The sequence below is a fragment of the Pan paniscus genome, chromosome 11 (assembly GCF_029289425.2).
Source record: "Pan paniscus chromosome 11, NHGRI_mPanPan1-v2.0_pri, whole genome shotgun sequence".
Lineage (NCBI taxonomy): Eukaryota > Metazoa > Chordata > Mammalia > Primates > Hominidae > Pan > Pan paniscus.
The window spans coordinates 947,230-1,073,978 of record NC_073260.2 but is presented as its reverse complement, the minus strand read 5'-3'; the positions used below and the strand labels follow the sequence as shown (position 1 = coordinate 1,073,978).

At 38.6% G+C, this 126,749-nt stretch overlaps 2 protein-coding genes across 2 annotated transcripts; both read left to right on the top strand.

Moving 5' to 3' along the window:
* Positions 1-21,601: 21,601 nt before the first annotated feature.
* Positions 21,602-92,751, top strand: LOC117978220 (phosphoglucomutase-like protein 5). The gene is made up of 8 exons (XM_055117373.2): positions 21,602-22,083; positions 42,827-42,989; positions 50,768-50,914; positions 53,833-53,958; positions 57,879-58,069; positions 58,664-58,818; positions 83,478-83,622; positions 89,763-92,751. Exons 1-7 carry the CDS (start codon positions 22,006-22,008, stop codon positions 83,584-83,586), a joined length of 969 nt encoding a protein of 322 aa, XP_054973348.1. The 5' UTR covers positions 21,602-22,005; the 3' UTR covers positions 83,587-83,622; positions 89,763-92,751.
* On the top strand, positions 47,391-50,904 carry LOC117978219 (alpha/beta hydrolase domain-containing protein 17A-like). Its single transcript, XM_055117374.2, has 3 exons — positions 47,391-49,447; positions 49,647-50,103; positions 50,768-50,904. The coding sequence occupies exons 1-2, from the start codon at positions 48,753-48,755 to the stop codon at positions 49,894-49,896; spliced, it is 945 nt and encodes a 314-aa protein (XP_054973349.1). The 5' UTR covers positions 47,391-48,752; the 3' UTR covers positions 49,897-50,103; positions 50,768-50,904.
* Positions 92,752-126,749: the final 33,998 nt, after the last annotated feature.

Sequence of the window (126,749 nt, the reverse complement as noted above, 5' to 3'; positions counted from 1 at the left end):
AATGCATGCAATGCTCCAGCTGGGTCTAAGGACAGAAGGAGGCTAATGAACAGCCACCTTCTGAGCAACAGGGTCACTTCAGTCCTCCCTGTTTACTTCCAAGCTGCTGGGAGTCTTATGCACGTTTCCTCTTCTCACTTGCCTCTTCACATCCCTAGCTGCCGCAGGAATTTATGGCTTAATTAAAGTGGGAAGCAGGGTTTATACATGTTTATATAAAGTTATATTTTCCTCCACCTCTTTGTTGGAAGAAAACTCAAATGTTAAAATTCTTAGGAGCCCAGGAGTTCGAGACTAGCCTGGGAAACATTGCAACCCCATCTCTACAAAGAATAAAAAAATTAGCTGGGAGTGGTGGTCCCAGCTACTTGGGAGGCTGAGGCAGGAGAATCATTTGAGCCCAGGAGGTTGAGGCTGCAGTGAGCCATGTTAGTGCCATTGCACTCCAGCCTGGGTGAGAGAGTGAGATCTTGTTTAAAAATAAATAAATAAACACCTAGAAAGGACACTAGAGATAAATCTAGTTCATGCTCCTTGTTTTCTATGGGAGGACACTGAGGTCCAGGGTCACAAAACTCACAAATGGCCAGCCTATGGAAACCCTGTAAGAGGCAGAGTGTGAGGAAAAGGCAGGCACTTGTGATAACCCCACTGGTGGGCAGGAGCTAAGCCTCCATAGGTGGGGAAGGGAATTAACCGCAGGACACAGGCTGCAGTCTGGGGGCTTGAGATGCTCAGGGGACACCAGTTAGAACTAAGGCAGGAGGCCAAGGCAGAAGCTGTGCTCCTCTGCCTGGATGTATGAGGGCAGCAGAGGAAGAAGAGTTGGCAAAGCAGCCCAGAAACACATGAAGAGGAGGAGTGAATGTAAGTAGAGCATGCCAGAGATGGCAGATCAAGGCAGGGAGTTAAATTGAAGGAGGAGGCGGCCGCGGCCAAGGGTGCACAGTGATTCAAAGTTACAGTTGGTTATGGGCTGAGGAAACAGCTTTCTGTTTCACTGCTGTGAGAGGCAACCAGGTTGCAAGGAAAGGAGGGGAAGAGGGAGGCGTTAACATGGAGGAGTGAATGTAGACAGAACCTTCCAGATGTTGGCTGAAGATAGAAAGGAGAGGGAGGAGGGGTTCTGGAGGGAGAAAGAAGTTAAAGAGTATTTTTTTATATGGGGAGATATGGGAGTTTTGGGTTTTATTTTTGGCTTGTGAGAATGAGCTAATCTTGTATAAAGGGATTAAAGATTTTTTAAAAAATTTATCTCTGAGCCTTAGGTCTTTCAACTTTAAAACGAAGATAAAAAATCTATGTCTTTGGCTTATGAGGATTAAAATGTGAAAACACATTACTCCAGTGCCTGGCACATTATAAACACATAATACATGGTAGCTATTTTAAACATTTTATTATAAACTTATGTAGTGCTCATCTGGAGGCCTAGGAAAGTGTTATTGAAAGTATTTTAAATGTTAGTATCTTATATTTATCATTTATAGGGTATAGTAGGTTAAGAAATACTTCACGTATTTTGAAAGATTGGGCTGGAAACATACCCGAAGAAGCATTCTTTTTATCTCTCATGTACATGTGGACATTATACATTTTAATTAAGTGTTATTATATGAGCCAAATTCCCTCCTCATGGGTGTTAGTAGGAGTTGACCTCGAAGGAGGGAGGATTTGGTTGTGGATTTATGACTCACATCTGCGAAAGGAGTAAGGGCAAATAAGAACAGGAAACTCTCTGATAAGCAATTTTACTATGTTTTCATTTTTATCTGAAACTCTGTAATCCAAGACTGGGGTAACTTTTCATATTTTTTAAAAATACTTTTTAATAGGCTGGAGTGATCTTGTGTAAGCAAGGATAAATCATAGACGTTAGAGAGACGTTTGTCTCTGTGCTGTTTGGTGCAAATTCCATGAAAAAGAGCCAAGGCAGGGGGTGGGGGTGGTTGTCAGGAAACCAAGGGATGAGATGTTTTTCTTTTTCAAAGATGACACCTGTGATGCCAACTAGTGAGCATGGGCGAACAGAGCGGAAAGGAATTCGTTACAGTCCTAAAGAGGGATAAATGCATCTGGTGTCAGATTAACTCCAGCCAACAGCCTCACTCAGTCCTAAATACTGACTCAAAAGCATGTTGATTTCAGTGTGAGAAACAGATGTGTAAAGGTGACTTCTCATGAGGTAAAATATAAAGCAACATGCCTAGGTCTTAAAATCATGATGTTGAGTGCAACTGTAAGAAAAAAATGGGCTTACTGATATAATGTTATTATGTAATTTAAAGCCACATTTGCATATCAAACAACCTTGCCTATTTCTACAGAGATAGTTGTTTTTTCTTTCTTTTTTTTCTTGTGACAGGGTCTCACTCTGTTGCCCAGCCTGGAGTGCAGTGGCGCCATCTCAGCTTACTGCAGTCTTGACCTCCCAGGCCCAAGTGATCCTCCCGCCTCAGCCTCCCGAGTAGCTAGGATTACAGGCACAGGCCACCATACCTGGCTAAATTTTTTTGTTTTTTATTTTTAGTAAAGATGAAATCTTACTATGTTGCCCAGGCTGATCTCAAACTCCTGGGCTGAAGTGATAGACCCACCTCCATCTCCCAAAGTGCTGAGATGACAGCCACCGCGCCTCCGGCCAAGATAGAAAGTTTAAGGACACATATCAAACATACTAGAGAGGTTGCTGATGGGATAGGGAGGATGAGTGTGAGCATCACAGACGAGGGAAAAAGCAAAATGAGACAGCGGCTTTGCCCAGATGGACAATGAAAATGTGCTATGAGTTAAAGAGCATGATTTTTAAAAGGAGAGAAATCTTTTAGTCATCGGTCTTCTCTTTGTTCTGGCTTAATGAATCTGCTGCAAAGGCAAATAGCTTTCAGGCACACTTGCTGTCCTAGTGGTAACATTGGCTTCAAGGACTCCTCGAGTGGTTTGGGATGGCTTCCTGAGGGTGACAAAGAGGAGCTGTGTTTTCAGCCAAATATCAGAACCAGGGCCACTGCCTGCCGCCAAACCCCAGCGGGCCCCCCTACTTTGTGTTTATCTGTGATGGCTATGCTTGCCCACCTGGGTGGGAACCCCAAGAATGACTCCAGACTTTTCCAGGGACTGCATGCCAGGGTATTTTTACAATATATGTGTAGACTTTGTTCGGGTGGAAAAGTTATTTTATGAAGACGAAACAAGCAATTGGGGTACCTACCTTATGGCATTTTTTACATTGAGAGTGTTAAAAATACCCCTCCCCTAACCAAAACCCTGACAAATAGAGCCAGGGAAGGCCATGCAAAAAAGGATTCTTGGGCTTGTATGCCTGATAACAAAAACTTATCACAGAAGACTGCAAAAAACACAATCTTGCACAAAGCCCATTGCAACTTTGCACACAACAATGCTTCTGAAGGATATTTGCCCAACAACTGCCTGTCCAACCTGGGCCTGGCATCACCTTTGTTATTGATCTTTGTAGCCAAGGATAATCATTTCGAAATGATCATATAATCTTCCTCATTTTTTCTTTTGTCTTCCTTTACCTCCGTGAATATGCATATAGTTTACTCTGGCTTGCCTATTTCTATTGCAAGGCTCTGTTTCCAAACGAATATCTTTTTCTTGTGGAGAGCCTCTCTCTGTTTGTTATTTAGGTTGATAAGAGAAATGTGAACATTTGAGAGATCAGGTAAAAGGCCTTAGTCTACAGTAAAACTTTTTTGCACCCTTAGATGCTTACTTCCACTACAACTTGCAGGTGGGCCTTGAAAAGTTCTTGGAATAAGTTTGAGCTTTGATCTTGTCCGGTTCATTTAGCATAGATTCTCAAAATGTGGTCCCTGGACCCACAGCATCAGCATCGCCTGGAGATTGTTAGAAATGCAAATCATCGGGCCTCATTCCAGACCCTCAGCTGGAAACTCTAGGGGCATGGCCAGACCCTCTGTAGCTGAACAAGCCATCCAGGTGGTTTTGATGCAGCTAAAGTTCTGGAACAACTAATGTAGCCCCATTTGGAAAACTTGGCTGTACAGGCCTCCCTAGCTGGTAAGCTGCTAGCATTTTTTGTTTGTTTGTTTGTTTGTTTTGATACAGGGTCTTGCTCTGTTGACCAGACTGTGACCTCCTGGGTTCAAGCGAGGACTCAGCCTCCTGAGTAGCTGGGACTACAGGTATGTGCCACCACCATGCCCAACTACTTTTTGTATTTTTTTTTGTAGGGATGGGGTTTTAGCCCAGGCTAGTCTCAAACTCCTGGACTCAAGCAATCTGCCCACTTTGGCCCACGAAGTGCTGGGATTATAGGCATGAGCCACTGTGCCCGGCCCTGCCAGCTTTGTATAAACTGAGGAGTTTTTAAAAATACCTAGACTCAGGGCAAACCCCAGACACTTAAATCAGATTCTCTGGGAGGTGAAGCCCAGGCACTGGTATTTTTAAAGTCTCTACAGATGGTTCTAATGTGCTGCTAAGTTAGAGAACTGCTGATCTAGACCAGGCCTTTTCAAACTTAATGTGCACGTGAATTGCCTGGACCTTGTTAAAATGCAGATTCAGTCTGCATAGGCCTGGGGTGGAGCCTGAGCTTCTGCATTTTTAACAAGTCTCTAGAGGATGCTGCTGCATCTGGGCTGCTAACTACACTTGGAGATAGGAGGTTCTGGAGAGCAGAGGAAAGAGCATGAACCATAACCTAGGGGCTGGTAGTCCTGACTTCTGAGCCAAGGTTTGCCTTTATGTGGCTGGCAACTTGCTTGGACTCCTACCTCAATTCTTTGGGCCCAAGGTTTGTCCTGCCTCAGAAGGATGTCAAGAAAATTGAGTGAGTAATGCAGAATTGTTTCTTAAAGTGTGTGCAGATGCTCCATGAATTTAGAGAGTATGTGGATGCACATTACTAAATTTTAATAGTTGTAAACATGTTGTTATGAGTACTTAGAACAAGTAATAATGGCTTTTGATGTATAGTAGTAAGAAAGCTTCCTTTTAAAAGGCATGTATTTAAGTTTCAAAAGTGGGGCTATTTAAAAATATATGAAATAAATAATAGTAGAGGTAATTGACAGAGCAAAATTATGAAGGCAGGATGAGAATGACTCAAGTTTGGGAAATGCTGAGAAAGCAGATGCCCAAGGGCTATGAAAACTTAAAAAAATAGGTAGCACTTGATTTTGATTGGCTGAATGAGATGATGTGTTTGATCATTTATGGGGTTGGCATTTGGCAACATGCACTGGGTGGCTGGGATCACTGTTTATTAAAAAATATTTGAGTCTCTACTTTGCACTAGATACTCTTTTAGTCTCTTGGAAAAGGGATTGGGGGGGCAGGCAGGATAAAAACAAATCATTTATGCCCACAAGAAAATTGCAGGAAGATAAAAGTCATGAAATAAACTCTGTGCTTCTAATTTAATATTTTTTATAGATTATGAGGAAAAAGTTTTGCTCACTATCAGCTAGGAAAGCTGTCTTAGCACAACCATTCATTCTTGCACAAATCAAAATCAAGATGAGCCAGAAGTCTCCATTCTGACAGCTTCTAATGGAGAAGCTACATTTACTGGACATGGGGAAAGTTGCTGGGCTCTAAGGACTGTGCTCATTTCTTGAACTAGATAAATGGTCTTGGTGTAGCATAATACCAAAACTTCTTGTCGCAGCCCGTAAGGACAGAACTCAATCAGCCTGAAAAGGAAGTCAGTGACTCCGACTCAACACAGGAATGTTCTGTGATTCCTAAAGAAGGATGTAGGAGTGTGGCTCAATTCAACCACAGTCTGTGGCCCTGTGCCTCTGCCTTGACATGAGTGGGATTTCCCAGCTGGTCATTTTCTTCTTATCTAAGACATTGGGAACAAATTACTTGACCTCCTCTGGGCTTCAGTACTCCCACTCATCAAATTAGAGGACTGGGCAGTCGCTAGGCTCTCTTTAGGCATCATATTTTAGTTTCTGTGATTTTAAATTTGAGAAGGGGTGTCTAAGGGAGAATACATAGGGGAGGGGGAAAGGCTTATTAAAAGTGTAGTTAGACACTGCATTTTTAAGAATTGCATTTTGTAATAATACCTTTACCTAATCAGGACTGACAATCTTACCTGATGATAGCACCTGGAGGAATGGCTGCATTCAAAAATAAAAATGAAATAAAACAAGAACTTATTTGAACTTAGCAATAATGCTGATTCCTCTTTTTGATTTGAGGAGGTTATAGCTGTTGTAAATGCTTGAATTGGGTCTGCCCAGGCAAAACGGAGTCAAGAGTCCATGTCTGATGAATTTTAACAATGTAGACAATAAAAAGGGTTGCTTAAACTGCCCCTCTTTTACCAAAACACATTTACAAATGAAAGAACAACACTTCCATTTTTTAAAAACATTTTTTGAGATGAAGTCTTGCGTTGTCACCCAGAGTGGAGTGCAGTGGTGCGATCTTGGCTCACTGCAAACTTTGCCTCCCGGGTTCAAGTGATTCTCCTGCCTCATCCTCCCGAGTAGCTGGGACTACAGGCGCCAACCACCATTCCTAGCTAATTTTTGTATTTTTAGTAGAGACAGGGTTTCACCATGTTGGCCAGGCTGGTCTCGAACTCCTGACCCCAGGTGATCCGCCGACGTCGGCCTCCGAAAGTGCTGGGATTACAGGCGTGAGCCAACACGCGTGGCCAAAAAATTTCCATTTTTAATTGCAGGGTCTGGGGAATTAAAATGCATCCATAATTTCTTGCATCTCTCCGCTCGGGCTTGCATGAATGCAGAGGTATGGGGAGGACTTCTTGAGGCAAGCATCCCCCTCTTGTCGCCTGCCATCTGGAGAGAGAGGGCTGTGATTTATCTCACTTTAATCAGGAAGGACCCGATGGGTGGATGGAGAGGTCGGATGGCTTTGTTGCTCCATGTGGGAAAGAAACGGACAGAGTGAATTTGTGTATGATCCCTAAGGAGAAAGCGTCTTTGTGCTCTATTTCTTTTTGACCTGGAGCCCCTGAAAGCAAGCTAGTTACAAGTTGAAATAGGCCGTTTCTAAAGTGTGATTTTGTTTGTGTATGAGCCTAGATTACAAAGGGGAAAAAAACCCGCTTAATTTACATACAGCAGATGTAGTGCAGGATCCCCTGGGCTGTCTTTTCAGGTATCAGGAAACTTTGATGAAAGTCGCTTGTCTCATCTAGGAGTCATTTCATATTGTTTAGCAGAGCCTGGTATTAACATTTCCTTCCAACTGTTTACTGGAATCTGTGTGTTCCCTTCAAGTGATGCATACTAGGTGCACAGGCTTCCTGCCACGGTCATCCTAATCTTTCCATGCAGACAGGAGCAGAGGGGAGAGCGCTGAGCCAGGCCCCAGCTTGCTTTTCTTTCCTGACTCAGCCCGGCTCCGCTGCACTTCTCAGCTCTTGCTGTAGGTGGTGCTGTTTGACCATTTTCCTCATGTGACCCTCCACTTGGTAATATAAATTCATTCGGAGGATGACCTGATATCAAAAAAAATTCCTTTTGATTAGTAGAATCAACTTGTTTCTTCACACGATACTCTTCCCACTGAGACACATGGAGACAATTCTGACTCCAGGTTTGCAACCTTGAGATTTCTCTCAGATGCAATAAAAAAAACAAAAAAGCATTTTGAGTGGCACAGTGATGCCTAGTGCATGATCATGTTTGTCTGCTCAAACATAAAAGGGAAACTGGTGGGTTTGAGGATGCCCAGCAGCACGACAGCTGCCAATGTAAATGAGCGGTGTAGAGAGAGAGGGGGCGGGAGGGGACTACAAACTTCAGAATATGAGCTGATCGTTTATAAGTTTTAAAAAAAAAATAAACAAGTCAAAAGGGAGCCCAGGATGGTGCAGGAAAAAGGAGAACGGAAGATTTTCCTTGCAGCTAATCAGGAGAGTTCATAAGGGCTGATTACATGTGTGGAAGCCTTAAGTTCTTTTTTTTAAAAAATGTGAAAGTTTGCATGTATGTATGTATGTATGTATGTATGTATGTATAGCTTCGTGTATTACCATTATTATTGCAATCAGCAAATGGATTTACTTCCTTTATCTCATGGGCTCCTTCCCACTCACTTCTGGCAGCACATTTTCCTTTCTCCTTCATCCCAGAACACCAAAGAACAGATGCGCTTCCTAACCCTGGCTCCAGGGGACTTTATACAATGTAAACAGTGCACCTCTAACGTGGTTCACCGCTTAGAGAACGTGTGTCCCATTTTAAAACTGTGACTCCTGTATATTTTGCAGTGCTTATTTTAATAAGAGACATTGGACTTGTGACTTATTTTTCATGGAGGAGTGAGCTTAATGGTTGAAAGTAATCGATAAACTTGTTTTTCCTCTGATGCCATCAGCCAAGATCCTATGGCAATAGTAAGAGGATGACACTGGGCTGGCACCCCCTCCATAACATATTTGGACCATTTTTTCCCCCCAGAATGCACATGCAATAGCTTTGGTTTGGTAAGAGAGAGATGGTGTACTTGGTTTCCTTCTGTCACACTTTTGGTGAAATGAATTAGACTTTTAAATCAGGAAATTCAGCGAGATGAGTTAGATTTTTACACAAGAGCAGTGGAGGACTTCCAGCTGGTTGGGGGAATGATAGGGAAATATCTTGCTAAATCAGGGTCTGGTGGAATGCTGCTCCCCTGGCAGGCTCCTCTTCACAGGGAGCAATCTCTGGGTTGCTTATAGAACAGAGCGAGCAGGAGGCATAGCATGGTCTTGCTCGTGGGAAGACCCGGTGTTCAGATGTTTGTCATTAGGAACTGGGTGTGGGCTTTTTCAAGCTAAACTGAAGCAGCAGTTCTATTAGGAAGAGCCTCCCAGATCAGCATCTTCTGTTTCTGGATACTCTCCCTTTGAAAAGCCAGATTTCAGCAAAAAGCTTTGCTAATGGTGAAATTGCACAACTGAAACCCTATGGGAGCAATGGGAAAGATGGAGAAAGAGGTGGTTATATCATGTACTTCAACAGTTTATTTAGAGGCTGTTGATGTTAGAATAACAAGCCAAGACAAACAAAAATACTCATTTTGGATGAAAATATTGTCTTTTCATGTTATTATAGATAGCTGAGTCCTAAGACTTATACAGAAACACATTTTCCTAATGAGTGGCTGATTTTTCTGGTTGTGCAAGTAATATCCAAATTATTGTACAAATTTTTGGCTCAGGAGCAAACATTGTATTGCATATTGAGCTAATCACTTGCCCTTTCTAAGGTAAGCCCTTACCTCTTCTTTCCCTTCATCTTGTCATTTCTGTTTGTTGGGTACAGGTTTCCTGTTGGTTCTTTCTGTTAGCTCTGATGTAACATGAATGAAGTTCTTAACATCCTTTCAGACATAAACACAACTTAGCTCATTGTTTCTGAGTTCCTATAGAGGTTTTCTTGCCCCTGAGACTTTCGTGTCAGACAGCTGGATGTTGCTGTGTTCAAGGCTCTCTATGTTGATTTTGTATCCTACAACTTTACTGATTTCACCTATCAGTTCAGTTCTAACAGTTTTCAAATTTTATGTATTTGTGTTTTTTTTTAAAATATTGTATGTTTCATTTTAGAGTCAGGAGGGTAGATGTACAGGTTTCTTACACAGGTATATTGCATGGTGCTGAGGTTTGGGCTTCTAATGATCCCACCACCCAAGCAGTGAGCATAGTATTCGATAGGTAGTTTTTCAACCCTTGCTCCCACCATCCTTCCCTCCCACCTTTGGAGTCCCCTAGTGTCTATTGTTCCCTTCTTTGTGTTGAGTTCTAACCTTTTTTTAGTGAAGTTTGTGGGGTTTTCTATATATAACAAGATCATGCTGTCAGTAGAGACAATTTCACTTCTTCCTTTCCTATTAGGATGCCTTTTATTTCTTTCTATTGCCTAATTACCCTGAGAAGTGGTGTCTGTGGGCATCCTTGTCTTGTTCCTGATGGTAGAGGAAAAGTTTCAACTTTTCACCATTGATTATGGTGTTAGCTATGGGTTTGTCATATATGGCCTTTATTTTGTTGGGATACAGTCCCTCAATACGTGATCTGTTGGGTTTTTTTTTTTTTTTTAACCATGAAAGGGTTTCGAATTTTGTCAAAAGCTTTTTCTATATCTATTGAGATGGCCATATAGTTTCTATCCTTTATTTTTCTAATATGGTATATTATATGTATTGATTTGCTTATGTTGAACCATGACATGATCATGGTGAATGGTTCTTTCAATGTGCTATTGAATTTGGTTTGCTAGGATTTTGTTGAGGATTTTTGCATCTATGTAGATCAAGGATATTGGCCTGTCATTTTCCTTTCTTGTAGTGTTCTTGTCTGGCTTTGGAATCAGGGTAATGCTGGCCCTGTAAGATGAGTTTGGAAGTATTCCCTCCACTTCAGCTTTTTGGAAGAGTTTGAGAAGGACTGGTATTAGTTCTTCTTAAAATATTTGGTAGAATTAATCTGGGAAGCCATCTGGTTTTGGGTTTTTCATTGATAGGAGACATTTTCTTACTGATTCAACCTCCTTGCTTGCTATTAGTCTGTTCAGATTTTTTAATTTCTTCATGAGTCAATCTTGGTAGGTTTTATGTGTCTGGGAATTTATCCATTTCTTCTAGATGATCCAGTTAGTTAGTGTGTAATTATACATAGCAGTTTCTTAGGATCCTTTGTATTTCTGTGATATTGGCTATGATGTTTCATCTTTCATTTCTGATTTTATGCTCTATTGAAAACATGAGGCATAGCAGGTAGGGGGCACTGGTCAGGACTTGGGGTATAAACTGGCAGATGTTAAGGTGGGTGATTCTGGTTAACTCAGAAACTCCGAAGTCCCGTGTGGAAGAATTAACTGCCTGTACTCACCTAGTAATGTATATCCTTGGTCAAAAAAAGATCCAGCTGAGAATGTTGGATGAAGGGACCAAATCAATATTCATCATTATATTGAAAACAAGTCAGATTGGCTGTGGTCTTTTGACAGCAGGTCAGTGGCTAAGTCTATTTGAACAAAGTTAGGGCAGGTTCAAGGGAGAATCCTGAGATCGGTATTCTTTGTTCCATACAAACTTGCCTTTCAGTTTCTTCTCCCCATGCCTCCAGGATGTCCCTGCACAGCCCGTAGGGCCCCCTCCTTCAGTACCTTGCCTTACGAAGGGGAGAAAATGAGTTTTCCAATGTTAGCATATATTTAGCCTTCCAAAATTTTCTATTTCTATTTTAGGGGAGCTCTAGGGAAACAGCAGATTACTCTAAATCCCCAGGTAAAAATCTGAAATGGTGGAATTTCATATGACCAGGAGACATATTTTGGGGCAAGTGGGCTTTTCACAATCACTTGGACATGAAGGCATCTGCTTCTTCTATGCCTAAAATAGTCCTTCAATTTAGTAGTTTAATTCCTCTTCCTCTTTTTCAAATTTCAAGACAATACATGTAGTGACTGAACAATTTGGATCCAAGTTGCACTATTTAACTGCCAGTGTGACCTTGGGCGAGTCACTTAATCTTTTCAAGGCTCAATTTCATCATGTAAAGTAGAAGTACAAACAATCCCTGACTTACAATATTTTGACTTATGATTTTTCAACTTTAAGATAGTTTGAAAGCAATACACATTCAGCAGAAGCTGTACTTTGAGTACCCATACAACCATTCTGTTTTCCACTTTCAGTACAGTATGCATTATATTACATGAGATATTCAAAGCCCACTTTATTATAAAATGGGCTTTCTGTTAGATGATTTTGCCTAACTGTAGGTTAATGTGAGTGTTTAAGGTAGGCCGAGCTAAGCTATGATGTTTAGTAGGTTAAGTGTATTAAATGCATTTTCAGCTTACAATATTTTCATAAGTTTATTGGAATATAACCCCATTGTAAATTGAGGGGTATTTGTAATAATGATATCTCTTCAAGGAGACTTTGTGAGCCTCTCATAGGAAAATGCATACACAGATGCATATAAATATATAATCTTTCTTTTCCATACATATGATATTCTTTAAGGATATTCAAAAATCTGGAAACAGTTGCCTCCAGGGAGATAAATGGTAGTGGGTTGGGAAACTTTTAACTGTATACGCTTTTGTACCTTTTGCATTTTGAATCAGATGAATGTATAATCTACATAAAATATTAAGATTAAAACATCACCGAATAACTTATCAGGAGTTTGGTGAACATAAGGGAAGGACACCTATGGTGGCTGTATTTTATTCAGTGTTGGTCACTGTTCGGCACTTCATAGAGCTTATTTCATTTCATCCTCACAAGCGCCGTAGGAGGAAGGGGCCCCAGAGGGATTCATGGTTAGAATAGCAGAGTAGGAGCATTTGGCAGCTATATTCTGTGTAGGTGATAACTTTAAAGATATTTTTGTTATAAAATGTTTCAAATATACAAAAAATATAGAGAAGCAGTTTTCTATAGTTATTAAATATTCTTAATGGGTAGTCACAGAAATTATCATCCAAAGTGGGATATTCTTGTGAGAAAAAGGAGGTTCTATTTATAATTATGGTGGGATAACAAACTTAAGATGAACAGCTCTAGACAAACTGGGTTGTATGGTTCCTGGAAAACAAGGATTACTGTAAATGTGAGTCCCGCCTTGTGCTTCTCTCTGTCCCACCAAGAAAATATGATCTTGATACAGATGTTCATTGTGTCAAGGCAACCATGGCAACCATGATCTAGATACACTGTTTAAGTTTTATGCTGATCCTACCTATATATGTCTCAGGAACTTTCCAGAGTTTCCTTTGAGTGCTTCTAAATTTTGCATAAATGGTATGTTGTCCCTTGTCTCTTTTTAAAACCAGTAAGCCATTTTCCCTTATTTTCCTGGAAAATTAAAGGAACAAAGACCAGGAAATAACAATGTATTAGCTAAGGTTCTGTTGATTGAAAGCAACAGAACCTAATTCTGGCTAGCTTAAACCATGCTAGGATTTAATGAAGAATACTGCAGAATCTTAGATATCTTATGACTGGGAAAGAGGAGGTTCAGGCAGTTCCTGGGATGTCAGCAACAGGTAGCTGCCAATTAACTACCCCCACACCACCCACTGCTGCTGTCATCAATATAGCACACCACAATGGCTCCCAGCCTCTGTACGTCTGGGTTCCGGTGTTCAAATTCTAGAGACAGCAAGAGAAATCCCATTGAGTCAGGGATCCTTCCCTGGGTCACACTCCCTGCCTACGGTCAGAAATGCAGGATTATGTAGTAAAGACACAGCTAAAGAGGACCCACTTCACTGTTTTGGGACCATTTGCAGGGGAGGCAAAATTATGAGCTACGCACTTAAAGAGGTGATAACCATAAGTTTGCAGGAAAAAAAATATTGGAGAAGAGAAGGATAACACTATGCTACAGTTTCTTCTGAAAATGGACGAAGGGAACAGCATTTCCATTTGGAAATTCTCTCCTGGCATTTCAATATTTATGGATTCTGAATTCTGAGAAAAATCAGTTGAGAAATTAGGAAAATGGGAAGGAACATTCTAATTTTCCTGTGAAAATTACAGCTTAAGAGTCAGTATAGAGAACTTACTGGCTTGAAGAAATGCACTGACTTCAAGTCAAGCAAGATGAGGAAGCACTGACATGTGGAGATGAAAGTTAAGGTGAACAGGACAGGAGCAGTAAAGGAGCCTCAGTCAGACTTTCTTGTATCTGTTGCTGTGTTATAAGTGTGTGTTCATGGCCTTGTCCACTGCTAACAGTGAACCATTTCTGCAAATAAATATTAATGTGTTCATAGGCATAGTATATGTTTTACAAATCCTATGGGAGGTTTTCTAAGAAATGCCAAGTTTTAGAAACAAAATATGCCCTTAAATCGGCAATTTTGATAGTTGCTCCTTTCTAGTGCTGTTCATCTTGCCAGGAGATCAGAATGTTACGTTATTTAAATGGTATTGGAGGGGATGATTGATGCCTTGTTTAACAATGTCATGTAAACAATGATTAAAGCATTAAGTATTTGTGGTGTTACCTTTCAATCTTTAAAGGACTTTTCTTTAGCATTTATTTTGTGATAATATTCATTTCTTTTTAATGTTTTCTCTATTAATGCTATTGGATTTTATAATCTTGTTACAATATGTTGGCTCATAATAATAATAAATCATCATTTGTTATCATATCTTTTTAAAACAGAAGACTACTAAAACTTTTCATGTAATCCTGTTACAGAAAAAAACGACCATTTGCTTGTTATTATAGTCACTTATTATTTTTCAAAAACTTGTAAGTGAAGTGTTATGAAAATCATATGAATTTGGGAATTCCCAAGCATTCTCAGAAATTCTATTTCCTTGTTCCCAAATCCCAATGATTAATATCTGCCAGGAGTCGGAAAACAGTGAAAGGAAGTAACATCCTATGTTGGATACCTGGTAGGGTTAGTGAAGAAACGTTATTGCTGAGCTCTGTGTTACGCTCACGAATGATGCCATTGAGGAAGTCACGCTTGTTGAAAGGAACGCAGATACACAAAGAGTTTTGCTGCTGTCTGTTGGATAAGAACCCCCTGGTCGATTTCATCTCCTACTGCAAGTTACAAAAATCAATCCAATGATAAATGAAAAGTGACCAGTGTGCTGGGAAATAACTTATTTTTTGGCTTCAGAGGAAATTTTAGAAACAGTGCCAAGTGAAACGTAAAAACAAACTATGAAGACGTTCATGAATTTCCCTCTGAAGCTGACAGCCGTATTTTAGCAGATGGAACTCCTACTATTAGCCCAACTCTTGGGTTGAAACAGTGTGTCCAGGAAACCCTATGTTAAAACGCAATGTGTTGGGGATATTGTTCCTCTATTTGCTTGAGTTAATTTTCAAATTAGTGTACTCTTGCTTAGCTGTGCTCTGAGGGAATGAACAAAAGTTTGGTAAACTCTGATGGAGAACACTGGTCAGGCAGGGCACATAGAATCCCTGGGGATGGTGGTTCCTGACAAATGGGGGAGGAGGACCTGAGCCAGGCTTCGGCTGGGCTGGAGGAACATGAAGATGGGATTTACTCACAACCCCCAAAACTGAGGGGTCCTGATAACACATTATTTCACCCTCAGCCATGCAAATTCATTATTTTTATGGATAAAATAGCTTTAAAAAACTAATTTACATTGAAATGTTAAAATATTTATGTAGAGATTAGAAATATTTATATAGAGATTATTGGGAATCCCCTCCTAAAGCCCAAACATAAAAACTACCAAAAAAAAAAAAAATTCCGTGTAGGCTAAGATTGCAAATGACTGATGGAATGTAATTTAAATTAAACATGGAAAATATATTTCCTCTTTAATAAAGATCTAAATTCTATTCTTTTTAGGAGCCTTCAGAAATGAAATTCAACTATAAAAAAAAGTATAGAGAAGCCTTTAGAAAAGAAACTTTTCTTTTGCTGTATTTTATAATAAAGAACTTTGATGAGAATAGTTCTAAAGTGTTTAATAATCGATTACACTGATGTTTCTAGGTATTGTGGGGAACACCTAGAAATTAAATCTTCATCTTTGGCAGATCAGAGGCCTATTATTTTTAGGTAAAACAATTAAAATCTGCTTTTAATAAATCACAAATTTTGCAAGTTAGCCATTAATAGTAAGTGCTTTTCAAAGTTGGGCCCAATACATGAAAAAGCCAGAAAAACATACCTGCATTAGTTTTGCCCATCACCTTCTTATGCTGGCCTCAGGAGATTTATTAACAGCATTCAATATTTTAGGTAGGCTGGATGTGGTGGCTCATGCATGTAATCCCAGCACTTTGGGAGACTGAGGTGGGAGGATGGCTTGAGGCCAGGAGTTCAAGACCAGCCTGGTCAACCTAGTGAGCCCCTCGGTCTCTCTGAAAAGAAAAAAAAATTTAGGTATCCTGTGGCTACCTCCAAAAACAAACTCCAGAGGAACTGAATTTTTTTTTTATTTCATGTGTTGGGATAATGGCTTCTTTTGCAGTTACTTATGAAGAATTTAAGGGTCAGTAAAAATATTTTTTCATCCTTAATAACATGAATTCTCTAATTTGTATGTGATATAATGCTAGATATTGTGCCAAAACGGTTACATAGACATAATCCATGCCCATTTTCAAAGATAATACTAATATAGAGAATAAGAATCATTATTATTGTAGTAATTATTATTTTAGTAATAGTAGTAATAATCAAAACAATTACATCAAACACTTATTAAACCCTTATTATGTGACAGGTACTGTGTAAGCAATTTCCACATATTAGCTCCTTAAATGTGATCACTAACCCCATGAGGTAGGTAGCATTATGTCCATTTTATAGATGCAGAAACTGAGCTTTGAAGAGGGAAAGCAACTTGCCCAAGGCCATGCAGGCAGTCATTGATAAGGGTGGGGAGCGAGAAGTTGAAGTCTGAGATGTAAGTTCACAGACACGAGTACGCAAACATGTACAAGATACTCGTATGACATGTGGGGTTGCTTGAAATATGTAATTGACTTTCCCCAGCACAAGAAAGTGTTTGGACAGATTTCAAAGGGATCTAACACTTCCTTAGAGGACTGCCCTACGACATTTTTCCGTGTGCTTTTCTGCCTCTTGTCCTATACTTTTGGCATTTCTTCTGCTCTTAGAGGCAGTGAGTCAACAGCATATTTTTAGCACCTCCTGTGTGCATAGAAGTGGCCCCTGACTCAATGGGAGTGTATAACTACCATGGGCCAAATCAGTGTGCTTTCCTGTCAGCCAGGGGATTATAGAAGAACACGCTCCCCTGATTCCAACAGAACTTGCTGCCACTCTGATGTCTTCATTGTAAGGCCTCTAAATGAATGTTCAAGAAATTCATGTTAAAGGCATGTGTCATATGTGTAACTTGTAAACATTTGTGTACTTGTCTCCGTGTCCTTACACCTCAGGCTTCAACTCTTGTTTTTACCTTTATCAATGACTACCTGTGTGCTGTGTGGCTTTGGACCAATTGCTCACCCCCTCTAAAGCTCAGTTTCTGCATCTGTAAAATGGATATAATGCCATATATACATAGATATAGATAGACATACACAAATATATATACACACATATATGTGTGTATATACATATATATATAATATACAAACTGAAATATATAGTTATATAAATATTTCAGTTTAAGTTTCAAAAATCACTGGAGGGTATTTTTATAATACCCTTCGGCAATTTTACCTGCTGCCTTTGCACATTCTGGTGAATTTCTAAATGGAAGTCTGATAGAGATTAATCTTTTAATGCATCATAAATAAAAAAGAAAATCACAGAATGATGTAGCTGGAGAGGACCCTGGGGATCTAAAGTGTTTCATGAAAGATTAATGTCCTTGATCTGTTTGTAAGTGTTTTGGAAAAATCTTCCATGGTCAAATAAAACTTGGCAATGTTGGATTAAAGTTAAATAGGTTTTTTTTTCCTGCAGAACTTCATAGTCTTTAATATGCTAATGTGTTTTGTGAATCTACAAGGAATGAAGTGTTTCAATACTTATTTTACCCAGATTCTCATTTTGGGACAGGCTGGTCAAGCTGAGTCAGCTAGTATATTCTCTAGATGGAGATGATGGCTGATGCCTTTTTGAGAGCAAGAGAGTCCCCAGGGGAAGCAAGGGTATATCAGTTGCTCCTATTTCATGCCAAGGATCCTCAGTCTTTAGAGGCTCAGAGAAGGCTGAAAGGCTACTCTAGGCTATCAGGGCTATCATTCATTGTGACCCATGCTACAGAGAAGCTTTGAGCTCAGTGCAAAGGAGTGACCAGCCCTTGAGAATCAGGAAAATTTATTTATTCCTGACCTAGTCCACTGAGGACATACAAGGAATGGGGCAGGGGAGTGTCACCAGCTATGGTTACAAGCTAGTCTGATTCTCTTTCATTAAGAAAACTGGTCCTTGTGAGTTTAGATTGGGAAGCACCAGGTTAAAAAACTTTTAGACCAGGAGTGGTGGCCACTGTACTCCAGCCTGGGTGACAGAATGAGAATCTGTCTTAAAAAAAAAAAAAAAAGTTAAGTGATGTCTTCTGTTGAGGACCTCTCAGAACTTTTAATATGAATGTGTGCATTGTGAAGAATGGGAGTAGAGTGTACAGGAGTTTTAAAGCTACTTGGTCATGAAACTCTTGCTTTGTGCAGGATTCAAGGGGCACTAACATTCTGAGGAAAATATTTTGGGAAACATTGATCTAATCCAAACTTCTCATTTTACCAGCAAACAACTGTGGGGCCCTCTAAGTTTCCTTTCTCCATCATTGTGACAAATTCATTGGAATTAATTCAATTAAACCTGGGGTCAGCTTTGAAGAGATTTATTTAGCAGGTAAATCTGTTTTGTACGTTTTGAGGGAGTTCTGAGTTTCCATAGTCAAAAACCACAGATCAATTTAACCAACCTTTATGGAATATCACCTATGGCCCAAAGACCCTTTAGCTACAGTGATGGTCTACAAAAATATAAACTGTAATTCTTGCAATACAGGAGATTAGTAATAATGGTAAATATAATGATGATGACACCATGAATAGCTAATATTTATTGAATGCCTTTCTATTAGTCAGGCACTTTACTAAGTATTTTAATCCTCCCAACAATTTATGAGGTAGGGATTATAATAATTCCCATCTTATAGTGAGGACACTGAGGTTAGGAAATTATCCTAGCCTAAATGTTAAGTATAAGCATGAATAGAAAGGTGTTATCAGCCTATAAGACATTCCTTTATGAGTGATACAAAGTCCTATATAAATTCAGAGAAAAGAAAAGTGGTTTTAGAAATCCTTGATCAGTGAGTGTGAAGCACGTGGTGGCCCGGTTACTGTTTGGTTGCCCATCTGTCCTCCCTCTGGGGATCAGCACCCCCTTACTTTGGAAGAATTGTTTTCCTTTTCACTGTAAGGTTCTTTCTGGCTATGTGGTAGGGCACATTGCCTCAAACTAGCCCTGTTCCAGTCTTTGAGAACCTTGAAATTGGAACCAAGGGAAGAGGATTGCCTCTTGAATGGTAATTCTCTAAAATCTAGTCTGAGGTGCTGGTGCCTAATCCCTGGGTCTGTGGAAGGAGCTGGGCTGTGAGAGGGGAGAATGATGTTGATGTCAAGAGAGAGGCAGGTGCTAGGAGCAGAGAGATGGAGGCCTGGAGGGTTTCTGGGCTTCTCTGAGGCTTAGGGTTTGGATCATTGTCTTCGTTACTGGAACAAAGGATTTACCATACCTGCTCTTCTGGGAATGAAACTGTCCTGCTTTGCAAAATGAAGCGTCATTAGAAAGAGATCTTAAAAACCCCACACCATAGACAGGTGCACAGATCCCTAGAAGTGTTAAAGTTCTGTCTGTTGGATGCTAAGCCAAGACTCTTAAGTATGTTCTAAAGAGAAACTGGTGTGTGTAGGCTGTGCACTCCCAGGGAGATAAAAAGTTAGGAACTTTATGGGTTGGGCTTGGTGGCTCCCACCTGTAATCCCAGCACTGTGGGAGGCTAAAGTGGGCAGATTGATTGAGCTGAGGAGTTCGAGACCAGCCTAGGCAACATGGTGAAACCCCATGTCTACAAAAACTACAAAAATTAGCTGGGCGTGGTGGCATGTACCTGTAGGCGGGAGGATTGCTTGAGCCCAAGAGGGAGAGGGTGCAGTGAGCCATGATTGTGCCACTGCACTCCACCTGGGTGACAGGAACTTTATGGGGAATGGGATCTTGGAGACTGAGTACAGACTAGAGGAAAAAAAAAAAAAACTACCTCCCTGACTGGCCACACTATTCTTTTAAAAAAATGTTAATTGACAAATTAAAATTCTATGTATTTACGGAGGTATAATGTGATGTTATGATATATGTGTACATTGTGGAATAATTAAATCCAGAGAATTAATAGATTCATCACCTCAAAACCTATCTTTTTTGTGGTGAGAACATTTGAAATTTATTGTCTTAGCAATTTTGAAATACACAATACTTCATTGTTAACTACAGTCACCATGCTGTGCTGTAGACCTCAACAAAATGTATTCTTCCTGTCTCAACTAAAACATTGTACTCTTTGACAACATTTCCCCATTCCTCTCACCCCCTCCAAAAACACCCATTCTTTATGTTGAAGAGAATGGCTAAAAAGTCCCAGCAGGTTTCAACTGATGGCTTCAGTGGTTTTCCCATCACACTTCAATGTTATTAATAGAAAGGGGAGGGGCAATACATAATTCGGACAGGCGGAAAGTACCATTGTAACCACTTTCTTGACTTCACAGAAAAAGTCCTCTTGTTTTCATCTGTAAAATGGGAACTGCGTGAATACCATTCTTCTTTTCTTCAGCCTCCAAAGAAGAAACAGATGCAAAGCCTTTTATCAATTGCAAAACACAGTATACAATGTGTGTTATTACTCACAGTTGTCTTACTGTGACCAAACACTTTATAAGCCTGCGGCAAGTCAGCCTTACTCTCAGGAAGTGGACAATATTTGGGGAAGGAGAAGCAGCAGGATCTTTCAGGACAGTAGCCTTGGTGGGTCCAAAAATTCCTTGAGAGAAATGGGAGACAGAACTTTCTTCCTGCTTTGGGTTTTATCCTGTTAGTCTTTTCTCTCTTCACTCCTATTTTCTATGGAGAATTTCCTGGTTTTGGAGTTTGGGTGCGTTTTATGGAGAGGAGGCCGAACATCTTTAGCTCCAGCAGAATGAAAGGATCCATGCAAAGGAAACTAGCACAGCATCTGGTACCCAGTTCTCCTTTAACTTGGCTTTATTCATTCACTCCTGGTAGGGCATTAATAAGGGATTTAGCCCCCTCCTATTGAAAACGATTAATTCAGGGAAGAGTTCAGACAGTGTGGACAGATACAGTGTAGGCCAAGCCTGTTTCTAAGGCAGGAGCTGGGTAGGGAGGGTGAGAAGGGCGAGAAGAATAGGGAAATATGTGTCGTCTGTGTTGCTGCTGTTGCAACCACCACAACAAACAAATAAGTGAAAAAAAAAAAAAAAAGAATCGTCCATACCGGAAAGTGTGCTGTTTTGGAGGAGGCTGGGGAAAGTGTGGATGGCTCGAGTGGGTCCTGTTGGATTGAAGTCTGACAGTGGTGATTCCCTTCAACAAATGGTCGGGGTGGGAGGGTACACACACACACACACACACACACACACACCCCACACGCAGCGCCCAGCCTCCGATTTCAGCGCTGGCAGGAGATAACCATTCTTAGCTCGCCTTTCCAGGGTTATTTTTGGCTGAGGCTGTTCGCTGATGGCAAAAGGTTTCAGCCCCCTCCCGAATCCCTCCCCGTGCTTGTTCTAAAGAGAAACTGGTGCGTGTAGGCTGCGCACTCCCAGGGAGACAGGCCTGGCGCCGGAGAGGAACCCGGACTCTGCCCAAAGTCTCGCCGCCCGCCGGCTGTTTTCTGGCGGAGGGTGTGCCCGGGAGGGCGGCGATCGCGCGTGAAGGCTGGGGCCAGGCGCGGGTGCAGGCGTCACCAGGGTCGGGCTAGCAGGCCCTGGAATCAGGCTTTTGGGACACACCGAAAGTGAGTCCAACTTGGGGAGAAACTGAGGGCACCTCGGGCGGTCTGGCAGCGGAGAAGGTGGGCGGGAGAAAACTTTACAGGAAGGCAGAAGCAATCTCCGCCGAGGGAGTCAGCGAGCGGCCGCGCGGAGAGGAGGGGCGGGCGGTCCCCAGGCGGGTGCAGGGCGCAGGGCGCGGCCCTGCCGGAGAGGGGGCCCGGGCGCGAGGCGGAGTCCCGGCGCGCAGCCAGGCTGGTGGAGGCCCCCGGCAGGCTGCAGATTCCCTCCGGCCCCGGGAGCCGCAGCAGGACCGGCCAGGAGGCGCCACGGAGGGGAGCCCCATCCCGGTGCTGACAGCGCCCACCGCGCCCTACGAGGACCGGCGGCCGGCCGGCGGCGGGGGTCTGCGGCGACCCACCGGCCTCTTCGAGGGCCAGCGCAACTACCTGCCCAACTTCATCCAGAGCGTGCTGTCGTCCATCGACCTGCGCGACGGTCAGGGCTGCACCATGGTGGTGGGCAGCGACGGCAGGTACTTTAGCAGGACGGCCATCGAGATCGTGGGGCAGATGGCCGCGGCCAACAGGGTGAGTGTCCGGATGCCCCTCGCTTCCCGCCGTGCTGCCGCCATGCCCTCTCCTAGCCCTTGTCCCCCTGCTGCCTCCGGGCCCAGCTGGGAGGCCCCTGCCTGGCCCCGGCTTTGCTTCCTCACTCCCGCGTCCTCACCCTCCAGCGCCCCACTCCCGCCGCGCTCGCAGCCTCCCCGGCGCACCCCGGACACTGGGTTCTATTAGTACCCACCGCCCCCAAAAGTCTTGAGGGGTTTCCGTCGTTCCTGGAGCCACTCCGGGCGCCCTGGACTCTTCTCCGACTCTGCGCACATCCCGCACCTGCTCATTTTTCTTTCGGACATTCTCTTACCCGGCCCTGTGGATTCCAAGGCAGCTCCCAGTTTTCCGTATTGTTCCCAACGCGTTCACTGCCCACAGTCCCCACACAAACTTCTTTCGCAGGTTCACAACATAGTCCCTCTGCCCCGTGCCCTTTTTGCAATAATCTGCCAGTCCCCTAAGTCTTAGCTCTGCCTATTTAACAGTAGTGGTGTCTCAGAACACACACACACACACACACACACGATCCCTGACATATTTGGCAAGAGTAGGCCCTGAAGGTTTTTAATATTTTGGTTCTTTAACCCAGTGGAATTACTGAATGATTTATTTAATTAGGGTAGGGATGGAGTGGATCCATTTGTTTGATGCTAAACAGCCTGAGCTCGCAGTTCCCAGGGGGCATATCTCTAAATGGTCTGAAATGAGATTTGCAGTGGTTTTCTTAATGCAATTCCCAACTGCTCTCCAAATGCCTTTTGACATTTGACAACATTTCATGCCTCTTCCCCTTTCGCTTTTCATCCTTGTTTTCTCTCCCTTCTCCCACGACCTCGGTAGTCTTCTGCAATCCAGATTCTCAGACTTCGGGTTTTTCTCCCTCTGCCCCTTTCCTCTCTGTCCTATAACTAGAAGCACCTTTTGGCATAGACCCGTATCCCAGTTTCCTCTTTCCCAGGTCCAGCAGCATCTCAAGGACATCTACAAGAGGCATACCTAATTTCAGGGGTCTCTGAATGATATGTGGGAAACATCGTCTAAAAAAGTAATTTTATCCTTATTCATGCAACCAGACCCACACTCATAGAACTTTTCTTTAAGGGGAGTGTCTTGCAGATGTATAAATGAGTGTTAACATCTTTAAAAGCGAAACTGAACAATTCCCTGGCATTTGAATTCCCTCCTTCCTTCCCAACCCTCTCCTTTTCATTTTCTCATTTATTATTAAAAACATTTTTAAAGGATCTCCATGCTTCATATTTATCTACTATAATTCCTCCTTCTCGGTGTTGCAGGGATGGGGAAAGAGGATTTTTTTAAAAAACACAATAAAAAGCAATTGGGAGAAGCAGGGCCAGTGGTGTTGGGGTGGGTAGTGGAATTGTGATTTTTGACTCCAGTAGACAATGATGCTGGATATATGGGGTTTGATTTCTCTCTGGCTCCTCACTTGGGATTGATGAAGTTTGGCTAGAATCAGAGAGTTGAAGAGAGGTTGACAAATGGACTTTCACTCTTCTCTGACAGGCTGTTCCTGTGGAGTGATGGAGAATAATGAGCCTTGGGAGAGCTATGGGAGCTCTCATACTCCTTCCCGAGCCAATTTTTTAGGGAGTGAGAGAAACATGGCCTGTCCAATACTTGTTGTGGGTCAGGATATTTTTGAAGCTACGGTTGTTGATTTGCGTGGGAAAATTATTATGTCTTATTATTTCTTGTCCCACTTTACCATAAGGGCTCCTCAGCTTCTTACTTCAATGGGTCTTCCATGACAAACACACTTTATTAACTCTAAGAGTGGAATTTATTTTAACAGATAATTAGCATAGGTCAATATATGCTTAAAATAGAGTCAAATTAAACCTACTAGCTGTTATAAAGGACAGATGACAAAATCCACATAGAAGCATCGACTCTTAAATAATCTGAAAGTACTACTTCTAAGAGGGATGGGCATGGGTGAAGGGAATGGTGGACATGTTTCAGAATTTCAAACAGCCAACTTTAACCAATCTTTTCCTCATTTTGTTCACCTTCTTGGGGGCTTATGCTAAAGTGAAGTGAATAGCCATAAGGCTGGCTTCAGGAGAAAGGCGGTCTAAAAGAACTGGATAATTATAAGCAAAATTGGTCTTGAGTGATTGAAAATTGATGAGAATGTGCTTGTCTCCTGATTTGGCATCCTGAGTTAGACTCAGGAATACTGAACTTGGATCCCAAAGGCTTTGGTCTTTTTTGATATCCTATTGGATAATCATAAGCAGGCTAGAAAAATAGAAAACTAGAATTTATTCTTTTTGAACTGACAAATCTGACCAGTGGGCTGCATTCTCTATATCTGAAAAATCTTGGTTTTGATGGAAAAAGTTAATTTTAAAAAGCAATTTTCATTTTTTAAATTAAATTTCATTTTTTTTTTGAGACAGGGTCTCACTTTGTTGCCCAGGCTGGAGTGCAATGGCACAGTCTTGGCTCACTGTAGCCTTGACCTCCCCAGATTCAGGTGATCTTCCCACCTCAGCCTCCTGAGTAGCTGGGGCTATAGGTGCACGCCACTACGCACAGCTGATTTTTGTGTTTTTACTACTCATAGGGTTTCTCTGTGTTGCCCAGTCTAGTCTCAAACTCCTGATCTCAAGAGATCTGCCTGTCTTGGCCTCCTAAAGTGTCATGAACCACCATGCCCAGCCTACAAAGCAATGTTCTAGGAAAAACTACAGTTACTCTTTGATTATGTAATTGCTGGAGAAGAAAAACATGGCATTTCTAAAATGATGAACTATATTACTTATATTTTAATATCTCATAAAGTTTGAAATAGACATTTCAAACATAAACATGTATAAAAATTTTTATAAATTAAAAATATAAGATCAAAAACATTTTAAAATTATTTTATTATAAAATTATTATAGAATCAAAAACATTATAAATTTAAACAACTTTTTAAAAAATTTATTTTGGGATTTCCCATGGAGTGATGGAGAATAATGAGCCTTGGGAGAGCTATGGCAGCTCTCATACTCCTTCCTGGGCCAACTTTTTTAGGAAATGGGAGAAATATACCCTGTTCAATGTTTATTGTGGGTCAGGATATTTTTGAAGCTATAGTTGTTGATTTGCTTCAAACTTTAAAAAATTTATTATAAAATTATGGGATGTAAAAAAATTTATTATAAAACTTTGAAATTTTCAAACTTTCAGAAAAGCAGAGAGATGAGATTAATGGCACTCATAGGCAAACATAGAACATAGATTGTAAACATTTTGCTATATTTGTGTCATGATTATTTTTTGCTTGTGTTTGAAAGTATATTAAAGAAAATGATATTTTACCCCTAAATTCTTTAGTACAGATTTCTAAAAAATAAGAACATGTTCCTGTATAGTTACAAAATCATCTTTTCAAACAAAATAAAAAATGGCTTTTTTATATCATTTATTACCCAGTCCACATTCAGATTTCCTCAATTATTATGAAATGTCCTTTTATTTTTTGAGACAAAGTCTTGCTCTTTCACACAGCCTCAAGTGCAGTGAAACAATCATAGCTCATTGCAGCCTCAAACTCCTGGGCTCAAGTGATCTTCCTGCCTCAGCTTCCTGAGTAGCTAGGACTATAGGTGCACACCACCATGCCCAGCTAATTTGTTGTTTTTGTAGAGATGGAGGTCTTACTACGTTGCCCAGGCTGGTCTCAAACTCCTGGCCTCAAGTGATCCTTCCAGCTTGGTCTCCCTGAAATATCTTTTGTGGCTGGTTTGTTCAAATTAGTTTCTTCTAATCAAGGGACACACGTTGCATTTGATTATTTAGCTCAAGACTTTTTTAACCTGGAAAATACCCTTACTTTTTGTTTATGTATTTATTTAGTGAAATTGACTTGTTGAAAAACTAGTCAGTTGTCCTGTAGAATATTTCCCCTTCTGGAATTTTCTGGTTGCTTTTTATGGTGTCATTTAACTTTTCACTCTGTTTTTTCCTGGTTAACTGGAAGTTAGTTCTAAAGGCTTTTAGGCCTGCTATTACAAAATACCAAAAACTGGATGACTTATAAAGAACAGAAATTTATTTCTCACAGTTCTAGAGACTAGCAAGTTTAAGATCAAGGAGCATGCGGTTTTGATATCTGGTTAGGACCAACTTTCTGGTTCATAGATTGGCCTTCGTGCTGGGCCCTCACATAGTGGGAGAGACTAGCTAGCTCTCTGGGGCCTCTTTTATAAGGGCACTAATTCCAATCATGAAGGCTCTATCCTTATGATCTAATGACCCCCTAAAGGCCCCACCTTTTAATACCAGCACCTTTGGTGTTAGGATGTCAACATATTAATTTTGGGAAGACATACACGTTCAGCCCATTGCAAGGTTTAGTTAGATTCAGGTTCGACTTCTTTTTTTAAAGACTATTTCATAGGCAATAATGTGTATTCACATCCCATCATTAGTGATGGTGAGATGATCGCAAGGTTAGGGTGATCACTGCCTATCTCCTCTGCTATATTCCCCCTTGGGTCAAGCCAGTAGTCTGTGACGTGAACTTTGTACCATGTGTATATTCAGTTATATTCTGTATCAATAGTTACTTGATTGTTTTAGCATTTATTAATGATCCTTGCTTGAGTTGATTATTTCATTAGGGGTTTCAAAATGGTGAATTTCTAATTCTCTAATTCTATCTACATGTTTTAGCTGGCATTTTTCTATAAGCAGACCATTTTCTTCACAACTGGGTTATTTGGCTACCCTGAAACATAGTTCCTTCCGGGAAGGCAGAACATATGTTTATTTCTGTCTTTTAAAAATTACTGGTGTTTGGAGTGAAGATTAGGTGAGTTAACTACCTCCACAGGTGACAAATGAATTTTGTTTTGTCTCACTTTTGCTTTTTTGAATATCACTGTGGCTGCTTGGATTTTTATATTTAATTTGAATGGATTAGGGAATAAATGAGAAGATAGGTTTTATCTGTTTCTGTAGTTTTTATGTGGCTGTGTGAACTTACTTTTAAAAATTCCCAGAAATATTTTAATTCCCCTTTAAAGATACAAACTATGTCATACTATAAAGCAAAAGAAAAACCAATCATGTGAAGAGTAAATAGTATCGTTTAAACGAATTGCGGTTAAGCTTAGTTTGTAACTAATTAGTTTTTTATTTTCTTTCTACTTTTATCTGCTTCAGAGCCTCTTCAGTGGTTTAGATCTTCTATGTGTCAAATTATTCTAATCTCTTTAAAAGTTTAAGAGCTAAAATACAACACAATGACTACAAGAATGCCTTTGTCCTTTTCTGGGTAGGTACACCTAAGGCAACTTCTTTTTCTCTTCTTTGTTCTCTTCTTCTTTCTTATTCTTAAATCATCTTCAATATTGGACAGATGACAGCACTATGCCTGCCTCAAGATGTTTCTGACTTTTTCTTTTTCTTTTTTTTTTTTTTTTTGAGATGGAGTCTTGCTCTGTCACCCAGGCTAGAGTGCAGTGGCACAATCTTGGCTCACTACAACTTCCACCTCCTGGGTTCCAGTGATTCTCCCAACTCAGCCTCCTGAGTAGCTGGGGTTACAGTCATGCACCACCACGCCTAGCTAATTTTTTGTATTTTTACTAGAGACGGGGTTTCACCATGTCGGCCAGGCTGGTCTTGAACTCCTGACCTCAAGGGATCTGCCTGCCTTGGCCTCCCAAAGTGCTGGGATTACACGTGTGAGCCACTGTGCCCGGCCGTTTCTGACTTTTTCTAAACTCTTCTTTCTCTGGAGATGACATTATATAATAGCACTGTTCAATAGAAGTTTCTTTGATGATGGAACTGTTCTATAATCTGCATTGTCCCAGCCACTAGCCAAATGTGACTACTGTAACACTTGAAATGTGGCTAGAGCAACTGAAGAACTGAATTTTGCATTTTACTTAATTTTAATTAATTAAAATAGAAATGCAAATAACCATAAGTGGTTAGTAGCTACCATACTGGACAGCAAAGATCTACAATTCAGCATTTAAAATCGATTTTGTTTTGTTTTCAAAAATGGAGTCAGACTGTTACAACCCAAAAGAACTGTAGGTTAAATTAAGGTAAATCACCAAATACTACATACACATTTGGGAAATCCAAACCAGATTTTTTCATGTGATAACCACACCCTCTTTTGACTTTAGCCTTGGAGGTGATGGAGTATGGCAGAAAAAACCCTGTATCAGCAGCTGGAAGACTCACCTTCTTTTCCTAGCTCTGGCATATATTGACCAAAAGAGTCAAAGTCCATTCAGATGGTTGAGGGGCCTTGGAATTTTGTTTTTGGTTTTCACATACAAGTTGGAGGGCAGATGCGTTAGCCTCTTGAAATACCCAGAAACCACTTGTTTCCTCATCTAAAAATCAGGTATGACAGGATCATTTAATTATCCTGGAAATCAGATGAAGCACTGCATATGAAAGCACTTTGTAACATCGATAGCACTGGGAAATGTAAAGACCTTTTACTGAAATATAAAGGTGTATGGTCAACTGAATATATCTCAGATAATTATGATTTGACTGTATATATTGAATATAACCTGTAGTGGGCCCCTTGGTAAACAGCTTACAGTTTTGTTGCAAGTTTTAGCCAAGAGAAAATTTATTTGTTGACTAGTCATGCCCTTTATTGGCCACATGATGAGCAGCAATGATATTAACACACAGTGCACCTTGCAGAATTCAAGAATGTCTCAGTGTCTTCTGAACTAGGAAGCTGAAATGCAGTGGTATGCAGAAGGCTGGCTCGGTAGGAGCCTTGGGAGTGTCCTCCAGATAGATGTTTGTGCAGGTTGTATTTGATTCCAGTTGGCCATGAAAAGCTGGTTGCTCTAAAGAATGAGAATATGCTTGGTTTTGCATTTACTAGAACTATCTGGGGAACAAATCTTGGGGTGGAAGAAAGAAGGGAGGGAGGGAAAGCTGTGCTTCAATACCTAGGGCTTCTTTCCTGGAATGGATCTGAGAATCTGGGGTGGCTAATATCTCATCTCTAGAAGGGAGAAAGAACTGGGTGGTGATGGCTTTGTATTTTCTACTGGAGTTCACTACAGAATAGGTGAATGGAATGGGCTGCTATGATCCAGACATTAGGGAGGACAGGTTTGTGATACATTAGAAAACTTGAATGAGCCCTTCTATGATTCTCTCTTCCCTCTTTCTGCTTCCCTTTCTGAATCACCATCCCCAGGTTGTGGAATTAGCAAATCTATTATGTGAGCAATAGCAAACTTACAGGAGCCCTTGGCTCCATCTATCTCCCTGTTTGTGTCAGTTCATTCTGGATGCTTTTAGTCTGTGGTCTTCATTCACTCTTTTTATGGGGAAGTAAAAGGAGTGGGACAGATTATGAGAACAGCTGGGTCCTCCCAGTTGCTGGGGTGGTTATTTTAAGCTTTGTTTAATGTGTCCAGAGACCCAGATGGCATTTTTAACTAAGCTGCTTTATTAAATCTTGTGATAAAGCATAGTGATGTTTATTGAAAAGGCAGACACACATCAGCAACGTTATGCGTGAAACTTGCTCTAAGAATTTTCTATAAAACATCTGTTCTCTTTGAGCCTTTTGTGAGCTCTGGAAGTTTGCTAGTTTCTATACAGACTTGAGGACAAGAAGTTGGAACCCACTTTTGGAGATGTCCAAGCATAGGTATTGGAATCATTAATCCTAACCCTCTCAGTTTTAAGGCCCCGGATACCCTTCTGTTAGACAACAGTAACATGAGCAAGCACTGTAATAACATTTAAACAAGATTATTTGGAAATAATGGACAAGAAAAATTGGTATAAATTGTTTGGGGATTTTAAAATTAAAGATAAAAAGCTAGGGCTTCAATGACCTGTGCCAGCCTATAGCCTTAAGAGTCAATTTGCAAACACTCAAGATTTGGCCAATATGCCTCTACTACTTCTACTTAACACAGTCAAAGGGAAATTTTTAGATTCTTTCATCTGATTTGACTCTCTTAGTTACGAATAAGAGGATATCTAGAATATATATGTGACTTGTTAAAATGAAAATCCACCTTCTCTGAGTCTTCAAATATCTTTCATATCTTACATTTTTAGTCACATCAACTTTTGAAGTCATGTCTGTAGTTGTATGAAAAGAAAAATTTCAGGAACATTCAACCTCAAAAGTTCTTTTTCTTAGTCTGAAGTCGTAGAAGCATTTGACTTTTACTTTCTCTTTTTAAGTTTGTACTAGTAGGTATTTTGTATAAATATAATATTTAATTATTGCCTTTGTATTCCTTTTCTCTAGTAAACATCCTGGTTTTTAGCTATCAATATGTAGTTTTACATTTAGGGATTTCTAATGGAAAGAGAAAGGAATCTGAAATCAGAGGACGAGAGTTTATTCTACTTGACCAAACACATACACAATACTGGAAGGAGAGTTTTACAACAAATATTTAATATCTATGACATGTAAAACGTTTTTTGAAATCAAGAAAATTCAAACAATTCAATACAAATATCATCAATAATAACACATGAACAGGTGGCCAACCTTATTAATAACCAGAGAAATATAAATTAAAACAATCCATCAACTTGTAAAAAAGATGAAATTACTCAGAGTTGGTATAGGTGATGGAAAATTGTCATGTTTGTATACTGTTCATAGAAGTCAAATTGACATAACTTTTTGGTCAGGCAATTTGGAAGTATATATCTAAATTAATAGAGTAGTTTTCTAATAACCTGGGAATCTCTTAATCTAAGAATCTTTACTGCAGATTTTTCTAGAACAAATGTACAAACATCTATGTACAAGGGTACTCACTGCAGCATTTTGCTAAGGAAAAACTCAGAAAAAAATCTATATGTTCAACAGAGAACAGGTACATAATTTATGACACAACCGCACAATATACACCACTAAAATAAAGGATATAAATTTATATATAGTATGAAAAAGATGTGAATGATAACTTGTTGGTGAAAAACAGCAATGACTGGAATATCGTGTGTAACATAATCCTGCTTTTCTGTATATAATGTAGGCATAGAAAATAGGATTGAAAGGACATACTCTAGTCAACAGTGTATATAGCTTGGGTGGAGGGGCTGTATAATGGGGAAGGAGAGTCCCTTTTCCTATCTATTCCATATACATCTCTGGATTTAAAAGATCATACATGCATATGCATTACCTTCAAAATTAAAATGATAAAGACAAAAGGAGAAGCTTTGGATTTGAATCATGATACTACTGTTTGCAACTTCTATGACCGTGGGGAAGTTGCCTAGCCTCCTGGGGTTTATTTCCTCATTTATAAAAATAGGGAAAGTAATAATACTTGTCTACATATCTTCTAGGGTTGTTGGGAGGATTGAATGTGATAATGGGTTACAGCATTATGAATTATTTATTCATATAACACAATTATTATAAAAATATTTTGCTCTGATTAAAATAAAAGAAGGATGAGATCGTGTGTGTTTTTCAGTCCCAGTAGCTTTACTAACCACAAAGCCCCTGCTGATGTGGTGATCACAGTTGTTTTGGTGCAGCTTCCTCTTGACTTTTGGCATTTCTCCATGCTGCTAGCTAAGGCTGAGGTGGCGACTGTTGAAGGTGTGATCTCCTCCCCCTCCCAGCACACATTTGTGTGTGTACTCACACTCATGCACACACAAACACACACATGCACACTCTATCGCAGTATATGAGGTGGCAGCAGCTGCTCCGGCATAGACTTTCACACAACATAAAGGGCTTTTTTGGTGTGGTCTGTGCATTATTTCCTGTTAAGCATGAGCTGAGTCAGTGCCATGCTTTTCCATGTGAAACCTTTCTGAGGCTCAGGCTGTGTTAAGAGCAAACCTTCTCCCCTCTATGCCCACCCCATGGCCCTCTACTGAAGGCAGATCTTAATCTGCTCATTTCATGAGGATTTTCAAACCGAATGGACTGGGCCATGTGAGAGATCACTGAAAGGAACAGACCAAGCAGAGGCTAAGAGACTCCACGCTAATCTGCTGAGTCGTCTGAAAATGCACAGCTGTGGGAGCTCACAGTGCTTTAAAGTACTTTGGCAGGATGTTTGTTCAGGGGGCCTGTTCCTGCAGCCCTGCTGAATGTTTGGTTAGGAGGCATAATCTTTTTTTGGACAGGATCTCCCAAATGTAAAGTGATAGATGCTAATGTGGAATATAATACAGAAGATCCAGCTTGGATGTCATAAATAACAATAAATTGTTTAATCTTGCTGAGCTGTATGTAAATCTATGATTGCCAGAGGTCTTTAGTTCACTGGAACATAGTATGGGGGCAGGGGCACTTAGCAAATAGGCAGTTATTATTTTCCAACCAGACAGAAACTGGTCTGATGGAATTTATCTAAAAAGGCATACACATGTATTTTAATTAATTGTGACAATTACTCAGAGAAAACACATGGCCCTAAAGAGGCTGAGGGTTTTTTTGTTCTACCTATAAATGTATATGTATATTCACCTATATTCTACCTATGTATAAGTAAGAGAATGAGTTTTTGTTTTGGGGATATATATTTATACGTATCTATACAGATAGATATACACATACTTAATTTCTGTCTACCTATTAAGGTGCGGTGCCAGATGGAAAGTATTTTTAAGCATTTAGATAGCTTATTCTATAGCATATGTGTGCATATAGCCCCCCCATAAAGCTTTGTCTCTTTTCTGGATATATTTAACAAGAGGCTAGAACAGAGTCCAAAATGTCAGAAATGTTTGAACATTCCATAGAAATGAAGGAGGTGTTTCCAAATGACCTATGTTTCTATGGCAATAAATAGAACTTGTGCTGCGTTGGATGGGTCAGGAGTAAGGAATATAAACAGTGTAAGTATGACTATTCCAGGCAGAAATCTACCTTGTAAGCACAGCTTTGTGCAGTGAGCTCAACAACATTGATCAGTTAGCAGTCCGGTTCAGTACAACATTGATCAGGTAGCAAGCTGGTTCTGCAGTGCCAGTCGGAGACACAGATGGGGACAATCAAAGAAGATGCAGTTCAGGACAAGGATGCAGACATGTACCTGTCACTACCATGGATTTCAGCAGCTTCTTAGTGAGCAGGTTTATGATTAAAGAAGAAAGACATCGTTGATATGTAAGCATGTTACAATTAATTTGCTGTTTAGTTATTAGCAAACTACATCCAGTTTTTAGTTTTTAGGTTTTTTTTTTCTTTTTTCTTTTTTGAAACAGGTTCTTGTTCTGTCATCCAGGCTGCAGTGCAGTCGTTATCCAAGCTCACTGCAGCCTTAAACTCCTGGGCTCCGTGGATCCTCCCACCTCAGCCTCCCAAGAAGCTGGGACTACAGGTGCATGCCACCATGGCCAGCTAATTTTTCTTATTTTTTTGTAGAGATGAGGTCTTGCTGTATTGCCCAGGCTGCTCTTGAGCTCCTGGCTTCAAGCCATCCTCCTGTCTTGGTTTCCCAAAGTGCTGGGACTATAGGTGTGACTCACCATGCCTGGCCTACATCCAGTTTAATTTATACTACAGTGTGGGTTTAGTCTTCAAACATGTTTTTGTTTTACATATAAAAATTTGAGGTAAAAGAACATTTTTACATTGGTCAATAATGGTACATTTAAACAATGGACGACTATATCCATTAAAATCGTGTTGTGGAAGAATATTCAGTGACATGGAAAGATTGACTCAAGGGCAAGTGAAACGTGTCAAGAGTCTGTTAGGTACTAGACACTGTAAACTGGGTCTTGGCTGTGTTACTTGCTTACATCCTCCATCATGTGATCTTTTATATAACAAAATCGAGATACATAGGGATTTGGGATCTTGCGCAAAGTCACTCAGGCAGTAGGTGGCAAAGTCAATTCTTACATTCTTTCCCATTGAACACCAAAATCTCAGCTTACCTCAGGGCACTCAACTCTGCTTTCTTGACCCACACCCAGGTAGACCCAATGGACACTTGTAGTTCTTATCCAGCTGGGGTGGTCACCTCATAAAATGGCAACAAGTGGGGCCCTTTCTTGTTCTAGTGAGTCAGACTGTATACCTTAAAGATTTCAGAGCACTTCCTATGTACTGAAATTGCCTCATTACCAGGAAGGACATACTTCCAATTTTCACCACCTCCATTTTGCATCCAAGGACGATTAGATTTCTTGATCTTCTCAATGAAATCTTGAGAAATGGGTGGGCCGATTGAAGAACAGGACTTGGGCCACACTTCTAGATGCCTGGGACTTTTCTGCACTTATTCAGATATTAGGAATTGATTATGAAATCCATGGTGGTTTGACGCTAATGAACTCTCATCTATCTCTCCAGCATGTGTGTAAAGACTTCCAGAGGTACAGGAAGTTGAGGATGAGCTCTCTTACTTCCATCTGGTCTCCATGTAACAAATCATATAACTGCACAATTATCCAAATGCAAATGAAGGAGTCCCTTGATGTTTGGATAACCACATTCATGCCTTGAGTTTGTTATTTCTTGAAATTGCCCTTATCCATCTCCTGTTTACCCATGGACAACACTACTTAAGGGCTGGCACTCTGCAACCCATGGCAGCTTGGCTTTGGGGTTCCTTCCAGTGTTTTGTTTTTGTTTTTAACTGAGAAGACAGGAAACAGGCATCTTTGTGTATATGGCTTGCCACAGCCCTTCGTAGATGGACATGGTGGAGGCTGTGTGGTCCTGGAGAACACTTCCTCTGTGAAGCATCAGGGAAGTTTCTGTTCATTGTGTCTTCACTCTCTCCAATTCACTTGGGGAGTGATACGGATTATAACACAGTGAGCAGAGGATATTGGGGAATGTCATGCTTAATTTTCTTTTCTTTTTTTTTCTTAAATGACATTTAAAGCTAAAAGAGACTCACAAAGGGTAAGTCTGATTTAAGACATTTCACACATGAAAGAAATCCTGCTTTCATGCGTGTTATGTCACAGGAAAAACTCATTTAGAGTCAACATTCTGCACCTACTCCGAAATTTTAGCCTGAGGGTTTAAATATTACCTCGCTGCTCTCTAGGACTTTAATTTGAGCTAATTAGAAATGGAACTCATACTAAAACTAATTTAGGAAAGAAGCTGTTGATGTTCTGAAGAAAAACAGCTGTCAGAAATAAGATCATTAAAAAACCATAGTTGTATATGGCACAAAATGTAAAGGAATAGAAATGCTGAGAGAAAGCTTTTATAGAATAACATTTTATCTTTCTTTGGACACTGGTCTAAGGCATGTGAAAGGGCATATTGATTCCCTTGGCACCTGGTATGCTCATTTATGGATGAAAAAGCCCAATGACATAATTTTGGTGAGGTTTAAGGCTTGATGGGAGGCATTGGTGCCATTAGAAGGACAGACACAAAGAGTTCTTAAGTAACGGCATCATGGGAAATGATAATTGCACACTCCTTTCTACTATGTCTTGGTTTCCCCAAGCATTTAGAAGTCACGGCTGGGTAGGAACAAATTTATCATGAGTCTGTCTGTGTGTTTGGGAATGCATATGCCTCACAGATGTGTCTGCAGGGGTCTGTTTGATAATGTTCATATATGTGATAGATGTGGACCCTGGGATCTGTATCTGTGTGGACCCTGGGATCTGTACATGTGTGTGAGTGACAGTGGACTAGTTGCCCCCTTTTCCGTGTGGGAGTTGAAGGAAATGCCCCTTAATGGCAGTAGCATCCACTTGGGTGTGTGCACCTTCTGGAGGACTGGGTGAGGTTGCCCTTCTTCCAGCCAAAGCCAGACCCTATGGTGTGGGACGTTCAGCGGGGAGCAACAGAATGCCATGGCTTGGTCCTCCCTGGGCTGTGGTCTGGATTTCACTCAGGAATGAAAGTCAGATATTGCCTGCTTCAATGCTGTAAACATAACTAAGGATAATTATGTAAGTAGACCATCTTTTCCTTGCAAGGTAGCGGTCTGCTGCATTGACAGAGGGTAGTATTTCTAGGACTTTTTCAGAGAGTAAAATGGTACTTTAAGGGATAATCTGCTATCTAAAGATGAATTTTAAATGTTGGAGGGGGTTGTGGGATTCGGGGAAGACAATAGAATAATTTGTGTCATGGTTAATTTAACAAAGAGTTTTTGTTTATAGAATCTGATCTTCGGTGGATTTTAACAACCCTCTTCTTCCTTGGCTTTTCAGATAAAGACGCAGAGCCTCAGAGAAGTTAAATGATTGATCCTATGTCAGGGGGTAGAGTCAAGACTCATACCTATGCCTTTTAACTTCAAGTTGAGTGCTTTTTCTTTATACAAAAGGGCTTCCAAAAGTTATATTTCTTTTTATCAATGACTAGATCTTGAAAGCCATACCTTTTCTGATGGCATTTATCCTGGGCTAATTGGTAGAGAGAGGGTGAACAGAAGAGAAGACATAGACACGCAGAGAAGAAAGTGACGTGAAAACAGAGGCAGAGATTGGAGTGATGTGAACACAAGCTCGGAAATATGTGGAGGCAACAGAAACTGGAAGAGGCAAGGGAGGATCCTCCCCTAGAGCCTTTCGATGAGGCAGACCCCCACTGACACCTTGATTTTGAACTTCTGGCCTCCAGAACTGTAAGGGAATAAATTTTAATTGCTTTTAGCCACCAAGTTTATGGCAATTTGTTATAGCAGCCTTGTGAAGCTAATACAAACTTTGTATTAGATTACAAACTTTGTATTCATTTCCTAGGACTCCCATAACAAATTACCACATATTTGGTGGTTTAAAATCACAGAAATTTATTCTCTCACAGTTCTGGAGGCCAGAAGTCAAAATCAAGGTATCAGCTTGGCCACACTCTGTAGATGCTCTAGGGAGAATCTGCTCCCTGCCTCTTCCAGCTTCTGGCAGCAGAATACATTCCTTGGCTTCCCGGGTGTGGCTGCATCACTCCAATCTTTGCATCTGTCTTCATATCTCCTCTTCTTTGTGTCTATTCTAGTAAGTACAAAGTGCTGCATCTTCCGTGATGGAAGTGGCCCAAATTAACCAATCTACCACCAGGTAGCTGGCTGATCATTTGGGGAATGGTACCATAAGGAGACTCAGTGTTGGTCCCTGCTGCTGGTAGAGTAGGCACTCTGCAGTGGCCATAGCCAGGTCAGCCTTGGTGAGTGAATGTCCATGTTGTTGAGCCCATGCATAGCCTTCATCCCTGCCATCACGGCCATGGTATTACAGCATTCTTGCATTGCTATAAAGAAATACCTGAGGCTGGGTAATTTACAAAGAAAAGAAGTTTCCTTAGCTCATGGTTCTGAAGGCTGTACAAGCCTGGTGCCGGCATCTCCTTTGCTTCTGGTGAGGCCTCAGGAGCTTTTACACATGGTGGATGACAAAGTGGGAGCAGGCATATCACACAGCAAGAGTGGGAGCAAGAGAACAAAAGAGAAGGTGCCACATACTTTTAAACAAGCAGATCTCATGTAAACTCAGAGCGAGAACACACTTATCATCAAGGGCATGGTGCTAAACCATTCATGAGGGACTCACCCCCATGATCCAAACACCTCTCACTGGGCCCCACCTCTAACACTGAGGATTACATTTCAATATGAGATTTGGAGGAGACAAACATCTAAACCATAACAGCCACTTGGCTCATGAGCCCATTGGACAATGACAGGAATGGCTGGGGGAAAGCCACTCATTGACATCCACAGAACTGGTCATCCTATTATTAAAATCCTCCTCTGCCTAGGTCACCATTTGGTGAATGTCCATAAGGGACACAAATATCTTCACGATTTTCCATGTCTTACCTCAGAAGCCCCATCACCCTCTCTTTCCCATCTCCTCCAGTACTTATCCCCCAGATGATAGGACCATGTCCAGCAATACCTCTTCTCTCTGGTATTGATGGGTTAATGAGCAGATCTCACATAGGTAAAATTTCCAGATATCTAGAATTTAATCTTCTGTTAATTCTCCAATTATAACTAAAGTATTTCAGGTTGAAACTTTATTCAAGTGTAATTACTCACTTTAACCTTCTTAAACAGAACGTATATTACCTTTTCAAAAATAACTGAAATTTAATAAGATAAAAATGTATCTATAATCATTCCTACTTAATAACTTTACATGTTTATTTCTGCATTTTTCCAAGTCCTTGCCCCAAAGTGGACATAGTTTTATACTGTAATAGCATAAAATAATTTTGCATTTGACATTTTTGATTTGGCATTAAACTATCATTTATGTTTCTTTCGCTACTGCTTAAGAAAATGTGGGTGGTTGTAATAAATAAACCTGAAATGTAGGCAATTTTTATTGCCTTAAAAACAATAGAATGTTATTTCTCACTCATACCATAGTCCAATGAGGATGTCCCTGGTGGGCAAAGACTCTTGTCTACCAAATGGGATGGGGACCCAGTTTCCTTCCCTCTTGTGACTCTGGCATTGCCTAGAGCCACATGATTTACCTTTACTGAATCTGTAGAAAGAGAAATAAGCAGTGTAGAGATGATATGTTTGTTTTCTGATATCCTCAGCCTAGAAGAAACACACATTACTTCTGTTCTTATTCTCATACTAGTTTATCACCCATTGTCCAAATGCACCATGTGGCCACACCTAGATGCAAGGGTGGGTTGGAAAATGTAGCCCCTGGCTGGGCAGCTGTTCCTCAGCATTGACTCTGTGCTATGGAAGGGCTTCCTAAGTTTTTGTGGACTGCTATCCCAGTCTGTCACCACTATACAATCTTCATAATTTTCCCTTTAAATGACTGAGAGAAAATTTTGAACAAAAGCTACAAACATTTTTCAGATTCTTGATTCTCCAGACTTATTACTTGAGGGCAGTGACTAAATTATATTCAGTTCTATATCAGAAGGTTCTTCCATATTGCCGGTTTCATGGTAGATACTCAATAAAATGAGTTGAATGACTACATAAATTTTAGCAAGAGCATATGGAAAATAATTTATCATGACTTTGGGTAATACTATAGGTGTAATTATTGTCCTTTCTCTTTCCTGACTTGATTAATAGCACCACTATCCATTAAGTTATTAAAGGTAGAAAGCTGAGATTATTCTTGACTCCTTTTCTCACTGGTCCAGTATTAGTTATTTATTGCAGTGTAAGAAATTACCATGAAACTTAGTGGCTTAGTTGGGGCTTGATGGGGGCTGGAGGATCCACTGCAAGATGGCTCAGTCACTTGGCTGGCAAGATGGTGCTGGCTGTTAGCCTCCCATCTGATCCTCCTCTTTCCGCTCCTGCCACTCTTCAAGGTATTTTTTCCAGAGCAGCCATTCATCATTCATTTATATTTTCCCATTAATTAATTCAACAGATATTTATTGTATACTTACCATATGCCAGATTTGTTCTAGGTTCTTGGAATATAGCAGTGAAAAAAAAAAAACAGTCCTTGGATCTTATATACAGTGGGGAAATAAACATATAATGTAGAAAATTAGATGGTAATATGTGTGAGCACATATATTTATTATTTCTCATCATTTCTATGAGACAGGAGATGGGTATTCTGGCTTGGGGACTCACATGAGGTCACAGTTACATGTTGGTATTGGTTTGGTCATATGAAGTCTTGGTGGGGGCTGGAGGATCCACTGTGAGATGGCTCAATCCCTTGGCTGGAAAGTTGGTGCTGGCTGTTGTTGGCAGGCCTTGCTTCCTCTTCACAGGGCTTCTTGAGTGTCTTCATGACATGGCGGCTGGTCTCTCCCAAAATAAGTTGTCCAAGAGAGCAGGGGAGAAGTGTCCATGCCATTTATGGCCTCACCATGGAAGTCACACACAATCACTTCTGCAATATATACTGATTACCCAGATCTGCATCGTTCAGTGTGGGAGGGGACCACAAAAAGGCAAAAATGCCAAAAGGCAAGGACCATTGGGGCCATTTTGGAGGCTATTTACCACAGCCCCTCTCTTCCATATTCCAGTCCACCTGCATATTCTGTTCATCCTCCTTCCAAAAATGTATCTCAAACCAAATGACTAATTTTCATTTCTGTTGGCTCTAGCCTAGTCCAAGACTCTATCAACACTCGACTCGAAGAGTCTCCCATCTGATATTCCTCTTTCTGCTCTTGCCCCCCTTCAAGGTATTTCTCCCAGAGAATCCATTCATCATACATTCATTATTCTCCATTCATTAATTCAACAAATATTTATTGTACGCTTACCACATGCCAGATTTATTTTAGGTTCTTGGGATATAGCAGTGAAAAAAAGTCCTTGGGCTTTACATACAGTGGGAAAATAAATAATATGGAAAATGTTAAAGGCAACATATGTGATCCAGAAAATTATAGCAGGGTGAAGGAAATAGGAAACAATAGAAAAGTTAGGGACTTCTGGCTATAGTATTATATAGGGCTGTCAAGGGTGCTATCTCTGATTAGCTTACATTGAAACAGAAACACAAAAGACAGTAGAGGGCAGGTATGTTAATATCTGGGCAAGTATTCTAAGCAGAGGAAAAAGAAAATGCAAGGGCCCTGAGGCCGGATCATGTTTGGTATGTTTGAGGAATAGCTGTTCTGTTCCGTTCTGGCTGGAACAGAAGAAGGAGGGTGGGAGGGCGATGGAGAATGGTACATGATGGAGGTCAGATTATGTAGGGCCTTGTAGACTACAATGAAGACTTTGGCTTTGTTTTGGGTTGGTGGGGGACAAGGAAAGCTATTGGAATGTTTTAGTGACTTGATGTGACTTATTTTTTAATAGGACCATTTGGGCTGCTCAGCCCATGATGTTTAAAAATGCAATCAGGTCACTTCCACTGTTTAAAACCTTTCAATGGATTCTGGTTGTACTTAGAATAAAATCTAAGCTCCCTTAGCTATTATTATTATATTATTATTAAAATTGACATCCTTTATTCTCTATTATAGCAGTCTAATTCCTTCCTAATATGTACCTCACTAGTAACTATTATTATTATTGCTTATTTGTTTATAATCTGTCTTCTCTACTTGAAAATATGTAGCCTGGGGATCTTGTGGATTTCCATACTAAATCATCCCAAGGCCACTTTGCTTTTGAGCTGTGTGTGTGTGTGTGTGTGTGTGTGTGTTTTGATCTCTTCTGTATCTTTTTTCCCCCTGATCTCGCTGATTGTTATATTTGGTCAGTGACTGACCTCTAGCAATGATGGTGCCAGGGCAACTTTGTTGTTGAACTGTATGTTAAAGTTTGTTTTGGCTTGTCGGTTATATCAGTACTTATCAAATGAATTATCTGGGAAGAGAGGAGAGGATCTTATTAAAATACAGGTTCTTATTCGGTAGGCCTTGGGTGGGTCTTGAGGTTCTGCATTTCTTTCTTTCTTTCTTTCTTTCTTTCTTTCTTTCTTTCTTTCTTTCTTTTTCTTTCTATTTCTTTCTTTCTTTTTTCTTTCTCTTTCTTTCTTTTTTTTCTTTCTTTCTCTCTCTTTCTTTCTTTCTTTTTCTTTCTTCTTTCTTTCTTTCCTTCAGACAGAGTCTCACTCTGTAGCCCAGGCTGGAGTGCCGTGGCGCCATCTTAGCTCACTGCAACCTCTGCCTCCCAGGTTCAAGCAATTCTCCCACCTCAGCCTCCGGAGTAGCTGGGACTACAGGCGTGCACCACCATGCTCAGCTAATTTTTGTATTTTTAGTAGAAATAGGGTTTCACCACTTTGGCCAGGCTGGTCTCAAACTCTGGAGCTCAAGTGATCTGCCCACCTCAGCCTCCCAAAGTGCTGGGATTTCAGGTGGAGCCACCATGCCCAGCTGAGGTTCTGCATTTCTATCAAGCTTGCAGGTGATGCCCATGCTGCCAGCCCTTTGAGTAACAAGGGGGCTTTATTACTGAGTTTGGCTGAACATTGGAATCATCTGTGGAGCTTTAAAACTACTAATGCTGGGCTCTCAACCCCAGAGATTGCAATATAATCAGTCCAGAATACAGTTTGAGTACTAGGGTTTTAAAAAGCTTCGTAAGTGATTCTATTTTGTAGAAATATTGAGAACTACTAGATTGGATGATATTGAATCCAATTTTAAAACAAGGTGTAGCAATAAATGTTCTTCAGCGCTGTGTTGCTGACTTTTTAGAAAGTCAGTTTTGTAGCTCTAGAAAGAATCTGGCTGCATCCATAGATGACCTCCAGATCTCTGCTTAGCATGACTGGGTAATTTCTCCAATGTCTCCAGCACATGCTCTCACTTAACAGCAGAAAGAGAATTCCTACTTTCAGGAGAAAAGTCATTCCTGAAGATTACAGTTAAAATATGCCCACAGATGATGAGGTTGTAGTAAATCAGTCCCCTTGCTCTCTGAGCTTGTTCTAAGTTACAGGAAGCAGAAGAAGCAGAGAAGCACTCCATTTCTTTTTTCTTGTAATCTCTAGCATGTTCACATGCATAGTTTCTGAGTCAGTAGCAAACTAAGAACTTCTTATGTGATTCAAGCTAACCCCTCGATTATCAGAAGCAGATGTTTCAAACGACTGAAGATCAATGAGGCATATCCTATTTACAGGTTAATAATTGACTACTAGATGCAGGTGCACCAAATGGTCTTAGAGACATTAGATAGGAGAGACAATGTCAGTGCTCCCCCTACCCTGCCTCCCCTAATCTAAAGCCTACTCTGTGTCTTTTATCACGTGATTGGCTGTATGTTAACAGAGCCTGGGGCACTTTCCTGTTGAAATGCCTTTAATCCCAAGCAACTGGATTGATTTTTTTTTTTTTTGGATGGTTTAGATTGGACGACTGATTATTGGACAGAATGGCATCTTGTCGACACCTGCGGTCTCCTGCATTATCAGGAAGATCAAGGCAGCTGGTGGAATCATTCTAACAGCCAGCCACTGCCCTGGAGGAGCAGGGGGAGAGTTTGGAGTGAAGTTTAATGTTGCCAATGGAGGTATGTGGTTCAGTATATGCCTTAATAATCACGATTTCTTTCCTTTTATATTATTATAGTCTCACAGTGACCCTTTGATGATAGACAAGCAAGGTGCAGAGGACCTAGCTCAGAAAAATTTAGTGAGGTGCCCAAAGTGACCCAACAAAGAAGTGGCATGATGGGCTCATGAACCCATTTGGGTGGTCTCTTGGTCCCCTGTACTCTTCAGCATAAACTATTGAATAGTTGATGCTTATCTGATATGGAAGGACTCTGAATTTTAACATTAAAACATACCCTGAAGGTCGCTGTCTAAATGACAATGACCCTCATTTTACACATGAACAAATCAAAGGCCTGAGAGGCTGAGTTACTGCTGAAGGCCACAGGGTTGATCAGGGTCAGATTAAAGATTTTTAGCCCAAATCCTGGGCTCTCTTTTTCCTACAGTGTTGACTTTCTCTCAGAATCATAGAATTGTTTCACTTTTTCTTATATTCACAGCACTTTATAGTTTGGGGTCCTTAGTGGAGGGGGTGGGATATATGTATGGAGTAAATTTCTTTTAAAAATTGAACAAAAAAACAGGGAGAATACGAAATAGATAACATGTACCCATTATCTTGTTTTTCTATTTTGCTTATCTTTTTTTCTGAAGAATTTTAAAGCAAATTATAGCACAAGAACATTTCACACCCAAATATTTTTGAATGCATCTCTTAAAAAGAAAGACACATTGCTGCATGACTGTGCTAACATACCTAACAATAATAACATTAATTCTCCAGTATCACCTGAAAACTAATCTATAGTCAAATTTTTCAATAATCCCCAAAATATTATTATTTATAGCTGTTTTATTCAAATCAGGATACATCTAAGGATGCCATGCATTTGCTTGGCAAGTCTCTTAAATCTCTTTTAATCTAGAACGCTGAGTTTGCATGAATGTGGGTAGGAGCCAATTTTAACCAGCAACAGTTACCATTATAAATTATTCCTCATCCCAGGCAAAGCAGTGCATTCTGAAGGGAAAACTTATTATCTATCCCTCCTTGTAGACGTTTTACACGTTATCCAACAAGAAAGTGTATTCATGTTGAATATTTAAAAAACAATATTGTAACCACAAAGCAGAAAACTAAACCAGCAAACCACAAAGGTAGACAACAATAGAGGAAGAAGAGAACAAATTATCTACAAAGTAACCAGAAAACAATTAGCAAAATGGCAGGAGTAAGTCTTTTACTATCAATAATAACCTTGCTGGTACATGGGTTCAACTGTCCAATCAAAAGATATAGAATGGCTGAGTGGATCAACAACAAGATCCAACTAGATGCTGCCTACAAGAGACCCATTTTTAAACTTTAAGAATAGGCATATACTGAAAGTAAAGGGATAGAAGGAGATATTCCATGAAAACAGACAGTTACCAAAAGAGAGCAGGGATGCCTATACGTATATCAGATAAAACAGACTTCCAGTAAAAAGCTGTTCCAAGAGACAAAGAAGGTCATGATTTAATGATAAAGAGGTCATCTTATCAAGAGGACATAACAATTGTAAACATATATGCATCCAAAATTGAAGCACTTAAATATGTAAAGCAAATATTAGTGGACATGAAGGAAGAAATATACAGCAATATGACACTAATAGGGGACTTCAGTACTCCACTTGCAACAATGGAGAGATCAACCAGACAAAAAATTAACAAGACAACACTAAATTTGAACTATACTTCAGACCAAATGGACCTACCAGACCTACATTCATCCAACAACAGCAGAATATACATTCTTCTCTAGCATACATAGAACATTCTCCAGGATAGACCATATGTTAGGCCACAAAATAAACCTTAACAAATTCAAAAAGATTGAAATCATATCTAGTATTGTTTCCAACCACAATGGTGTGAAGCTAAAAATCAATAACAGGAGGAATCTTGGAAAATTTACCAATATGTGGAAATTAAACAACATGCTTATGATGAACTAATGGGTCAAAGAAGAAATCAAGAGGGAAATTAAAAAATATTTTGAGGTTAATGACAATGGAAACACAATGTATCAAAACCTACAGTATGCAGCAAAGTTAGTTCTAAGAGAGAAGTTTATAGCAATAAATGCCTAGATTAAAAAAGGAAAAAGATCTAAATAAGTAGACTAACATTATGCCCCAAGGAGCTAAAGAAAGAACAAACTAAACCCAAAGTGAGCAAAAGGAAGGAAATAATGAAGATCAGAACAGAAGCAAATAAAATGTAGTATAGTAAAACTATAGAAAATATAAATAAAATCAAAAGTTGTTTCTTTGAAAAAATAAAATCTACAAACTCCTAGCTAGATTCACTAAAAAAAGCAGACTCAAATAAATAAAATCAGAAATGAAAGTGGAGACATTGCAATAGATACCTCAGAAATAAAAATGGTCATAAGGGATTATTATGAACAATTTTATGCCAACAAATTGGAGGACCTAGAAGAAATGGATAAATTTCTAGAAAAACTAACCCATCAAGATTGAATTGGGAAGAAACAAAAAGTTTGAACACTCCAACAACAAATAAAGAAATTGAAGAAGTGATTAAAAACTTTCCAAAATAGAAAAGCCTAGGACCAAATGGCTTCATGGCTGAATTGTATCAAACATTCAAAGAATAATTATTACCAACACTTCTTAGACTCTTCCAAAAATTAGAGCTACAGGGAATACTTCCAAACACATTTTGTGAGGCCAGCATCACCTTGATACCTAAAGCCAGACAAACATATTGTAAGAAAATAAAACCACAGGCCAATATCTCTGATAAATATTGACGAAAACCAAATTCAACAACACATTAAAGAAATTATGAATCACGGCCAAGTGGGATTTATCCCTGACATGCAAGACTGGCTAAACAGAATGAAAGATAAAAACCACATGATCATCTCAATTGGTGGAGGAAAGGCATTTTACAAAGTTCAGCATTCTTTCTTAACAAAAACTCTTAACACTTTATGTATAGAAGGAAAGTTTCTTAACATAATAAAGGTCGTTTATAAGAAACCCACAGCTAACATCATAATCCATTGGGGACAACTGAAAACTTTTCCACAATTTAGTACATGGCAGGGATGCTCACTCTTGCTATTTCTATTCAACATAGTTTTGGAAGTACTAGCAAGAGCAATCAGACAAGAAAAATAAATAAAAGTCATCCAAATTGGAAAGGAGAAAGTAAAATAATCTCTATTTACAGATGATATGATCCTATATATAGAAAATTCTAAAGATTCTACACATGCACACACACACACACACACACACACACAAACACACACACAAATTTTTAGAATAAATGAATTCAGTAAGTCGCAGGATACAAAATCAACATACAAACATCAGTAGCATTTCTATACATAAATAATGACCCAGCTGAAAATAATCAAGAAAACAATGCCATTTATGATAGCATCAAAAAAATACTTAGGAATAAATTTAACCAACGGTGAAAGTATACTGAAAACTATAAAACATTGATTGAATAAGACACAAATAAATAGATATCCTGTGCTCACTGATCATGGATCAAAAACATTAATATTATTAAAACATTCATACTACCAAAAACAATATGCAGATTTAACACAACCCCTATGAAAATTTCAATAACATTCTTCATGGAAATAGAAAAGCAATACTAAAATTGGTATGGAGCCCCAAAAAACCAAGTCAATGTTGAGGAAAAAAAAGTTGGAGGTACCACACTTGCTGATTTAAAATTATGTTACAAAGCTAAAGTAAAACCAAAACAGTATGATACTGGCATAAAAACAGAAACGTAGACCAATGGAACAGAATAGAGAGCCCAGAAATAAATCAAGGCATATACAGTCAACTAATTTCGGAGCAGGGCACCAAGAGGACATAATGGAGAAAGAAAAAACCTCTTCAATAAATGGTGCCTGGGAAAACAAAAATGTAAAGGAATGAAATTGGACCCTTATCTTACACTATACACAGAAATAAACTCAAAATGAATAAAAGAACTAAATATAAGATCTGAAACCATAAAAACCCTAGAAGAGAACATAGGGAAAAAGTTATTTGACATTGGCCTTGGCAATGATTTCTTGGATATCACATCAAAAGCTCGGGCTACAAAAGCAAAAACAAATAAATGGGACCACCTCAAATTAAAAAGCTTTTTAGCTTTTCCATTTTTCATTTATTTATTTTATACACTTTAAAATCTCTGGGTATTCTTTTTTAGCATCTTAAAATTTATTTTTATATGAGTGCCTGTAGATTTGCCGTATCCTTTAAAAAACAATTATTTTAATATATATTATAATTGTACATATTTTCGGTGTGCATATGGTGAAAGTCATTGGAATGGAAGATAGCAAGGAGCTTGGAAATTGAAAAGGAATTCAGAAGTTGTTGATGAACTCTGAAGTTATCAGCATGGATGGTTGAATGGCATCATAGACAACTATCTAGAGAGACAGTACTTGCTTTACTTTTGGAAATCAGTGTGCTGGCATTAAAACTCAGGGACTTGAAAATGATGGACACAGCCAAAGAATATAGTATGGTGCCTGGGGTGTAGGGAGTGGAGGGAGATATTCATGCATTCTATAATCTGGCAAGCATAAAATAATGCAAAAACGAAACAAGACTACCTATTCTTTAAGTTTTGTGAAGGGTAAAAAATGGTAAGGAGTGAAGCAAAGAGCTATGTTTATTTCTTTGAGGCCTTCACTTTTCCCACACAACAAGAAAATTGTTGGTAAAATCTTCTGGGCTGTCTTCTCTCCCACTTACTAGAATTGGACTATTGCTATTCTTTTTTATGAGCATTTATTGGAATACGGTGATGATGCTACACTCTAAGGCAGCGTTGTCCAACAGAAAAATATTGTGAGTCACATACATAGTGTACATTTTTAGTAGCCACATTAAAAAAGTGAAAAGAAACAAGTGAAATTCACATTGTGTTTTATTTAAACTACTATATCTAAAATATTATTATACCATGTCATCAATATAAAAATTATTAATGCAATCGATTGCATTTTCTACTAACTCTTCAAAATTTGGTGTGCGTTTACAATTGCAGCACACCTCAACTTGACTAGCCACATTTTAAGTGCTCAACAGCTAAATGTGACTAGTAACAATTGTATTGGACAATGCAGTTCTAAGGATTGAGATATTTTAAAAATCAAGAAACAATTTTTGTTGAGTAGAAAGTTACAGTATAGTTGACAAGTAAGATTCATACAGAAAGATATCTATACATCTAGCAATCATTTATACTTTAGATCTTTCAATCTACTTATTTGTTTCTCAACCTTGTTGCAAAAAAAAAAAAAAAATCTGAAATGGCTTGCATTAAGATATACAAGGTAACTTCCGTCCGTGGGGGGAGCTGCGGCGGTGGCGGTGCAGGAGGCCGGGCAGGGGTGCGGAGGGACCGACGGACGCACGGGCGGGCGGCCGGGAGCCATGGAGCGCGGCCCTGGGGCCCGGGGGCGCGGGCCGGGGTGGGCTTCCCACGGCACGACATGGAGACCTGTGGTTGCGAGGCTCCCTGGGGCTCGGCTTGGACCGCGATGGGGCTGGGCCCTGGCCTCCTAACGGGGCTGCTGTCTGGGGCGGTAGCTGGGGGGGCGCTCTCCCCCCTGCCCGCGACTCGGAGCACCCCCACCCCTCCCCTGCTGGGCCAGGCCGGGCGGCGTTGTTGGCGGGGGCCCCGGTGGAGGCCCGGCCCAGGCGGCGCCCGCCATGAACGGGCTGTCGCTGAGTGAGCTCTGCTGCCTCTTCTGCTGCCCGCCCTGCCCCGGCCGCATCGCTGCCAAGCTCGCCTTCCTGCCGCCGGAGGCCACCTACTCCCTGGTGCCTGAGCCTGAGCCGGGGCCTGGTGGGGCCGGGGCCGCCCCCTTGGGGACCCTGCGGGCCTCCTCGGGTGCACCCGGGCGCTGGAAGCTGCACCTGACGGAGCGTGCCGACTTCCAGTACAGCCGGCGCGCGCTGGACACCATCGAGGTCTTCCCCACCAAGAGCGCCCGCAGCAACCGCGTCTCCTGCATGTATGTTCGCTGCGTGCCTGGTGCCAGGTACACGGCCCTCTTCTCGCACGGCAATGCCGTGGACCTGGGCCAGATGAGCAGCTTCTACATTGGCCTGGGCTCCCGCCTCCACTGCAACATCTTCTCCTACGACTACTCCGGCTACGGTGCCAGCTCGGGCAGGCCTTCCGAGAGGAACCTCTATGCCGACATCGACGCCGCCTGGCAGGCCCTGCGCACCAGCCCGGACAGCATCATCCTGTACGGGCAGAGCATCGGCACGGTGCCCACCGTGGACCTGGCCTCGCGCTACGAGTGTGCCGCGGTGGTGCTGCACTCGCCGCTCACCTCGGGCATGCGCGTCGCCTTCCCCGACACCAAGAAGACCTACTACTTCGATGCCTTCCCTAAGTGAGCGGCCCGGGCGGGGACGGGGGCGGGGCGGGGCGGGGCGGGGACGGGGGCGGGGCGGGGACGGGGGCGGGGCGGGGACGGGGGCGGGGCGGGGCGGGGACGGGGGCGGGGCGGGGGCGGGGGCGGGGCGGGGCGGGGACGGGGGCGGGGCCCGGGCCGGGCGCGAAGTCTCACCCGCTCCACGCCCCTCCCGCAGCATCGAGAAGGTGTCCAAGATCACGTCGCCCGTGCTCATCATCCACGGCACGGAGGACGAGGTGATCGACTTCTCGCACGGGCTGGCGCTCTACGAGCACTGCCCCAAGGCGGTGGAGCCGCTGTGGGTGGAGGGCGCCGGGCACAACGACATCGAGCTCTACAGCCAGTACCTGGATCGCTTCATCTCCCAGGAGCTGCCCAGCCAGCGCGCCTGGCGGCGGCCCCAACCGGCCGGACCTCAGCAATAAGGCGGCCCCCGGACCTCACCCCGCTCCGGCCCCCCAGGGGCTGCATGTGGACCCCCCGGGCGGCCCAGGAGACCCCGCCCCGACCCAGGGGCTGTGGACGATGTACAGGCAACAGAGCTACGCACTCCTTTCCTTTTGGAAGCAAGAAGAAAATACGTGAAAACGGAAATTAAAGATTTAAAATTAAAAAAAAAAAAGATATACAAGGTAAAAAAAAAAAAAAAAAAGCAAAACCCCAAAAGGTGAACAAGTATTGATTTCATGTTCAATTTATTTAAAGTCTAATACTACTTGTCAATTTGGCCTTCCGAGGAAATGCATCATATATTTTTAGTTGAGCTTCATTTTAGAAGTGACTAGAGATTGTGAGTTGGGGAAAATAATTAACTTACCCTGCTAAGCTCTCACATCAATTAGGTAGCAGAGCTGGGAATAGAAAGCATAGTTTCCTCTTCTAGATGCACTGGGGAAGCTGCATGGAAATCTGGAATCCCTCACTTCTGTCAAATGCATATCCTGTTTGTGTCTCATAACCTGAATAAAGCTGATTATGTAACCAAGTTTCCCTGGCAGGTGTGAAACTATTTTTAGGAAAGATGTGTCATTGCTTAGAAGTGGATTAAAACAAACAAACAAACAAACAAACATATGGGTTGTTAGTCTACATAGAACAGGTGAGGCTGATCAAATTTCCCCCATAGTGGATGAGTACAGTATAAGAAATATCAAGGCTAATTGAACTGTGAACCATTGATCATTGTTTAGAGAACAAATGAATCTTTCTCTGCCTGGTGGAGGAGGATGGTAACATTTCACTGCTTGAAACTCACGAGACTTTTAAAAACATGTATTTTTGGTGTTCAAATTTTAGGTCCTGCACCCGATGTTGTCTCAGACAAAATCTACCAAATCAGCAAAACGATTGAGGAATATGCTATATGTCCTGATCTCCGAATCGACCTATCTCGACTAGGAAGACAAGAATTTGACCTAGAGAACAAATTCAAACCATTCAGAGGTAACAGAGATTTTATTTTGAAGAAGTCAGAGTAACTGTGTGGATGGGGCTGACTGGTTTCTGTAGGGAAGTAAACTCATGAAAATTATTGCATTGTTAATCTCAGGGGTGACTCGATAAATGTGTGTAAACTTAATATGGTGTAGAGAGAAGACATGAGAGCAGCCAAGATATTCAGAACTGGAAACTTTCAAAAACCACTTCCCAAACTCGATATCATTTTCAACATAGGAAAAGTTTTATGGTTGACTTCATTATAGCATTCCAAAAATAGGCTGTGAATTGCCAAAACTTGTCTAAGCAATTAAGGTGAAGATGCTGGAATGCCTTAGTTAAGAAGAAACCTAACAAGTCAATGGGTTATTACATTTCTCGAAAGGTAGGAGTTTCTTTTCCAAGCCATAACCAAGCTTGGAATAATTACGCATCAGCTTATTGAATGCATAATTATTGATCACCTGCCCTATACCAAGCACCGTGTTAGGAGATTTTACAAAGGAATTCAGTAACTACCAAATATATTTAGGCAAGTGACTCAAAAATTAAAGAACCAAAATGAGATTGTCAAAAATATTATCTTATATTGTAAAGCAAATATAACTTCTACAGTATTCAGAAGATAGCCTTTTGTTTTATAGATTAATTTTAGACCATATGACAACAACATTAATAACATGTATGTATACAACATTTTCCCCCTATATTTTATCATATTGCTTTTTCCTAGAAGGCATAGAATAGCAATAGATCTAACATGTTTTACTTTTTTAGTGCTTCTATAAGCTTGAATGCAGTTTGTGTTAAGATGGTATCCTCATTTTAGAAGTAATTTAACTTAGCCCAAAGGAGGAAATACCTGGTTTTTGTCCATGTAATATTTTAGGGATACAGAAAAGATTAAAATGGATTGTGTGGGGGTCACAGTATTTGCCCAATGTTACCAAATCTTTCTTGAGAAGTTTTGAGTCAGTTGTTTGCTTAGGTAATGAGCAGAAATTTACAGAGAGCCATGATACTCACTGGAAGCAGCAGGGCCTGCTTTTGCTAATCTAGCTGGGAGAATGCATAGGCATATGTGTGCACACGCATGGGATGGCTGGACAATTAAAGGCAAGGGGTACATTATATTAAGCAAAATGATTTCAATACGCTGATTACATTTGGTTGGAAGGACTAGGCTTATTTTTGGCATCTTCACAATTTTTATAGTTGTCCAAGAGACCCGAATCTTCGTGGGCTCTCATTCAGGCTCATTGCTGCAGCCACATTGCTAGTTGAACGAGTTTTCTAAAAATGTTACTGATACCAGGAGATAGGTAGAGGGATTCCCTGGCTTCCAAGAATTTGGAGATAATTGTTTGGGATAATTTATGTGCTGTATTCTTGCTGGTTCAAGTGTTGAGCAAAGCTTGAGTTAATTAGGAACAAATAATTCCTTTGCATTTCACTTTAAAGTGTCAAGAGCATGAACTATATGATGTGAACTTTCAATTTTTACTGACTTCTTGTTCCCTCGTTTTTCATGTTTGTTTGGTACTGTGTGTTACCTATTGTAAATACCAAATGTATTTAGGCAAGTGGTTCAAGAATTGAAGAGCCAGAATGAAATTGTCAAAAACATTATCCTATAATGTAGAGTGAGTAAAACTTCCAAAGTACTCAGGGCATAACCTTTTGTCTTACAGATTAATTTTTTTATGGCGGTAAAATATACATAACAAAATTTACCATTTTAACCATTGTCAGGTGTACACTTTATACAGGTTAATTTTTAATTACTTCGTAGATTATTATGCTCCTCATGTAAAAAGATAATTTAAAAGTATCCGTGTTACAAATATAATTATATTTGAATGAACACATAGATTACACTGACTTAAGTATAAGAAAAAATATGTTTAGATATGTATTTGATCAGATGAAGGGATAATATTATATGGCATATTAAGATCTCATCCATGAAATATCACACCTGGATTTACTAAAAATTATTGAAAGTGGGTTGGTAATATCTTCAGTGCAAGTTTAAAAGTATTTCAGGGTTTCAAAGTAGTATGTATTTGAAAAATCTGAAAACAATATACATAAGTTTCAAAATTTAGCTAAGAATTTAAAAAAGCAGGGCTCCTGGACAAATTTTAGCACCTAAAGAATTGATTTACTACTTCTTGGAAAAGTACTTTCTGAGCATTAATTATACACTGATTGACAAGTATGAAAAATGTATTCTGAGCTTTTTGGTATGTCACATAAATGAATAAAACTTTTTGGATTCTTGGTTACTGGGTGGTGCTAGATACTGGAAAGCATTTGTGTTTAATGAGAACTTCTAGATATTTGCCATTCACTTGGAAATTGGGTGCTAGATTGGGCATGAATGAGATTTCACTCAAACCCAGGAATATATTCATCACCAATTCTGCACTTGAATCTGGTAGGCACAATGGCATTTGGAAAATAGGGGTCACTACTGAGGTCACTTGCTGATTTGTTTCATACCAGCTGAGTCAGTCTTTGGCCAGCCCCCACAAGAAAGGCAACCGGGTATGCCAAAATGCCTCTAAACATTGAGATGTGGGCTGTGTGCGTTGTTTTGGGAGGGGAAGTGGGAGCAGGAGTCACAGGGCACATTTTTATCTTAATTTATTCTTGTGGTTGATATTTTCCTTGCAAAGAAGAATTTATAACTTGGTATCATTTATACCCATTGAGCACCTGAAAAGCTTGTAGTATCTTGATTGTGCCCTGATTTGTGATTTTTGTCAACAAATGGGCACTTCGCTTCCCACATCATGTGTAGGGATATGATGGGCTTGTGACCAGAATTTCATGCTGTTAAGGTAGTGATTCTTTTTATGCTTCCAAGTATCTTTCATGGGTACAGTCAATGACATTTTCCTTTGTTTTTCTATCTTTAGTGGAGATAGTGGACCCAGTGGATATCTATCTTAACCTCCTTCGGACCATCTTTGACTTTCATGCCATCAGGAGTTTGCTGACTGGGCCCAGCCAACTGAAGATTCGCGTTGACGCAATGCATGGAGGTAAGCTTGTGATTTTCTCCAAATGATTGGGCAGGAAATATTGAGACCTCTACACCTGTTGGGTTTCAGAGGTTAAGAGGAAAGTTGGATTCATAGATATTCACACAACATGTGTATGTTCAGATATTTGGAATGCTCTGGAAAACTTCAGGACCCTTATTTCTGTCTTTGGATGTAAATGAAAACAAAAGTTGAACAAATGAGTTTGAGGCTATGCATGTTCAAGTGTGGAGTATAGTAAAACTGTTATTTATTTGATCATATGCATGGCATAGTTTAAACAGTCAAATAAATAGTTCAAGATTTATTGTGAAAAAAATCTGTACCCAACTCCTATCTTCCCCCAATTTGTTACCTTCCAGAGTTAAATTTTTCCATTTTTTCAGCTGTTTCTTTTCGTATTTATCTCCCTATCATTAAATATTATGAATATACAGACCCTTGTTGATTTTTCAGTTTTGAGCATTACTGAATTCATACTACAGGAACTGGAGCTGCAGCTCTTTTTCACACTCTCCACCCACCACCCACCTCTCCACCCACCCTTTCCACCCACCAGTTAGGGAATCCTAGCATGCTTCCCTAATTATATCATCAGTTTGGTAAGATCATTATCTAGTGTTTACATTACCACAACACTGCTGAGCCATGCAATATGCTATAATTATATTTCCTTTACAGTACAACTTTTTGATTTCCTTGGAAACAGCAATTATCTTGTTTTCTCATTGCTTGCTTTTAATCAAGTCTATTTACCACTCTTAATCCTCAAGCTCTCCCCTAGTGTCTACATCTTCCTTCACTTCATTTTCCTGGAGACTTTGATCTGCCCCATTCTGCCCTGGTTGCTCTCTGAGCATGCTGTCATCATGAAATCTCCCTTTATCACCATGGTAGTAATTCTTTCTACACATCTCCTATGTTAAATGTCCTGCCCCCTGGTTTCTTTGTCTGACACCTTGATTTACTCGCACATTTTGGAGGAACACATTCTCCAGGAACTCAGTGAGAGAAAGCTCATGGTAGGTAAATATTTTGTGTATTGTGTATCTGAAAAGGCCTTTTATTCTACACTTGCCCTTGATTAATATTTGACTGATATGGAAATCTAAGTTGGATATTATTTTTCTTCAGAAGTTTGAGGGCATTGCTCTACTGTGTTATAGCTATTATATTAAACTTGAGAAATCCAGTGCTATTTTGATTTTTAATCCATTGTCTTTCCTTTTTCTTCTCTGGAAGCTTTTAGGACCTTTGACTTACCTTCAGTGTTCCTCTGTTTTACAATAATGGATCTTAGTGTGGGACTCTATCTTTATTATATCGGACACCTGATGGACCCTTTCAGTCTGAACACTTGTGTCCTTTAATTCTGGAAAAGTTTTTGAATTACTATTTAGTAACCATTCTGGTTATTTTTACTACTGAATTGATCCTTTAATTATTCTATTTCCCCTTCTCCTCCCCAGTTTTTCATCTCTTTATTTTGTTCTACTTTCTGGGAAATTTCCTTGACTTTATCTTCCAGTCCTTTAGTTCTACCATTATATTTTTAATTTCCTAAAACTTTTGTTTGTATTTTCCAAAGATCCTCTCTTGTAAAAACACATCCTAGTTATGTTTCATGGATACCATATCTTTTTAAACTTAGGTTTACTGAGGTATAATTTATACACAGTAAAACTCACTCCTGGTAGATATACAGTTTGATAAGATTTGACGAATATATACAGTCATGTAACCACTATCACAATCAAGATTGAATATTTCCATCACCCCAAAGAGTTTTTTGCTGCCCTTTGTAGTCAAACCTCTCCCCTTATCCCCAGCCCCTGGCAACCACTCATCTGCTTTCTGCTCCCATAGTTTTGCATTTTCCAGAAAGTCATATAAATGGAAGCATACAATATGTCACCTTTTGCTTCAAGCTTCTTTCACTCAGCATAATAATTTTGATATACATTCTTGGTGTTGCATGTATCAGTAGTTGTTCCTTTTACTGCTGAGTACAATTTTATTGTGTTGTCGATATACCACCATTTGTTTATCCATTCACTGGTTAATGAAAATTAGATTTCTTTTTCTTCTAGTTGTTGGCTATTGTAAAGAAAGATACTGTGAACATTCGTGAACAAGTCTGTATGTTTTCATTTGTCTTGGGTAAACAGCTAGGAATGGGATTGCTGAGTCATATGATACATGTATGTTTACCTTTATAAGAAATGGCCAAATCATTTTCCAAAATGCCTGTTCCATTTGCACCACTGGCAATGCATGAGGGCTCCAGTTTATCTGTATCTTCACCAATACTTGGTACTGTCAGTCTTTTCCATTTTAGCCATTCTACTCTATCTTGTTAATGTCTATTAGGATATTACTGATATATTTTAAAAAGTTTTCTTCTCCCTGTATAATTTTTGTTTCCTCCAGGTTTCTCTTTACTTTTTGTTTATTTTCACCTCATCTCAAATACATTCCTCAAAATTTTGGTGATCCTTGGCTTTCTGGCATATTTAAGAATGAGGCACTAAAAATCTGCTGGGAGCTCTGAGCCTGCTGTGGGTCTTCTCCATGGGCCTTACTCTAAGGGCTTCTGGCTAGGCTGTTCTGTTCTTTCTTGTTGGGCTGATCATATTCCTCAGGAAAAGAACTTTCAGGTTCTTGCCTTAGCATTATCTGGCCTACAGGGAAGACAGCTTTGCTTTTTTTCCAAATAGTATGAGCAATGTTTCTGGGTTTCAGCCTTATTGCCTGGTTTATACTGTATGTCCATCTTTGAATCAATTGCTCTGGCTAGAAGATGGAGGACGCTGACTGCGCAGACCTAGGTCACCTCCTTAGCCTTGGGGAGGTGGGATTTAGCCATACCCAGACCCCATGAACTGAGATGGGGAAGGGAGTTTTTCTCCAATAGAAATCCCAAATGCTGTATCCAGAGGAAGAGGAAATGTGTGCTGGGCAGGCACAATCAAGAGATGTTCACTATTGGAGGATTGTGTGTTGTATTGGTGGAAAATAAGTGGAAAGCAATATCTTTCAGATATTTCAGAAATGTGCCTTATGTTCTACCTCAGGCTCTGTTCCCTTGCTCATAATGTTACTTCGATTTAGATGGGCTTCCCACTCCAAACCCAAACACTTGCCAACTTTATATTATTCCGTCAAGTTCCACCAGAAATGCTGCTTCTTCCTTGAAGCCTTATGTGTGGTTATTGCTTCTCTGAAGCCATTGGATATAATTATTTCATCAATGTGCATTGTTTAGTCTTACCACTGCAGTCATTCATTTGCAGCTTTGACTCATCCCACTACTAGATTACAAGCCCAGGAATGTAGAAACTATGTGTTTTGCATCCCTTCAATATGATCCCTTCATTTCCTAGCAGAGCAGCTCCATATTGCATACTCCATAATGTTCATTGAACTGGAAAATACTATTCCTTGGCATGTATTTTGGTAAAATGTGCTTGTTTTTATATGCTTCAGTGGTTTATAGTGTTTAATTATATACTTGGCAGAGTCCAAATGATTGCAGAGACAAAGAACATTGCTAGAGCCCTTTAATGCTTTTGCATATATTCAGCTAAAGCTTTTAATACATGAAAAGCAACAGGCAATGAATCATTATTATGTAGCTGATTTCTTTCTGGCAACCTTTTAGAAAAATTTCAGGTGAAAAAATGTATGTAACTAGATGATTGAATACATCTTCTGTATTCCTACCACAGTAACTGGCACATAGTAGATGCTCAATAAATAGTAGTTCAAGCAAATATTGTTCTATATTGTATCTTTAAAACGATTGTAAATTTATATTTTTCTTCTGGGTTATTAAATGGTGTTTCCTGTACTATTCAGAACAAAATACTCTGGGGAGAAGGTTCTGCAAATATTTAATATTGCTGTGTATCTATTTTTAGTTATGGGACCTTATGTGAGAAAAGTTCTGTGTGATGAGCTGGGGGCCGCAGCCAATTCTGCAATAAACTGTGTTCCCCTGGAAGACTTTGGAGGGCAGCACCCTGACCCAAACCTGACATATGCAACGACTCTTCTGGAAGCAATGAAAGGAGGAGAATATGGATTTGGAGCTGCATTTGATGCTGATGGGGTAAGTAGGAAAGCTCTCTGTCTGCTGACCCTTTGATCCTATAATGAGCCATGCACTGGAAAGCAGAGAATTAATGAACACATCTGGAGCTAACATGTATGGGGCATGTGTGCCCTAACTGGCTCTGCATCTGCCCTTCTGTTTAATGACTAAGTATTGCAATTAAATAGCGATTACTTTTCTTAGTTCCAGATTTACATTATGGCATACAAAGGTTGTTTATTTAAAAATATATATTATTCAGTAAATCTTTATTTATGGCTGGTGTTGTTGAAAGCACCAAGTTAAGAAATCAGCTATTTCTGCAAGAAGCAGTGTTCTCTATTATGTTTGGGAGAAAGAAAGAGTTAGGTATTTGGGGGCTTCTAAAGCTTGAGCCACATTTCAACAGGTGGAACATGTTCCTGGTGTGTCAAGATTCTGGGCCCTTGGTACTCAGAGGTTTCGAAGAATGTTTCCCATGTTCTCTTTGGCCTCATTCAAGTTGTTAGATTGTTAAATATAAGACGGCAGTAAAGTGGATTGTGATGATTATGGGAATGGGCTGCTAGCAGATGCTTCTGTCCGATCATTTTTACGCATTCCTTCCTACAGGACCGTTACATGATCCTAGGCCAAAATGGCTTCTTTGTGAGCCCTTCTGACTCCCTGGCCATCATTGCTGCCAACCTCTCTTGCATTCCATGTTTCCGTCAGATGGGGGTCCGCGGGTTTGGGAGGAGTATGCCAACCAGCATGGCCCTGGACAGGTAAGCAAGGATGTCACCGTGAAAAACTTTATGGTAGACCTTTGGCGTCGATGTCTCCTTTGTTGGTTGCTGGCGCTTATTCTCTCCCCTGCTCCATTTGGGAATGCGTTGAAAGCATGGGAACACGGTATAGTGTACTGGGTAGAAGCTGGAGAATCAGGTGGCCTGAGCTTAATTCTTGGTTCTGCCACTTACTAGCTGTGGGAATTTAGACTTATTTAGTCTCTGTGCCTCAGTTTTCTTATCTGTAAAATGTGGATAATAATAGTGGTATCTTTATATGGATTGTCATGAAGTACAAATGAGGTGCTTCATGTAGAACATTTAACATGGTGCCTGGTACATAGTAAATACTACATAAATGTTTAGCAACAGGACTTATTAACCTGAAAGTATGTATGTATAAGTGAGGGGAAAAAAGCATGGGTTTTGAGGTCAGATTATATTATGTTCAAATGCTAACTTATACCCTTATTAGCGCTGTACAAATAGAAAAATGATACTTCATAGGTTTATTGTAAGAATGAAACGAGACAGTGCATGGAAAATACCCAACAAGAGGTTCACTCAGTAGGGCTCTAACTAACCCTATTAGGTTTCATTCTTCTTGCTCTATCCATCCCTCTTGTCTATCACCCTATATTATAAAACATTGAATTTCAGAGTCTGACATTTTCAACCAGCACGTGTTATTATAGAAACAGTGTATGTGCCTGGTGGAAAGTTAGAAAACACAAATAAGAGAATGTAAACATCATATCCCCTACCTTGGGTTACCTATGTTAATAGAAAAACTTATATTCCTTACTGTATCTCTTTCTATACATATATGTTATACACATACAATTAAAATACATAATATAATATACATAATATATACATATATAATTTATTTGCCTGTGATAATACCAAAGACATCAAAAAGTACATTGCTTGTAACCTGCTTTTTCTTTTCCATCAACAATTGCCAACTACCAATTAATAAATTTTGGCCGGGTGTGGCGACTCACACCTGTAATCCTAGAGCTTTGAGTGGCTGAGGTGGGAGGATCACTTGAGGCCAGGAATTCAAGACCAGCCTGGGCAATAGAGCAAAACCCTGTGTCTACAAAAAATTTTCTTTAATCAACGAGGTGTAGTGGCATGTTCCTGTAGTCCCACACCAAATGTTGATTAGGATAGGAAGCAACCAGAACTTTCATACATTGCAAACAAAAGTGTAGAATGGAAGACAGTTTGGCAGTTTCTTGTAAAATGGAGCCTACAGCTGACCAACATTCCATTCCTAAATATTTACCCAAAAATAATGGAGATGTGTCCACAAAAGACCTGTATAATAATATACATAGTTGCATGATTCATAATAGCTAATAACTGGAAACAATACAAATGTCCATCAACAGGAGATTGCAAAAATAAATTGTGACATATTTATATTTTCGTATACTACACAATAACAAGAAGGAATGAAATACTGACACATGCAGTGGGTGTGGATGAATAAAAAAAAATTAAATGATAAAAAGCCAGTAACAAACAAATACATAATATATAATTCCATTTCTGTGAAGTTTCAGAACAGGTAAACATATATGTGGCAATAGAAATTATTACAATGTTACTGTATGAGGGGTAGGAAGAAGGCACCGGGAAACATTCTGAGGTGACGGGAATGTTCTGTGTCTTAATCTGGGTGGTGGTTACATGGATGTGCACACTTTTCAAAACTCATTGAATTGTCCCCATAAGATGCATTTCACTGTATATAAATTTTACCTTATGAATGAATCAACACCATGAAAAAATAGCCACGAAATCCAGAAGATGAGATTCTACGGCACAAATTAGCCGGGTGTGATGGCGCACGCCTGTAATCCCAGCTACTTGGGAGGCTGAGGCAGGAAAATCGCTTGAACCCAGGAGACAGAGGTGGCAGTGAGCCGATACCATGCCATTGCACTCCAGCCTGGGCAACAGGAGAACAAGAGTGAAACTCTGTCTCAACAACAACAACAAAAATACTGAAGGGCCATAACACGTGGTTCTAAATGAGATACTACATTGGGCAAACCATTCAAAAAAGACATTCTGGAGACACTGAGGGAAAATTTCAGTATGATCTTAGTTTCAGATGACATAAAAATTATTTATTTGTTTATTTTAGAGAAAGGGTCTCACTCTGTTGCCCAGGCTGGAGTGCAGTGGTACGATCATAGTTCACTGTAACCTTCAACTGCTGGGCTCAAGCAATCCTCCCAACTCAGCCTCCTGAGTAGCTAGGACTACACATGCGCCATCATACCCAGTTAATTTTAAAAACATTTTTTGTAGAAATGAGATCTTGCTATGTTGCCTAGGCTGGTCTCAAACTCCTGGCCTCAAGTGATACCCCTGCTTCAGCCTCCCAAAGTGCTGGGATTATGGGTATGAGCCACTGAACCTGGCTACTTTTAATCTTCTTATTAGTATCTTTTGATGAGCAGAAGTTTTAAATTTTGATGAAGTCTAGTTTATTTTTCTTATAATTAATGGATTATATGATTATTATATATGTCTTTGTCAACTACAAGAAATTTTTGCTTCCTCCAAGGTCAGAGAGATATTTTCTCTATATTTTCTTCTAGAGTCATTGCAGTTTCAACTTTTACATTTATGTCTAGAATGATTTTGAATTAATTTTTGAGGACAGTATAAGGTAGGGGTCGAGGTTCACTTATTTCCCTTATCCAGTTTTTCCAATCCCATTTTTAAAAAAGAATTTTCTTTCCCCTGAACAGCCTTGGCACCATTATTAAAAATCTGTTGACCATATATATGTAGATCTATTTCAGGATTCTCTATTCTATACCACTGATCCATTTGTTGATTCGTATGTAAATATTACACTGAAATTAGGTGAGCTTCCCAACATGTTTTTCTTCTTTGTCAAATTAAAGGGAAATTATATATTCTAGGTCCTCTGCATTTTATTTCATTTTAGAACCAACATCTCAATTTCTACCAAAGCCTACTGGGATTTTGATTGGGATTATGTTGAATCTATAGAGCCATTTGGGGAGAACAGTATTTTAATAATCTTGAATCTTCCAATCCATGAATGTGGTATATCTCTCTATTTAGGTTTTCTTTAATTTCTCTTACATGTATTTCAAAATTTTTAATGTAGAGATCTTATACAATTTTTGTTAAATTTATTTCTGAGTATTTTCTTTATTTTGATGCTATTATAAATGTTTTATGAATTTAATTTTCCAATTATTTGCTGCTGGTGCTTTTTTGTAAATTGACCTTGTATTCTTCACTAGAGGGGAGAAGAATCACCTACCTTTTGGATGCCTCCCACTCTACTTGTCTCCCTGAGGTGATATGGACCTTAAGTCCATGATGGTGAACTAAACTCAGTTTAAAATTCTTGCCTAGCAGCACCAAAGAGTGGTATGTGATTCCATGTTTTCTCCCATTTACCTTTGCCTACACCCTTCCCTTAAAAAAAAAAAGACTCCGTAGAATTGTAGGGAACAAAGCAAAAATGGGACCATTTCTAGAAATTGAGAACTCAGAGACATATAGGATCCTGAGTGATATGTAGGGTATTTAATAATATAGGAGTATATTTAACCCTTCCACTTATACAGAATCTTATAATTTAGAAATAATTTGTAACATATCAACTCACTTGATCTTGGCAATAATTTTATGAGGTAATTGAGATAGGCATTACTCTCCTCATATTAAAGATGTTGAACCAATGATCAGAGAGCTTAAGTGACTTGCACAAGGTCACATAGTGAATTAGAAATTGACTCAGGATTTGAAACTAGGTCTTCTGATAATAGGGTACTACTGTATCTGCCCAATAACTATAATTGGATCAAAAGGGTCCCTGATAAACCAGCTGAGAATATTGTCCCCTGTGGGCTAGCAAATAACTTTCCAAACCATGGCTAGGGGAGGCTGGTTTTACTCTGACAACAAAAACCATTTGTCCTTGTTTCTTGTGGAAATTTCCCAGCAGTTCTTGATTTCACTTTACCCCTCCTTCTCAATAAATCTCTGTTTCAGTCAGAAACCAGAGGCCTTGCTTAGAAATTTCACAAAGGACCTGTTCTGATATGTAAGTGACCATTTAAAAGGATTATTCATGCTTGCTGGTTGGGAATCAGAATTCTGTGGGGCTCTGACGTGGTGATTTGTTCTGGGTATTTGATCTGTTGTGTAGGTCCCAGGTGGATTCTCATGATGGACACTTTATAAGCTTCTTTCTTCCTGGGTAAAATCAAAGCAGCTTCAAAATTTCAACCTTGACAGTGGTTTCCCATATAGCTTATTTTTTTTTAATTAGTAAAACTATAGGAATGTGCCCATAAATGCCAGGCCCTGGAATAATAACAACTGAGGACACAGTTGAGACCCATTAAATGACACACTTGCCTAAACTCCTGGGATTCCAGAATAAGGGGAGGCCTGTACCCTTGAGGCTGATGAATTATTCAGACAAACTTTCATTGTTCACAGATAATTGTGGTTCCCCAAGGGAAGATTTTCAGTGTCTTTAATTTCTACTCTTACAGTGTCACTAAAACAAGGATTCCATTTAGCCCAGAATAATACAGTTTCAGCCTTGAAAATGGCATTCTTTTGGGGCTTTGTCATTCTGAATGTGTCTGATTTGTGGTTGCAGATGAATCTGTGTTGCTGAAACATTTTGGTTCAAATGATTTCAGAAGTAAAACACATTGAAAGTATGTTTGTGGCCTGAGGTCTGTCTCCACCCCGTGTAGTGGTATTAAATAATCCTTTGTGCCATCATCCTTCAACAATATTTATGAAGCACCCATCTGTGCTTGGGGCTGTGCCGAATTCTGTGCAAAACAAGGCAAACACACACAGCCTGAAGCCCTATTCACTAGACATATTTACAGTCTCAAACACGGCTAGCATCCTTGAATACATCCCAAGAAGCCAGATCTAAAAAGTATGTTTTGACTATGAAAAAGGCCATCCAAGGTCCACCACCCATAAGCAGGGTGGTGAATGGATTAGTGCTCATCTACCCTCTATTTGCTCTTATGCCACCCCTATGGTTCACCATTTATCCACTCAAGAAATATTTATTAAGGACCTCCTATGTCCTAGACATGGTCCCCATGGCGGTGCTTTCAGTCTAATGGGGAAGACAAAGAATAACAAGTAAGGGAAACATACAGAAACACAAATTGTAACACAGGCTAGTGGAAATGAACTTGGTGCAGTACTCATTGGTGGGCATTGAGCATCTTGCTTAGATAGGAGATCCAGGGAAGGACTCTTGGAGGAGATTAGGCATAGGACCAAAGATCAGAAACAGGTATCTGGACCTGACTGTGATGCTGGGATTAGAAATGACACCCACACATGTGAAAACACTTATTCCTCAGAAGGTAGCCTACAGCTATTTGTTGCCAATCCCCAATCTAAAATATGTACTATAGCTTTATCTTGAACATACTCAGCTGATCGTTGGAATCCAGACAGTGTTAATCCTGCAAGTATGCAAGTATCTACTGATCTCTGGTGATCTCGATTCTTACCACGTCCTTTAGATCTGTGCTGTTTCATCTCCCAGATCAGTCATGATGGATGACAGTGGTGGAAGAGATAGTGATGTGAGCTCATATGTAATTACTCAGTCTCCCATACATTGCTTCTGCTATAGAATGATGGGAATTATTTTGCTTTAGCAGATAAATATGTTCAAATGTAACCTATATTAACATAAAAGAAAAAAAGAAGAAAGCCCTTTATCCTGTAAGTTATTGCCCTGAAACTCTGTATAGCTGATTCAGTTAGGATCAAGGCAGGAAAGAGATGGCACCCTCAAAAAGGTCTTACTAAAGAGAATTTAGTAATTGTAACTTAATAACCTGGTCTAAGGAACGGATGAGGTTAAGGAAACCAAAAAACATAAGAAGGAATGGGGAGGTACCTTAGCATCAGCAATAGCAGGAAGCTGTTAACACCCCTAGGACTAAGAAGGGTCCAGGGGAGAGGTCAGGGTGACCACAGCCTAGTGAGGTCTGGAGTTGTGAAAAGTGGGTGGTCAGACAAGAGCTGAACTTGGCAGGGGGGAGAAATGCCCCAACTTGTCTCTTCTCACCCTCCAACCTCCTGCTGGTGCCTCCTATAACCAAACCGCACTGGAAGCCAGAGGGCAGCCTATGGAGTTCCGCCTCCTGGGGAAGAGAACAGGGCATTTGATGAAGTGGGGACTTTGGGGTAGAAGGGGACAAAAAGCCACCAGCATAAATGGCACAATGGCCCATCTTTTTGCTTATTTCTACTTGCTTATCTCCTAGTCTCATCCTCTTCCCTCTTTTTTGGACTTCAGGCATAGAGAGTCGAGTTAATCATACTCATCATTGAACAATCCTTTAATAATTGGTCTGATTGAAGGCTCATTTCTTATTACTTTAAAAATGATAATGCATTTCTTTTCTGTCTGTTTGACTGCCCCACCATAGACAACCACAAAAAATGTGTTTGTTGGGTTTTGTGTATGTATTTTTTGCATATATTTTTACTTAATGTGACTAGTACTATATAAGAGATTGTATTTGATTTCTTACCTTTTTTTCCACTAAAGACCACACTTTAAGATCCTCTTGATGGCTGTACATCCATCTAGGGTGTTGCTTCAAACTGCTGCTTATTTGTCCATGAGTGCATCCATGATATTTTGCCCTTGATTCCCTCAGCAATGAACACTCAGACTGCTTCTCACTTCCTATCACAGTGAATACTGCTGCACAGGCACCCTGTGGATATGTGGGAGAATCTCTTCAACACATGTATTCAGAAGCAGAATTATTGGGCCAGAGGGGGTGTCTATACTTAATTTAGTCAATTTTAACCAAATACTGTCAGATTGCACTCCAGAATGCCCATCTCTTGCCTGCTTCTCCAACCAGTCTCTAAGTTCCTGCATCTTCAAATCCAGGCCAACACTTCATGTTGTCTAACTTTCTAATTTTTATCCAGTAGACTAGATAGAGAGTAACATACCATTGCAATTTTAATTTTTCATGTCTCACATTACTAATGAGCTTAAGCATCTCTTCATATGCTTGAGAAATTTGGGAGTTTCCTTTTCTATTAATTGCCTATTCCTGTCCTTTGACCATTTTTTTTTTTTTCTATTTAGGGTTCTTCTTTTTAGTCTGACGAATTTGCAGAAGTTCCTTGGATGATCTAGATACTAGACCCGTTGTCAGTTTTAGGCACTTCTAATTTTCATCTTTTATCTTTAGACAAAATTTTACTCCTGAGTTCGATAGCCAAATTGATATCAGTAGACAGATCTGTTATAGACAACTGAAATTTAAAATGTATAAATAGCAACTTTTCTAATTTTTCCTGAAAATTGTTTTTCCTGTGTTTAGTCTCTGCATGAGTCACCTATTATCTAAATAATAAACCTTGGAATAATCCCTCATTCCAGATGTACCACTAATCACTGGGTTTTGTTAGAAGGATCCCTTAAATGTTTTTAAATCATTATTTCTTCTCCATTCCTACATTTCCTTTTCTACTTTACGTTCTCATTATCTTTTGCTTGGACTATTGTAATAGTCAATAAACTGTTCCCACTTCCTCTAGACTTCCTCTTCTTCATTTCCTCTTCTGTACTGTCCCAAGGGCAGTTGTTCTAAAGCAGAAAGTCATGCATTTTCTTCCCTTGTTTAAAATGGGCTGGTGGGCTTTGAATGCCTGCAGGAGATTCCGTCTCCTGATTATACAACATGCATAATCTCCTGATTATAGAACACGCATAATCTCCTGATTATGAACACTTCACTCCTGCAGACATTCTTATCCTACATTCTAAACATGTCATGCTGCTTACAGTTCCCCAAATTCGATGCCCTCACATTTCTGTGCCTTTGCATGCACTTCTGTCCCTGAAATGTATTCCCTTTGCCCCACCTCATTCCACTTTGTTCTTCTTTATCTTTTATGGCTTGAGTCAAGCATCCCCTTCTCAGTAAGTCCTTTGATACCATGTTCCCTCTACCCCAACAGATATTTCAAAAAGTTAACTACTATGAGCTATCAACATGCTTCTTTTGACTTTTGTACAAAGAGACATCTGGTGATACTATCTGTTGATTGCAAAGAAAAATATACCCGACTAATAAGAAGAAAATGAATGGTGCATAATGACCCAATCTCCTTTGGATATAATAAAACTATGCCTGATTTGTGGTTTTCATTTACATTTAGGTGAGTTTGTAATGAGTTGGATTTTTAGTAATGATATGTGGGTACTGACGCTCTTAGCAAATACAGCTTAATCAATGTGAGATGAAAGGAAGCAACTGTATTGTAGTTATTTCCTAGTCGATAATGTAAAACTCCCCACAGCCTGAACTTAAGCGCAAGGTTGTTTATTCCTTGCCCTGGCAAATTGAATGAGGACTGGATTCATTACCAAGGCATTTACAAGACGCATAAGATGGCCTTCCTTTATGGTTTGTGTGTTGACCTACTGGAAAGGATACTGAGACTGGTTCAAGTCTGTAATTGTGTGTTTCTAAGAGTTGGTGTCTAATGGGAAACTGATCTCAGGCCTGTAGTTAGTAAAAAGCATTTATGTATTAACTGGCTAGAATGAGAGGAATAAATTGTTAACACTTAAGACTATAAACTGTAGGAGATTTGGAGATAGTGGTTAAATCCTCTTGGAAATGCTGGATGCATCATCTTTTATTCAATTTTTCTGAGCCATCTTGGGTTTCTGCTATCTGAGTTAGTCAGAAAAACACTTAGATGAATGTTAAGTAACCCAAGTGCTAAAATATATAGTCGTCATCACTCTCCCATGAGAACTGAAAGACGAACCTTTTTTGGAAGTCAGCTCTCTTTTATCTGCTGTATTTGTGAGGACTCTTTGATACTCAGATTCTGTCTCGGGAAGGGCATTGTCATTATTTAGGGTGTCCAGCAGCCTATTTTCAGCCCTCCCACCGATGTGGCCCTTCTTGGTCTAAACAAGTCAGTTTGACCAGTGGTGGATGGATCCAATACTGAAAGAAGCTCCTTAGAATCGCCCTGTCTGATTAGGGATTCAAGGCTACTTTAAACTGGGGTTTCAATGCCATCCAGTCTCAGTGCCACCCAGTCTCAAACATGTGGCATGCTGTTGTTCTCCAACAGGAACATTAACTTCATGGCCTGCCTTTGTAATCTCAATTTTGGTCTTCCGAGGCTACATTTGGTTAAATAACCTCTCTCTTTTATTCCTTGTGACTTAAAATATTTATTCAATTTAAAAATCAATCCCATTGATTACTGCAAAGAGGCATGAGGTATATGTTTTGAGCTGATAAAAATGTTCCATATCTTGATTACAGTGGTAGTTACACAGCTATATATATGTGTGTGTGTGTGTGTATATTTGTCAAGGCTCATGAAACTGTACACTTAGAAGTGATGAATTTTGGCTGGGCACGGTGGCTCACGCCTGTAATCCCAGCACTTTGGGAGGCTGAGGCAGGAGGATCACTTGAGGTCAGGAGTTCAAGACCAGCCTGGCTAACATGGCGAAGCCCCTGTCTCTACTAAAAATGCAAAAATTAGCTGGGTGTGGTGGCGCAGGCTTGTAATCCCAGCTACTTGGGAGGCTGAGGCATGAGAATCACTTAAACCTGGGAGGCAGAGCTTGCAGTGAGCTGAGATCCTGCCACTGCACTCCAGCCTGGGCAACAGAGTGAGACTCCTTCTCAAAAAAAAAAAAAAAAAAAGAAGTAATGAATTTTATTTTATATAAACTATACCTTGATAAAGGTGATAAAAATAATCAAACTCTATTTATTTAAAAATAAAACAAAGCATCTCTCTTGGAACTTCTTTTCTGACTAGGGGTAAGAATCATTGCTCTCTTTGAATGACTCTAGTTCCCAGCATAGAGGTTTGTATTTACTAGACCACCAATAAACATTGGTTAGGTTCAGGTGAGTTGAATTGTCTCTGGAATCACTGTTTACTGCTTTCCTTTTTGTTTGAACCAGGACATAAATATATGGCCTGCAATCTTGTCTTTGGAAAAGACATAACTTACAGAGTTGGAGGTTCTCAGATATCAGTCATTAGTCAAATTTATTGGTGATATAAAAGATATAAGGAAGGTAGTTTAGCCCGGCCTCTCAATCATATGCTCTGTCAAGCCACCAGAGAAGTTTGGTGCTTGACAACGTTTTAAAATGAAGGAGGATAATGTTAAGTCATCTTAGGCCTGAAGGTACTTCTGGAGTGAAAGAGCATTGCAGTTCTTGTGTGTGCTTTATATTTCAAAATGTATTTTGTAGCTCTCCCCACCAAAAAAGTTTCAAAATGGATTTCAGCTTCAACTTTCTAGGATAGTGTTGAGCTGGGTCTATTGAAATACTGCTTAAATGCTTGCTAAATATCACTGATTTCACTTTACCTGTCATGCTGAGGGAAAGATAGTATCTAAGATAGATGTGCAGGGTGAATCAAGATGCTGCCTGAAAGTTTTGTGTGCTCAGGAAAGCATTTTTATTTACAAGTGAACTCTATTACAGCAGAGATCCCCAACCCCAGGCCACATAGCAGGTGAGTGAGCATTACTGCATGAGTGCCACCTCCTGTCAGATCGGTGGCAGCATTAGATTCTCATAGGAGAGCAAATCCTACTGTGAACTGTGCATGTGAGGAGGCTAGGTTGCATGCTCCTTATGAGAATCTAATGCCTGATGATCTGTCACTGTCTCCCATCATCTCCAGATGGGAACCATCTAGTTTCAGGAAAACAAGCTCAGGGCTCCCACTGATTCTACATTATGGTGTGTTGTATAATTATTTCAGTATATATTACAACATAATAATAATAGAAATAAAGTGCACAATAAATGGAATGTTCTCGAATCATCCCCAAATCATCCCCCTCCCCCAGTCTGTGGAAAAATTGTCTTCCATGAAACCGGTCCCTGGTGCCAAAAAGGTTGGGGACCACTATGTTATATAGTATGTTGTTTGATTGTCATACAAACCTTCAGAAGTATTTGAGGCAGGCTCTATTATTGACATTGTATTTACAGAAAAATATGATGATGAGACGTTAAGTAATTGCCCAAGGTCACACAGAATAAATTAGTCAATATTGGTACCAGATTATCTGGCTCAAGCCTCATAATCTCTTCACTATTCCTTATTTGTGAGGGCAGGAAAAGTTCTGATTATACTCTGAGTGAAAGTCATTCGTGTGGGTTGGTGTGGGGGTAGGAGTGGGGGTAGGGAGAGAGACCTGTATTACCCCCAAGGTGGTAGATAACATCAGATAAGCAGAATTAATTTCAACCCAATACGTCTGTAATTTTGACGTTGAATATCACTACTGTTTATTAAAACTCTGAAAGAAGCAGTCCTGGCTTTAACTTAAGACTTCCAGGAAAATGTTGACCGTAGTTCAAGGTAAGGTTGGAAATTTACATCTTTGCCTCAGGATCTGCTTGAAGATCATCAGCAGCAGCTGCATTAAAAAGTATTTATTAGGCTTCAGCAGCTTTTCTCCCTGATATTCTGGGTAAAGTGGGTTAAGCAGGTATGATTCCTTCTAGAGGTTGTTTTGTTTTGTTTTGTTTTGTTGATGAAGTCTTGCTGTGTTGCCCAGGCTGGAGTGCAGTGGTGCAGTCTCGGCTCACTGCAACCTCTGCCTCCTAGGTTCAAGCAATTCTCATGCCTCAGCCTCCCGAGTAGCTGGGATTACAGGCATGTGACAAAATGCCTGGCTAATTTTTTTTGTATTTTTACTAGAGACAGGGTTTTGCCATGTTGGCCAGGCTGGTTTTTAACTCCTGGCCTCAAGTGATCCACCCACCTTGGCCTCCCAAAGTGCTGGGATTAGAGGTGTGAGCTACTGCACCCAGCCTAAGTTTTAAATCTGAGATAGACAACACTGATGACCAGAAACATAAAAGATATCGATTAAGTACAATGAGATCCTCTAGTAAATAATGTGTTAGCAGTTGGATATGAGATGCCCGAGCCTAGGAAAAAATGAAAACAAATCTTGTCAGCCCTATCTATATGCCCTACACAGGTGAGGGCGGAATCCAGACCTGGGAATCCAGTCATCTCATCTCTGATCAAGTTGCTGCCTGACGATTAAATTTGTCATTTGGAGTTCCAAGTTCTTTTAGAGTCCCTGATGGCATTGGTGGTTTATATTCTGGCATGAGGGAAAACTCCTTGTAAGTTGATGCCTGTATTTAAGAATGCAAGATCCACCAGGACTCACAGAGAGATCATATCACTTGGGATCTTTGTGCAGCAAATTAGAGAAAACTAGCTGAAATGGGGCCTAAATAGCAAAAGGAATGTGTTGGCCCACATAACTGAAGTAGATTGGCCTCAGGTGAACCGTGATCCAGCAGCTCATGTGATACTACCATTTGACCTGGTATTCCCTCTTGTCTGCTTTGCCTTAGATGGTATCACTCTTATCCCTAGGCTCTGAGCCTCTGACTGTCTGGTCCAGATAGCAAGTGTCTGCAGGATTTCTAGACCCCATGCTCTTACACCAGCTTGTCTATGAAGATGGAAGACAAAGCTTTTCTTTCCAAGAAGAAACTGAAAACATCAACTCAAGTCTTGACTTTGGTTGGGGTTTGTACTTTCTCTGACTCATTGATTCTCTGGGGCTATAGATGATGGGATAGACTGACAGTCTTAAGCCTCCTTCCCCTCATTAGGTAGAGCTAGGAGGAGGGTCATTCCTTCCCAAACTAAATGATTAAGAATGGATACATTTGTCCTCCAAAGCAAGATCTTTCTTTTTTCCTTCCAGAAAGAGTAACTGCAGTAATTAGGACCCAATTGATGGCAAAGAGGTATGATCTAGGTGAGTCCATTGGGGTGCAGTTCTGGAGGGGGAATTCAGGACCTTCTTCTTACCTCCTCCTACCCCTGCAAATACTCTGAGACTCACTAATAACTGACAGTGGTATTCAAATTGGAACAGTGGTTCTTGCCTCTGACCTTTGCATGTGCTCAAGTAGTCATCTGTCCTTCTTTCTCATCCTCTCCTCTTTATCCCTTTCTTCCTTCTTCCCACCCTTTCCCTCCATCTCTATTCCTCCCTCCTTCCCTTCGCTTCTCCTTCCCTTCTCCTTCCCTTCTCCCTCCTTCCTTCCTTCCTTCCTTCTTTTCTTATCTTCCCTTCCTCCCCACCTTGCCTACCTCTCACATTTCCATTTTCCAAAAAACCTTTTTTAGCCCCTTTTGTGTGCCAAGCACACTGCATGGTACTGGATATTCCTGATGGAGCTCATCTTCCCTTCCGTGTTCCCTTTTCCTTTAGCAAACTTCAGTGCCAACAAAATGTGTTAATATTCTCTGTGTAAGGTGTTCTGCTAGATTCAGGGAGGTCCGTGGCTTCAGCGTGAATCTCAAGGATAGAGCTGGGGAGTGTTTTTAAATCATGATGACATTGTTCATAAAGATTGTCTCACACAGATTCTACTACCTATATTTTGGGGTGGGAGGGAGAGGCAGGGAATGTAGTTTAAGAAAAGCAAGCATTTATGTCTGCCAGTGTACTCAAATGAGCTCATGTACGAAGTGGGACATGGAACTCACTGACCTTTATTGGCCTCTGCATTCAGACTACCTGGGGTTGAATTCTAACTCCTCTGCCTTCTGACTTTATGACCTTGGGCTGTTTACCTAACTTCTCAGGGTGTCTTAGTCTATTTTTGGTTTCTATAACAGAATACCTGAAACTTGGTAATTTATGAAGAAAAGGAATTCATTTCTTACAGTTATGGAGGCTGAGAAGTCCAAGGTCCAGGGGCATAACAGGTGAGAGCCTTCTTACTGTCGAGGACTCTGCAGAGTCCCAAGGTAGTACAGGGGGTGAGGGGGCTGAGCATGCTAGCTCAGGTCTCTCTTCCTCCTCTTATAAAGCCACCAGACCCACTCCCATGGTAACTCATTAATCCACTAATCCATGAATGAGTTAATCCATTCATGAGGTCAGAGTCCTCATGACCAAATCCCTTCTTAAAGCCCCCACCTCTCGATACTGCCACACTAGGGATGAAGTTTCAACAGAAATTTTGAAGGGGATAAACATTCAAACCATAGCACGGGGTCTCGTACTGAGGATTAAATTAGGTTATATATATATATATAGTGCTTAGAGCAGTGCCAGTCCACAGTATGCGTTCAATGAAGTTAGCTATTATTGTCATGGCGATGGGGCTTTATGGATAAGAGAGTGAAGCATAGGCAGTGGATTCTCATGAGTAGTCTCCCGTGCTTCCACATTAAGGACTAAATGTTGGCCAGTGGCTGTGCTCAGGCCCCGTCTTCCACATGTGGATGCTAGTGAGGCAGGGGTGCTTTCTTGCTGTGTATATTCACATTTCAGAGTCCCTCAGAGCTTCCAGAGGACTCTGCTGTGTGAACCTCACATATCTCTATTTTATAGTTTTTCAGATTACTTTGTAAATAATTATTGTTAATTTTCTTTAGCTTTTTAAAAATATGTATTAATATATTGAGCCTTTCAGTTATGACCTAGGAATAGACCTACTTTTTTTGGGGTGGGGAAGGGGTCCGTCTGTTGCCTAGGCTGGAGGGCAGTGGCACAATCACAGCTCACTACAATGAACTTCCAGGCTCAAGTGATCCTCCCATCTCAGCCTCCCAAGTAGCTGGGAACACAGACATGCACCACCCTACCTGGCTAATTTTTTATTTTTATTTTTTGTAGAGACAAGGTCTCACTATGCTGCCTAGGCTGGTCTCAAACTCCTGGACTCAAGCAATCCTCCTGCCTCTGCCTCTCAAAGTGCTGGGATTATAGGCGTGAGCCACCATGCCCAGGCCCTATTGCCTTTTGATCCATACTTTTTGATTAATATCCTCTAAAACACATGAAAATTCATTGTTCCCTCTGTTAGGTGCTTCCATAGAACACATATAGGACCCTAGAAGTCCCGTCTCTTTAGAAAAATTATCTTTCTGGGAAAATACAGAGTTTCTTTTGTAACACATCTGTGTCTCTGTATGCTGGCCAAAAGCCTCAAACCCCCGAACAGACCTGAAATGTTTATCCCTACCACTACTTCTGATAATAGGGGTTTGACTTTGTATTGCCCACACATCCCATTAAAACATATAATGTGATTTGTGCGCATATTGTGAGCATTTGTTCATTTTATAACCTGTTTAGTAGTTCAGCCAAAAGCAACAAAAGTGAAATAAGAGAAACATCCTGAGCAAAAAGAATTGCTCTTTGATATACCTGTGCACTGGCATGAGAGGACAGAGGAGAGATTTGTGAAAGTGGACTCCTTTGTTATTAATATAACACCGGCTACTTTCTTTAACAATTAACATCTCAACCCCAATTTATCATTATTGTGGCTGTTTTTTTGCTTTCATAATGACTTCAGAAAAATTCATAACATCATCTGGAGTCCCTTTATCTGCAAAGCCATTAGTCAATTTCACTGGTACTCTAGGGAGAGACTTGGGAAGTGAAAGGTGGACATTTCCCCCCAGATGGGGTTTCTTTACATGACTCTTATCAAATCAGGTGGGTGTTAGGAGCCTGAGAAATGTGAGCGTGAAGAAATGTGAAATGTGAGATTTGGATAAGGTCGTTTGGATTTAAAGAGGAAATTTCCATCAAGGGCCAACTCCTAGAGGAGATCACAGAGCAGAGGCTGGGGTGTGGCTGCAGGTAGGCATGCCATTGAGCCAAGGTGGGCTGACTCGAGGAAGAGCTCAAGCAGATGCTTTAGAACAAAGCATAAATGTCTTCTTTTGAGAAGTGTCTGTTCATATCCTTCGCCCACTTTTTGATGGGGTTGTTTGATTTTTTCTTGTAAATTTGTTTAAGTTCTTTGTAGAATCTGGATATTAGCCATTTGTCAGATGGGTAGAAGCCAAATCATGAGTGAACTCCCATTCACAATTGCTTCAAAGAGAATAAAATACCTAGGAATCCAACTTACAAGGGATGTGAAGGACCTCTTCAAGGAGAAGTACAAACCACTGCTCAACAAAATAAAAGAGGACACAGACAAATGGAAGAACATTCCATGCTTATGAATAGGAAGAATCAATATTGTGAAAATGATCATACTGCCCAAGGTAATTTATAGATTCAGTGCCATCCCCATCAAGCTACCAATGACTTTCTTCACAGAATTGGGGAAAACTGCTTTAAAGTTCATATGGAACCAAAAAAGAGCCCGCATTGCCAAGACAGTCCTAAGCAAAAAGAACAAAGCTGGAGGCATCATGCTACCTGACTTTAAACTATGCTACAAGGCTTCAGTAACCAAAACAGCATGGTACTGGTACCAAAACAGAGATAGACACTAATGGAATGGAACAGAGGCCTCAGAAATAACACCACACATCTACAACCATCTGATCTTTGACAAACCTGACAAACACAAGAAATGAAGAAAGCATTCCCTGTTTAATAAGTGGGGCTGGGAAAACTGGCTAGCTTTATTTAGAAAGCTGAAACTGCATCCCTTCCTTACACCTTATACAAAAATTAATTTTTTTTTTTGAGACGGGGTCTTGCTCTGTCGCTCAGGCTGGAGTGCAGTGGTGCGATCTCAGCTCACTGCAATCTCCGCCTCCTGGGTTCAAGTGATTCTCCTGCCTCAGTCTCCCGAGTAGCTGGGATTACAGGCACCCGCCACCACGCCTGGCTAATTTTTGTATTTTTAGTAGAGATGGGGTTTCACCTTGTTGGCCAGGTTGGTCTCAAACTCCTGACCTCAGGTGATCCACCCACCTTGGCCTCCCAAAGTCCTAGGATTACAGGCGTGAGCCACCACGCCAGGCCTAAACCCTTATTTAAGTAAAACTTATTTTCAGAAAAAAATGAATCTGAGGATGTGTTACATGTCCCCCTTTTACTTAGTGACAGTCCCAGGCACACTTGAGCTTGTCATTAACAATATTCATCAATTTAAGAGTTGATCAGAGAAGGTCATACAAGAATCCAATCTCAGTGGAATTAAAGGAAAAATTTTTGCTAAGCAGAAAATAAATGAGAACTGTACATTTAAAATAAATAAATGAACAGAAAGCCTTTCAAATCATACTAAACTAACTTATATCTGTGGCTACTACATTGTTGTTCTTTAATGCTTAAATAGGTAAAAGCACTGATGTTTTAGTTGAAACTACCAGCAGTAGGAATGCTTGCTCAGTAAGAGCAAGACCCCACTAACACAGTCATATTTATAAAGTCAAGGTTTAGGTGTCTGCCAGGGTCTGTTTTCCCTAAATCTATTACAAACAAATGAAAGCAAATCAGTAAATACTGTTTTAATGTACCTATACCGAGTCATAAAATTATTTTCCTCCCAAGTCAGGAAGAAACATAAAGTTGGTTAACTGAAAAAGAGAAAGTTTAATCATTCTGATTTTCATTCTGATGCTCTTCTTTAGACTATCTATTGCTGCTTTCTTTTGTAGCAGAACAGCTGATTTTCGGCCTAGGTTTTCATGATCTGATAAACCTTCACCATAGACAGTTTCTTGGAAAGAAACTTTGCAAGTGTCAGTTATCTTTAAATGTTCAGGAAGCTGTGTGGGTCTCAGACCCAGCTGGAGCAGAGCCAGCACGGGATTCTGAAAGCATTTGCAGGCTCTGAGATGGTTTTAACCTGTTCCTTGGCAGTGCAGCCCTTGTGTACACTCTTGGAAAGATACTAATGTTTACTTTCATGATGTAGAATGGATGAGCAGTGAAGGTTTCTAGGAAGGTTGAACACACTCATGCCCACTTTGGGACACAAGGAGGCAGATGCTATCATGGGAACTCTTCAAATAAGGTCATATGGTTTGGCTGTATCCTCACCCAGATCTCTTCTTGAATTGTAGTTCCCATAATCTCGTGTGTTGTGGGAGGGACTCGATGGGAGGTAATTGAATCATGGGGGCAGTTACCCTGATTCTGTTCTTGTAATAGTGAGTTTTCATGAGATCTTTACACTTGATTAATGTTAACTGTAGTTGTCCTACTGATCTATCGAACACCAAGTCTTATTTCTTCTAAGTGTATTTGTACCCATTAATCTACTGCTCTTCATTCCCCATCCCCGCTACCCTTCCCAGCCTCCGGTAACCACTAGTCTACTCTCTATCTTCATGAGATTCACTTTTGTAGCTCCCACATATGAGTGAGAACATGTGACATTGTCTTTCTGTGCTTTGCTTGTTTCACTGAACATAATGACCCCCAGTTTCATCCATCTTGCTCCAAATGACAGGATTTAATTCTTTTTATGGCTGGATAATATTCTATTGTGTGTTTTTACCACACTTTCTTTTTAAATATTTATTATTATTTTGTAGAGACAGAGTCCTGCTATGTTGTCCAGGCTAGTCTCAAACTCCTGGACTCAAGCGATCCACCTGCCTTGGCCTCCACATTTTCTTTATTCATCCATTGATGGACACTTAGGTTGATTCCATATTTTGTCTATTATGAATAGTGCTGCAATAAACATGCAAGTACAAATCTCTCTTCAATATATTGGTTTTCTTTCTTTTAGATAAATACTCAGTAGTGGAATTGCTGGATCATATAGTATTCTACTTTTACATTTTTGAGGAACCTCTGAACTGTTTTCTATAGTGGCTGTACTAATTTACATTCCCCCCAACAATGTGTGAGGATTTTTCTTTCTGTGCATCCTCACCAGCATGTTATTCCCTGTCTTTTTTGATAAAAGCTATTCTAATTGGGGTGAGATTATATCTCATTGTGGTTTTGATTTGCATTTTCTGGATAATTACCGATGTTGAGCATTTCTTATACCCTTTGTTCATTTGTCCTCTGTTGAGAAATACCTGTTCAGGCCTTTTGCCCTTTTAAAAATCAGATTAATGACTTTTTGCTATTGAGTTGTTTGAGCTCCTTATATATTCTGGTTATTTATCTTGTCAGATGGGTAGTTTGCAAATACTTTCTCTTATTCTATGGGTTGTTTCTTCACCTTGTTTGACTGTTTCCTTTGCTGTGCAGAAGCTTTTCAGCTTGATGTAATCCCATTTGTCCATTTTTGTTTTTGTTGCCTATGCTTTTGAGAACTTCAACAAAAAATTTTTGCCCTGACCAATGTCCTGGAGCATTTCCCCAATGTTTTCTTTTAGTAGTTTTATAATTTCAGGTGTTAGATTTAAGTCTAAATCCATTTGTATTTGATATTCGTACATGGTGAGAGATAGAGGTCTAGTTTCATTCTTCTACATATAGTTGTCCAGTTTTCCCAGTGCCATTTATTGAAGAGACTGTCCTTTCCCTGTTGCATATTGTTGGCACCTCTGTCAAAAATTAGTTGGCTGCAAATGGCATGGATTTATATCTGGGTTCACTATTCTGTTCAGTCGGTGTCTGTGTCTGTTTTTTATGCCAGTACCGTGCTGATCTGGCTACTATAGCCTTGTAGTATATTTTTAAGTCAAGTAGTGTGAGGCCTCCAGCTTCACTCTTTTTGCTCAAGATTGCTTTGGTTATTTGTGGTTCCATATAAAATTTAGGATTGTCTGCTCTATTTCTATGGGGAATATTGTTGGTATTTTGATAGGGATTACATTGAATCAGTAAACTGCTTTGGGTAGGATTGTCATTTTAACAATATTCTTTCAATCCATGAGCATGGAATAATATCTTTTCCATTTTTTGATTCATCTTCTATTTATTTAATCAGTTTTTATAGTGATCCTTGTAAAGATCTTTCACAGCTTTGGTTAAATTGATTCTCAGGGGCCAGGCACAGTGGCTGACACCTGCAATCCCAACACTTCGAGAGGCCAAAGCGGGAGAATTGCTTGAGCCCAGGAGTTTGAGGCCAGCCTGGGCAGCATAGTGTGACCTCATCTCTTAAAAAAAAATCAAAATATTAGCCAGACGTGGTGGCATGTGCCTGTGGTTGCAGCTACTTGGGAGGCTGAAGTCAGAGGATCGCTTGAGACCAAGAAATCGAGACTGCAGTGCTCACTGCACTGGTGACAGAGTGCAAAGCTTGAGACCAAGAAATCGAGACTGCAGTGCTCACTGCACTGGTGACAGAGTGCAAAGCTTGAGACCAAGAAATCGAGACTGCAGTGCTCACTGCACTGGTGACAGAGTGCGAACCTGGGTGACAGAGCAAAACCCTGTCTCAAAAAAAAAAAAACAAAATATTCCTGAGTATTTTACATTCTGTGTAGATACGATAAATTAGATTGCTTTCTTTCTTTTTCAGATTGTTCACTATTGGTGTATATAAATGCTACTGAATTTTGTATGTTGGCTTTGTATCCTGCAACTTTACTGAATTCACTTATTACTTCTAATAGTTTTTTGGTTTTTAAAAATAGAAGATCCTGTCATCTACATTCAAAGCGAATTTGACTTCTTTCTTTCCAGTATGAACACCTTTATTTAGTTTTCTTGACCAACTGGCCAGGACTTCCACTTTATGTTGAATGAAAGTAGTGAAAGTGCACACCCTTGTCTTGTTCCAGATCTTAGTGGAAAGCCTTTTAGTTTTTCCCTGTTTGGTGTGATGTCGGCTGTGGATTTGTCATATATAGCCTTTATTATTTTGAGGTATGTTTCCTCTGTACCTGGTTTGCTGAGGGTTTTTATCAAAAGGGATATTGAATTTTATTGAATACTTTTCAGCACTTATTGAAATGATCATATGGTTTTTGTTATTGGTTCTGTTAATGTGTATCACATTTATTGATTTGCATATGCTGAACCATCTTTGCATCCCTGGGATGAATCCCACTTGATAATGTTGAATGATCTTTTTAATATCTTGCTGAATTCAGTTTGTTAATATTTTTTGTTGACGATTTTTCTATCTGTGTTCCTCAGTGAAATTAGCCTATTGTTGTCTTTTTTTTTTTTTTTTGTGGCCTTATCTCGTTTTGGTATCAGGGTAATGCCTGCCTTGCAGGATGAGTTTGAGCATTCCTTCCTCTGCAATTTTTTTTTTTTGAAGAGTTTGAGTAGAATTATTATAGTTTTTCTTGAAATGTTTAATAGAATTCATCAGATCCTGGACTTTTCTTTGATAGGAGACTTTTAATTATAGCTTTGATCTTATTACTTGCTATTGGTTTGTCGAGGTTTTCTCTTTCTTCGTGGTTCAATTTTGGTTGTATATTTCCAGGAATGTATCTTTGTCTTCTAGATTTTTCAATTTGTTGGCAATTGTCTCTAATGATTCTTTGTACTCCTATGGTCTCTGTTGTTTTGTATCTTTTTTGTTTCTGATTTTATTTATTTGGGTCCTCTCTTTTTAGTTAGTCTTGCTAAAGTTTTGTCAGTTTTTTTTAACTAAACTTGTTTTGTTGATCTTCAGTAATGTTTTAATCTCAATTTCATTTATTTTTGCTCTGATCTTTATTATTTCCTTTCTCCTAGTAAATTTGGGTTTGGCTTGGTCTTGCTTTTCTAGTTCCTTGAGATGCTCCATTATTAGGTTGTCTTTTGGAAGTCTTTCAACTTTTTTGATGTGGATGTTTATTGCTATAAACCTCCCTCTTAGTACTGTGTTTAGTGTATCCCATAGATTTTGATATGTTGTGTTTCCATTTTTATTTGTTTTGAGAAATTTTTTAATGTTCTTATTTCTTCATCAACTCATTGTTTATTCAGGAGCATGTTGTTTAATTTCCATGTTTTTGTTTAATTTCCAAAGGTGTTTTTTTTTTTTTTTTTGAGATGGAGTCTCCCTCTGTCATCCAGGCTGGAGTGCAGTGGTGCAAGCTGCAACCTCCACCTCCTGAGTTCAAGTGATTCTCCTGCCTCAGCCTCCCAAGTAGCTGGGATTACAGGTGTACACCACCACACCCAGCTAATTTTTGTATTTTTAATGAGACAGGGTTTTGCCATGTTGGTCAGGCTGGTCCCGAACTCCTGACATCAGATGATCCACCCACCTCAGCCTCCCAAAGTACTGGGATTACAGGCATGAGCCACCACACCCAGCCCAAAATTCCTCTTGTTATTGATATCTAGTTTTATTCCATTGTGGTCAGAAAGGATACTTGATATGATTTCTACTTTTAAAAATTTGTTGAGACTTGTTTTGTGGCCTAAAATATGGTTTATTCTGGGGAATGTTCCATGTACTGATGAAACGTGTATTCTGAATAGTTGAGTGAACTGTTTTATAAATATCAGTTGGACCTATTTGGTCCGATGTGTAGTTTGATACAATGGTTTCTTTGTTAATTTTCTGTCTAGATGATCTGTTCATTGGTGAAAGTGGGGTATTTGATGTCCTCCACTATTATTGTATTACAATCTCTCTCTCTCTCTTTGTATCTATTAATGTTTGCTTTATATACTTGGGAGCTGAATTTCAGTCCATCAAATGTATTAATCAGTTCTAAGATTTCTGTTTGATTTTTTGAATAATGTCTCTTTGTTAAATTTCTCTGATAAATTTCTGAATGGAGAATTACCATTTTGTTTCTTGTATTCTGGTTGTTTTGTAACTCTTCTCCTCCTTTCTTCCTGTCATCCTTTATGGTTAAGTGACTTTCTCTGGAACTATGTTTTAATTTGTTGGGGTTTTTTTTTAGTGTGTTTATTATAGGTTTTTACATTGTGGTTACCATGAGGCTTATAGAAAACATCTTATAGAAATAACAAGTTATTTTAAAGAGATGACAGCTTATCTTAGATAAGCAGTCCCCAGTCTGTTTTGGCACCAGGGACCAGTTTCATGGAAGACAATTTTTCCATAGATCGGGCAGTGGGGATGGTTTTAGGATGAAAATATTCTACCTCAGATCATCAGGCATTAGATCCTCATAAGGAACGCTCAACCTAGATCCTTCGCACTTGCAGTTCACAATAGGGTTTGCACTCTTATGAGAATCTATGCTGCTAATGATCTGACAGGAGGTGGAGCAGGCAGTGCTGTGTGACCTGGTTCCTAACATGCCACGGACCAGTACTGGTCCATGGCTCAGGAGTTGGAGATCCCTGTCTTAGATCACAAAAAAAAAGAATAAATAAAAAACTTTAAAACAACCCTCCATCTTTAATTCCATCCCCTGACATTTTGACTTTTGTTGGTCTGAATTTACGTATTTTGATATTGCCTATCTCTTAACAGGTTGCTGTAGCTGTTAGGGTTTTTGATAGATTTGTCTTCTAGGTGTCATACTAGAATTATGGGTAACTTATGGGTGGACTGCACATGACAATTACAGTATTTGAATATTCTGGGGGTTTCTATACTTGATGTTACCCATAGGTTTTATACCTTCAAATGTTTTCTTTTTGCACATTAATGTTTTTTCATTTCAGATTGAAGAACCATCTTTAACATTTCTTGTAAGACAGATCTAGTAGTGGTAAATTCTCTTAGCTTTTGTTTGTCAGAAAAAGACTATCTCTCCTTCATACTTGAAGGATATTTCTGCTGTTTGCTGGATAAAGTATTTGAGGATAGCAGGGTTTTTTGGGGTTTTTTCTTTCAGCACTTTGAAAATATCATTCCACTTCCTCCTGACTTACGGTTTCCATTGAGAAGTGTGTTGCCAACTGAAGTGGAGTTTCTTTGTATGTTATATCCTCCTTTTTTCTTGCTGCTTTTAGTATCCTCTTTTTGTCCTTGACCTTTGAGAGTTTTATTATTATATGCCTTGGGTGTAGTTTTATTTGGGTCAAATCTGTTTAGTGTTTCCTGACCTTCCTCTACCTGGATATTTTTCTCATATTTTGGAAAGTTTTCTGTTATTATTTATTGAGTAAGCTTTTTTCTACCCCTCACTCTTGCTCAACTTTCTCTTGAACACCAATAATTCTTAGATTTGGTCTTTTAAGGTAATTTTCTGTATCTTGTAGGCAATCTTTGTATAATATATTTCCATTCATTTTACTTTTTCTCCTCTATGTAATTTCAAAGAGCCTGTCTTTGGGCTGACTGATTCTTTCCTCTGCTTGATGCATTCTGCTGTTGAGAGCCTCCAATAAATTTTTCAGTTAGCAAATATATTTTTCAATTTCAAGATTCGTTTGATTTTTTATCACTTCGATCTCTGTTAAATTCCTCTGATACGTTTCTGAGTTGCTTTTCTTTGTTGTCTTGGAGATCCCTTAGTTTCTGTAAAACTGCTATTTTGAATTCTTGGTCAGAGAGCTCATGAATCACCATCTCATTAGGGTCAGTCACTGGTTCCTTGCTTTATACATTTGGGGAGGTCATGGTTCCATGTTCTTATGGATATATGTCTGTGTCTTTGCATTAAAGGATTTATTATTTATTCCAATCTTCTCTGTCTAGTCTGTTTTGGTTTTTACTGGTATGTTTGCTTAGAGATTATTTGTAATTTAGCTGTTGAATTTCTTACACATTTTTCCCGCTAGGTCACTGCCTCTTTTTCAGCACCAAATGGTACTTAAAACCCAGGTTTGCCTCGGTTCTTCTAGCAAAGGATCAGAGGATTGCCTGGCTGGAATGGGGGAGGTTCCAAAGGAGCTATCCCTGTGGTATGGAAAGGCTGGCTAGGAGTTCATGCCCAAGAGACCTGTGGAATCTACCTCCTACAGCATAGTGCTGCCGAACAGCCACTCTGATTTGGCATCTCCTTTGGTTGAATTACAGAGCGGAGCTTCCAGGGCTGGAGATGGTAATCCTGCCTCCTTCCTTTGTGTCCGGCTGTCCACAGGATGGTATCTCCCTTCAGGCACTCCTGATGCTTCTCATGGGTTGAGGCATGGATAGGTCTCCTGCCAAAGAAGCCAAGATGGTAGGCAAGTTGTGTGTCCAACTTAATCTCACTTTTTCCAGTGTAGAATCTGAGTTGGGGGAAGTTTTACATGTGCTTGATACCAAGCAGACTGGGGGAAGGGTGTCACAGATATGAAAATCTGATTCTCTTACTGTCTGCTGGAGTTTTGTTTTGTTTTTTGTTTTGTTTTATTTTGTTTTGTTTTTACTTCTCAGTGGCCCCAGGAACTGACTGATTCTCTTTCATGAGTTCTGGGAGATTGCTGGTGATAATCTCGTTGATGTATATTTATTTTGGTTATTCTGTGGGGAGAAGTGAAGCCAGCTTTCATCTACATTTTTAAAGTATAATTCTTATTTTGAGTGGCAAGAATCTGATTCCAGTATCCTGCCTTAGTTTTTATGCATTTTTGAAACTCCTACCATTGCATTTAGAACCTTCTACCTGGTGGAGTTTTTTTTTTTGTTTTTCAGTTCTGGAAGTATTTGATTTTTTGAAACAGTTGACATTCATATAAAGAACAAGGTTGATAATCAAGCCTGCTCTACTAATTCTGTGCAGTCTAGAAAAGAGTGTACTGGGACTGGGCGCGGTGGCTCACATCTGTAATCCCAGCACTTTGGGAGGCCGAGGCATGCAGATCACAAGGTCAGGAGATCAAGACCATCCTGGCTAACACGGTGAAACCGCGTCTCTACTGAAAATACAAAAAATTAGCTGGACGTGGTGGTCTGTGCCTGTAGTCCCAGCTAATCGGGAGGCTGAGGCAGGAGAATGGCGTGAACCCGGGAGGCGGAGCTTGCAGTGTGCCGAGATGGCGCCACTGTGCTCCAGCCTGGGTGACAGAGCAAAACTCCGTCTCAAAAAAAAAAAAAAAAAAAAAAAAAAAGAAGAAGAAAAGAGTGTACTGGTTAAGTACTGAGAAGCATTTCCTGTGTGTCATGTAAGTACTTCAGGCTCTTAAATGTGTTACTCCAAGGAATAAGGTTGCAAATACAGTTGCTCTAAAAACATATTATACCAGCCTGGACAACATGGTGAAACCCCATCTCTACTAAAAATGCAAAAATTAGCTGGGCATGGTGGTACACACCTGTAATCCCAGCTGCTTGGGAGGCTGAGGCAGAAGAATCACCTGAACCTGGGAGGCAGAGGTTGCAGTGAGCTGAGATTGCGCCACTGCACTCCAGCCTGGGCGACAGAGCGAGACTCCGTCTCAAAAAAGAAAAAAAATTACATAAAATTCCGAGATGCAGCTTTCTTATCTAAAAAGGATTTGCGCAAAGCCTCCTTGCAGTAAGCATATAGGTAACTAAGGTGTCTACCTTACGTATATGCATCACTCATTTATGCCCTAAGTTCTCATTTGTTGAAACAATAGTGCCCTTACTCTAAATCACATAATCACAAGAGCCCTAGGGCTGAATTGCTCAGCTTTAAATGTCAGCGCTGTCATACTAGCTGTGTGATGTGAGCAAGTTCTAAAACTCCCTGTGCTTGTTTCTTATGTATACAATGGAGAGAAGGGGTAGTACTTTGTAGGGTTGTTGTGAAGTTTACACAAGGTAATAACTGTTAAGTGTTTTTAAAAGTCCCTTGAATGTAACAACTGCATCAGTGGTAAGGTATGCATTTTTCTCATATGGCCTCTGAAATGAGGATGTGTCTTATAATGAATGTAATTTCTTAATAAGCATTTTATCATTTAGTGACATCTTTTTTTATTAGTAGTACTTAATGTTACACTTTGGGTGACATTTTATATTTCAATAACTAATAGTAAGAGGTCTATTAACATTAGCTGCCATCAACATTACCATCAATATTATCATCAGCATTATCTTGTTTCTAACTGAGATAGTGGCATTTGATAGTTTAGCAGTGCTAGAGTATATATCAAATCTCAATTTTATCTAACTACTTGTTTGCATTGGTGTATTTTTATCAAAGTTCTAGTGTGCTGTTTTTCATATTTGTATCATTTTAGCTAATGTAAAGTATTTATGGGGTCAGCTCATGCAATGTTTCCGTCATTCATTGTACCTTACTTGGCGATCTACTAAAACATGCATCAGCATCCTTCAGTCTCCCGAAATAAATAGAGACAAAGACAAATTCTTTATTTTCTCTGTTGATGTATTTTCCTAAATCCTTTCGCAGGAGTGGTTTCTTTCTTAGCTAGGAGAACTAAGCCACCATTGTACCACTTAAGATTTACTGGTTTGCACTGTCCTCTGAGGGAGAAAAGAAGCAATTTATTGATCTGTAACACAGGAATGGACTGTGGCCAAACCTTTTCTGGTTTATACAATGCACCGACATAAGAATCTGCATAGCATTAAGAAGAATGAGCACTCACAATTTGAGGCCGCCTGTCAGCATGAATAATAACTGAGAAAAATCAATACACAATATACAACTGTTCTCTTTGCACAGACACTGCCAGGATTCACACCCAGTGACAGTGTCTTCTTTTTTTTTTTTTTTTGAGACAGGGTCTCTCACTCTGCTGTGCAGGCTGGAATGCAGTGGCGTGATCTCGGCTCACCGCAACCTCTGCCTCCCTGTTCAAGTGATTCTTGTGCCTCAGCCTCCCAAGTAGCTGGGATCACAGGCGTGTACCGCCCTACCCAGCTAATTTTGTAGTTGTAGTAGAGATGGGATTTTGCCATGTTGGCCAGCCTGGTCTTGAACTCCTGGCCTCAAGTGATCCACCCACCTCGGCCTCCCAAAGTGCTGGGATTATAGGCGTGAGCCACCGTGCCCGGCCAACAGTGTCTTGTTATTTTACCAGTGATATGCTTATAGTTCCTAATTTTAGGCTTCCTCCTTATTTTGGTTTTATTGTTCAGTTTGGGGAAGGGTGGGAGGCACCAATTTGGATCTGAGAAAAAGATCTGCCAGATGAAAGACTTTCAATAACAGGAGAGGACCTTGGGCCAAAGTTTATTAAGCTTGACTAGGAAGATTCTGGGCACATCTCCATCCAAATACCTTGACGCATACTTCATTCACCCCTAGCACATGCAGCTTGTCCCTTCTTGTCTTCTGTTTGCCTTCAAGGTTTTACATGGTGGTATTTACAAGCCGTTATGGAGCAAGAGTGCAAACACACAAGGCTAGCAAGGGGCCAGTAAACAGGGTTTGGCTTAGGGTTTTGTGGTTGTTAGCTTTTAAAAGCATACTTAGTTGAATAATTCCAGAAACTGGGCTTCTTTCCTTTGCCCCTTCATTTGCCCCTCCCTCTCTGGTCTTCCCAGTCTCCACTTTTTTTTTTTTTTTTTAAATAAAACTGTGTTTGTCAGAAATGTATAGACATTCACTCTTATTCTTAAAAGACAGTGTTTATCCCTAATGCCTGCCTTTTGATTCAGCCAGCAATGACTGTGCACACAAAGGTTATTGCTCTCCAAGTTCAGTGTTGTGGACCTGAACCAGTGCTTCTGTTTCCAAGAGAAAGTCAGGTGATTACCCCCTTCATCAGGGAGATTGGAGCCATCCTATCCTTCTGGTGTGTCACCAGCCAGAAACTAAGGATCAGCAGGGAGTGGATGGTTTAGAATCTCCTCTCTCCAGGTGAACACAATGCTAGTCAGTGTAGCTGGAAAAGCCACGCAGCGGGCAGGCTTGTCAGAAGCAATCTGTTTAAAAAAAAAAAAAAAAAAAAAAGAGAGAAAAAAGGGTCCTTTTGAGTTTACACTGAGTTGCTTTCACAGTAGTTAGCTTTGAACTGTGGTGCAAACCCATTTAAACAATGAGGGAAATTTCACTAAGTGGCAAGAAATTCTCACCCTATGTGATCAAAGCAATCAGCCATTTCCTTTTCCTTCCTTTTTATTTACTTATATTTCTGACCCCTTATAATCTTCATGATTGTAGCCTGATAGTTTCCTTTTTTGAATAGCATTTTAAAAAATACCTTTTCTTTTCCCTGAGGGTTTTAAAGCAAATAAGACAGAAGGGGTCTAAGTTTTTAGTTTTATTTTTTGAGACAGTCTCGTTCTGTCGCCCAGGCTGGGGTGCAGTGGTGCAATCTCAGCTCACTGCAATCTCCGTCTCCCAGGTTCAAGTGGTTCTGGTGCCTCAGCCTCCCGAGTAGCTGGGATTACAGGCGTGCACCACCATCCCTGGCTAATTTTTGTATTTTTTAGTAGAGACGAGGTTTTGCCATGTTGGCCAGGCTGGTCTCAAACTCCTGACCTCAGGTGATCTGCCCGCCTCAGCCTCCCACAGTGCTGGGATTACAGGTGTGAGCCACTGCGCCTGGCCTAAATATTTATTTTTAATAATTATTATTACAAAAATAAGAAAAGAGCTAAAATCCATGATTTCATCAACCAGAGGCAACCACCACAGTGAAAATTTTGGTACATTTACTTCTCATCGTTTAAATGTGTACATATACACATACACATACATATTTTTAATAAAATTAGGTTTAGGATAGTATACAGTTTTGTTTTTCTTTTAACCAACATACTTTGAATATTTTGCCTTATTAAAAACTTATATGATTTCAATGGCTGCATTAGAATTAGTGTATACAGATATTATTTTGGCATTCTGTTGTTAAGAGGTCATGTGGGTTTCTGAATTGACACTTTAATTCTCAACTTAGAATTTATTTCTCCCAACTTCTTCTGATTTCATGGGTCTAGAGTCAGAGTTTGGGCACAATGGAAATGGAATTTCTATATGTACTGTTGTTTACTGTTTGCTAGTATTTTTCGGAAGGTATTTGCAAAAAGCAAAGGGGAAACAGTGTACTTTTTTGTATTTTTTTTTCTTTTTTTGTTTTAAATTTTGTGATTGAAATATAAGTCTTATTATGGTAATCTCAGGTAACTTTTAAATAGAAATATCAATGTAAAATGAATATATTGCCCAATGTGGACCCCGGTGTTTCAGAACTATGTGCCGTGTTCTATCATTTTGTTACTGGAAAGGGGTCTTAATCCAGACCCCAAGATCTTGGATCTCTCACAAGAAGGAATTAGAGGTGAATCCATAGAGTAAAGTAAAAGCAAGTTTATTAAGAAAATAAAGGAATAAAGAATGGCTACTCCATAGGCAGAGCAGGAGCGTAGGCTGCTCAACTGATTGTACACACAGTTACTTCTTGATGCTAAACAAGAGGTGGATTATTCTTGTGTCTTGCAGGAAAGGGGTGGGCAGTTCCTGGAAGTGAGGGGTCCTCCCCTTTTTAGACCATATAGGATAACTTCCTGACATTGCCATGGCATTTGTAAACTGTCCTGCTGCTGGTGGGAATGTTTTTTAGCATGCTAATGCATTATAATTAGCATATAATGAGCAGTGAGAATGACCAGAGATCACTTTCATCTCCATCTTGGTTTTGGTGGGTGTTGGACGGCTTCTTTACCACAACCTGTTTTATCAGCAAGGTCTTTGTGACCTGTATCTTGTGCTGACCTGTCTCATCCTGTGACTAAGAATGCCTAACCTTCTGGGAATTTAGACTTAAAATAAAGGTCTCAGCCTTATTTTATCTAGCCCCTATTCAAGATGGAGTTGCTCTGGTCCGAATGCCTCTAATAATTTGAAGTTTATCCAACGGCACAGTGGGAGATAATGAATTTTTGTTTAAGAGGAGGAGGACTGACTGGATCAGATTTGTGCTTTAGAAAGGTGGTTGCATGTAAGAAAGAGGCGTTGGTAGAAAGACTTCGGATATCTCAAAAGAATTTCCATGAAGTTAATCTTTTTAAAAATGTAAACATTTGGTGCAGTAATTGCTTTGAAATTGCAGTTGAATAAATGAACTTTTTGAACCAGAATTTGGAAAGGAAGATATGCTTAAAAACCAAAAATATTTTGTAGAGTGCTACACATTAGGAAGTCATTTGTATTTGGTGACCACTTTCCTAAAATAGTCTCATTTCTAGAGAACCAATTTTGTTTCCCATAGATTATTATGTGTAGAGACCCCCTTTCAGTATGTAGCCACTGGTACATCCGTGGGTGTTATCTCCATACTGCCAGGTCCAATGCAGTCACCTCCTGGATCTATAGTCTTTCTCCCCCCATTCCGATTTCCTTTCTCTGTTAGCAGTCATCTTTGTAAACGGAAGTCTAAGATTTAGTGTTGTACATTTTTTAAATGATCCATTTTGATGGGGCTCTCTTTATTGTTTCAGGTTGAATGCCTTTGAGAACTTGATGCATAAAATTTGCATGACTCCTCACTCCTTTCTGAATCTCTCATTGGACTCAAGCCAGCATGGCTCACACCACAAAGGTTAACGGCAGTGCCTCAGGTAACCCTGTGCTCTGGAGTTTGTGTGTTAAATGTATGTCTTTTCTCAAACTAATTTTTTATTCTCTTTAATAATGAACGGATAATAGCAAGTTGCCTAGATAACTAGGATTTCAAAGCAATTTTCTGTCCGTTGAAGTTTGGGTTTGTTTTGTTTTACTCTCAGAAAATTTGCTTTTATCTTAGAGTCTTGCACTGAAATCAGTTGAGTAAATTATTACCTAAGTCAATTCTGTTGAAGTGTTGAAAGACAAATGTAAATGCTGAATGCTGATGCAAATGTAATGTATACTCCTCTTGCACTTCTTTCTGAGGGATTGAATGAGGAGAGAGGAAATTAGTTTGGATGCTTAAAACCAATTCCTAGTAGCCACTCCCAAGCAGCTTTTGTTTGATGTTGCTAAACAAAGAGAAAGGAGGGAAGAGAAGTATATATTCTGTAAAATGATTCTCTTAGGAATATGCAACAAGTCATATTATGAATCATAAAGACCTGTATTTGAATTCTTATTTTGGTTATATTAGAGACTTACATAGTTTCATTTTCTGTTCCAATATTGCTTCTGTGAGATTCGGGAGAAATCTGTACACGAAATGCAGAGAAGATCCTCCTAAGAGACACATCACCATGGGGACAACCTGCCCAAAATGGCATGCCAAGTGTTCATTTCTTTTTTGAGTTATGTGCCAAATAGCTGAATGAGTGAGAATAGTAATTGTCTATGCAGAATTTTTTTCTGAGCGTCTGAGTCCAGAGTCCTACGTCTGCTGGCTCTGAACACCTTCAAATGACAACATTATGTACTGGAGCAAGTGTAGAATTGGAGCCAGGAAACCTGAATTTGAGTCCTAGTTCCAGCACTAACCATGAAATATTGGGCAGGGCTATTTCTCCACATGTAAACCATCGGTAAGTATATCCACCTGCCGGTTTAGGACCAGTGAGCGCACCAGAAACATACTTACAGGAGCTATGTAAGCCGTAAAGCACTTTTGAAGACAACAGCAGGAAGTGACCTCTAAAGTGGGCATTCCCAGCCCATGAATGTGACTTTTTATTCTAGCGGTCTCAGCTGCAAGCATCTCCTCTGGGTAGAACACTATAACCCAAACCCAGATAAACTCAGTTATTTGTTCTGGGATGACTGATCTTTCCCTGTCCATTCCATTTTTGACCTTTTTACTGCCCAGCTTCTTGAGACTTTTATAGATTCTGCTGTGGGACTGCTATCAATAATGAAGACATGAATGAGAATATCTAACATTCATTGTACACTTAAATGCACCATGGTGCCTAAAATGCTTTGCCTGCATTTTCATACTTAATCCTCACAATAATCTAATGAGATTAAGCTATTATTTTACTGTCATCATCATCCCTATGTAATGTCACAGAGAAGTTCGGGGACTTACTGTAAATGAAGTAAGAAAAATCAGAATTATGGGCAGTGGCTCACACCTGTAATCCCAGCATTTTGGGAGGCCGAGGGGGATGGATCACCCAAGGTCGGTAGTTCAAGACCAGCCTGGCCAACATGACGAAACCCCATCTCTACAAAAATACAAAAATTAGCCAGGCATGGTGGCGCATGCCTGTAATCCCAGCTACTTAGGAGGCTAAGACAGGAATGGCTGGAACCTGGGAGGCAGAGGTTTCAGTGGGCCCAGATTGCACTACTGCCCTACAGCCTGAGTGACAGAGTGAGACTCCATATCAAAAAATAAAATAAATCAGAATTATGATGACTTTCTCCAGTAAAATATTTGGTGAGAGAGGAGATTGAAACATTATGAAATTTCAAGTGTAGTGGGTGGGTTTTAATTCCCTCTGATGATGTGGTTTCCTCCCTTGCCCTGCATTTGCTTCCATTCACATGCTCAGGGGAAGGGGTGTTTAAGATTGTTGGTACCTCAAGACCTCAACCTTCTTCTGGTGCCTTGGGCAAAATCCTTTCTTCATGGGTTTAGATACCTACCCCACTAATTCCTTTCCAACTTGGTTTGTTCTGTACTTACCTTTTTGCTTTGTTCCTGAGATCTAATAAGCAAGCTGTAACTTTTCCTTCCCACCTGGTATCCTGCCTAACAGGTCTGGGCATTGAGGTTGAAAGCAAAAGAAAGCTCTCTGATTTGTGACTTTCAGGGTGTCAGAGTATGAATTGTTACTGCAGACAGTTATCTGGACTGTGCAGGGGAAGATTTTTTACTTATTCTAGTCACCATGACCCATGTACATCTATAAGCAAATCTAATTAGAGACTCAACCATAAACAGTAATATATATGCAAACATACATATATGTGTATGTGTCTGTATATGTATATACACACATAGTAATATATACATACATATATGTATATACAAACACAAATGTGTGTACACCATATATATGACACTCATAGAAAAAAAAAATTTGTTTTTGAGATGGAGTCTTGCTCTGTCACCCAGGCTGGAGTGCAGTGGCGTGATATCGGCTCACTGCAACCTCTGCCTCCTGGGTTCAAGTGATTCTTGTGCCTCAGCCTCCCACGTAGCTGGGATTACAGGCCCATGCCATCACGCCTGGCCAATTTTTGTATTTTTAGTAGAGATGAGGTTTCACCATGTTAACCAGGCTGGGGTTGAACTCATGACTTCAGGTGATCTGCCTACCTCGGCACTTCGGGATTACAGGCATGAGCCACCACACCCAGCTGAAAATTTAAAAGTATAGATGCATGTTGTATTGTCTGAAAACCAAAACAAAAGCAAGAATTACTGGTGATAATACCACCTAGAAATAAATGTCTTCCTATTTTTTATATAGTTGTCAAATGTTATATATTTCACATGGTTGAGAATATGTTAATAAAAATCATTCCTTTACCTTTTCCCACTTTGTATTACAAAAGAAACACCTCTCCAATGTTTAAAAAAATACTCCATGTAAGAGATGCGGGTTATAAATACACTTCTATGCGTGTAAATAACATTTAGAGAACCTAGATGAAGATGAGATAAAGAGGGCTTCATGGCAGCTAGTGAGGGCCAATTACTGGTCTCCTATGAGAAAAGGATAAGCTATTTGGGTTTAGTAGGAGTTTCAGATGTGGAGTAAATTATATGTTTCTTCAATTTCCAAAAATTGCTGCTTGGGCTTCGTAGAGCATGAGGGGAAATTTCATGTGATGATGGAGTCAGGGCAGTGGCAAAAGAAGCACTTTCCATAGTCTTAGTAATAAAACAAGCAAAAGAGGAGCCTCTGGGAAAGGGCAAACCATGCCCTTGGCACAAAATACATGCGACGACTGATCATCTCAAGTTGACATCCCCATGTAACATTTAAATGGGATAAGGGGTGATTCACAACCTTTTATTCTCTGACTTCCCCCTTGGAGTCCCTCACGGAGGCTGGGTAAAAGAAACTGCTTTTAAAATGAGCTATTCATTAATGCTGTAATTTGTAAAATGTATTATGCCACACTTCAGACATACAAAATGTGTGAAAGTTATATAACAAGCACCTTTGTACACACTACTTAGCTTAAGAAATAAACCTTATTAATATAGGCCAGATATACATGAGCACCTACTATGTGCTGTTTTAGGTACTGGGGATACAGCAGTGAACCAAAGAGGCAAAAATTTCTGCCCTCAAGGATTGTACATTCTAGGGAAAGTTAAAGTCTCCTGTGTTCACGGTTGCCAGAAAAAAAAATACTAAAAAAGTGTTCATTGTTTATCTAAAATTCATTTTAATGGTGCTCTACTTTTGTGTGCAGCCCTACCTGTGTACCCCTTCCAGATTGCACCCCCTGCCCTTCCTTACCACCAGCCCATCAAAATCAATCATTCCTCGTAGTGTTATCTCTTTTTCACCAGATCCTCCATCCTACTTCTCTTGATTGGTACAGTATTGTTTTCATTAATTCAAAATATTTTAGGCCAGATGGGGTGGCTCAGACCTGTAATCCCAACACTTTGGAAGGCCGAGGAGGGAGGATTGCTTGAGGCCAGGAGTTCAAGACCAGTGTGGGCAACATAGCCAGACTCCATCTCTACAAAAAAAATTTTTTTTAAATTAGCCAGGCATAGTGGCATGCACCTGTAGTCCCAGCTACTCAGGAGGCTGAGGTGGGAGGATTGCTTGAGCCCAGTAGTTTGAGGCTGCAGTGAGTTATGATGGTACCACTGCACTCCAGCCTGGGTGACAGAGCCAGACCCTATCTCTAAAGCAAAAAACCAAAAACATTTTATTATGGTACTGCTAACAGTACTGCAGTGTCTTTTGTTAAGGAGGTAAGAGAATCATAAATTGCTCTTGACTGTTCTCTGATAGCCAGCTAGGAAGTAAATGGTGATTGTTGGTTAGGAAAATAGCTGTGTTTCTTTGGGGTGTAGGGATGAGCCAGTCTGCTTTTTCCCCAAGTTTCTGAATCATGTTGTAAACTGGATGCACTGATTGATACCTCTCTAAACACTAATGTTGTGAAACTTTAATTAGAGCTTAGATATGCTTTAGAAGCCAAGTAACAAGTGGCTTATTTGTGAAAGAAAGATAATAATAGCTATCCTACCTTCTTCACAAGGTGGTTGTGCGGGGAAGAAAATAATAGCTGTAAAAACACTTTTTAAAACATAAAGTGCTGGTCAGATATCAGTGGATAGCACCATTCCCCTTGTTCTCTTGTCATAATGGGCTGGGCACACATGCCAGTCTCTTTGGGGGGTCCTAGTAGGGAGAATGTCAAATTAAATCCTTCCCAGCTGGTTGCTCAGGAAAAGGTTCTCCTGTTTAGCAGTTAAGCACACACAAAAAAGTCATGCAACGGCCTTCCCTATAGTGGTGAGATCACATTAAATAGCTACTTCAAGTGTCACTAAAGCATTATAACTGCTCTTAAGTGTATGTAGAATGAGATTACTTTAGAAAAACATTTCGAAAAATCATATGCTTTTCCCATATGTTCAGTATTTAATGTTGTTGGACAATGACTGCCTAAAACTTCATATGCAGCAAAAAAAAAAAAAAAAAAAAAAAATCTAACAACGAACATTTAAGTTTAGTTCCCATAAGTCTCAGAATTTCATGCCCTCGATTTTTTCCCTATCATACACATTTTTAAAAGACTAATCTAGTGGATAAGGATATGCTATCAAAACCTGAAACTCATGAATCGGAAATCATCTTTCACATTAACTTGTAATCTTATAACAATTTTTGTCTCTGCACACATAAAATGTAAATTCTGCACGCATAAAATGTAAAAAATCTCAGTTTAGTGTTTTGTATATTTAAATCATTATGTTCTATAACAAACAATAATTTAGGTATTGTCAGTAAGATGGAATTAGCAACATTTCTATTTCTCCCAAGTAAAAATATAGAATGATATAAAGAACTGGATGCCTTGATGAAAGTACCTGTATTACAGCAAATTATAGCAAAAGACAGAAGTAGAAAGGAAAAACAAAAATTGATATACTGAATATAGAGGTGGGAAATGATTGCAAACTATAATTCTTATTAGTGAAATAAAGTACTAAAGGATACAATATGTAAAGGGAAAAAATAAAATTTCAACTAAAAAATATTCTAGTGTTTAACATATTAAATGACAACCAACTTGTAAGCTCTTGGACCCAACAGAGATAAATTAGTTTAAGAAAGGCAAATTTTGCTGGGTTCAGTGGCTCAGGCTTATAATCCCAGCACTTTGAGAGGCCAAGTAGGAGAATCACTTGAGGCCAGGAGTTCAAGACGAGCCTGAGCAACGTAGCAAGAGCCTGTCACTACAAAAAAGTGAAAATAAAAAAAATTAGCCAGGCATGGGTGCAAGCCTGTAGTCCCAGCTACTCAGGAGGCTGAGATGGGAGGATCACTTGAGTCCAGGAGTTCACGACTGCAGAGAGCCATGATAGCCACTGCATTCCAGCCCAGGTGTCAGAGTGAGACTCTGTCTCAATAAAATAAAATAATTAAATAAATATGAAAAAAAGAAAAGGCCAAGTGTGGTGGCTCACGCCTATAATCCCATTACTTTGGGAGGCTGAGGTGGGCAGATCACTTAAGCCCAGGAGTTTAAGATCAGCTTTGGCAACATGGCAAAACCTCATCTTCTACCAAAATAAAAAATTAGCCATCTATAAGATGAAGGATTCCGTGACACAGCTCAGCTCTCACCTGCAAAAGTTCTATGGTCCAAAGTACTTTTTTTTTCTCCTGAAATAGTCCTAAAGTCTGGGACACCACTGGCTTTCTCCACAGCTGGTGCTCATCTCCATAAGATCTTCAGTCCAGAACCCAGGCAATCAGCAGCTTCACGTGTGGCAGTGCGGGGGAGGAAAGAGATAGAAGAAAATGAGACAAGATTTGCACCTGGTGCATGGAAGAGGCTTGTGTAACTTCTGTTTACATTTCATTGGCTAATTCAAGTCATGTGGTGGAACCTGGCATTAAAGAGGCAACCTAGCGTGTGGTCAAACTAGAGTGAAGGGGTGTGGATGCAAAAATTAACAAATCTTTCCATGATTGTGGAGCAGCTCTATTATGACTGAGAATTCAGCGCCAGTAGCAGCAGGGATCTTCCTGTGTAATGACGGGTCATCAAAGCCAGGTAGACCTTTGTAAGATTTTTTTACACTAACATTCATACTGGATCTTTATATTCTTTAGGAAAATAGCAGAATAACAGAATTTTAAGGTCAACTAGAATGAGTACAATAAATTTGTTTGTGGAATATATTAATATCTAAAAATAACTTTGCTGTATAAAGTAATGCCAATGTAATTTTTTCTTTTCATTACTGCATTTTAAATCAAAACAAATTTGGCATGTTAAGCAGTATAGGAAACAACTTGAATTTAGCAAAGAAACTTGTAGCCAGTTCAAGTAAGCAAAACACTGTATCACAGCAATCTAGCCTAATTTATTCTCATTGGTTCCTCTTATTGTCACATATTGTTCCATTCATTCCATGATAAATTGTACCTCTCTGGGTCAGAAAAAAAGTATTCAAATAGAAATAATTTCAGCAATTTTCTGATGTCACACTCTGTTTTTTCTTCCACATTTTGAATTATTTTATTGGGACGCATACCCCTATGAGCTCAAGTCTTATCACCAAAGCAGGTTGCTAACTAACTGGAGTTTCATATTATGCTGTTGTCATCATCTTCTTAGATGTTGTATCTTTAAGACAGTTTCTATTTGGCTAATGGCATTCTTTATCTCCTGTAGTTTAGGTTTACCTTAAGTGAACCAATATTGAATGTATTATCCTATTTTCACTATTTCCAATAAAGACATGGTCTCAATCATAGATATATTAGGCTTCTTTTAGCAGAGCTAGTGCAAGTATAAATGTAGAAAGAGAAAAACTACTTGGCGAACAGCTTAGTGAATTTTTGCATTGTTTACTTGAAAATGAATCTTGTTTTTGGTAGCCATTTCTCAGTAAACTTTACTATCACATGTTTTTATGTCCTAATTATTCAATTCAGGTTTCTTTAGTTATAAAATCAGCAAAGAGGTCTGTTTCTATTTATTTTCACATAGCTAAGACTTATAAAATTGTGAATTTAGAAATTGCTAGATGGGAATTAATTTCATCTTATAAACCCAGCATACTCATTTAATAATAGAATCAAGATAAACAATTATAGGATAGACGAAAAAAATAGAAATTGAACTAGAACATTGAACAGAGTGCTAACTACAAGTTCTAACATTTTTGTTTTTGTTTTACATGTTCAAATATTCATGCATGCATAAAGTATTATGTGGAATTTGAATAATTTCTTTAAAATGGAAATATGTTGTATTTAATGGACACTAATTTGTTTTGAAACTACAGAATGAATCCAGGAAAGAGGTGCATGATTTAGTAGTTGCCTAAATTGTACCTTCTACAGATGTTCTGAGTTTATTAAAATTAGTTATTATTAATTACTTGCTTAAATATTAGCATATCAAACTAAAACCAAAGGATCAAAACTCAAAATGTTAGGTAGATAAAAACTCTCATGGTTTTTTGTTCCTTCAGGGATTTATAAGAACTTTCAGTCTTTTGCAGTGCTATTGTGAAACCAACAACTGGTTGTTATTTTGAATCTCAAAAAGGAATTCGAATTTGGGGTCCTAACAGGAAATGACATTTACCCAAAGGAATTCAAATAAGGAAATATTTGAAAAAGTAAGAGGAAGATATATTCAAAGCAATATCTTTTTCTCTTTTGGAATATGGAACGCAGCTAATGATAGGTGTAGTTGCATTTCCTGACATTAATTTGGTGTTACAGGTGAGGAGCCAGTTAAGAATGGTCTAGTCTGGGTGTTAATTATGCACAGAAATCCACTGGCTTTGTTTTGAAGATAGCTGGGAATTTGGGATAGGATTAGAGGGGTTATAATTGCGAAGGAAAGCCCTTGCTTTGACGTCTCTGACTTAGGTATCTAAATATTGCAAAATAATTAAAATAGGTGTAACTTGAACATTGGCTTTAGGCATAGTATGATTTTAGAGATGAGGAAAACTTGTCCATATATGAATATCTGCCAACATTTCCCCCATCACCTCAGTGTTAACTTTCTTTTCTGAGAAATGAATTCATTCATTCTTTCTACAACCAGAAGTAAGGATGATTCATCAGTTTTAGGTGGAGTAGAGAGGAAGATTCAGGTGAATTTCTTTTGGACAGGTGAGAAATTTCTAAAGCAGGGCCTCAAATTGGAACTTGTGTATGTTGCTGTGCAGGGAGGTGTAAGCAAGCTGGGTGGTCAGCCTGGGAAAGTCAGATCTTTTGTTGCATCACAATTTATAGCCCTGACTTTGGGATATGTGTAATAATTTCAGAAGTATTTTCAGTCTCTTGGGCACAGTGGCTCTAAATGAAAGCGTGAAGAAGGTAGTTACATCAGCATACTCCCACCTGCTTTAAAATATTTTCTCCTTTCCCCACTTTGGCAAATGGCCTAAAGGTGCTGCTAGTTTCCATGTCCCACCTGGTATCCTGAAACTTTTCACCAGCTCTCTTTGATCTACGTTCCTCAGTGTCTTTTGAAGCCTGCTTTAAATCCTGGTATTCAATACTAATTCATTGACTATGGTATGGTCAATACCATACCAACGATCTGATAAAATAATACACAATTATATACCAGTAGGTAAAAATGTCTTTCTTTCTAGGATATTTTGCATTTTAATGTAGAGCACTCATGATTAACTTTAAAAGACCTAATGTGGTGGAATCTGAGGAACAAGGGTAGTCCACTCAGAGAGACGAGTGGAAAAGAGTAGGTTCCAGAAACTCACAAATAGTTGTTTAGTTAGCTTTCATTTAATGTGGGCTCTATATTTGGGAATATAAGAGAAACCAAAATGTAAAAATAAAATATTCCCGTTATGAGGACATTAGGAGATGGGCATTAGGACAATTAACATGCTTCAAAAATACAGGCTTAAATATGCTTTGACTTATTTTCACCACCAATGCCAGGAGCATTATATGATGATTGCTTCAAAATTGTGAATTGAAGCAACGGCAATGCAAATTATATTTAAAGAGCTGGATACAGGTTTTCTCAAATAGATGTCCCAGCTAAAAGTAGGGATTTAGACACTTTACCTAGAACTTTGCAATTTATCTGTAGTTTAAGGTTTACTAGTATTGATATCTATTTTTTTCTTTTTTAACATATTTTATTATTTTTATTTTTATAAAATTCAACTTTTATTTTAGATATGGGGGTACATGTTTAGGTTTGTCACATGGGTATATTGCACCCAGGTAGTGAGCATAATACCCAAATAATTTTATCAACCCATGTCCCCCTCTCTCCCTCCCCTCTCTAGTAATCTGAAGTGTCTGTTGTTCCCATGTTTCTGTCCTTGTGTGCTCCATATTTAGCTCCCACTTGTAAGTGAAAACATGCCATATTTAGGTTTCTGTTTCTGTGATAATTCACTTAGGATTATGACCTCCAGCTCCATTCATGTTGCTGCAAAGGACAGGATTTCATTCTTTTCTATGGCTATGTTGTAGTTCATAGTATATATATACTACATTTTAAAAATTCAGTCCACCATTGATGGGCATCTAGGTTGATTCCATGTCTTTGCTATTGTGATTGGCACAGAGATGAACATATGAGTGCATGTGCCTTTTGGTATAATAACTTCTTTTCATTTGGGGATATACACAACAATGGGATTACTGGGGGGTCAAATGGTAGCTCACTCTATACAGATATTAACTCAAGATGGATTTAAGATTTAAATGTAAGACCTCAAACTCTTAAACTTTTAGAAGAAAGCCTCTGAAATACCTTTCTCAGAGGCTTTCTTGGCAAAGAATTTTTGGCTAAGTCCCCAGAAGCAATTGCAACAAAACAAAAAATTGACAAGTAAGTCCTGATTAAACTAAAGAGCTTCTACACAGCAAAAGAAACAAACTATTGATAAACAGACAACCTACAGCATGGGGAAAAATATGTACAAACTCTGCATATAACAAAGGTCTAATATCCAGAATCTATAAGGAACTCAATTCAGCAAGCAAGAAACAAATAATTCCATTAAAAAAATAGGCAAAGGACATGGACACACACTTCTCAAAAGAAGACACACAAGTGGCCAACAGACATAAAAACATACTCATCATCACTAATCATCAGAGAAATACAAATCAAAACTGCAATGAGATACTGTCTCACACCAGTCAGAATGTCTGTTATTAAAAAGTTAAAAAGAGAAAGAAAAGATGCTGGTAAGGCTGTTGAGAAAAGTTCATGCTTATCCACTGTTGGTGGGTATGTAAATTAGTTCAGCCACTGTGGAAAGCAGTTTGAAGATTTCTCAAATTTGTTTTTCATTCTTTATTAAAATTAAGATAATTTCAAATCAAGTTTTAAGTCAAAATTTAAAATAATTTAAACTTTAAACGTAAAACTTTTCTTCAATTTATTCTACACTTTAAAATTGTCTATCTAGTCCATTCACTTGAGACCATATTGTTAAAGGAATTAACAGTTAAATATTCCAGCAGGGTAGTCAAATGTACAATTAGATGTTTGAGGTTTCTTCCAGAATTTGGATCTTGTATATCTCAGAAGACTATTCAGTAGTCTACTTTGATTCTATTACAGCGATGTTGTCTTCTGTTTCCTGTTCATAAACCTGCTTGGAGGAGAGTTTCCAATTTATGCCAAGACTGCAAATTAGCACAAGCTGCTGCTGCTCTCCAGCAAATCAACCCGAGGGAAACTGGGGGGGGGAGAAGGAAAACTCGATGCAGACTCATAAAAATGTGAGAAATCCTTAGGAAAAAAGACAGCTACTTTGAACTGGTATGTGGCAAGGCAGGTAGATGGCTGCAGCTGACAGCAAAGGGCTTTTGGCTCAGCTGTTAAAGCAGAAATTAGAAAAGAGCAGTTGAAATAGTGTCTTGACTTCCCCTTTGCCTTCTTTTTTGTTGCAGGATTTGGCAATGGTTGCCCATACCTTTGAAGGCCAGTACTTCCAATGGCCCATCCTTCTGTAGGGATAAAATCAAGGGAATGCAAAATCCTTGACAGGGTGGAGAATTGAGGAAAACTAATGGATGAGGACTCACCAGACTTGGCTTTCTCTCTTTCATTCAGTTTCCTCCAAACTTCCAGGGCTGACGGATGACAATTTAGGCAGTCTTCCATTTCCTTGGTGTTTGAATGTAGAGTGTTGACTTGAAAAGTTACTTGGTGCGGTGAAACCGAATAGGAGTGGTTAATTCTGGTTTGTGGTAACTTGAGTTCTTCACCTGAAAGCCCATCCCTTCATAAACCTTTGACCTCTAAGGATTGACCTAGATTCCTTCTTCTGCCCCTCCCCAGTTCATACTAACAGGCAACGTATCTATCTCTTCAGGGATAAGCCAAATTAATAATATTATTAAATGCCAAAATACTAAGATATAACTTATTTAAATTGAACATTTCAGAAATATATCTTCCTTAAATTAAAAAATGTAAATTGGACAACATATCAGAAGTATTAAAATGGAAGAGTGAGAATTTGAAATAGAGAAAATATGCAACAAGGGAAGGATATTATCAATAGGAAACAAGAATAAGATGTAATGAAAAATAATCAAATAGAAACACTAGGTGCAAAGAAGTTAACAGCTGAATAAAAAGCGTAATAGATTGCATATGAGAATGAATATAGCTGAAGAAAGAATTCATCATTTGTAAGGTGGGATACCAGCACATTCCTAGAAGGAAACAAATATGATCGAACAGCTGAGAAATATCCACAGAAGTGCAAATATCCAGATATAGAAGTTCTAGACAGAAAATAATAGTAAAGGTAATTTCTAGGAATTAAAATTCAAAAGTCCATAAAATTAAAATATCCCTTACAGTATAAAACCAAAAAAAGCCTTAGGCTTTTTGCAATGGCTTTTTTGGATGAAGTGATGTAGAGGTGATATGCAAACTTCTTAGGGTCACCAGATATGGATGCTAGTTGTCCAGTAATCCCTGTGGGGTATACAGATGATACTCTGAAAGGCACTTGAAAGCAGGGTAGGGGTAAATTTGCTAATGGGAAAATGTGACTGGAGACATCTTTGGTGGTATACAATAAATGCAGACTCTCTTGAAGTAATGAGAGATTGTTGTTCTGATTAAGGAAATTGTTGAAGTAGAAGTTTTGGTTCCCTCTAACTCTCTTTTCCAAATTCTTGTCTGGTCAGTACTTAAGACAGATGAATCCTGGAGGTTAACAGTATGAAGGATTAAACAGGTTGGTATTTCTGATTACCTTCATTGTAACTGATATTGTAAAGGCTATAAAGGAAGTGCCTCAGATCATGGGGGACGGTATGCTATTGTTAAGAAAAACTTTATAGACAAATTAAATTTAGTAGACTTTATTTGAGCAGAGAATGATTCATAAATTGGACAGCATCCAGAACCAGGGGAGGTTCAGGGAACTTCGTCCAGCCATGTGGCAAGCAGTTTTTATAGACAGGAAAAGGAATTAACATACAGAAACAGCTTTATTGGTTACCGTTGAGTGTTTGCCTAATTTGCATGTTGTGATGAGGCATTGGCCCTGTATAGACATGGTCTGATCAGTTGGCAGCCTGTGTTCGTTTGGAGCTCAGTGGCTGTGATTGGCTGAGACTCAACTATTTGTTACAAAAATAAACTCTTAGGTTGCAGTTCATTCTTAGGGACTCAATGTATGAAGGTTGCTTCAGGCCAAATTTAATTTAATTTAGCACTATTTTAGCCATTCCAATTTGGGAATCCAGCCAGTAACAATTTGCATTCTTGTAGAAAGTGAATCAGTATTTATTTCATACATTGATATGGGGATTTTAAAATTTACTAGCATTTTGCCATATTCTCACGAAGGATTTGGAGTTAAAAATCACTAATAGAAAGTCAGTTTACTACACTGACAGTATGAGAATTGCCTCTTCAGAGAAAGATCAGGTTGAGCTACAGATGAGAGGCACCTAAATGAAAAACAGAGGCTGGCTGATAAATGCTGCTAACATTTAAGTGGGATTTATTAAATTAAATAAAATTTAATTTATTTATTCCAACCCATGAAATTCTGAAGGATGTATATAGACAGCAGAAACCACAGATAGTTCTTCTACTTTGAGAAATAAATTACTGGTTCTCTCATATACTGGAAATAGGCAGGAAACTTAGAGAGTAGCAGGGCTTTTGGGGTTTTGGTTGAATCGTATTTATCTATTAATCCTGTTGGCCTGAACCATAATGTCTCCAAAAATAAATCTGAATTTGAGTGGGGCTTTTGCTGAAACAAGTGTTAAAGATATACCAAGGGTGTTGGCACAGATATTTTCACTGGACACTTACGATCCATCTACTCAGATAATATTTGAAGTTGTTGTAACCAGTACATATGCAGATTGCAGGAATTTGCAGAAATTGAATAGGGCTATTCAGTGAGTTCTCTTGAAGTTTGGCTAAAACTGCTGAGTTGTTTAGCATATATAACTCAGGAGAGAAAAGTGAGATTGTTACTGAGGGTTGGTTCAAACCACTCCCACTACTGAAGGGCATCAGAAAATTCTGAGGACAGAAATACTGATTGCGCCATGGGTGATATCAGAGAGACATTCAGATAGGAGGAGTGCAGCATAGCAAAGCTTGTTCACAAGGTAGAGACAGTATATTAGAAAGATGCTAAGAGGGTAACTTCAGGGGAGCCTACAGTTTATATTAGCAGTTGCTTCACTGACTATAGAACCAAAAATAGAGCCCACTAAGGATACTGTGTAGTCTGGGTCTTACCATTCCCTCCCAGTCATGGAAAAGGTGGCTTCTTAGTCCACTGAAAGGATCCTCTAGAGTGAGAATACAGAATAAGGGCCACAGGGCCGTTTTGTAAAGCCTTGAAGAGAAAAGCAAGTTCGGGTTTGCACAAGGGCAATAGCAGTGGAATTAGCAGAAGAAGACTTGTTAGACTTTCACAGGCGAGTGTTTGGATATTTACAGACCCTTGTACTTTAACCAAAGGTCCTGCTGTATGATCTGGGGAAATGGGCCCTAAATGAATGAACAATGAAGAACGTATCTGCGTGGTTTCTTGTGTGGACATATCTGGAAGCTTACTGGAAACATTAAAGTGATTGACTTTAATACCTGCCCACAATAACAACACAAATCCCAGGTCTTCTGACTTCTGCCTAAGAATGTAGACATCTAGAAGGAGTACCCATCTGCCTTCTAGCAAGAGAAAGATAGATGGTCCTCAAAATCCTAATTTTTCTGGAATCTATTGGAGAGCTAATGCTGCAGGACAACAAGTAGCCTGGAATCTGAGGAAAGACAGGTGCCTCTGCAGACAGATAGAGAACAAGCATGGATTCACCTGTGTAAGATCACAAGAGGAAGAGAAGGCCACCATACAAGTGAATAAAAAGAAGTCGCAGTGACTTTTAATTAATTTTCAAAGACTGCTTCTCTGATACTGTGAGAGTATGGAACCTATGAAGACAGCCAGTTGCAGGCTTTTCTCCATAGACTTCACTATGTGCTGATGAAAAAAGTTTATTGGCAGGGCAGGTACTAATATAGACTACTTTGGAGATGCAGCATGAAGAAGAGGTGCATCCACTGCTGTAGGAAACACAGGAACCCATCTTTGGTTTCTTCTCACATAAGGAAAAAAGACTTTTAAGATGCTGGGGAATAGCAGAAAGCTCTTGGCCCAGTGCAAGGAGAAGATGTCTCCATTGTAGGTAGGGGAAGGGGGAAAAAAAAAAAAGAAATACTTTATCCATAGGTAGGAGCAAGAAATGTGCTCAGAAGAGCCCAGACCAGTAAAGGTCTCCTTCCATTGAGTTTGGAAGAAGATCACTGTGAAAATCCATATTCTAAGACTCAGGGAGACAATGACTGCTTAAATTGAGGCTGAATCAGGATGACAGAGAACCTCGTCCACAACCATAACACCTCAACCTCCAAGACAGAAGCAACAGATTAACACTGGAGACGACTAGAGAAGTTTCCCTTTGAGGGGCAGTTGAACAGGGAAGCCCTAATGAGTGGAGCAGAAACATCGTGAAAACCCACCAGCAAACTATCTCCAACCTAAGAACAAACAGGAATTTAAAGACAGTGGTGAACAAAACTGAATATTGCAACAACAAAATCCAAACTGGGCTCAACTCTTGAGTTAAATTTACTCACCTTCCCACAATAATAGCCTAGCAGAAGACAAATGACATTTACCTAATACATAAATACTACTTTTATCAGTCTCTACCACTCTGAACACTATGTCTGGAAATTAATAAAAAAATTAACAGACACAAAAATCAAGTTAAAAACAAAACACACAACCCTTACTGTCAAGAGACAAAGTAATCAACTGAACAAGACTTAGAGATGATCCAGATGTTGCAACAATCAGACAGGTAATTGAAAATAACTATGGTTAATAGGTTAAAGGTTGTAACACAAAGATGTACAACGTGCATGGATAAAGATTTCAGCAGAGAAATGAAAACGACAAGAAGGAGCCACATGAAAGTGCCAGAAATGAGAACCTCCGTAAGAAATATGAAGAATGCCTTGGATGGGCTCACCAGTAGACTTGACACAGCTAAGGAAAGTGATAGAGGAATGAAAGTCAGTTAATAGTAATTACCTAAATTGTCAAATGATAAAAGAGTGAAGAAAAAAGGAAACAAAACACGCAAATGCCGTAAGAAAATATCATTAGTGTGATATATGTGGCATTGAAATCCTAGAGAAAACAGAGAGAGAATGTGAGGCAGATGAAATATTTGAAGAGATAGTGGTTACAAAATTTTAAAGAATATCAAACTACAGATATAATAACTTCAGAGAACCCAAAGTAATTGATTGGATAGTAATTGATTGACTAGAAGTCAATAATGAATTCGCAGATGTGAACAATATCATCAAAGCCTTCACCAACCAAATCGACTTTTATTGAACACTAAATATAAGCAGAATATACATTATTTTCAAGTGCATGTAGAACATATTGTATAGTCTATATATCATGGTTCTGGCCATAATTCAAACCTCAATACATTTAAAAACATGTACATAGTATATTCTTTGATCATAATGGAATTAAAATAGAAATCACAAACAGGTATCTGGAATAATTGCCAAATATTTTTACTGATGAACACACATCTAAATATCACTTTAAGTGGCAAAAACCACAATTAATTTTTTACCAACCTAGTAACTTACAGGTCAAAGAAAAAATCAGAGGGGACATCTGAAAATAATTTGAATTGAATAAAAGAAAATAATCTCTCTATCATGCAAAATTTGCGGGATGCAAATAAAGCACAATTTAAAGAGAAATGTATAGCATTTCATGTTTATATGAAAAAAGTCTTAAATCAGTGATTTAAAATTCCTCCTTAAGAAACTTGAAAAAAGTAAATTAAACCAAAGTAAGCAGCTGCAAAGTAATAATAAAGAACATAAATAAAATTGGAAATGGAACAGCAGAGAAAAATCAATGAAACCCAAAGCCTATGATGAGACTCACCAACAAGGAAGAAGACACAAATTATTATATCACAAATTAAAAAGAGGGCATTGTTGCAGACCCTACATACATTATATTCTCTATAGATATAGAAAAAAATTATATTCTCTATAGATATAGAAAAATAATTTTACAAAATTCAATATCCATTCATGATAAACTCTAAATTTTAGGTAGAATGGAATTTACCCAACATGATAAGAAACAGCTACAGAAAACCTACAGCAAACATCATACTTACTGATAAAAGACTGAACCCTCACTCTAAGGCAAAAGAAAAATGATCTTACCACCCACATTTAACATTATACTGGAGTTTCTAGGCAGTGTAATAAGAAAAGAAAAAGAACTAGACATACAAATAGAAAAAAAAATGTGGAATTGTTATTATTCACTTTCAACATGATTGTATTTGAAGAAGATTTCAAAGAATGTACAAAACAAAGTTACGGAAGATACAAGATCACAATTTAAAAATTTAATGGTATTTTTAGGTACTGACAATGAACAGTAAGAAATGGGAATACCACCATTGATGGTGGAAAAAGATGAGCTACTTAGGTATAAATGTAATAAAATATTTAAAAGATGTGTATGGTAAAAGCTACAAAACAGTGAAGAAAGAAATCAAAAAGGCTGAAATAAATGGAGAGGCATATTATATTCATGTATTGAAAGACTCAGTAGTGTTAAGATGCCAAATATGTCCAAATTCCAAATTGATCAAATCAGTAAATACAATCCAAATCAATGTCATGGCAATATTTGTCATAGAAATGCACAAGAGATTATAAAATTTATGTGGAATGGCAAATGAACAAGAATAACCAAAATTGTTTTGCCTAGAAAAACAAACTTGACATTCACATGCTACCTTATTTCAAGACTTTTTATAAAGCTAGAGATAGTAACTCAGTATGGAATTGGCCAATGAATAGGCATATAGAGTGTAACTGAAATGAGAGTCCAGAAACAGACTCACACGTATACAGTAATTGACATTTGCCAAAGTGCAGAGGCAAATAAATGGAACATCATTATGTGCAGAGGCAAATAAATAGTCTTTTCAAAAATTGTGCTGGAATAATTTCACATCCGTATGCAATAACTTTTTTAACTTAGTAACAAACCCTAAATCTCTTTATCATCTGTTTTAAGTAACAAGTATTTTAATTGTTTCATTTTATATCCATGGAGTTAGAAAATATATGTGATTTTTTTCCAGGGAGCCATTTCTTATAAATCCACAGACTCTAGGTTTCTTTACCATAAACAATACTAACTAGAAACATTTTAGTCAAAAGATTTCTGAGATTAGGATTTTTCTCCTAGTAAGTACCATTAGTTTATTTACCATAAAGTCTCTTGTTTACACGTTTACAATACAATGTGACCAGATCATTTGCCTTCTTTCTTTCTCAAATTGTCCTCCAGATATGGTAATGAAATGATTGAAGAGTAGCCTCATAGCCTCTTCCTTTCCATATACCTTCCAAAGCCTGTTAGAATATGTTCTGAGGTAATTATTTCAAAAGGAGTTCATAGGAGGTCAACTTTGAGTTCTTGCTTGTCTGGAAAATTTTTTATTATGCCCATGATTCATTTATAATATGTCTGGGTATATAGAATTCAGAATGCTTTTTGTTTTGTTGTTGTTGGTTTTTGGCTTGTTTGTTTTCTCTCATTTGTTTGAATCCATTGCTGCTTTTTATTCTAGGAGAAAGTGTTACAGCTGAGAAATATGACAATGGTCTTATTTTCATTCAATTGTAGTCAATTTGATTTTTTTTCTTGGAAATTTTAGGCATGCTTGCGTATGTGTAAAAATGCCCTGAGGTTTAAATTAATGACTTGTGTATTTACAACCAGTATACTTTCTTCCCTTTACTATATGTATATGTGTTAAGCTTCAATTAAGGGGTTAAGAAAAGTAAAGTTTTATACAATACAATAAAGCTGTAAATTTTAAATTTTAAAATAAATTTTAAGAAACATATGAAAGTATGAGCCCCGCCTTTTTTTTGGTTAAGAACTTTTATTTAAGGGCTATCACTGCTTGATAACCAGTGTCTCTCTTTTCTTTTCTGGTTCATTTTATGCTTTATTTTCTCTTACACATTTTCTCACTTTCACTTTATGTAACTCTCATTAGATAAATACTGAAAGTATTCAATACATCCTTTCTGTTTCTTGTTTCTTTCATATTTTTTATATTTTGATCTCATTCTATATTCTAGATCTCAGATTTATTTTCTATTCCTTCACTGTCCAAAAAATAGCCCTTAGTCATAGGTAATTATTTAAATTTACATTAAGTTAATTAAAATTAGTTATAAAATCAGTTTCAAAATGCTTTATAGCCAATGTGGCTAAGGGGTACCCTATTGGACAGCACAGATCTAGGGCTGTTCCATCATTATAGAAAGGTCTATTGGACAGTCTTATTCTAGGCTATATCTATAGAATAATTTCATGCTTGATATTTAAATATCCTAGACTCTGAATGTTCAGGTATTTCATTGAAAACTATTTTTGTATTATTAAAGGAATATTTTTTCAACGCTTTTTAAAATACCAATTTCAGTTCTCTTTCCTTTCCTTTCTACTCTCTACTTCTCTTTCATATATTCTGGGCAAGAGAACATTACTTGTGATAAGTCAAGCATTCTTCGAGACCTTTTCTTGTTTCTGAATCATCACTTTTGAAAGTCAAAATATAAGAAATTGGATCTTTTATTGTCTATATGCCTCCATTTTTTTTTTTTTTTTCCTGAGGACAGAGCCCCGGCTCTGTCAGGGAGAAAAATACAGGAAGAAGGACTGAAGTTTGACTGATTTTTCCATTAGAAAAACGTAACTTAGAACTAACTTACAGTTAGAACTCTGTCTTGAATAGCTTCCTTTTCAGGTATAGCATACATTTATTTTGTGCATATTCTGGATGGCAACTTCCTCTCCTCTAATTTATTCATCAGCTCAATTGTATCCTCTTTATGTCTTGCAGAAACCTGTTCACATATAAAGTAGTTTGATTTAGGCTAACACACTCTTCCATCACAGCTTCATTGTATTACATAAAACTTTACTTTTCTTAACCCCTTAATTGAAGCTTAACACATATACATATAGTAAAGGGAAGAAAGTATACTGGTTGTAAATACGCAAGTCATTAATTTAAACCTCAGGGCATTTTTACACATACATAAGCTTATATAACTCCATCACCCTCTAATGTTCTCTTCTGCTACTTCCATGCCATTAACTACCTTTCTTCACTCCCACCAATGAGGTAACCTCTATTCTGACTTTTATTACTATAGATAAGTTTTGTCTGTTCATGAATTTTGTATATGTGAAATCATAGTTTGTGTCATTTTTTGGTGACTAGCTTCTTCCACTCAACATAATGCTTGTGAGCTTCATCCTTTCTGGTGCATCTATCAATAGTTTTTATCTTTCTTTTTAAAACTGCAATGTAGTAGCCCATTGTATGAATATATCACTAAATTATTTAAATTGAAAATGGAGGACAGGACCTTGTATGTGCTCAGTCAGCTATCTTGCATGAAAGTTGTATGGTTCTCATAATACAGTACATCAAATGTGTCTTATGTTGTTTGTGGTTATACTGTCACCCTCAAAAGACTGAGTGACTTGAGTAGAGAAATATGGACTGTTATATTTTCTGTGTTTTAAAAGTGTCTTACATATATCATGTAGTTAGAATTCAATTAATATATGCTCAAAAGCAGAAACTTTAGGTGCATTTCTGCATCAAAAAAGAGGTTAAATTAAAAATAATACATTTTATTCCCTCACCAGCTAAGTAGGATGTTTTTAATATCAAATGGTATAGCAAATTAAGCATATTATTTATGTGTGCTGATTTATATCTGCTCCCAAATTACACCCCATTTTGAGGATTTACTTAAAGTCTAATAGCACCGAAAAGAAAATTTTAAAACATAACATTTTTTTCAATCTGTATTACAGAAACTTCCAGAGAATGTATAATTTAGATAAGCATTGATGTAGTGAACTGGTTTGGTAGAGAAAAAGTCTAAAAACATTTACAGCATAAATTGTTGTTGCTGACCATTCATGATTACTGTTACTGACATTTTAGAGTACAAGATGATTTAAATTAACTTTTCCTTGAATGGTCTATTTTCACAGAAAGATGTAATAAGGGCTATTATAGCATTTTGACAATGCATTAGCATTTCAGAGAAGATACATTGAGTAATACTGTTTATCATTTTGAACAGACCATGTGTGGTCTGATAGAATCTGATCTGCAAAGGCAAACTAAGGGGGGAAGATAGATGTTGGGAAATATCTATGAGCTATTACTTGCCCTCAAGGAGCAAGAGCCTCTGCTTTGCAGATTATACTGTAATTGTGTCCTTTGTTCATTGTTTTAGTATTTTCTCCTCATGTATAAATATATTCAGTAGCTAGTATTTTTGTGATAGATTTTCTAGATACAAGAAGAGATTTTAGCTAAGACCACATATGCTTGTTTCTAATGCATTAAATTCAGACACGTTAAAATCTGGGGATGTGCTGAGGAAAACAAAATACTATTCAAGTTTCTGTGTCTCTGTGATATCCCCAGGGAGATTTCTCTCAGCTGAAAAGTTAGCTTTCACAAAGCTACTTCTAAAGCCATTCAGTGGCTTGCCTCCTGTTAATAGAACTTTAGTGGAAATAAAACCTAATGCATAAGGCAAAACAACAACAAAATTTCTATTCAAGACTTTCAAAAAGCTAAAGTATAAATTAAGTGGCAAAATAAATGTGAAGAATGCATCAACATTAATTAATATTTGAGGTAGGATTTCACATGGAAAAAAGAATATTTCCTTCAGGTGTGGTTACAGTGTCATTTCTATGGCCAGTGAAGGAGGTATTTCATGTTTATATGTGAACACAGCACTCTTAAGTGGCAAACAATAGAATGTGGATTAGAAAAAAATTCCTCATGTTAATCAATTATTGAGATAGCAGTTGTGAGGATTACTCCATAACTATCTTGTCCTGAAAAGGAAAATGAAATTGTTTATAATTAATTTAATTAAGGCCAAAGCTACATATGGTTTTTATGATCAGAAATCTGCTTTGGTTGAGATTCATTCTAATCCTCTGCATGCCAGAGAGACAACTAAACAGGACCCAATGTGGACATTTTAATCAAGTAGTAAAGGAAGTAATGAATACATAAATAGGTACAAAGAACACTATGTTTTGTCATTTATCTATATGAATTTTAAGCAAGTTAACTTGCTTTTGTATTGTCTGTAACAATAGATATACTCCTAATTTTCAAGAGTTTTGCTAAATAAAAGGGATAAATATTAGGAAACTATTCAGACAAATGCCTGAAACAGAGTAAGCTACACATCATTTTCAATTTTGGCTTTGTTTTGAAATAGACAATTTTTATTGACAGACAGACATATAATAAATGCACATTTCTTAACCGTATTTTGACAAAAATGTAGATCATTTACTGAAAAAATAAACAATGTAGGATTAAACATAAACTTTTCAGGATAGTGTCTTCGAATAAGGGAGCTAAAGCTTCTGGTTTTCAAACATGGCTTTCCTTGGAAACATCAGAATATTTTCTTGGGTTCCCCTGTCTGGAGTTGGTTACCTCATAATAAATATTTGTAATTTTTTATAGCTTTCCATTTAAGGGAATGAATTACCTACTTTTGTACAAATTGCATATTTGTTGGAATTTTCCAATAATCACAGTCTCAAAATAAAAGTAAGTTTTTAGAGAATAATCAAATAAATCCCCCCGTTCCCCCCTCAAAAAAAAATACTTGAGCAAATTATTTGGAGGGATTTGGATGGAAAATACCTTTAGAAATATACTCACTGTAGCCTTGGTCTCCTGATAAATGGATCCTAAATCACAGGAAATTTGGCCACCAATTATTCATACATTTATTTATTATGCTAAAGAGTAGTTAACTCTTCTTAGAAAAATCACAAAACAGTATTTCTTGTACCAAAAATGAGTGATTGTTTCAACCTTGTTTAGATTGAATTCAATAACTTACTCAATTTTTACAGGATGTGAAATTGATGTTGCAACCATGAACCTCCCCTCCATTTTTGAAGAAATGTCAGAATAGTTTGATTTTAAAGAATATTCCATTTATAAATATACTCTATACATATGTTTTTCTTGAGACTGTGATTTGGAGTAATAGGGCAAAATAATGTGAAAATAAGCTAAAAAGCTAGAAATATAATTGAAATATAAAACAATATTTTGAGAAAATTAAGCAAATCCAATTCATGATCATGAAATGAGAAAATCTTATCTGTCACATTCCAGAAATTCAATAATATTTACATCGTATTTATGCACAACATGGTGATCCTCTATATAAAATAAGGATAATAGTAATATCTACTATTGCTATTGGTAGGATCATATAAATTAATGAATCAAAGCAAATGTAACAATGCTTGACACTTAGTAAATGCTGAAAAAGGTTACTGGTTCCTTAATTGTATGGAGTTTCAGTTTTAAACTAACTCTATTGTGAATTTTAATTTTGCTTTGGACATTTTAGTTTCTTGGAAATCTTTCATGAACCTCAACTCCATAATTATGTCTATTTGTGTTTGTATTTCCCTGATGGAAACAGTGCTCTGGTGTTCAGTATGAGGCTTCTGGAGCCAGAATCTCTTGGTTCAAATCCCAGTTCTACGGATTCACTTTTGTACAATTAAGGACAAGTTACCTAAATCTTTTGTTTCTCAGTTTCCATATCTGCAAAACTGGGAGAGGAGTAATAACAATTTCATAGAGCTGTAGGGGGAATTGAATTTATAAATTGCCATAAAAATACCTTAGGCTATCTTGCGACCTTAACTGTTATTTTCACTTAAAAAAATAATAAACAAGCTTTATTCCTCTACATGCTTTTCTGTTCTTGTCTATTAGCATGTCTTTTGCATCTTCTCACAGGAGAGCAAGCTGACATTTTATTTTAAGTTTCTTTTTATTTTATGTTAAAGCATTTTTATGTCTGCTTTTCAATATGACTCCTTTATATACTTTAAAAAGTAGATATAAATGCTCACTTCTCTTAGGGACAGGAGAGATTTTATTGGGCCCCAAATTTGCTGTTGAGGTTTTAGAAAATTTGTAGATCACACTTGACTTGTTCACTTAGCTCATGAGCTGGCTGAATCCTTTTTCCTGTTTATGGCTGAACGGAGTTTGAATATGAGCGCTTTTTTTTTTTGAAACAGACTTTCGCTGTTGTTGCCCAGGCTGGAGTGCAATGGCACGATCTCAACTCACTGCAACCCTGCCTCCTGGGTTGAAGTGATTTTCTTGCCTCAGCCTCCCGAGTGGCTGGGATTACAGGCATGTGCCACCATACCCGCCTAATTTTGTATTTTCAGTAGAGACGGGGTTTCTCCATGTTGGTCAGGCTGGTCTCAAACTCCCGACCTTAGGTGATCCACCCACCTAGGCCTCCCAAAGTGCTGGGATTACAGGCATGAGCCACCGCATCCTGCCATAATATGAGCGCTTCATAAACCAACATACTGCAGGGTTGCAAGCCTTTAGTGGATTCTCTCTTAATTCCAGTGATTACTTCTTTGATGGAATCTGCGGAGGAACTATCAAACTCTAATGCTTGAAATCAGATACTCTTTCTTTCATGTGATCAGTAGTAATCACTCTTTTGTTTTTCATGAGTTTTATGAGTTTCTGGTTCAATGCAGTCTCAACCTCCTGGGTTCAGGTCCAGCCTCAGCCTCCTGAGTGGCTGGGACTATAGGCACACACCACCATGCCCACCTATTTTTTAATTTTCTGTAGTGATGGGGTCTCACTATGATGCCCAGGCTGGTCTCAAACTCCTGGGCTCAAGTGGTTCACCTACCTTGGCCTCCCAAAGTGCTGGGAATACAGGTATGAGCCAGTGCACCACGCCCTGCGACTCTTAAATGCAAATGTCTATTGTTTGTATCTTTGGAGAGAAGGGTCCACGCTTCTTTTTACCCATCGATCTGAAACTAGGAAAAGTGGTTGGTTTATATACACGTGACACAAATTCTTTCTCCCTTATTGTGGAGCACCCTGTCTGGAGCACACTGTGTTCCTCACTCCTTCCTACAACACTGAGGCATCTCTGTCTCTCCAAGGTGACAATATACCATTGCCCATGTGTTCTGATTGTGACCACAGGGTAAATTTACTTGTGGGGATAAATTATTTGGAAGCTTATTTCTAGCCACAGTTCAAGGTATGTTCTGTAGACTAATTTTATCAGTGATAAAGTTAATGTTTTTAATACTCCTCTGACTTAATTCTCTGCTTGCTTTCCCCCTTTTCTCTTTCTTCTCTCCCTTCTTTTTTTCTTCTTATCTTTCTTCCAATTTTTTTTCCCTCGTCTTCCTTCTGTTCCTTTTCTTTTGTAAATGTTCTATGTCCCATTAAAGGGGTAGTGCTCTATAAATATGAATGAGAAAGGGTTAGCAAAAAATGTTTAAATATTTCATAGCTTCACTAATGTTTTATTTTGTTGTTCTGTTAGTTACTGACAGAGATGCGTTCAAACTCCAAACTCAGGTTAAGAATTTTTAAATTACTCCTCTTAGGTCCATCAGTTTCTATTTTGAAGCCCATGTTATTAAATATGTACAGATTCAGGATTATTATTTCTTCATGATGAATTGGACCTTAATCATTATGAAATTCACTTTCTCTAATCATATTTTTCCTCTTTAAACCTATTTTGTCTGATATTAATGTAGCCACACCATGTTTAGGTAACGTTTTCACGTTACCTAAAGGAATACGTTAGGTATTCCTTTTCCCATACTTTTTCTTCCAACGTAAGGACTTTCTGTGTCCTTATATCTAAAGTGTAAACAGCATAGATTGGGCCTTTTTCAGAACTCTTTTGAAAATTTACACACCTTTTAATTGAGGTGTGTAATTCATTTACATTTATTCCAATTACAGATGCATTTGAGCTTAGTTCTGCCACCTTTCTTTTTGTTTCCAATTTTACAATCTTTTCTTTGGTCCTATTGTTACTTTTCCATTCCTTCTTTTGGGTTCATTAAGATAAAGAAAAAAACGACTTACCTCTTTTATCAGCATTTTATCAGTATGTTTTAAAAATTCATTTATTGGTCGCCTAGAGATTACAATATGCATTTTTTCTTTTTATAATTTGCCTTAATGATTTTACAACTTTCCATACAAGAAACTTCAAACAGTAATTTCTTTTACCTGTACCCCTACCTTTGAGCTATTTTCATATATGGTACTTCAATATATCTTATCAACCTCCAAGACATTTATACTGCTGGTCTAAGCACTTAAGATTATTTTATATTTACTCTCATATTTGACCTTTCTGGTTCTCTTTAGTCCTTTCTAAAGTTTTGTCCTTTTTCTCTGGTGTGAGACTACTTATGACAAATGTTCTTGTCTTGACCTCACCTTAATTGTTGGAACTCTTTGTTTTGTGACTTACAGGAAAGTTCCAAAGATAGTACTGATTATTCCTATATGCCCTTCACTCAGTTTTCTCTAATGTTAGCATGTTATGTAATCATGGTATAATTTTCAAAACTAAATAATATGATACTATTGGCTAAACTATAGACTTTGTGTGGATTTCATAAATGTTTACATCAATGTCTCTTTTTTGTTTAAGGATCCAATCTGGGACACCACTCTGCATTTAGTTGTCACGTCTATTTTGTCTCTCCCAATCTTTCTCAGTCTTTATGTGTTTTTTTATAATCTTGATCTTTTTGAAGAGTACTGGTCAGAAATTTTGTAGAATGTCCTTCATTTGGGGCTTGTCTGATGTTTTCTCATAATTAGTTAAGTTTATATATTTTGGGAGAATGCTATAAAGGTGATGTGTCCTTATAATTTCAAGAGTAGCATGATATCAACATGACATTGTTGGTGATGCTAACCTTAAAATCACTTTATTGCAGTGATGTCTGCCAGTTTCTCTACTGTGAAGTTACTGTTGTTCCCTTTCTATACTCTCTTTGTTGAAAGTGAGTCATTAAGAAAAGTAATTCCACACTCAAGGAGAGACAAATTAAGTTCCACCCCCCTAAAGAGAGAATTACCAAAAATTTCATGAGTGTATATTAAAATCACAACAAGAATTAAAAAAAAAGGACGATATTTGAATCTAGGCCACTATCCTGTTCTTAAAATTTTGCTACCCACTGTAGCATACAGCATTGAATCTTGCCAGCAGAAATTATTACTGTGGTGTTTTAAAGTTGGTTTTCTATTTCCCACATTTCTTCTACAGTTATTAATTGGAATTATTCCATAAAGAAGAGTTGCCTCTTTCTTTTTAGCTATTTTTTATTATTAAGGGCTTATGGATACTTCAATCCAGTGTGACACTTATAATCCATAATGTGTTATTTCTTTTATTGTTTGATTGGTCCAGCTCTGACTATGGGAAGATTTGGCAACTGTGTCACTTTGATGTGCTCTTATCCTTTTTATTTCTATTTAAAAATTTTAGCACTTCTTTTTTTTTGGTACCACAAGATGTTCCAGGCTCATTGCACAAGTGTACCTTGTACAATCTCTGTTCCAGTCTCCCAATCAACCATGGAGCGTTGGTTCCTTTTACAATGAAATTGTACATAAAAGTAATTCATTTTAATCTGGGTGTAACTATCGCATTAATTCTGAATTTTATATGCAGATTTGTTATATTTATATTCTGTTCCATTTTTCCGTTTTGTATTCGCCAAAAATTCACTCATGTGTAATTTTTACATGTAACATAATGTTTTCTATCACTGCTACTTTAGAATATGTACTGCTCTCAACTATACTTTTTAGTAGGATAATAACATGATGTGATAGCCTAATTATTTGATTGAATTGAATTGGTCTTCAAAGAGTCTCATTTGAAAAGGGCAGATACATTTTCTTGGAGACAGGCTATTTGGCATTTGGCCAAAAGAATGGATGAATCAATGAACCATGGAGATGTCTCTTTGCTTGAAGTCGTATAAAATAACAATTAAATATTAATGAAAAAGTCATGCATATTGCTTTGACACAGATCAATATTCAACTTGGCAAGAATGAGATGAAAGGAATTGATTTGTGTTCAAGCTCAGAAGCAGTTTCTTTCAGCGACTTTTTCTGGCGAGACAGCAATTCCTCTAGTACATAACATGAAGGACAGACAAGTTACACTGAAGCATGGCAAAGAGAGAAAAAAAAGACATTGCAGAGGGAAAAATAGCTCTCTAGTCTTAGACACCATGGAAGAAATAGAGATAATAACTGTTCCAACAGATTTCTGACAAAAACGGGAGCATAGAAAAATGCGAAAATAAATAGGAAAGAACAAAAGTCTAGGATTATAAGAATAGCTGTACTGCTTACCAGCATGTGCCTTCATTAAAAACTGGCCATTTAGAATATTTAAATTCAACATTAATTCTTTGAGCACAAGATATATGTCAACTAAGGAGCCAAGCCAAAGGAGATACAATGAGCATTATTGGTAGTGCCTGCCAGTAAGCCCACCTTCCAGTCTTAGACATAGGTGGGAATATGGTCTCAGTGGAACCTATCAGACTTTCTCCTGAAGTTATGAGTGATAGACAGAGATTACAAAGCATATGAATCTGTTGGGTGCTATGCTATCTTGAGAATACTCAAGGTTCATGAGTTCCTGCTATAGAGAGAAGAGCTGGCCTTGATTCTAGATTTTATTTTTTATTTTTAAATTTTATTTTTATAGAGATAGGGTCTTGCTATATTGTCCAGGCTGGTCTCAAACTCCTGGGCTCAAGCAATCCTCCTGCATCGGCCTCCCAAAGAGCTGGGATTAAAGGTGTGAGCTACCATGCCTGGCTGATTCCATATTTTTTTAAAGGCCTGATCATTCCAGTTTTTCTTTGATATTGTAAGCTTCTCAGTATCTTTCAAAATAGATTTCCTTTAATAAATCATTGAGGTATTCAGAATCACCCAATCCACTGAGAACCTGAATAGAAGAAAAAGGCAAAGGAAGGGAGAATTCGCTTTTTCTGTTTGAGCTGCAGTGTCCATATTCTCCTGCCCTTGGACATGGGATAGGAGCTCCTGCTTCTCCACCCTCTGGATCCAGGCTGAATTACACCACAAGCTTTCCTGGTTTTCCAGTTTGCAGATGGTAGATCATGGGACTTCTTGGCTCCATAATCACTTGAGCCAGTTCCTATAATTAATGTCCTATTATATATGCAGATATCCTATTGGTTCTCTTTCTCTGGTGAACCCTAATGCAGCTGCACTGTTCATAATGTAGTGGTTTCTTGAGCTTTTACAGTTCTGCTTCTGTATCATTTTGGGGTTCCTGCATTCCTGGTAAACTAAGAAACATCTCTCTGAGGTCTGAATACCTCATCAGACACTGCCTTGGACTAGTTAGTGCACCAGCCTCTGGTCCAAAGATTGAAGACTCTCTCTTTTCCCTATTTGGTGGAAACTGGTATCTGCTGCAAAGATATTCTCTCTGCTCCCTTCTGCCCAGGTCTCCTATCAGTCTCTTCATTTTGGTTAGGCTTTTGTGAAAGAAAGGCTTCTTTGATCTTTTCTTAATCTTATTGCTTCCAAAATCTCTGATTCAAGAAATTTAAGAAGTCTGGCTACCTAATTGAACTGAAAAGAGTAGACAGGTATGAGATAAATTTACAAAGCAAAATAAAATGTAATATCTCAAAAGATCAATGTATCAGAACTAAGTACTGGGCAATGCCTGTGCAAGAATTTGAAAATATATTATGTAGTCACTCAGTAGAGGTGGTTAATAGTTGAAAGATGAGGATGTTTATTGACTCTGGCTGCTGACTTCCATATTTTTCTAAATGCCACATTAGCCTTCACCTGTAAATATAGTACAACCCCTTCATCTAGATCAATTTTGATCCCAGATAAATTGCTCTCTGAAAGAGCCTGGAATCAGAATTGTGTTGAAGCCCCTCTACCTCTGATGCTCTGGTTTCTTGATTCCTGGTGTGCACTCTGGTTATCCACCTCCCTGTGTTGAAACCCCAGATTCCTGATGCTAATAAATTGTCTCTTTGCAACTCTATTACTGTCAATTTTTGGAACTTTTTGCTTGATAGCCATCTGGATTGACATCCCAGATAATCGTTCTATGTGCACATTTTAACCTGTGGTTAATCTTTCATTTCCTGATCAGTTCTCGGACTCATGTTCATGAAATCCATCCCTAGATTGGCATCACCTTAGCCATATCCTTACAAAGCCTTTCATTATTAGACATATTTGGATTGGACTTAGAAGACTATTTCAGTCAATTCTGCTGACTTTGAGTCCTGGAAATGGCAGGATGGTGAAAATAATTAATAGATGTTCCAGATCTCCTGGTACTTACGCAAGCATTCTTCTGCTGGCGTGTTCCTCTCAATGTCCAGCTGTGTGTGTGTGTGTGCCCGCTAGGGTCGCAGGGTGGGGATGCAGGGTGGCTGGCCAGAGTGGTCTTGAAAAATGCAACAGTTGGGTGTGAAAACAGGAGTGCCTCTCCTCACATAGGTCCATGGGCACAGGCCTGAGGGTGGAGCCTTCACCAGGGACCCTGCCTTTCTCTATCCAGCACTTCCTTGCTCACCTCCCGTATCATTACAATACATAAATACATATATAATGCAACTTATATATGTGTGTATAATATCATATACACAATAATGTGCATATAGAATTTAAGTGTATACATTATATATGATATAATCATATACACGTATATATATACACCTATATATAGTATCATTTTTATATATGTACAAAAAATATTTTAGAGCAAAAGACCTCATATCAAAAGGAAGAGAAATTTCATTCCCATGTTTACAAAATGGCATATGTGAAACAACACTCCTGGAAGCAATATTATGATAGAAAAAGTTTGGAAACAACCTAAAAGTTTTTAAGTATCTCACAATCAAATAATCTGATGACAAATAATATTTTTTTTTGTCCCACACTAAAATGGAAACGTTTCCAGTTTTCAGCAGTAAGTATCCTGCTGGCTTTTTATTCTAGGACTAAATTTAGTTTAGGAATAGGAAAATGAAGAAAGCCATTCTACAAACCCAAGGCTATAAATTTTAAATTCATCTGTATATGCACACTAATAGACATTCATGTCATATAGGCATAGTAAACATTGTATGAAGGAAAATGTTAACAGGGTGTACTTCTTGTGAATGCAAATTAGATTTCAGAGAAAATAATATTTCACTTTATCACATTCTGCACTTCTACATTTTACCATGAATATTATTAAGGTTTAAAAATGTTAAGATACTCTTAAAAATAACAAGATTGAAATGGGCATTTTCTGTCATAAGAAGCAGAATTGATACTTCTTTAATCTACACAGTGGCAAAAATCTACACAGCTCTTTAAGAAGGTGTAGAAAAACCATAAATAGTGTAAAACTGAGAAGGAGTAAAAGGATGTGGAAGACAAAACAAAGAACTAACAAAACCAAATAATGATATTTCTACAGTAGGCCAAAAGTTACAAATAGAAGCAATTTTCAAATACTAAACAGAACATTTCATTTCTTCTGATTTGAAGCAAGATCTGTATATATAAATTGATGAATTCTTAACATTCCAGGAAAAATCAATTAATGAGACATCTCTACACACTTGTCCTTTGCATTAATAGAAAGGATTCTAGTCATATGGGAACTTTACCTTTCAGGGAATGTGTAAATTGGATTTCTTTGGATTACCTATGAAAAATTCCAAATAAATTCATTTGTAAAACTAAGGGGCACAAATCAGTAACTTTTATAGTTTTGAGAAAAAGAAACAATGGCCTTAATTTTGGTTTTATTATTTTTTTACCTAGAAATTGGTTAATGTGCTAGGCAATGTAAAAACGTGAACACATGTAAGGCTACTGTTAATATTCCACTGTGGTACCTATAACAAAGGAAATGGAAAAGTCATAGTTATCATGTTACTCGATTATTTAGCTTCACAGTCTAAGTACTTGGCATGAGTACTAACTTTTTTGACTTCCAGCAAGATATAATTGAGCAGAGTCAAGAGCTCCGTATTATATTTAATATATGCAGAACTTTTTCCTTACAATTTCCCACCTGCAGTGTGTTCTAGTTTTTGCCCACTCTGCAAGGCCGAATCCCTGCAGCAACAATAGAATCATGATCTATGATGCTGTTTCTGCTATGTAGAGGTGAAAAATCAATGTGATATAAAATTTATCATTATTAATATCATTTAGGAGTAAAATATATGTCACATATGTATAATACTGTTATTCATGCTGAAATTACTGTTGTGTTGCCCTGCAGACCTATATGATTGATTAATTTTAAATTAAAAGTAAATTAAAAAATATTGACCTTTGGGTACTCAAAAGGCACTTTAAAGGAAAAATGAATAAGAAGAACTAAAGTTTTAGAAATAAAATCATATATTTAATAATTTGGGTTTTAGAATTTGTGAGAGAAGATTTTTCTTGAATATTTTTTTTTCTCCAGGGAAAATATATTACTAAATTTTATCCAAATCTATCTGGATGTGTACATCTTCATAGGAATACATTGGACTCCATGGGTGCTACAGAAATGAAATGTGCTTTGCTGTGTCTGTGCTGAGAGTTCAAGATGTATTTTTTGATATCATTATCAGTCTAGAGAGTGGTGAGTCCTGAGGTAAAGTTTGGGCTAGTCTTCACTTCCCCACATGATCTCCATGACTTATACCACTGACTTCAAATTCTTTGATGTAAAACAAATAGATTTTCAGTCTTCTGTAAAGGGTCACCAAGATGTAGATTCAAGAAAAGTCTCTATAGGCTGCTCAACACAAAAACCAGGCAATCACTGTAAGCCCCTCTTATTTACTAAACCTATTTCTGCCACTGACTACTGGAAGTGGCTATGTCTTAGTTATTTCTAAGAAGAATATGTACAGTTTGTCCTTCAGAAATGCTTTGTGATTAGATAATTACTGCACTCAAAGAGACATCTTACAGCTTTTAATAGGACATTTTGTCTTTTCTGGGAGCAAAGGAGTTGTGAATGGGTATGAAAATAGTATTTGTTCAGTAATATGTTTTTGCTAGAGCACAGTTTTGGTGGCTGCAATCAGTGGAGTGATCCCTTCTAAATCTTGATGTGATATGACTGGAACTTAGTGAAATAGAAGAGATCACTCCTTTGTTCTGATTTTTACAGGAAAATGCATGGCTGGAAGCTTTGTAACCGCTTTTTTCTCTCTGGAGGATTGATAGTTCAGTCCTTTCAGATGTGGATCAGACATATATACTCTATGGGGTGTGAAGTGGGAAGAAGGAAAGACAATAGGAAAAATGATCTTCAATGACATTAGCAATCAGCACAATTTACAAGAGTTAAAGTTACCATAGGAACACAGAGAAGATGAAAGTTTACTGCCAGAATTAAGTAGGTATAACACACACACACACACACACACAGGCACACAGGTTTCCAAAGGTCAAAAATTTTTTTAATTTTTATTTTTCTGCTTTTTAACTGTATCCCCAGTGCCCCCAACTTTGCTATGAAGACCAAGGCACTGTGGAATTGTGTGTCTGCATTTGGAAAGTCAGCTTGTGCCTAAATGGATTTTGAAGATATCAGGCATTCTAGGATTGAGAATGAGAATTCCTTTTGTTACAACAGGCAAGAGTAAGAGCCAATAAATAAAAGAATGCTACAATTTAATTTTCAAAGATATGATTTTTTTTACATTTAATATCTCACATCAGGATGTATCTTGGAATCAATAGTATGTTCCATGTGAATTGCCAGTGTTTAAAAAAAAATTGTTGATGGTAAATCAGATAACAGTGCATCTTATAACTGATGGCATCTTTAGATAAGATGAAATACGGTATTTTGTTAGTGTGTAATATGTTTTTGGTTTGTAATTTATTAATTCATTTTACTTTTCTGTGGCTGCTGATGTAGTTGCCTGGTGATTTATTTCAATTTGAGCGTTCAGAGTTTGAAGGTGAACTCATTAGCCAAGTAAGTGCATATCCGTCTCAGTCAGTGTATGGTACTCACAGCATCAAACAACTACAGCTTTCTTCCTAGGCTATCTAATGTATTTGCAATAGTCATTTTTTGGAAAATTGTATTTAACATGTTTAGGCTATATTGCCACATTTAAAAATCATCAACTACTTTGTCAACTTCAATATGGTAAAATTAAGTTTAAAGGTCACCTTTATATCTTTATGTGTCCTTTATATCTTATTCTCTTATTTTTACAGTTATTTAAATTCCAAATATACCCTGATTGTAAATGGGGTAAAGAAGCATGACTCATTTGAAGAATCAGATAACAAAGGGGTCCCGAAAATCTGAAAAATAAAGAGAGTTAACATGATGCTAATCATGTAGACACTTTAGGAAGTTGTGCATTTGATAAAAATTTTCTAAGAGATGACATTACTTTAGATGTAAATTTTAATAGTTCCTTTTTTGGTTGTAAATATCATGTTACATAGAAAATATATACATTTATAATATAATTTAATTTAACAACATACAATTGGCAGCCAGCTGATCATTTCTATTTTTCTGTTTTTAGAAGGAGAGTTGCTCTTTCTGCTATTTTGGAAATCACATTTTATTTTTCTCTAGGGTGACAGAAAATTATCAGAACTAAGAGGGCAATTTTATTCCTTCTAAAGTAGTTAAAATTAATTCAAACAGTTAATTTGTGTCTCCCTTGTATATCATTTGCATCCTACTTTGAGTTTTTCCTCTTTTGTTAAAATGCCTTCAGTATGTTTCTCCCTTGATAGAGGCCTCAGACATTTTTTTCTTGATCTAAACTCGAATTCTTGCTCTGTCTTATTGTAACCACTACTTTTTTGTTGGAGAGTAGCTTATATTTACTTAATCCCATTTAACCATGTGGAATATGGATTCCCATGAAGAAAAATCAAGCAAATTTCAGGTATTATCATATTTTCTGTGGATCGATTCTCCATCTGTAATCTAAAGAAGTGGTCATGGGTAGAGGCCCTCTGAATAGCTTCTTTGTGGTTTCTCCCATATTCCACAGGATTTCTATTTTTCCTCTGGATTCTCTCCTAGTTATAGGATAAAATAATATGTGGAAAGGAATGGAAGGAAGAAAAATTATGGAATGTTTGCACTGTCAGAGGTAGTTCAGAGAAAAGAAAACTTGTAATGTCTATTGAACTCTTGCAATGCTATAACAAGAAGAGAATTATCTTCTTAATACTCTCCATAGTTAGTACTTTACTTCTTACTTAATCTTCAAAACACTTTTTTATGTTAGGTGTTAATACCATGCTCGCTTTAGAGATTAGACAATTGAAGCTTAGAACTTAAGTAGCTTGTCCAAACTCATGCAGCTGTTGTTAGAGTGAGGATTTGAAATGAGGTTTATTTTGCTATAAAGTTCATATCCACTTTATTTTTTCTACATAATGTTATCTGTATGCAGTGAAGTTTTTAAATAATTTAAAACATCTAAGTGACATTATTGGATTTTTGTGTTAGAATATCACCCTGGGAGCAGTGTGGAGACAGGTTTGATGCAAGGGAGTAATAATAGAGCCCAGAAGCCTTGAAAGCCAGTTAGAGACTTAGTTCAGTAGATGATTAATGCATGAATTACAGTGGTAGTAATAATAACATAAATAATATTTATAAGTAACATAAATAATATTTATAAGTAACATAAATATTCTTTGTAATATTGGTATTATTGTAATTGTAATATTTGTATTATTTCTAATATTTGTAAATAACAAAACACTGGATAAAAGACAGTCCTCTGCTGAGGACAACTGGAAAAACTGGATTAAACAATACAAACAAAAGCCTTCTATTTAAAAAGGCATCAGAGTGTTAATGAAGAAATACCAGCCCAGGATTCAAGAACAGAACAAAACCAAGATTGGCAAATTCTAGCACTTGGGCTATTTTCCCCCTAGATTATTGATAATCCCGGGGCAGTTGACAGGCAGCTGAATTTTGCTATTGATAGTCTCACAGAACTAGGGTAATAGGGTTTAGAGTCTAGGTCCCATCAAAAGCAGTGGTTCTGCTAAGCATCCTTTACCTTTAGTGAGGGGCCGAAAATTACACCTTTGGAAAAAGAAAAAAAAGAACTAGGAATACATAGACCTTTTCAAGGACTACAGCTCAGCTATGAATCATTTTAATCTTTGGAATTGAATTGAAGTGATCCCAGATTGTTAGTGCATCCAAGTACCTGACAAAAGCAGCCTAATTCCTCTCTAAAGGAAGGTGATGTGGTAGCTCTCAAATAATTTTCTACAACAATTTTGCAAATATAATGTCGGGTACAAAGAAAGGAATCAGGTACAAAGAATACAAGACATCCTGGATGACAGTGAAAAGCAGACAAAAGAAACAGATTCAGAAGTGCCTTAGATAATAAAGACAGAGTTAAAATAACAGCTTATCTCCTAAAAGAGAAAATAAGCGATTGAGAATTTTTTGAGAAAAACTTAAAAGAATTGTAACTGAAAACTACAATATTGTTACTGAAAATATCAAAGAATTTTTTTTCTTTTCTTTTTTTTTTTTTGAGATGGGACCTCACTCTGTCACCCAGGCTGTAGTGCAGTGGTGTGATCATAGCTCACTGCAGCCTCGACCTTCTGGGCTCAAGCAATCCTCCCACCTCAGCCTTCGTGGTAACTGGGACCACAGGTGCATACCACGATGCCTGGCTAATTTTTTAAATTTTT

Excerpts from the sequence above, each read along its gene's own strand:
- LOC117978220 (XM_055117373.2), top strand. The coding sequence starts at position 22,006 with ATGGTGGTGGGCAGCGACGGCAGGTACTTTAGCAGGACGGCCATCGAG. Across the intron at positions 50,915-53,832 it reads CAAATTCAAACCATTCAGAG|TGGAGATAGTGGACCCAGTG; the intron begins GTAACAGAGATT and ends TTCTATCTTTAG. Across the intron at positions 53,959-57,878 it reads CGTTGACGCAATGCATGGAG|TTATGGGACCTTATGTGAGA; the intron begins GTAAGCTTGTGA and ends ATCTATTTTTAG.
- LOC117978219 (XM_055117374.2), top strand. The coding sequence starts at position 48,753 with ATGAACGGGCTGTCGCTGAGTGAGCTCTGCTGCCTCTTCTGCTGCCCG. Across the intron at positions 49,448-49,646 it reads TACTTCGATGCCTTCCCTAA|CATCGAGAAGGTGTCCAAGA; the intron begins GTGAGCGGCCCG and ends CCCCTCCCGCAG.